The 144179-nt window shown below is 34.5% G+C and overlaps 8 protein-coding genes and 1 long non-coding RNA gene across 11 annotated transcripts; all 9 read left to right on the top strand.

Moving 5' to 3' along the window:
- The first annotated feature begins 4900 nt into the window (after window positions 1-4900).
- On the top strand, window positions 4901-6407 carry LOC149787743 (uncharacterized). Its single transcript, XM_089975656.1, has 2 exons — window positions 4901-4945; window positions 5506-6407. Exons 1-2 carry the CDS (start codon window positions 4924-4926, stop codon window positions 6126-6128), a joined length of 645 nt encoding a protein of 214 aa, XP_089831782.1. The 5' UTR covers window positions 4901-4923; the 3' UTR covers window positions 6129-6407.
- Window positions 6408-13922: 7515 nt separating this feature from the next.
- On the top strand, window positions 13923-15010 carry LOC149787742 (uncharacterized). Its single transcript, XM_089975655.1, has 2 exons — window positions 13923-14034; window positions 14640-15010. The coding sequence occupies exons 1-2, from the start codon at window positions 13983-13985 to the stop codon at window positions 14897-14899; spliced, it is 312 nt and encodes a 103-aa protein (XP_089831781.1). The 5' UTR covers window positions 13923-13982; the 3' UTR covers window positions 14900-15010.
- Window positions 15011-26694: 11684 nt separating this feature from the next.
- On the top strand, window positions 26695-27903 carry LOC149787741 (uncharacterized). The gene is made up of 2 exons (XR_016424095.1): window positions 26695-26802; window positions 27551-27903. It is a non-coding gene; the product is annotated as an uncharacterized LOC149787741 (long non-coding RNA).
- Window positions 27904-47614: 19711 nt separating this feature from the next.
- Window positions 47615-48853, top strand: LOC149787740 (uncharacterized). The gene is made up of 2 exons (XM_089973946.1): window positions 47615-47734; window positions 48492-48853. Exons 1-2 carry the CDS (start codon window positions 47683-47685, stop codon window positions 48740-48742), a joined length of 303 nt encoding a protein of 100 aa, XP_089830072.1. The 5' UTR covers window positions 47615-47682; the 3' UTR covers window positions 48743-48853.
- Window positions 48854-60350: 11497 nt separating this feature from the next.
- On the top strand, window positions 60351-61657 carry LOC149787739 (uncharacterized). The gene is made up of 2 exons (XM_089975653.1): window positions 60351-60497; window positions 61296-61657. Exons 1-2 carry the CDS (start codon window positions 60446-60448, stop codon window positions 61544-61546), a joined length of 303 nt encoding a protein of 100 aa, XP_089831779.1. The 5' UTR covers window positions 60351-60445; the 3' UTR covers window positions 61547-61657.
- Window positions 61658-71234: 9577 nt separating this feature from the next.
- On the top strand, window positions 71235-72682 carry LOC149787738 (uncharacterized). The gene is made up of 2 exons (XM_089973945.1): window positions 71235-71500; window positions 72312-72682. Exons 1-2 carry the CDS (start codon window positions 71449-71451, stop codon window positions 72569-72571), a joined length of 312 nt encoding a protein of 103 aa, XP_089830071.1. The 5' UTR covers window positions 71235-71448; the 3' UTR covers window positions 72572-72682.
- A 22304-nt stretch (window positions 72683-94986) lies between these two features.
- LOC149787737 (uncharacterized) lies at window positions 94987-96077 on the top strand. Its single transcript, XM_089973944.1, has 2 exons — window positions 94987-95104; window positions 95716-96077. Exons 1-2 carry the CDS (start codon window positions 95053-95055, stop codon window positions 95964-95966), a joined length of 303 nt encoding a protein of 100 aa, XP_089830070.1. The 5' UTR covers window positions 94987-95052; the 3' UTR covers window positions 95967-96077.
- A 10403-nt stretch (window positions 96078-106480) lies between these two features.
- On the top strand, window positions 106481-107697 carry LOC149787736 (uncharacterized). The gene is made up of 2 exons (XM_089975652.1): window positions 106481-106637; window positions 107327-107697. Exons 1-2 carry the CDS (start codon window positions 106586-106588, stop codon window positions 107584-107586), a joined length of 312 nt encoding a protein of 103 aa, XP_089831778.1. The 5' UTR covers window positions 106481-106585; the 3' UTR covers window positions 107587-107697.
- Window positions 107698-129527: 21830 nt separating this feature from the next.
- LOC149787735 (uncharacterized) lies at window positions 129528-143197 on the top strand. 3 transcript variants are annotated; one of them, XM_089973940.1, is made up of 2 exons: window positions 129528-129661; window positions 130272-130633. In XM_089973940.1, the coding sequence occupies exons 1-2, from the start codon at window positions 129610-129612 to the stop codon at window positions 130520-130522; spliced, it is 303 nt and encodes a 100-aa protein (XP_089830066.1). In that variant the 5' UTR covers window positions 129528-129609; the 3' UTR covers window positions 130523-130633. The 3 variants fall into 3 exon arrangements, with proteins under 3 accessions (XP_089830066.1, XP_089830065.1, XP_089830064.1); XM_089973939.1 differs by lacking the exon at window positions 130272-130633 and adding an exon at window positions 142827-143197 and having other exon boundaries at window positions 129529-129661; XM_089973938.1 differs by lacking the exons at window positions 129528-129661; window positions 130272-130633 and adding exons at window positions 141898-142122; window positions 142827-143197.
- The last annotated feature ends 982 nt before the right edge of the window (window positions 143198-144179 follow it).

Here is a 144179-nt window from a genome sequence, read left to right as displayed (position 1 = left end):
CATTAGTTCTCTGGTAATGTCACTTGTTTTAAACATTTCTTGGTCTGAGCAATCCAACTACTGATTCACTAGGCAAGTTGATTTTAGATGTGAAATAGTTACATCTTCTAATTCATAAACAGTCCTATTTATATCAGAACAGTCAAAATGAAAACGAGCGATTTCTCACGTATGTTTATTTGCCGTTATCAAGCCAACTTGACATTTATTATTTACCTCAACCTGAACGAGCACCTATTTAATTTCATTGATTTGAAACTCACTTGAAATAAATGACTAACCTTATGAAATCATTGGAATTTATTTCATTCTACACTATTCCAGTGAATATTGTGAATATTTTCAAATCAATTTATTAATATGTACTGTAATATTTAATTATAAATCGACTCACGAATCATGCAGACACTTTTAAAACACGATCTTAGACTCTACAAACAGGTTTATTTTCCTGCAATTTTCCATCCAAATCACACATTTTGAATAGACTAAAAATAAATTATATTTCATTTATTTCTTAAATTATCGCAGACTCCAAAATCAATGTATTTTGTAAGGTAAAAGATTCTCTTTTAATTCAATGTCTTCTGTTGTCGCAGATCTGCTGTTGACAGACAGCTAGTGTAAATATACATGTGACTATACTAAAAACTTATGCGACAACTTACATCTGCCTTGAGTCGAATCAATGTGAAATTGTGCTAGACCATGTACTTGAAAATCTTAAAATGTATTTATTACTGTCTATTAAATATGAGAAAGGAGGGTGACATTTAATTGTGTATTAGCAAACTGGTTTCTAGAACCTGAAGGCACGCCTATCTATTATTGATTTCGATCTATACATCTTTCTCCACGCTTAGCTCGACACACGAATCGTATAGATATATTGAAATATGAAATTAGAAGGAAAATCTCCAAACATGTATATCTTCCTTTGATTTTCTTTCCAAATTTCAAGTTCTCTATAGAATAAAGATATATTCACGTACATTTATAACATAAATGATCTCATACTACAGAAGCAATTACTCTTTAAAAGATCAAAAGTAAAATATGTCTTTTCATATTTCCTCTTATCGGTTATTCGCAAATTCGGTGTTAATAGAGAACTCCTGTGAAGATACACGCGTTGTTACACAAAGAAACTTTCTGTCTAGGATTACATATGCGTTGCGTCAACTCAGAGATTATAAAACCATGCTCACGGAAGTCTTTAAATGGGTGTATTGCTGTCGATGACATTCTTTTTGTTGACGTAGGGCGCTATTTAATCGGAAATTTAGTGGCTTTAAGGTAATTGGGTCTTTATTAAAGGATACGCATTGCAATGAATCAAAGCTAAGTTAAAATAGTATGTACTGGAAAATCTTTAAATTTGTCGATTGTAAATTTCTGCGTCAATAAAGTGCCACTAATTTGTGGCAAGACTGACACAAAAACTCAGCATTTCAAAAGGATTTTAAGGTAGACGGGAGGTTCAAAAAAGGATACATTTGAAACTGTCTATAAATATTGTCATTTAAATGAATAAAAGTAAAAAATGATTGCATTGCAAGAACGAATTTCAAATACATTCTACGTTTCCAGCAAATGCAAAATGATTAAGCTCCCTAAAATTTTAAAATGAGAGAAAAAGACAAAATTTACTACATCTTTCAATTTTTAAACCAATATAAATAAGCAACACAGTTTCACTTTTTCTATGCGTCGATTTATACCAAAGCAAATTTACAATACCGTGTTGACGAAAATATTTAAATGTATTGATTGTTGTGACATTCCAGTGCTAATAACTTGCTGAACCATTTCCTTCTACCGGACCGTGGCAGAAATGAAAAATTCAGACAGATGATGGACACAGATAATTCATGCACAAACTCATCATTTGATAAAAAGGCGTGACGTGCATGCAAGGTTAAAAGAAGGATAAAGGTGAAAGAGACTACATAAATATCATCCGTTAAATGGATCACTGTAACATTAGGTTAACATTACAAAAATGATTTTCAAAGGTATACGAAGTCCAATGCATTATAAGAACTAATCCGTCTCTCGCAAGAAGCGGGTATACTATGGTCACTAGATTGATGCCATAGGCGGAACTCTTTTCGTAGGATTCTAGTCACAGGTAATACAGAATATCTTTTACCTAGATTACGTTACTCATAACACATAGGTACGTATATTATTAGTCTTTGTTCCCGCTTGAGGTAAATCCTATTATTAAGATATCATATACGTCAGCTTCTGTTGATTAATGTCATAGACGTGCTCAAACGATGCAATAACAAAATACGGGTCAGAGAGATAGCGTATAATATACAGTTTTCTCACAATAAAAGCTTATGATTGATTATATTTTTATGACGTTCTCTAACAGGATATTAATCTTGTACAAAAAGGCTCATTTGAGTCCAGAACAGCCATATCTACTTCAACCTGCACAAAATTATACCCAACAGGGAAAATCTCCAGGCATTCCTAAAATATGAAGACTATTACACTGGACAACAAATTTTTACAAAAGTCATGTTACTGAAATAAAATTAGTCAATTCTTATCAATTTTTATGTGCTGAACACGAATATGACAGTCAAATTGCAAAATTGGCTCTAGTTTTTTGTAATCTGCAAGAAATTAATGTTTACATAACGAAATGCATTCCAATAGTAAAAGGTCAACTGTAATAGCCTACCTATAAAAAATCAAGTCATTGACTACATCTTAGATTTCTTCGCCTGTCTCTTGTACAGCTGTTCGGGAGCATCTCTGAGGAGTGTCCAGCAGTAGTCAGCCAGCATTGTAGTGGACCATTTTCCCTGGTATCTTTGTTCCATTGTTGCGATATCTTGATGAAAACGTTCGCCGTGTTCATCACTAACAATACCACAGTTGCTAGGAAAGAAATCCAAATGGGAATGAAGGAAGTGAATCTTTAGAGACATATTGCAGCCAAGTTTCTTATACTTCATCAACATGTCTTCTACTAGTTCCTTATAGTTTTCTGCCCTAACATTTCCGAGGAAGTTTGTAGAAACTAGGCGAAAAGCATTCCATGCTTGTTTCGCGTCACCTTCCAGCAAGTTGTTGAACCGGTCATCTTTGAAAAGCTCTCGAATCTGAGGACCCACAAAAACTCCCTCTTTAATCTTTGCTTCGCTGAGTCGAGGGAATTTTTCATGCAGGTATCGGAATACTGGCAAAGTCCGGTCAATGGCTTTCACGAAGTTCTTCATCAAACCTAGTTTGATGTGAAGGGGTGGTAGCAAGATTTTCTGAGCCTCAACCAGAGCTGGGTGTTGGATATTCTTCTCTCCAATGGCTACATTCTGCCTGTGAGTCCATTCCTTCCTCATGTAGTGCATTTCCCTTGCTCGGCTATCCCACTCGCATAAGAAACACATGTATTTTGTATATCCTTGCTGCAGTCCCATTAAAAGGGCAACTACCTTCAAATCACCACAGAGGTGCCAGCTGTACTTGTTATACTCAATGGAATTCAGTAGCTGCCTTAAGTTATCGTATGTCTCTTTCATGTGGACAGCATACGCTACTGGAATAGATGGAAGAATGTTTCCATTGTGCAAAAGCACAGCCTTGAGACTCAGTTTCGAAGAGTCCACAAATAGTCTCCATTCTTGTGGGTCATGAGTGATTTTTAAAGCATTCATGAGGCCCTCAATATCGGAACAGAATATCAGATTACTTTCCTTTCTGAAGAAAGGCTCCAATTGCTGGTGGCGCTTTCGATATGCAGTAATTGTAACATCTTCTTCTAGAAGATTCCATTGTTGGAGTCTTGATCCTAGCAATTCTGCCTTGTTCTTTGATAAGTCCAAATCACGAATCAGGTCATTTAGTTCTTCCTGTGTTATTCTGTGTGGGGTTGATGATGCACCACAGTGAAAATCTGGATCACTGCATGCTGATGGACCAAGAGAAGAACAGGTCGACTCACCTTTGTCTTCGTCAGATGAATCAAGAGAATATTCTGCTGGAGGTTCTGGAATAGGAAGTCCCTCACCATGTGGAACTGGTCTCAATGCAGACGGAATGTTTGGGTAGACTACTCTCGACTTCTTTCGCTTCGTTATTCCGCCGGAAAGAGGAGGAACCAAGCAGAAGTAACAGTCATTTAGGTGGTTGCTTGGCTCTCTCCACACCATTGGGACTGCAAACGGCATTGATGACCTTTTGCAATTCAACCACTGTGAAAGCTGTGTTGTACATGTAGCACAGCATATATGCGGAGCCCAAGGCTTGTCTTGGTCACCAACCTTGCATCCGAAGTAAAGATGATATGCCTTCTTCACTTGAGAATTGATACTTTTCTTCTGGTTGGCAAATGTCACTTCCCCACAAATATAGCAAAAATTGTCCGCGGTATTAACACACTTTCGAGGCATTACTGTTCTTTATTGTACGTAAATGGATAAAATAATAAGTTTTATGTAACAGTAGCTTGAACTGTCTCGCACAACGTCTAAAATATTTTAAATGCTGAACCTATCTGATTGGGCTTTATATAGTACACTGCTTACGTCAGCTTCAGCAGCCGCCTGGCATTAGTATAATAGGCCTACACATGTATAGTACACTGCTGACGTCAACTTACTTCAGCAGCCGCATGGCATTAGTATTGCATTGCATCAGAAAATGATGCAATCAGCTGTGGATGATGTGAGCATGATGGTATTATGCAATGTTACATCATTATTCCGGATGTTGCTGCAGTCCTACTGGAGAAATTTACACAGTGAAACATAGAAAATGAGGTATATGAATATCTTCAAAACGAGAGCCAATACAAATTTTTCACGGTTATATTCGTGTTCGGCACACCAAAATACTACAGATTAGGGCCTTTTCAAGTCAGTAATGATTTCACTGTTGACCAGTGTTATAGGCTCGACTCTTTGCATGCTGGTTGCTACAGTTGCAGGTAAGATCCGAATATACAATTCTTCATTAGCTGAATAATCGTATACTTTTTTTAAAACACTATGATTCATCTCTCTAAAGGTAAGTATGTATCTCCTTGTTTCTCTACATATGTCATAGTATTTATCTTTATAAGCGCAGCTTTAAGACGCATCGTAGCAAGTATTGTCATCCAAAACTTATTCTTTTAATTTGTTCTTGTATTGTTTTGTAAATATCCACAGCCAGATATGCAGCTTTTGTAAAGTAATAACATTGTCGTATTTTCCCATTATGTATTCATCCTATATAGCTTTGTACCCTTGACAATGGAATCAGTATAATTCCGTTCTGGAATATGATTTTAGGGAGCGTGTAACTGTATGTGAGCATCTAAATGGCTGCATAGAGAGGCCAGTAAGTTATTGCTTTTGGAATGGCTATCCATGCCTAAGACAGTACGATGTATAAATCTGGATTGCTATATAGTTCTTTATTCTGCCAATAGCTTTGTTTATAACTTTCTCAAAAATGCTATTATAAGTAACGTTATTATCTTACAAATATCATATTACATTGCAGCCCAGCTGTATGACAGAGGCATTGGAGGTGTAGGTGGCATCGGAGGCACTGGAGGTGCACATGGTATCGGAGGCATCGGAGGTACCCATGGTATCGGTGGCATCGGAGGCACTGGAGGTATCCATGGTATCGGTGGCATCGGAGGCATTGGAGGTACACATGGTATCGGAGGCACTGGAGGAATCCATAGTATCGGTGGCATCGGAGGTACCCATGGTATCGGTGGCATCGGAGGTACCCATGGTTTTGGTGGCATCGGAGGTACCCACGGTATCGGAGGCATCGGAGGTACCCATGGTATCGGTGGCATCGGAGGTACCCATGGTATTGGTGGCATCGGAGGTACCCACGGTATCGGTGGCATCGGAGGTACCCATGGTATCGGTGGCATCGGAGGTACCCATGGTATTGGTGGTATCGGAGGTACCCATGGAATCGGAGGCACTGGAGGTATACATGGCATCGGAGGTACCCATGGTATCGGTGGGATTGGAGGCACTGGAGGTACCCATGGTATAGGAGGCTTTGGAGGTACCCATGGTATCGGTGGCATCGGAGGCACTGGAGGTATCCATGGTATCGGAGGTGTCGGACACACTGGTGGTACACATGGTACCGGTTGAAGAATTTGAGGCAAATGTAGTATTGGTCGCATCGGCCGTTCTATTATCGATACTGGAATTGGAATTGGAAGTAAATAAGAAGCTATTGCTTTGACGGTTAGTGTAGCGGATTGGTTCGGCACACTTACTATTTAGGTCAACGTTGCGACTGCTCTTGTTGAGGATATTAATTTGTCAAATAGTTTATTGTACATTTCTCATAAAATATTTAATGATTCATTCCATTGAAAACTATTTACGTTTGAATCATATTTTGTATCAATAAATTTTAAAACTTGATGTCTTCGTCAGAAATAATGATTTCTATATGAATTAAGATTACCAAAGTCACAAGAGGAAACCTACTATGAGAAAATAAATACATCCATGACTAACAAAACATTGTATGCATCTTGGAGGACCTAGACGGACACTACCTTTTGTGCTTTTCACTAAGGATAAGAATTGTATTATACTGCTGCCTATTGGATGGAAGGTAGTGCATACATACGCAGCATATCTTTACATAGTAGAACTTTTATAACTATGTCCCTCGGCAACATATATGAAACACACCTTTTAACAATTTATCGAATATAAGAAAGTACAAAAATGAAAAGTATTCAGTTGAATATATTACCATTATGTCTATTTAGTCCAGTTTGAATTTTATCGGTGTCATATTATACAATATATACTTCATATCTAACTAAAAGATCTAGTGAAATTATAAAGACAATCATCATGATAATAGTAATATAAAGATGTGTGCAATAATAATAATAATAATAATAATAATAATAATAATGATAATAATAATAATAATAATCGAGAAGAGGAGGACAATGCTAATGGTGATGATACGTATTATGGTGTTTTGTTTATATTTCCTTTTCAATCATTCGCCGTAAAGAACTAGTGACAAAATGGTTAATATTTAATGATGAAAATGTTTAATAAATTTACTCTGCTGGAAAAGAAACGTGCGTTAATAATAGTTCAAATTTCATTTTCAGGTATTTTTATTTTTAAAACAATGTTCAAACAGCTTAACTTATTTGCGTACTAGATAGAGTCACATGAGATATCTGACAAATCATTCTTGTGTTAAACAAAATAGCCGCAGCATTTTGTATTGTATGTCTTCTGAATAAATGTAACAGTGTGCTCATAAAAATAGATGACGCAAAGGATTAAATATACATAATAACATAAAGGTGACATGATCTGAAATTCGGCTTAATCCTTGCTATATTCATTCAATATATCCATTAATTTATATGGTCTAGCACGTATGTAACTCTAATACAAATTCTCTGTTTTTACGCATTTGAAATGTAGATTGTATTAATGCATGTGACCGTTGTGATTTGAAAATCATGGAAGATCAAGGTGACTAGGTGGCCGTGGTTAATAATGTAACCAGTGAGGCTTGTTTCACACGTGTCTTGGTTAATAATGTAACCAGTGAGGTTTGTTTCGCATGAGTCTTTATTAATAATGTAACCAGTGAGGTTTGTTTCGCATGTGTCTTTGGAAATAAAATTCACACCTGAGACGATTTGTAACCATGAAAATCTAGTACCATAAAGGGTGTTTATTATTTATTTTTGTGTGATTAATACAAGAGACCAATGCATGTTTAACTTTTGCAAAATAGTTATATGGATCAAAATAAGTGTCCTCCATTCATTATTATTACTCGGCTTGTCGAATACTGATTTGACGCATGTTACTGATTTCAAGATGAAAACTGATGACGTGGAAACTAAAGCCAACGAAACGTTTCAGTGTACTCCGCAGATGAAAGCAAAGAGTGAATTAAATGACATTGGAATATTTCACTTAGGGAAATACTTTCTTTTCTTCGCGGAGTACTTGCTAATATTTACAAGAACAATTTAATTTTACGGGAAACGCAGGAAAAGAAAAATTGTATGATATAATACAAGATAATTAAAAGAAGGTTAACACCGTTGTGGCTGATTCAAATTTCAGGTTCGGGTATTTTATCTAACATCTCTCTCTCTCTCTCTCTCTCTCTCTCTCATGGTGTTGTGTATATCTGTATTTATTGGGATATGACCAAACCTAGATTGTGTATAACCTTTGGTGGTCTATTCACACACCCTATATGAAGGTGTATATGAAAAGATAACTGATCAGTCAGATTCATTCATATTTTGGATTTATTTATTTTTATGATTCCTCTTTCATATGTTGAAATCAATCTGCATGTGTGTTGACTGTTCTGTTTAGATACTTTGAGAGAAGAGATGTGTTAATACTATTGATTGGAATTAAAAAGTACTAATTGGACTAGAAAACTATATCTGGAATATTGTTAATCATTCAAAGGCATTTTGGTCCATGCCATTACGGAACGTGCATTCTAGGATCTGAATTTCATTTGGAACATTTAATTCTTCTGTAATTGAATATACCTTTTCAGGATTATTGTGGATTGAAGTCATAAAACTGTAATTTCATTTTATATTTTCATTTTATAACTTTAATAAATTCAAACTTAACTTAAACTAAACTATCTAAAAATATGTAAGGTACATAGGGAATAGTATAGTAAGCCTGCCTTGTGCTTATGTCCGTTATGAGTGATAAAATCCGCAGATCGAATACGTAGTTTTCATAGACCTCACGACTGTGAATGCAAAATACCCACAATGCAACGCGTGCCCATTTTGCCCGCCATTTTGAGTACCTGCCAAGCCGTTGTCATCAACAGTCGTCACGTATATTCAAGATAAAAAATCTGATTTAATCGTCGATAAGGATATTTACTTCACAGAAATGACACATAGATTATACTTGAAAGCAAGAGCCCCCACAGTACGAAAGACAATAAAGCTTGACCGTAATCACTCGTATTATTGCCAAAAAGAAATGCAGTTATTACTGACAGACAATATTGTGGTTTGTTTTGTTTGCTTGTTTGTTTTATTTTTTATTGTCTTATATCGCATCCTCAAGATTGTCATTTTGAACGAGTATTTCCGATCAACTATCAAACAATATCGCTTACAATATCAGTTACGGAATTAAAACTTAACAACATGGGTATTATGCCAGACCTTGTTTGTACAAACACGTTTCACGAAAGCAAATGCTTGAGTCAAAGACAGTTGACAAATCAGTTTTAATTAGTACAATCAAATAGCTTAATGGAGTTGACTGTTCGAGGATGTCTCATCTTCCGTGTATTACAATGAAACATGTGCCTAATGGAACATGACTTTGCGTCGAATGTCAAAATCGAGTAGTATTGAAATGCTTACAGAAATACGAAATTATATATTAACGAGTGACTTTTTAACTTGATCGATAAGCAAATGGTCGATTTCAGCCCATGAAAATTGAAAATCATTACATGTTGTACTTGTTTGTGTATCAATTTTTATGTGTCTGTTTCTTGAAGGGTCTATATTTTATGAAAGAATAACAAAGATAATTGAAATGACGTGTTTAATTGAAGAAATTAGGGGCGAAGTCACGAATTCGGTCTCGTTCGGTTCATGTACACAACAGATTAGTATGACATCTTTACGTGCAAAATGATACGCGCATTCATAATTATGTAGGAACTACAATGCTTTAGGTGTCGGTTTGCGTGGCTAAGGAAGTAATATGGCGGATATGGAAGTAAGCACGTTTTGTTTTGTTACGTCACGTGAAAACAGCGGATAAAACAATTAGTACGGAGTAATTGATGGGTCTCATTTCGAACTGAGATAGTTATTATGTATTACTTGGGAGTAGTGCATGGTGTTATCAGGAGTTTCACCCTTTGTACTGATAGAATCAAATGCCTCTGTACATCAGGGCATGGATGTGGTGGTTCACAACCGAATAAGCAAATGTGTTCATTTGTTAAAGGGAAATAGGGTAAATAAATCGTACCAACTCTAAAGAGGGCTACTAGTTAGACGCACCAGAAATGCTAGATACTGACTAATATGATGATTGAAGTTGTAAAGCAGATAGGATTAAATAGATTTTGCATAAATATAAATTTTAAGCAGTTTCCACATCGATTCAAGGTAATTCAGATAAAAAATAAATACATCCAAAAACGGTAGTGGAAAAGATGAGACTCATTGGGAGTATTGATACCATTAGTCCGAGACGTATTCATGAACACATGAAAGGATTTCATTCCCTCGGCTCAAAACAAAGCACGAAATTACATAACTCATTCATTGCGAATTAGGAACAACTAAAGTTTGGTTCAGACCGTCTATAAATATCTCCAATTAGGTCAAAGAAGAAATCTAGTATTTAAAATATGGATGTGTGTGACACCGAAATAAGGACTGAATAGTTATATCGAACGCCAGATCAAGCGTGCAAGATTAAATGGGTATGCAATAGAATTCAAACCAGTATGAACGCACTTGTAAATCTTTAAAAAGTCTTGAAGAAACAGCAGACGAGTTTAATCAAATAAAAGTTTTATACAAATTGTGAAGGTATATCATATCAATATAAGGTCATTCACCACTGTTTTATGCAAGAAATATTGGGCTTTTGTTGATTCATTATAAACTGTCGGACCCATATGATAAAATCCACGTGCAGGAAACAATTCTAAATGTTTTCACTTTCATTCTAGTTTAAATTTCCATCGTGTCAATGTATCATAGGCTGCAGATAAAGGAACTGTTTTAAAATTGTTTTCGTTTTTATTGTATCCTCCAAGAGAATAATCACTAATTACAGCAAACCACCACTAATACATTTTATAACCGCTACGATGGAGATATGATAACAGTACATTGAAACAACAAACGGAAAGAATAATGTAGGGTCAACAATGTCCGTAAAAGTAATATGGGAATAACAACGAATGAAATATAATCCAAGTATAGAAGTATGCTAATACATTATCGTTCGCATCTAATCTTCACTGCCATCAATAAATCATTTTCACTCGGTCTAAACAATATCACAATAGCTTGTCAAGCAAGCTGGTCTTGGTTATGAACTAGTTACCTAGTGAGTTGTATCTTCTTGCATTGTAAGCGTTTCTGGACATATTAGTACAGTCAAAATGTCACATTGACAGGTGTCACGGATGAGGTATTTCTCCTACCATGCGAACTCGATAAGTCAATGTTCATTCGTTAACACACGCTGAATGAGAGCCTAATTCATTTATATAAAACTCATTTGAATTAAAATAAAATATTTATTCAAGCATTTTAATTTACTTCATGCTGCAGCTGTCCAATTCATGTTACGAATGTAATTTAATATATATCTATGGTAAAGGTAAGAATGAAAACATATATATATATATATATATATATATATATATATATATATATATATATATATATATATATACGCGTGAGTTTGTGTTTGTGTTTGTATTTATAATAAATTAAAATTCACCCAGGACACACACGTTTTAAACACACTAGTACAAGAAAACTCTCCAAACATATTTATTTTTTCTGTTATTTTTCATCAACAATGTACATGTTGTATAGACTAAAAGTATATTCATATTCATTTATATTTTAAATTCTCTAAGAATCCAAAACCAACGTATTCGTGTAATAATATACTACTTTACTAAATATTGCTATTTAGCAGATTCGTTGTCAAAGTGAGATCGTAAGACAAGAAGATGTTCATGAAAATCTCAAAATATATTGATTGCTTTATATGACGTTAGAAGAAGCAAAGCGTTATTTCATTGGATATTGATTACCAGTGCTTGTAGGAGCGCTGATACCATTACGGTTAAGAACGCTACATCTCTCTCTCTCTCTCTCTCTCTCTCTCTCTCTGAATAGCACGATGCATTGCAAATGAATTAATGAATAAAGTTTACTGAACAGCATTCCAATGCATATTACAAAAGAAACAATCCATATGTATAATAAAATGTATATATAAGATCCTAGAAGCAAAACCATCAAACATGGTTATTTTTCTGATGTTTTCTATAAAAATTGCAAATTCTGTCTAGACCTAAAATGAAATAGCGTCCGTGGATGCTTTCATTTATCTCAATTTATAAATACAATTTTTTAATATTTACTGTTACCAATTCATTAGACATTCGTTGTTAGTAGACAAGTCCTGTACACTATGTGCGCCGTTACACAAGAAAACGTCTGTCCCAAGTTACATATAAATTGCGTTAGATCAATTTGAGATTATAAGACCCTGCACACGAAATTCTTTAAAAGTATTTATTGCTGTGATTACTTTTCAGTGGAAGTAAGGTGCTATTTGATTTCAAATTAACTGGCATTCAGATAAATGTGCCGTTACAGCTCACATTAACAATGCGATATATCAAAGCAAAGATACAATATCAGTTTCTGGAAAATCGTTAAATGTGTCGATTATTATGACAATAAAATGGCATATATTGTTATTGTTTTATTGCTCTGTGGCAGAAAAAAAGAATACTGGAAGATGAATGGGTATATCACAACTGGTAAACAAACACAGTATTTGAACAAAGGTTAAACGTACATGTAAAAGATAATGGATTATATAAATATCGCCAGTTAAATGGATCCAAGTAGAATGAAGATAAAATAGCAAGTCAGATATTCAGCTATAACACTGAAATTGTAAAATGTGTGAAAAGGACAATATTATATCATTTTTACTATTTTGAAAACAATATGAATAAGCGAGACAATTTCGTATAAGATCTTTTATGCACTGAGTTATATCGAAGTAAAGTTACAATACGTTGTTCACTAAACTATTTAAATGTATATATTCACGTGACTTTGTAGTGCTAATGATTTGTTGCAAGATCATCTATTACCATTTCGTGGGACAAATGATGATTTCCAGTATCTCTTTACTATAGCAAAATTCAAACACAAAAAAGAACATAACGTGCGTGCAACATTTAAACAAAAATAAAGTGGAAATTGACATCGAAAATGTCGTCAGGTAAACGAATTGACCTCATATTAAGATAACATTTCATGAATTAATTTCAAATTTACATGAAAGTTCGAGGAGACATTCAAATGATCAAGCTTCCTGACATTATCAAATTCAGAAAAAGGTCACAATGAAACTGTTCTCTCAGTATCACTATTGGAAACCAAAATGGATAAGTGAGACAAACAATTTCCTTACACTTCTTCAGGAACCAAAAAAGTGCCTTATGTCTATGTATGTCTCAAAATAGCAACTGAAAACAAAGTGGCATCTGAATGTAAACCAATTAATTACAGTTCAATTCATACTTAGTGGAAATGAAAATAGCACAATAGAAACATGACGAGCTAGTGAACTATGTTTAAATTTGACAATCTTGTCTATTCAAATATATTTTAAAGATCGTTTCAAACAGTTGTACTATGACCTTTGTATTGAATATTTAGATTTTAACTTGTTATTCACTTAATATGTTCACACTGTTACACGAACAAGTCATTTCCTCGCAAGAAGTATTTACATTATGACTAATAGAAAGATATAATACTAGGACATGAGTCTTATTATCTCATTCTAGTAACAAGTAAGCACAATATTTCATTTAACTAGATAAACACGACTATTAACATTTACATCTATGATTAGTCATTGCTCCCGCTTGACGTACATCTGACTGGTGCGACATCAACTACGTTTGCTTCTGTTGAATAATAGCAGTGACGTATACAAACGATTGAACGACAAAACAGTCACAGAATTATGATAGGCTATAATACACGGTCTCCTAAAAGTAAAGTTACGTGATTGATTATTTTTACATTACTTCTTCAGGAAGTGAATCTTGTATAAAAAGTATGATTTCAGTTTAAAAGAACCAGAACTACTTGAACCTGAACAAGAGCGTATCCTACAGGGAAAACATCCAAGCATTCCTCAACTATGAAGACCATTGTGGGTTTGGCTCTTTGCATGCTGGTTGCTACGGTCGCAGGTAAGACACCACTTTACAATTCATCATTAGCTGAAAACTTGTACCGATATATTCTTTTAAAGATTATGATCTATCTATTTGCCTGATCATAGCTATGCATCTGTTTGCGTGTCCACATAACTACGTTTCTCTCAACATCAAACATATTATTTGTTAATCCTGTCTTGTTTATTTGATCATCCAGTATACCTTTGTACCCTTGCGAGAGGAATCCGTAGAATTCCGAAAGGTGCACGGGCTGATTCCACACCATATTTTAACATTACCTAAAAGGGCCTGACATTTGTGTGTATGTGTGTGTATGCAGGTTTTCAATATTCACTATTCCAGTTTGGAACAAATTGCAGGGATTTGTGAATCATTGTCTGTCCTTCTCCATCCCTAATATTGATATAAATATATAAACATCAAAAGGGGATCATAGAGAGGCACTTATGTTGTTCCTTACCTAGTACTTATCCAAGTCTGAAGCAAATTAAAATGTTTATATTGATTCCTATATTGCTCTTTGTTCTGCATATAAAGTCCTTTTTACCTCTCGTCAACAATGTTTATTATTATCTCTGTTATTATCACACAAATATTTTTTTCTTATTACATTACAGCCCAGCTGTATGACAGAGGCATTGGAGGTATCAGTGGCCTCGGAGGCATTGGTGGTATCGGTGGCCTCGGAGGTATTGGTGGTATCGGTGGAATCGGAGGAATTGGAGGAATCGATGGCAGCTGGGGAGTTGGCGGCGGAATAGGAATTGGAAGTACATACTGTCCAAACACTTATTGCTTCAACGGTCAGTGTAGCCGATTCGATCGCTATGCCTACTATTTGGGTCGACGTTGCTACTGCAGTTGCACAGGATATTAACTTGTGAAGTCGGTTATTGTACAGTTCTCTGAAAATATTTAATGACTCATTTCATTGAAAATTATTCACGTTTTTATCACATTTCTTTAGTCAATAAATTTTAAAAATTGATGTCGTCTTCAGATAGCGTTATTTCTATATACATTAGAATTTCCAAAGTTACAACTGAAAAGTTAGTCTTTCTGACGAGAGTTTTACTTGAAACTGATGTGAGTCAAATGCACTTCCCATATTTACTTCGTAGTATATAGAGATGTACAAACCAATGTCAGCTAGTAAAAAGGTTAGGCACCGAAGACACTAAATATCTAAAGATCTGGGTTCGGTGCAAGTAGACTGGCATAAACTGCCTAGATGACAACCATTTCGAATTGCATCAAGCTGTCTAGTACGTAATAATTTTCAGATTTATAATCTATTGCAAGGGCTTGTGTTTAAACTGCGAGAATCACTTGGTATCAAAAATGACCTATGGACTTGAAAAAAACAGTCAGAACATTGACGTTGAGGTGCATAAACAGTCTTTGCTATGAACTACTATTCACGTTTTGTGTCAAGTGAATAGTATTCTTATGCTTTTTTTTTGATCTGACGATCCAACAATAAGAACATTTTGACCATACGTTTTGCTTTTTGTATTAACCAGGTGGAGGTAGCAAAACATTTGTGCATAAAATCTCCTTTTGTATCGTAATCAGAAAATAAATTGGTAATCGTAGTCTTAGTACTCGAACAAACAGTGAAGCAACTCTTCTCAGTAGTATGTAACTAGCAAATTGAATTATCTCCCTTATAGTATAGCAGACTGATCAACCCATGTCAACAGTTTAGTACACAAACGAATCCCACAAAACAAAATACACACGTTAACTCACGTGCTGTGTTAAATCCAAACTTCATTATGCTGCAATCTGTAACTGACAGCAGACCCCGAATATACAAGCGCTTATACCGCTAACTATAAGGAAGTAATAATATAGATGCAAAACTTAGGAAAAACAGGCAACAGTCCAAAATAATGAACAATTTAATATATCGTTTTGGAATGATATATCTTACCCTCCGTCCGATGTTAGCGGAATATTCTGGTCACATTAGTTAGGAAAGGAACGCTGGTAGGCCCGGTTACACTAAATTTAAGGTATGAATCATCCGAGTTCCTTAATCCATAATTGTCATCCAGCATCACCTCAATAAAATGATTGTATATGCATTTTTCTTTCCTCATATGAGTCAGTCTATAACCACTCACCGTCATACTAAAAGGAACGTGGAAAAATTGCACTGGCACCATTCAGAATTGTTTCCAACGCACAAAGAAGAGTATTCAGGTAAATATTATTACCTAAGTCTGACAAATGGGCATCATCATACCGGAAGAGATTAGACTCACTGAATCTTATAGTTTGGTGTCCTGTAACGTAGCCATTTATTGAATGTCTATTGCTCCTTTCGTTCTATTGATACGTTTCCTTACTTTGTCAACCCGTTTTGGGGATCTTGGCTTTATGCCAATATAAACGTGGGTAATGTTAGTCTTGACATTAATAGTTTCATCTCCTCTATGAGGTTGTTTGATGTCCTCATTGTGAAGACATTAGAGCTAAGATTAATCAAAAGTTAGTCATGTGGTGGGCTGAGTAATAACAGTGTCTATATGTCTTTTAACATTGACTCCGACACACACATTCCTCTGTCTCTGCCACAGGACTATTGCTTTCCTTGAGCCTTGTAGAAGATTAACACCAAATATGTATAAGATAAGTAATTGGAATCCGGATAAAAGGATGAGATATGCAATAGACTTCCCTCTATCGCAAGCCCTTTCAGTAGCTGCCAAAATAAGACACAAATCCGTTCAATTTCCCGTCCACATTTCTCCCGCAAACTTAAAGCTCTCTTAAAATTTTCTACCATTTGGTTCGAGGACCAACATCGAAATGAACGAATCACTTTGATTTGTCTGTGTATGTAGATGGGATAGCAAACGTTCATCAATTTCAAGAGTGTTCCATGACTGAGTAAGCTTCGAGGTTAAGATCTCCTAAGCATGGTCTGGGATCTTCTTGGGAGTTTGCTTGAACTTAGCTGAAGCTGATCGAGAAATAGCATCACCAATGAAGTTTTACTAACCAGGATTGTATCTGACCTTGATTGTTATATTATATTTAAGGGTAAGAAAGACTTTATTCGGACAAACGGCATGTTTGCTGGCGACTACGAAGTTTGTATATAGACAGAAAGAAAGAGAAAGAGAGAAATTACTGTCTTTTTGTCAACATGGAAAAGAAACCCTATCTTTTCAAGAAATGTTCAGCAAATCAATACTGATCTTAGTACAGAGAATAAGAAGGTAATATTCCCATAATCCTTTGATCCAGCCAAACACAGGGCCAAACCATATGTTCTTTGGCCCCTGAAATGAATGACAAAGCCTGTAATTATACCCATATCAATGTCGCCAATGAAATCTAGACAATAGTTGGAGACCCTAATAAGATCGAGAGAAATATAATTTATTACAGTCCTGATGAAATGTTTCCCATTTTTTAAGATCATATCTAAAGCCTTTGCTTACTCTCATCTGGTATTTAATTCTATACCATCAGGGAATGATCAGATTTTCAAAAAATAGTATTTGCCATCATTATTGAATCTACGCAACTCACAATCTATATGGGGAAATTGGTAATTAACCAAATGCTGATCTATGCTACATTTTGCAACAAACCAACTGGATCTAACTTTTGAATCATATTTACTGCATCTTCTGGTCTAGTGTTCTTTAAAGAGCACCTGTTTGTGTCTATGTAATCCCTGAGTGATTACATTTTCAGGATAAAAATATTGAAAATCTCTGTTTATTATTGGCACTAAACGCAATGGTAAGTGTCTCAAATTCGTTAAGGTATTACTGGAAAGTGCCCTACACCTCTTCCTGTCTCAGTTTCTCTCCCACCTTTTCCTTTGTAAATCTCAGGTGTTTCTCTGGCACCTCGTACATTTGCAGAATCACGATGTGATCGAGTCCCACTGTAGTGCAGAAAGACACCGGTAATTAATTCTTTTGCAACAGAACATTTGGATATTGGACAAAATATTGGGGACATTTTCTATATTTGCTATATTTGCTTTTACAATGGCATATAAATTTCCATCACTACGATAAAGATTGTTTGCTTTCTTTGCAATTAAATACAGTGTAGTCACTTACATGCATACCAGGGGTGCCCGAATTTGCATTTGGGATAAAATTTCCAAGATACATTGTTGTCATCCCAGTAGTTTCTACGTCGTGTTCTGTGGCCAAAAAATGAGTACCTCTTTAAAGAATTGACGAGAGCAGGGAGACCTAACGATTGGAATTTACAAGAAGTCTTTGTAATTCGTACCAAAAGACTAGACCAATGGTTCCACATCAGTCAACGTTAGAATATCTTACACTACTAAGAGTTCTTTCAACGGTACTGCTCCTCGTGAAAAACCCACCCAGTTGCGATTGTCTTCTTTCATATAATTAAGCAGATCTTTTAACCTGCAGAGCCGCTTGTCCAAAAACAAACTCTTTTTTGCAAAGAATGACAACGTCCATTTATAATTGGAAGTAATAGGCTTAGTGAATGTTTCTACCATCACAGAGACCTCTTTTAAAAACAAGGTTTGATTTTTTCTCGCTTCAAGTAAAGCTAGAGAGCAAGAAACTATATATTGGTGATTGGAACATAATGTGCATATATAAATCTACTAGACTATGAGAGTGGAGATGATCTAGATAGAGGAATGACCTTTCATGTGAAAATGTGAAATTACTGTGCATGTTCGTGCCAGGAAATTGCAAAAAGCTCAACGTATAATTTGACCCCGAGCATCCTAATGGGTTACGGTGGGTCATGCACATCTCTCTCTCTCTCTCTCTCATTTTTGAATCTCAGTGGAAATACTACCGAACTTGGATTACGTCTGCTTGAATCCCCGTGCTGTTCTACAGGGTTTCTCTTCAAACCCTAACCTGAAACGTAACACGTTGGATGTAATTTGGATAACCAGCGTGTAAAATAATGATCAGAAAGGACGATGTCATTGTTTGATTTAACTTGAATAATGTGTTCAAGATAAGAATTTGTACCCGAGCTTTCTAATGGGTTTCGTGGGTCATACTCATTTCTCTCTCTCTCTCTCTCTCTCTCTCTCTCTCTTATTTAAATCTTGTTGAAAGTACTACCGAACTTGGATTACTTCTGCTTGAATGCACTTCACTTCACTACAAACTTTGACCTAGCAGCAACAGTTTCGACATTTGATTGAAACGTAACAAGTTGGCTGTAATTTGGACAGTCGGCGTGTTCAATGATGCTCAGAAAGGACAATATCAAACTTTGATTTCACTTTAATAATTTTTGCAAGATAAGAATTTGGATTTCCAAACACAATTGCTTTAAAACTAGTTTTGAACATTTCTTTCTCAAATGTTAAAATTTATTTTTCAACTCTTTCATCGTTTGGTTAACAATATTTAGCTTCCAATACATTGCAAGATAGATATCCTTTAGCCTGAAATTGTGAGAATTAATGCAAGTCTGTTAGGGAAGAATTTAGTTTTAAATGAATATGGCTTGTAAGAAAGTCCTTAACTATACGAAGCAGAAAAGTTTAATTATTTAATTTTATTTATGTTTTCAAAATATAATTTAAGATGTCCGTTTTGCAAAACTTAAATTCTCGAATAATATGAAGAAAGACTTAATGCCGCTATAAAACGTATATAGCACTAGATCTGCATATTGTTAATATTGTTTATTTTAATTTTCTATTGATAAAAGGAAAGACTTTAAATTATGATAAGGGATAAATTTGATTATGTGAGGTTTCTTTTGTTAACTTTGAGCTTTAATAAGTAAAAGAATTATAAAAAGTGATTTTACATTACCCGTAAATCCACACAAACAATGACATTCAACATTATTTGGTTCGATCTATTTAAAATGTATTTGTTGCCCAAATATGACTGCTCTCCAACAGGGTTCTATTTTTCGTACCAATGATTCAATTTTTTCGTCTTAAAAGTTTATATGTTAAGTTCAGTATGAATTTGTTGCAGCCATATTCCAATTTAAATACTAGATTTGCATAAGTTAATGAATTAGTACAAATTTTGTATGAAGAAGTTAAATTCTTTACATACATCTTTTAACTTGTTATTAACATTGAGAAAAAGAATTTAATAACTAGATGTAAATGCCTCAAGGTGCTGGATGAAAATATGGATCTAGCATGAGGCAGATGCAAATATTACTTTATTTCCTTTCGTCTAGTAGGTCAACATATCTTGAATATATTATAAAATTAAGTAAAATTTTAGCTGAAGGTGATTTTACGAAGTTGTATAATATGCACAATGATTCGTGTGTATCTCAATGTTAAAGGAAACATAACGCAGTAAATAAAATGCTAAAAATACATATGTTGAATAATTTGGATACAAGCAGTGATGCACCTAGGGATGATTATTGTTTCTATTGCATTGATGTTGTTGTTGTTGTTGTGGGGTTTAACGCCATTTTTCAGCACACGATAGGCTATACATGGCGGCCAGTATTAATGGTGGAGGAAGAACCCGGGAAAACCCCGGAAAGAACCACCGACCCTCGAGAAGCTACTGGCAAGCTTTCTCACATACCCACATTGGCTGAATCTTAGACTCGAACCGCCGCAGACAGAGGTGAGATGGCAGTGATCCGTAACGAAGAGCGCTTTAGACCACTCGGCCACTCGGGGCCCCTATTGCATTGATAAAAGGGACTTCATCTGAGTTTCTGTGTGGAGATTTGTTGCAATTTGCTGTTGTCAGAAAATTTTCAGATTCAAATTCTGTATACAGGAAATAAGTTTCGAATAATTTAACATAATATTTTACATTGGAATTAACTGTAATATTTTTAAAATGTTCGAAAATATCTCCAATGACTATTTTGTTATATCTGCGTTCTACGTCTTCTTCAAAACTGGCCCTCATGTGATTATTCCATTTTAATGTTGTATTTAACTGGAAGACTTTCTAATTTAAACTTGACACTTTGTTGGGCATTTTCAAATTGTTTTCATGGGTGAATGTTCATTTCTTAAGATTAGACATTTAACACAATACAATCATTAACGTCCTATTCATTTATATTGAGCCTATTGTGAATACATCTCATTCGTCATCTCTAACTTGCATGTATTTAATTCGAAGTACCCTTAAGAATGACATATGAGATTTGATGACTAAATGATTTGTTTGCATAGTAATTCTTCTGAACACTTCAATGCAAGTTGGACAGATACACCATCAACGTGCGCTTTGTTCTATCCAGCTAATATTGAACTAAAATCACCTGCCACAATAGTGCTATTAATCCTATAATTTATTTGGTATTATTTTACCTGATAAAAATAACTACATGTTTCAAGAACTATATCTGGGGTGTGGATATTTGTCAAATCAATCAACTTTCATCCATGTGACACTATTCACAAAATGTTTGGATACTTGACAGATCTCTCACATGTTGGTGTTTGACAAAACGCAGCTACGTGCACTCGTTCATCGCCCTTGTAGGATTTATTATCCTGGCACTCATTAATCTTATGCTCAGAATATAGGCACACAATACACACATTAACTTCATTAGTATTAAATACTTTCAAATTCAACGGTCCACATAAAGCTTCGAATTAATTTCATTAGGAAATTTACAGTTCATATAACTCGTGCTATCAATAGCGTTTGCACTTTTGAACTTGTGTACATAAACATATCAGACAATACTGATTCCATATTATCCACTCAATTTTATTATATTTTTCGTCCCCAATATCGGCAGGAACGTAAATTATAGACGGAGTCATTGTATCAGAGTAAAGTAAACTAAGTTCCACTTAAAATACTGCCCACAAATAAGGTTAACATTGTCCAGTTTAATGGTGCTATCTTTGAATTAAATCCATAAACATGTGCGCCCTTGTTGACAACTGTATATATTGTCATATCTCCATTCACCGTTTTCACTTGTGACAACAAAATCCAGCCATTTGCTTCACATCGTGTATCTATAGAGACCGTAAAGAGTCCCTCATCCAGGAAAACTGTGTGAAGTGCCTACTACATAGCACGTGCAGGATTCCCCGTTCTGGGACGGATAGTGCCAGTGTAAACGACAGGAATTCAGTCCTCTAGCGGTATCTAATATTATATAACATTTTCTTCATATTTTTCATTCAAGTTACAACAAGTATTTGAAATTTTCTAGGTATTGTTAATGGATTCGTGGATTAGAATATATAGTGTATAAGCGCAAATTCATTCAATCATTGCCATATAAAACATTTCAAATGTTCCTAGTTTGGAATGTTAAAATAGCATGAATTAAACAGGTATGATTTTGAATACAGAAGATGCTTTGGCCTTCCGGATAGGCATACCCAATATATTACGCATCGGACTCAGAATCCAAGGCTGATAAAATATATTTGCAGCTCACCATAATTATTTTATACATACTGCATTGAGAAAACGTTTACATGGCTTAAAATAATTCTTTGTCTGTGTTCTGAAAGAGACAGGGTCCCGTTTTCCATGAAAAACCGGCACCACTGATATCTCTTTGTGATACGAAAAAAATGGCAAAAAAAAAGAGATAATAAACTTATGGCATATTTGTGTTTTAATAAACTTTACACATTTTGTTACCGTTTTCAGTTGGCCAGACGAAAATCTGACACCCTTTTATATGATAGAGTTGGTTGAAATAATTGTTTTGTCCCTGTCGCCGATTGATTTCCATACATGGATGTTGCAACAGCCTCTACGTTCCGACGTTTGCAAGTTCCTTTTAAGAGCGTAAGCTGTCAGTTTTCGGTATAAAGTTTCAAAAGTGTAAATAGCAATTCAGAATATTTCGATTAAATAGCAATTTTATTTATTGTACTTAATCCATTGGAATATTGATCAACGATTTATAAAATATTATGAGAGGAAAAGTCACCGAAAAGCCTACAACGAACAATTGCATCAACCTTCAAATCTTATTTTTGGAAAATTATTACACGCTAAGGGAAAAGTCTGTATCTGACATCTGAGCTCATGATCAAAAAATGTTTTGTTTTGTGACATTGAAGACAGTTAATACATATATTTCAATCATAGAATGTCTTCCATATTATAATTATGTATGCATATCATAAGTCTTGCATTTGCATCTATTTTCAATGCTCTCTACTGTGCGTCTTAGTCTCTACGATTCTAGACTGCATCATTGCATTTCTTGCAGGGAAATACAATGATTTACAATGACTTGATGGTGGTTTTCGCCCAGCTTTGTAATCCATTTACTTTGGTAACATATAATTTGCACCTGTACTATGTGCATTCTGTTCCTATGCAATCATACTGGGTGTAATAAGGAAATTAGGAACGCCAAATCAAAAGAGTACAATTAAAACCAGGATAAAGGCACTTTCAAATCTATTTACTTCATTAAAATATTAAACAGCAGACGATATTGACCAAATGGAACCTTCATGTAAATTGTAAAGGTCTATAATAGCATACGTAAATTCACTACAATTTTGTAAGAAAGACATATTGGAATTTTGATGATATAGTATAACTAATCAGATCGATGTCATTAAATATATATGCAGGAAACAGTTTGGATAATTTTAACTAGTCATTCTAGACAATGTATGAGAGTTTGCAGATAACTGAATAGTTTTACATCTGTCTTAATGTTTCCTTTATCCTCCAAAGAATTATTATTACTTAGAGCAAAACACGCCAAATACACTTTATAACAGCTACGATGGAGATATCATAACAGCATATTGATAAAGCAAATGGAAAGGATAATTTAGGGTCAACAATGTCCGGAAAAAAGAATCATATGAGAATTAGACAGAAGGATATATAATCCAGGTATAGAAGTACGCTAACTCATTATCGTGTTTATAAAACACTTCAGTGCAATCAATAAATCATCTTCACTTTATCTCTTATGATGTCGCTTGTTTTAAATGATTTTCGATCTAAATAATGTCACAGTTGGTTCTCACGGCAAGGTGTTCTTAGTTATCAACTAGTTACGTGGAGGGTTATATTCCTCTTAAATCATAAGCGGTCCTGGTCATTACAGTACAGTCAAAATGAAATATGTAGTTGTCACGGATGTGGTTTTTTCTGCTACCGTGTGAACTCGATAAATCAACCTTCACTTATTGCGACAGTCTGAAGCAGAGCCTGTTTTTTTATTGTATTGATCTAAAACTCATTTGAATCAAAAGATTATTTTTAATAAAACATTTTAAGTTACTTTATGCAGCGACTGTCCAATTCATGTTGCGAATCAAATTATATATACACACCAACACTTGATAAACACAATCTTACAAGGAAACTCTCAAAACATTTACTTTTCTGTTATTTTCTATCAGTATTGTACAGTTTGTATGGACTAAACTATATTCAAGATCATTGATATTTTAAATTCTCTAAGAGTCCAAAATGAATGTATTTTTGTAACGTAAAAATCTACTTTTTATTAAATATTGCTATTATCGCAGGTTCGATGCTAACAAACAACTAGGGTAATCAAATATGCATTTATACTAAATCATTTTTCTGCAAGAAAGAAAACATATGTCTCGAATCAAAATGGGATTGTAAGATGATGTTCATAAAATTCGAAAAATATATTGACTATCTTCCATAACTGTTTGCGGAATTAAGGCGTTATTTCATAATATATTATCAAATTGATTACCAGAGCTTGTAGGGGCGCCTATATCATTATGGTAAAGAACGTTACATTTCTCTCCAAGAATGGGACAATGAAATCAAATGAATTAAAGAATAAAGTTTACAAATACTGTCTAGACCTAAATTCAAAAAACGTTCGTTTATATTTTAATTTATATCAGATTAGAAAAGCAATTTATTATTTATATTATACAAAGAGAATGTCTTAATATTTGTTGTTACCAGTTAATTTCAAATTTGTTGTTAATAGATAAGTCCCGTAAAGACATTCCCATCGTTACACAAGAATAATTTTGTCCCAGGTTACATGTACATTGCGTTTAATCAACTTGAGATTATAAGACACTGCTCTCGAAATTCTTTAAATGTATTTATTGCTGTCGATTGCCTTTTAGTGGAAGCAGGGTGTCATTTGATCGCAAATTAACTGGCATTCAGATGATAGTGTCGTCATTAATATTTCCTTTCCCACATCTCACATAAACATATATCAGTACAAAGATACAATACCAGTTTCTGAAAAATCGTAAAATGTGTTGATTATTATGAAAATATAATGGCATATATTAGTATTGTTCTACTGTTCTGTTACAACAATTAAGACTACTGGCAGATGCCGGATATAATAGAGCAAAATTGGTACATACGCACATCATTTTAAAAAGGGCGAAACGTACTCGCGTGGTTTAAAACAAGGATATATTAGAAGCGGATTATGTAAATATCGTCCGCTAAATGGATAAAAGAAAAATTAAGATAACAGCGCAAGTATGAATTTCGAATATACCATTAAGTTTACTGAAAATGTAAATTTTGTGAAAAGGACAAAATATTCTCTCAGTTTCGCTATTTTGAAAACAGTATGAATCAGCGAAACAACTTCTCATAACTTTCATGCTTCTATTTATGTCAAAGCAAAGGTTCAATACGATGTTCACTAAATTATTTAAATATATGTATTGATGTGACATTGTAGTGCTAATAATGTGTTATAAGTTTGTCTGTTACTGTTTCCTGGAATAAATGGTTCATGTAGATGTCGACAAGAGCAAAATTCAAACACAAAAGGGCATAACGTGTATAAAAGGTTTAAACAAGGATTAGGTGAGAAGGAGGCTTCGTAAATATTGTCAGATACATGGATCAGTTTTACATTATGATAACATTACAAGGATGATTTTCAAATATATACTAAGTTTCGAGCATGATATTAAAAGAGAGAGCTTCCTGACTTTATCAAATTAAGGAAAAAGTCACAATGAAACTCTTGTCTCAGTATCACTATTGGAAACCAAACTGGATAAGCAACGCAAACAATTTCCTTTCACTTCCTTATGAAAAAATAAATGTGCCTTATATCTATGTATGTCTGAAAATAGCAGCGGAAAACAAAGTAGCAACTAAACATAAACTAATTAATTGCAGTTCAATGCATATGAAGGGCATATGAAATTCACACATCAGAAACATGACGAGATAGTGAAATACGTTTCAAATTGACCATTTTGTCCATTCTAAAATATTTTAAAAGATCGTTTCAGAGAGTTTTAATAGGACTCATGTATTGAAGATTTAAATTTTAACTTGTTGTTATCTTCATATATCAGCACCATTACAAGAAACAGTCATTTCCTCAAGAAGTGTCTACTTTATGACTAATAGAATTATATAAAAGTAGGACATGAGCATATTTCATCGGATTATAGTAACAGGTAAACACAATATTTCCTTTAACTAGATTACATGACTGGTAATATTTATATATATTAGTAGTCATTGTTCCCGCTTGAGTTACATCTCATTTGTGCGACATAGCTACGTATGCTTCTGTTGATTAATGTCAGTGACACGATGGAACGACAAAATAGCCACAACATCAGACTAGCATATAATAAACAGTCTCCTCACAATCAATGCTAATGATTGATTATTTTTACATTACTTTATCAGGAAGTGAATCTTGTATAAAAAGCCTGATTTCAGTTTAAAAGAACCAGTTATACTTGAACCTGAACAATAGCGTATCCTACAGGAAACATATCCAAGCATTCCTCAACTATGAAGACCATTGTGGGTTTGGCTCTCTGCATGCTGGTTGCTACAGTCGCAGGTAAGATCGCATTATACAATTCATCATTAGCTGACAACTTGTACCGATATATTGTTTGCCACATTATGCTCTGTCTCTTTGTCTCATGGTAATTATGGATCTGTTTGCGTGTCAACATATATATTGGCACCTATCTCTCTAGATCAATGCACTTTATGGGATATATGTGTGTATATCTGCAAAAATAAACTTAAGACACAACGTCTCATGGTAAAACCTTCAACTTTAATTTGTTCGTGTATTTGTTTTCTAAATATTCATAGCCAGACATTTAACTTCTGTAAAGGAATTGCATTTGTGTGCTTATTCCTCACTAATTTCTGTAATTATCCGATATAGCTTTGTAACCTTGCGAGAAGAATCGGCATAATTTCGAAAGGTGCACGCGCTAATTCTACAGCAGACTTAACATTAACTAGTAGGATCTGACGATTTCCACTTTAATTTGTATGTGTGTTGTGTCTTCATGAATAACAATTCCAGTTTGGAATATAATTTCAGGGAGTTTCGACTCATTATCTGCCCTTCCCGTTTCTTTATACGTACAGAAATATATAAATATCGAAACTGGTTCATAGTGAGGTACATAGTTTGATCCTTACCTAGTACTGTTCCATGTCTAAAACAGATGAAGATGTTCATATTGAACGCTATATTGCTATTTGTTCAGCATGTGAAATTCTTTTTATCTGTAGTTGTTTAATGTATCTGTTATTATCATCCCAATATATTTCTTGTTATATTGCAGCCCAGTTGTACGACAGAGGCCTTGGAGGTATCGGTGGCCTCGGAGGCATTGGTGGTATCAATGGTATCGGTGGCATCGGAGGAATTGGAGGTATCGATGGCAGCTGGGGAGTTGGCGGTGGAATCGGTATTGGAAGTATATACTGCCCAAGCACTTATTGCTTCAGCGGTCAGTGTAGCCAATTCGTTCGCTATGCCTACTATTTGGGTCGACTTTGCTACTGCAGTTGTACAGGATACTAGCTTGTCAAGAACATTATTGTACAGTTTTCAGAAAATATATAATGTCTCATTTCTTTGAGAATTATTCACGTTTTTATCACATTTGTTTAGTCAATAAATATCAAAAGTTGATGTAGTCTTCAGATAGCGTTAGTTCTATGCGCATTAGAATTACCAAATTTAGATCCTGAAATTTAGTCTTTCTGGCGAGTGTTGTGGTTGAAATTGTTGTGAGGCATGTGCACTTCCAATGGTTACTTCGCATTATGTAGAGATGTAAAATCCAATGTCGGCTTGGAAAAAATGTTAGCCACCGATGCCACTAAATATGTGTGTTGAAGGCAAGTAGACTATCGCCTAAACTGCGTGGATGGCAGCGATTTTGAATTGCATCACGATGTTTAGTACACAATGCTTCTAAGAAATATAATCTAGTGCAATGGCTTGTGTTTACACTGAGAATCACTTGGTGAGAAAAATGACCTTCGGTCTTCAAACAAAGTCAAAAATTGTGGGATTGGGGTGCATAAACTTCATTTGCTATGAACTGGAATTCACATTTCAGGTCAAATGAATCGTATATTTATGTTTGCGAGTTCAGTTTCGGCTCGATAATACTAGTACTAGATGTATAGAAAAGTTGAATAACTTAAACTATACTAACTAATCAAATCTGTAAGCTATTTAAATCGTACATACGATAATAGTATCGTATGTCTACCTTACGGTTGTGTCTGTTATGAGTGACTAAATGCATAGATACTATAATACAATCAGCACGTAGTCATTGAATGGACTGGTTTAGAACCTACTGCGTTGGTTATCTTGTTTTAATTGGAGTATAGCAGGGTGTTATCAGGAGTTTCACCCTTTTTACTGTTATAATCAAGTGACTCAGGATATCGGTGCATGGTTGTCGTCGTTTGCAGTCGACAAAGCAAATAGTTCGTTTGTTGCAAGTATATAATGTAAATATCCCCGACAAACTCGAAAGAGGCATGCATGTTAGAGGCACGAGAAATGCTAGGTACCTCCTAATGTGATGATGGAAGTTTTCAAACTTTGATAGAGTTCAAAAAGTTGCCTAATTCGTATTTTTAATAGTTTCCACGTGCATTCAGAGGAATTCAATTAATAAATAAAGCAGCAGAGAGAGTGAACAGACCATTTGCTGGAAAGTAAATTTTTGAAAAATAAAGCTTTCAACGAAAATGAAAATAACAATGTCAATAACGTCAAACCGGAGCCTCTAACTTACCGAGAGTTTCTCTAATTGGTTCAGTTTTTTGTTACTTTATTTTTGTCGACGTCGTTTTTTTAAAAAGGATGCGCGTGTGTTTACCCACCGGACGTTTCACTGAGGTCGCACCCTCTCTGCTGCTATTAACCAAATATTTTATCAAGACTTATACGATATCGTGATCTGGGGACATGTACATTTATTGTTATAAATCCGTGTGGGACTGACTGAGCTCGCGAAAAGAAGTTTTTAAATTTAATTATCTCCATGTCACCGTCACAACAAGTCTGATGAGTATTTCTCAACGTATGCGTATCAACTCCATTAAATACAACTAAAATATTATAGATGTCTCTAATCACTTTAGGTATTTGTGTGTATCGCTGAGTAACATAAATCACATCAGTATTGTTATGTCTATCTCGAGAAAATATTGTAACTGGTTTGGATTGTTTGTCCAGCATCACATCATCGTATGCCACTAAATTATTAATAAATCCATCAAGGTCGTCTACGGATGGTGCTTCATCAATGTCGGTGATAAAATTAATAATATCATCGCCATCGTCGTCCAATAATTTTGAATTTTCATTAAAATCTTTAAGCACTTCGTAGCATCTCTGATCATCAACTGACGGAGCTACTAAATACAACTTATCCCATTTGAGCCATCTCATTATCAAATTAAGTAATAATTGAGTCTTACCATTTCCAGATGGACCTATTATTATCATTCTGATAGAATTTGGTAGCGCTGGATGATGCTTGCCTGGTTCTTGTTTTCGTGTCGCTGAGAAATCAATGACATCCATGTTATATAAATATAATAAATAATATGGATCTATATTGTGTTTGATGTAGAGCACATACTCCTACGAGCATGCAAGCAGCAATAATAACAATAAATAAAAAGCGTGCACTTACAGGAACATGTGTGCGATGTGGTACAAATAAATATAAATTTATTTCCCTTGACAAATAATAATCCAAATATTAGTACCAGAGATAGTTAATCCTTGCGATGAATAAATCGTTATAGCATATCCAAGCGTCCATGATTTTTCCATGGCTAGCGCATCCTCAACAACACTGACGGGAACTAACACAATATCATTTAATACAAGATTTTGTTTTTCTGACGATCCTGTTATATCAACGTCGATATTTCGCCTTCGCGTATCTGCTGGTCGATAACACAATGGTACAGGTATATTTGAAAAAAATTCTTATATATATATATATATATATATATATATATATATATATATATATATATATATATATATATATATATATATATATATATATATATATATATATATATATATGTATATATATATGTGTATATATAAGTGTATCGTGAACTATCTTTCTACTTGGAACTATCAAATCATCTGGTCTCCACATTTGCATAAAATCGTTAATAGGAGTTTGTGAAATTATTTTACGCATTATTTCACATTGAATTTTATTTGGTTGTAGTCTGATTAATCTCTTAAACTCACTTAGTTCTGGATCAAGTGCTCTATGATCATCAGTTATTTCTTCATAATAATCAACAAAACTCCTTAACCATTCACGTGGAGACAATCCAACAAAAGGCGGTGGTTGACCATGATCGCCACACGTTATTACAGCAGCATTTTTCAACAATAGCCAATCAAAAAATATTTTTAGTGTTTCTAGTGACACTGTACATATTTCATCCCAAATGATGATCCTTGGAATATATTTCTCTCCCATTCGATCAGATGTCCATGCGTCTCCTTTCCATCGAAAAAAAGCTGTGATAAGTACAAGATTTTACTCCTCGTTCGTTCATTTTTCTGGCGAGTCTGTGTGTAGGTGTTAAAACAACCATATCAGCTGAAATCTGGCAACGACATAATTCGATCACAGGTGTTGTTTTACCACAACACACTGGTCCATTAAGATAAACTGTTTTATACCTAACTATAGGATGATATGCAGATGGTGATGATGACAATTATCATATTTTATTATATTTGTAATAAATATCCTTAATCGGAACATCTACAGATTGGAATAACTGAGTATCTTCTCATTTGTTATTCTCCATTCACCCCATGATGCATGATTGTATACATTTATCAATTATGTGTCTTTACTAACATAAAATGAATCCCTGGCGAGTCTAACTGCGGACTTAGAAAATCTTCTTATCATCGATAATAGATTTATCGAAACATAAACCAACATCAAAGATCTTAAATGAATAAACTGCGGTGATTCACCAGCAGTATAGATTTAGTTCCGTCCGATAAGTTAACATCACTTCGACTTATAAACGTATTTTACTTCGTTGTATCAGCAATTATAAAATCTAGTTCAGCATCATCTATAATCAATCTTGTGCAATGTCGTTTGTGATCATATAATCCTCTTTCGATAAATTTACCTATTATTTGTCTACCAAGAACTTTTGCAATTTTATTCTCATAATCAGTCGTATCAGGATTTTCATCATCGGAATATTTTTTTTGTTGTGGTAATCAAACTTGTTTCTGCGAACTATATGATACAATTGCTTCGCTTACAACCAACTCAATCAATATTTTTTAATCAAGCATATATCGTAATAATACTATTGGTGCCCACATTTTCTCTGAAAAGTGTCTGCCAAACCAGACATACCAAATCATATGAAGATCTTCGGCAAATTTAAATAACTCGATACAAGCAAATCCAGTCAAGTCAAAATCTGGTAGAGGTCCATTTATCGACACTCTGGTCATTTCGTGTGAGGGATGTCCAAATAGCTCAAAATATTCAGAACATTCCCCCATTCCAAGAAAACTTCCAGAATAACATGCAAGCATAACGAGTGATATCATATTTTTGTAATTGTATTTAGCATTCCATAATCCACCGTGTCCATAATCGACACAACTTGATGCTATATCATCGAGAAAATAAAATCGAGTTGGCTTCCACAAATTATTCTCTCTAGCAAAATGTGCCGCAACAGATGGAACAGTAAAACAATTACACAATAGTTGTTTGACATCGTCAGGGTCAGTGTATTTCAACGCAAGATTTTTCATTTCTTCGTGGAGAGATTATGCACCATAAATTAAGCCATTAGGCCGTTCAAATTGATCATAGTTTCTATCGGAACTTTGAAATAACCATACTGATAGAGGATCGTTCTTACTTATTTCGTTAATATAGTCAAACATATCACCGTTATAAAATTTAACAGTTCGAGCTTGTGGAAATATTGTCACCGCAGAAGTACAGGCAGGCTCATTGTGATCAATGATATTTATCGGAGCTCCTTTCGATTTATATTTCGATTCGTATCATACCTCTCCTGTTATTGTTTTAATTTTTATTGGGAATGTTAGTGTTTTTTCTAACTTAGCAACATCATCTATTGTACCTCCTTTATCCTTGACTGATTCAGCCCATTTGTATATTTTTTCACGTCGTAGATCTGTTAGTTTATTTCCTCGTATCCCGTTTGTGAAGTGTTCTGTAATTCGCTCGGCTGCACAATTTAGCCTTGACAGTTTCATTGGTTTGAGATCATTAACGCTAGGTTTCTCATGCAGCGGATATATTGCATTAATAACTGCGGTCAAAGGACGCGCTCGCTCATAATACGGTTTGTCAATACCAGTCAATATTCCTGGTTTGGAATTTTTATTTAACGTAACAATATTTTCATTATGAAGGACAGGGTCACGTTTGTCACGGATAATCCAAGTATCGTCTACTTCCGCAATAAATTTTACTCTGAAAAAATATCTTTGATTGTCTAGATAATTAATAATCGTCGTCGCTCCTTTGTAGTTCATTATAGCATCGATAACATTTTTATTGTTAATAACTTTAAACGTAGACCACACATGAGATGCACCATCGTCATAAAATTCTTTCTTAGCGTCACGAATACTTTAAATCAGAGATTTCGTCGGATCAACCAGAGCTCGCCTCAGTAAGTCAGGGGTTCTTCTGTCAAGATCGAATCTGGATTTAAGAAACTTCGTTTTCCAAGGCTCGATTTTAGATAATCTCTCAAACTCCTTCATATTATAATTAAGACAAATATATATCTAAATTGAAATATAATTGTATATATAATGATTCAAACAAAACATAAATGCAGTTGGTTAAAGATAGGTTCTGTAACTCCATGTGACAAAACCTGCGTGAATGAAGTATGCGGTCTTTATTTACAAACTGTACGGAGAGGAACTTATGGACCAAAATCGTGTCTACGATGTGGTGTTGGCGTTAGAGTAAAAACAGCTCTGTGTGCAATTTGATGGTAAAAAATACAGAGAGCTGAGGCGATATTATGATGGAAAAAATAAATCATTGACAGCGTCTTTGATTCTCAAGGGGATAAAGTTATAAGAAAGATAAGAGATTATCTCGCTAGATTTTAAAAATAATGTGCTTTATTCTCAAACTCGAGGTCCAAAGTTTGAATCTCGTGACTGACAGCTATCAATGGTTGCGATAATCGTTGATTTTTCTATATAAAGTGCGGTTCCTCCCTGATTCCTCGAAATTCATCTGACAAGCACACCCTCCCACTTGCTACGTGGTGGGTGCCCTTTTGCGCTCTCCCAGCATGATTTTGGGGGGTGCGCATGCGTTGAACGTAGAGAAGGCCCGTATATGTATTGTGCAGTCTATATAATTAAGTTAGTTAAAATTGTATGTTGTGCCGTCCTTAAAATTAAGTTAGTGTCGTGCTCTATAGAATTAAGTTAGTTAAAATTGTATGTTGTGCTGTGATAGAATTAAATCAAACAACTATGTTGTACCGTCCTTAAGATAAATTAATGTTGTGCTGTGTTAGAATTAACTCAAACAAAATTGTATGTGGTGTTTTCCATATAATTAAGTTAATGTTGTGCAGTCTATACAATTCAGTTAATTAAGTTAATGTTGTGCCGTCAGATCTAAGATTGTATATATTTCGTGCCCTCTGAACTTTCTAGAATGTCATATGGCAATCCAGGTGTTCCCATGGGTGTTGTTTCGTCCTTAGACCTAAGGTTTACTGTATATATTTCGTGCCCTCTGAACTTTCTAGAATGTCTTATGCAATCTAGGTGATCATATGTGTATTGTGATGTGTAAATGTTTTTTATTTTAAATTTACAATTTATTATATAATGAACCATGAAAATATCAACGCTACATACAATCCATTCCACGGAACTCCCTTGTATCCCATGACCTTGCATCAGATCACCTCTGTATTATATGCCATCTTGACGTATCAGTCCCTAACCCTCCACCTTTATCTGCTACTAAGAGAAACCTCCGTATGATAAATAGAACCAAACTAATGCACGACATCCAAGCTAACTTAACAACTTGCTTACCTCCTACCGCAGAACAACTCGATAAGTGCCTGCGTTCATTGCTTGACAAACATGCACTAGCTACCAAGTGCAGAGTATCAATTCAAAAGTGTTATCCATGGTATAGCAGTGTTAGGGAGCAGATTCGCACTATTAAATGAGACCGCCGTAAAGCTGAGAGGCTTTCGCTTTCCACTAGACTCACAATTCATAAGCAAATCTATGAAGCCGCTAAGAGGAATGTCACAAATATAGTCATGCAGCTAAATCAGCCCACTACAACACTTCGATCATGGACAGTTTCAGCTGCACAGAGCTCTTCGAGATTACTAACAAGCTAATGTCAAGGAACAAATCTACACCACTTCCAACTACCTTCTCTCCAGTCGACCTTCCGGACATGTTTGCAAATTTCTTCCGTGACAAAGTACAAATCATTAGAGATAAGCTTGACACCACAATTTCAATTGACTCGTCGTCACCATACAGTTGGGATACAGAATTTGAGCGGCAACCATTAGCAGCATTTGAACCTGTCTCTATGGATTTCGTACGTACAATCCAGACGAAGAGTGCACCAAAGTCATGTGAACTTGATCCAATTCCAACATCACTACTGCTTGAGTGCTTAGATCCAGTATTGCCTTCACTAACTGATGTTATTAATACCTCTCTCTCATCCGGGGAATTTCCATCATTTTTAAAACTGCCATTGTAAATCATTTGCTGAAGATACCAACACTAGACCATAACGATTTAAAGAACTACCGCGCAGTTTCTAATCTCCCATTCATATCAAAAATCTTAGAAAAGGTTGTTCTATCCCAGCTTGTATCTCATCTAAATTCAAACAGTCTTTTTAGCAATGTACAATCTGCATATCGCCATTGTCACAGTACTGAAACTACTCTTATAAAAGTAGTTAATGACATTCTCTCTGCGTTGGATAGCGGAAAGATTACAGTCCTCACCCTCCTAGATTTGTCTGCAGAATTTGACACAATAGACCATGATATATTACTTCACCGTCTCCAGCATGTATTTGGCATTCATGATACAACATTACTGTGGTTCAAGTTCTACTTGGTCAACAGGACACATTGTGTACGCAAATGGAATACACTCCAGCCCAGTTAATCTATGTTGTGGTGTTCCACAGGGGTCTGTTCTTGGACCTGTTCTCTTCATTATGTACACTCAGTCGCTCTCAAGTGTCATAGATCATCATCCAGTGTCTCACCAATTGTACGCTGATGACACCCAAATATACAAATCTAGCCACCCAACTGAAGTTGATACTACTATCTAATGTGTAGAGAGGTGCATTTCTGATGTGAAATCATGGATGACATGTAACAACCTGCAGATGAATGGTGATAAAACTGAAGCCATTCTGATCACAATACAAAGACTTTCTCATTCACATCCTTTACCTCAAACAATAAATATCAGCAACACCAACATTAAATTCACACAATCAGTACGAAACGTAGGTGTTACTCTGGACAGTACTCTCACATTGCACCAACATGTCATGAACATATGTAAGGCTGCATATCTTGAGCTGAGACGCATCAGCTCAGTTCGCAAATATCTTTCAGTTGATGCTACTAAAACACTTGTGTGTTCATTAGTACTTTTAAGACTGGACTATTGTAACTCAATTCTGTCTGGTTCAACTCAATATCTACTCCAGAAACTTCAAAAAGTTCAAAATACAGCTGCTCGGATCATGCTTAGATGACCGCGATCAGAGTACACCTCCCCGCTGCTCTGTACCCTACACTGGCTATCCATTCGATCCAGAATCAAACACAAAATTTGTTCTCTGTTCTATGTTTCACTGTCGGACTCTAGTCCAACATACCTATCCGACCTCACCCATGTGTACACAACATCAAGATACTTACGCTCCTCTTCTGACAATCGTATACTCATTATTCCCACTATGAAAACAAAGTCATATGGACAGCGTTCTTTTGCATACCAGGGCCCAGCAGCGTGGGATGAATTGCCCGCTGAACTTAGACACAAAGACACAGTGATCACATTCAAGAGGGCTCACAAAACTCACTTATTTCGACTGCAAGAACAAACTTAAAGACCTAATAATGTTTCCTACCTTGAATATTCTCAGCATGTTTTTAATGTTTTCTAATTTCATGGCGTTTGTTTTTGTAATCATATCATTATATGTTTTTTATCTTATAGGTGTTTTTCTAATGTTGTAAAGCGCTTGGAGCGTCTAAAGATTAGGCGCTGTACAAAGTCTACATTATTATTATTATTTCTGAAATTAAAAAATTAAAGAATTACATCATAAGAATATCTGATGAAATTAACCCTGACAAAATTATTTCTGATTTTGAATCATTACAAGAACGTAAATTTGAAGATAGATATATATTTCCATCAGAAGACACGTTTGTTAAACTCATCCAGCAAGCTATGTTTCAATTGATGACTATAGTTAAAGAGACAGTAGCGGAAAAATTTGTACTTCTGTCAAACGAGATTGAAAAAATTAATTCAGAATTATCCTACGAATACGAAACAAAAAAAATATTGACACTCGTATAAGTCAATTAGGAAAGATTATGTCAGAAAAGAAAAGCACTGTGACACATGACCATATTGATAATGATATTGAAAGTGCCGTTATTAGTGACTTTATTAACAACGTCATTTCTAAAGAAGATTGTGAAAGTGAATAATTATTCAGATTATAATATGGTTCAAGGGATTCAGATTATTTTTATTATGTAATTTTTGTTTTCAGTAACATTTTCATTATTTTAGTATCTATTACCCCATCAAATAATAAAATCGGAATGGTTTTCATTATTTTACTATCTATTACCCAAACAAATTCGATAATTAGTGAAGATTAATATTTTTATTTTTTATTCTGATAGTAATATTTATCCTTGACTATCAGGGGGTTCAGATTATGAAATGTATTCTGATAATAATATTTATTCTGGTAATGGTATTTATCCTTGACTATCAAGATATTATGTAAACTTCTGTTTTTCAGTAGGTCTTTCACAATTACGAGTATCATAATACCCCCAAATTAAAAAATCTGACTACCGTTACAGACAAAGGTTGAGTATCATTTACCTAACATCTGGACGAGAATCAGTAAAAAATAAATTCTGTTATAATATATTTCTTTGTTTCTTGACTTTCAAGAATTATTATTATGTAAAAAAATCTGTTTTCGTAGTTTTATGTACAGTTCTAATTTCATCAGCCAGTAATCTGAAATTTCTTTCATAAACAATTTTAGTGGAAGTTTTACGATCATAATCAATGATAGAAAACATTATTATAAGAAATCTTTTACCATCACTAAGAATATAAATATCCGTGCCAGTCCATGGATACAAATTTCGATATTTAGGAGTTGTTAAAAAAAATTCTCATTTGTTTAAAATCAGCGAGGTTTGGTTCTGGTGGTCCATGATATTCTGGTGCTACTTCAGGCCAGCCTAAAACAGATATTATCGCTGATTCATAAATATCAGCAGCATAATTTTGCGAATATATTTCAATCGTGGATGACAAAGTTGGTTCATGGACAGTGGTAGCTATTTCGATTCTTTTTCTGTTATTTATTTTATTCTGCGTTGAAATTCAACATTGATTTGTTCTATTTGATAAATGCCTGTAGGTACGCCGACAACTTGCCAATCGGGTGTTCCATCTGGTTTATTTTTATTTGCAAATACAAGCGAATTATTAGCCTGTAATCCACCGAATGATTTTGATCTGATGTTTGGCCAACTGTAATATACTCGTAATTGTGCAAAAGCTATATCTTTTACAGGTATCGCAGTTGAAAAGTTGACGTTAAATTCAGGATTAGTCGAACTTGCTGATATCATCGTGGTTTTCAACGGAGCTGTGTTCGTTACAATTTGTTGAAATAGTTCGCCTGACGATGTCATTATTATTCTTAATTAAATTAGACACATTTGTACCTTTCATGGTAGCGCCATCATGGTAAATTTTTATCATTTCTGAAAACTCAAAATCACAAATTATTCCATCATTAAGTCCTGAAGATATAACAAAGATAATTTAGAATATGCCACTGTTGCTGAATGTAGTTTTATTATGTATTCATGTAATTTAATTTTGTATTTGTGCACGTTGATATCTTTTTTTGCAATAATATTGAGAATTCAGCAATTGTTGTTGCTAGCGAAACACAGATTGTTATAATTATCGCCATTGCTAGCAATGGTGTTATTGTTGATATCAATAAGCATGTTCCAGCGATAACAGCAGACGCCGAATAAATAATTATGTCAATAGCAATTATACGCCAATTGTATTTTTGTTTATTTTTATTGTATATTTATCAGTGATATTTTGTAATTTTGTTTGCCATAAACATACCTGATTTTATCTATAATGTTGCGTTGTAACATGTTGAAGGCTCATTATTTAATTAGGTGTGAATTTAGCTACTAATTCAAGACACCAATAATAAATCAAGTCGAGTTTCTTTTTCTTCCGGTTCCACAGTAAATGTTTCCTCGTCGTTTTGATCTAACATTACTAACATAGATGCACCTAACAGAGTCACTGGATGACGCCGTGAAATTGTAGTAGATATTGTAAATGTTGTAACACCAAGTACAGAAAGCCAGTATATACCGGTAACCTCAGCGCGATGTTTAATGGTTTTATTGAGTGGTGATCATAATGCTTGGTCAGAAGCTACTGCATATACCACGTTGATAATCTGCTTGTAATGAATTTTAATCAGATTAATTTATTAACGATATCAGGAATTCCACTTATACCATCTTCTAGTATTTTTATAATATCATCGATATTACTCTGCGCTGTCGTGATTAACTCTGAAACTAATTTAGGATCCCCGATAACCCATACTATTTTATTAATCGTTTCAATATCTGACATAGCTGTTTTAATATCGTTAAGTTTTGTGCTAATATCAACGAGTTTCACGTCAACAGTCAGTGAGTTTCCAAAGAATTGCTCTGCAATTTCAGTAAATTTTCTAAAAATTCTACGAAGATTTGAAAACATATTTACGTGAACGTCATACTCAGATCGTAGTATGGTTAATTTAGTATCTACTTTATTATAGTTATTATCTACATATTTGTTTTGCTGCTGCATCTTCATCAGATGTTGGATCTCTTAAAACAAATATATTATTTCCCATCATGAAGAGCTCACCTGTCATTGTATCACCGGTAGATCGTAAACGATTAGCAACACTTTTAGCAATTTCATTTCTAATAATTGCGATTGATATATTTGAGTCCTTGATTTTACCGCTTTCAGTAAATACTGGAATGTTATCCGTAGTAGCACCGAGAACTCTACGTATTATGTCATTGATTTTGATATTACTCGTCTTCAAAACACCATGTTTATCCTGAAAAATAACAACGTCATCTGGATCAACTCCCGAAAAATTCATAATATCAGCAAGTTCATCTTTAGTCGCATAATTCGACAGATCAGTGGTACCACTAAGAGAAGATATTCCGTAAATATCTACCATTATACTATAAGATTTATTCAAATCGCGCGGCGATGCCGTTAACTTGTATAATCGTGCACGACCTTATGAGGTGGCCTTGCCGATGGTGATACAGCGTCGAGTACAGAAATCATTTCACGACCGCATATTGGCGGATCTGTTATCGTTTGTGTTGGTAATATTTAATACCTGATATGCGTTTTTATTGTGTTTACGTAACTTATAAATTGTTTTGGTGAAGCCAACCCATACGAATAAAAATGAACAGTTCCACGTGATCTATCGCGTATGCAACCCAATGAGTACCGCGGAGAGAACTTTCATCAAGATTAATGACACCGGCTTCAGCATTTTTGGTTGTTTTGGTAATTAATAGCGCATTAAAAAACCTCTGAAATTTTTTTTTTCTTTAATTTCTTCATAGCATCAATTAAATCAAAATTTGAAATCGGTGAAAAACTATCTAACGAAGTGTTCCTGGAAGTCTCTGGCCACGTCCGTATCTTGTTCCTGGTACTCTTATATCTTTACCTCTTTTTTAATCCTTTTCCCGTTGCTTTCTTTAATGACATTCCAGTACCGGTTCCATCAACACCAGGTGCAGCTGCTTTTGCAACAGCTGGACGTGATGCGGCAATTAACGCTGGCATAGCTGCAAGAAGTGGAAATATACCACCTGTTTTAATTGAATCTTTAATCGCACCCGCAGAGAGACTAAGTTTAACGCCTGTTTTTGATTGTTTAGCGTTATTGAAATGTTTAAGTTGACGTTCTGAGAATGATAATTTATTTGGACCAGTTGCGATTTGCTTTGATTTTAGTGATATTTTCATTCCGCAGTTCTTTGTTGAATTTGATTCAAGTTTTTTAATCTGACTAGGAGTCAGACTGACACTAACATGATGATATGACATTATGAATATCGCGAGTGATCTAATTACACATCTTTTTGCAAACGATGTTACACATCATTAAAACGATGTTACATATTTTCAACTGGTGCATCAATAACTCTCATTCGTCCACCAACACCTTCGAATAACATTGATTTGTCGCTGAATATAACATCAATTGCTCTGTAAGCACCATGAACAACTGGTGGACCAACTACAGCAAAAGTAGGTTGTGTTACTTGAACAGGAAAATGAACATCAACAACATATTGTCTAGATCAATCAAGATGTTCCAGGAAAAGCAATACATCGAATATATCGTCGTGAAATTTAGCTGTGATATTTGCAAACCAGTATCTATACTTTTAACACGACCCATAAATGTCATCAAACGATGATATCCACGTGCTACATGGTTATTTTTAAAATTCAGTAATATATCCTCAGTTGGTTCTTGATGCCTATTTATTCTTATAGAAACTTCACTAACTCCAAGTTTGTCTAATATCATATGACTACGTGTTTGTGTATTTGCTCGCGTAAAATCCTGAAAAATAATAACTCTATGTCGTGGTGCTGAAACACCCTGTTGTGATGCTAGGTGCCATGTAAATAAACCATTAACACTAGTTTGAATACTGTCTGTGGTTACTGTTAACCATGATAACAATAATTTACCACCTGAATCCACAAACAAAGTAGTTTTTGTTATGTGGCGATCGTTGGAGTCATTACCGGCATCCACAACGAAATTTCGTTAGCATTACTTTACCAGCATCACCAGCAGGACACCAAATTGCATCATCCTCGGTAGCTTTTCTTACAAATGCAACTGTATGTCTAGTCCCAAAGATAACTTTTCTAGCATTTCTACAAAATCCAAAGATGTGAGATAGTGGAATTGTACCTGAAAATCTTCTATGATCACTTTTCAACAATAATTTACATGTAGAAAATTATAAATTAAATTCTGGATTAGCTCCATGAACCACCGGCCACATATCAGCGTCAGCGTTGTAGGGAAAGTTTCTTGGTCGTCTTATAATATACGGTCTATGTTCAGGATGGTCAGTATCATCTTTGTAAAACATCATTGTCGGTCCGGCTGATCTTGTATAATCATCTGAATATCTTGCTAGACCTATTATCGTCGTGGCAACGTCGATGTCCTTCTGAATTGATTCAATATTTATTCCGTCTTAACTATACGTAGCACTGTCAAAAAATGCCATGATATCGTTGTCGACAAAACCAATTTTGACATCAGCTGCTTATTTACTATCATTTGCTCTTATAATTTCACCTTCTACTTCGATGAATGCTTCAGCGGGTAAAAAATATATGCTTGTATCTTAAACTTGCAATTCAACTCGTCCACGTTGATTTGGTTGTCGTGCGTCATAAGAATAATACTGATAATTACGTATAGATTCATACTTAAAAACTGGCGCATCCATATAAAATGCGGTATAGGAGATCTGCTTGGACATTTTATAATAATAGCCATGATTTAAATCATGGTCGTCTAACACGAAGACCACTTTGGAACATTCAACTTCCTGAAATAAGACTTGAAGTTATATTTTTTCTGCTTCATCAGCCAGCTCTGAAATTTTTTAATTTGCAGCTTGATTTATTATCTTACTGACATTTGCAGGCATAACGTCACTGCGGGCCAGTTTCACTGGTCGTGGTTTTCGACCTAGTCTGTCCTTGAATGCCGAAAACGCTTTACCGGCAATACTACCAATTGCGCCATGAATTTACTCACGAACAAGATCAATAGATTTCATTCCTAGTTGTTTTGCAATCGGTATTACGTATGGGGCTATCCTTGCAAATAAACCTTTAACAACATCGCCGAGTCCATTACCGTCAATTGCTTCGTAAGTTGGTAATCGCGAATTTGCTACCCTGACCATGGTCGGTCCAAGTTGAGCCTTATGTATTATCATTGTATTTGTTATTCATTTATCGAATCATAGCGATCTTAATCATAGCGATCTTAACCGCAATAATAATCATCAGTAATTTCATCGATGAGAGATCGATAAACATTGATGTCTATGAAACTGCCTGTAAATTATCGTCGACAAATATCAGATATTTCATTAATAATCTCTAGAGAATTATTTCCTGCGCGTTTTCCCCCAATCAGAATTTCTAATCGTTCTACGTCAGAAAGTATATTGTTAGGACAAGCAATAAGACCACTTCTACCTGTTGTAATCAGGGAAGAAAGACTACTTCCAGCTGCTTCTTCTTCTTCCTCACTTATTGTTTTAAGAGATCGTGTTGGTTGTGACGGTTCTCGTCCTGTAAGATACTCTTCTATTTTTCTGCGATAATTATCATATCTTTGATCATCAGATAAGACCTTATGTTTATCGTAGTATATACGACATATTCATTTGTACCAGGTTTAACGACTTACATAATAATAATATCCATGTTTCAAAAATTTGTCTTTTTTATCAAAACTTTCAGCGGCAAGTTTTGATAATGTATCAACGTTCTTAATCTCTTTTATGAAATTAATACCCACACTGATAAATTTATCACTCAGTGTAATTGTCAAATAATCATCTTGTTCTGGTGTTTTTTATTCACGACTTTTCATTTCACCTATGTAAGAACGAACTCTGCCAATAATATCAAGTATTTCTTCACCTACAGGAGGAGGCTGAGCGATACTATTTTAGTTTGAAGATCTAGTAAAATTCTTTTTGTTCCTTTACTTTTTTTTCGCTCCCTTTTCTGTTTGTTCAGCAGTTCGTTTTAACGTCGGAAGACCTTCAGTAGCTTCTGCAAATCTTTCAGTAACAGGTTTAAATAACTCTTCTGTACCTTCTGCATATTCAACTTGAGCTTCTTGTCGTTGCTGTAGTTTTCGTCTGACACAACCACGCACAGGAAGACATTTCTTTATTGCTTCTAGTCTCTCTCGAGCTAATCTAGCTGTGTAATATTATTTAGCTGGTGGCATTATCTTATCTTCAATGATTTAATTAGAGCAGCAGAGTTGGTGCGTTCTCAAGTTGTTTCAATTTCTTAATATATCTGCATATTTTATATTTTTAGTTCGGGAGAAAAGCAAAATAATCAAATGAACTAACCCAATTAGAGGAGCCTCCGCGTGGTTATAATATATTGATTTTAACGTTATTTACGTTATTTAATCGTCTTTTCATGAATGCTTATTTCGGCCTTTGGACCCTCCCAAAAATTAGTCTGTTCACCCTCTCTGCTGCTAATAAAAACATTCATAAAACTGCATACATGTTTTATCATGAGTTATCGGAATACACGAGACTGAATTGGCGTATTGATAGGTCAAGGACATCAGGCCGAAACGTATACATAAGCGACATCAAAGGATTTCATTCCCTCGACTCAGACCAAAACACGTAATGTTGTTTTGTATTTAATACATAACCCATACATAACGAAAAAGGAATATATTTACTAGAATTTGATTCAAGACAGTCTAAATATTATCTACAAGGAAGTCAAAGAAGAAGCCGAAGAATTAAGAATTTGGTCTGTGATGCAAAAATAAGGATTGAACGGTTGTATCGAACTCCAGATCAAACGAGTATGATTAAATGGGTATAAAATCAAATTTAAACCTGGGTACGCACTTTGTTTAATTCTTTTAAATATCTAGAAGAAACCCAAGGTGTATCATAATACGTACAATCATTTTTGTTTTGATATCAAGAAATATTGGGATTTGGATTCTTTTAACTAGCAACCTAATTTGTTTTTCGATCCTGCTAATGTATCAGAAGTTGCAGATAAACGAATTGTTTGACATCGGTCTTCAATTTTGTAGTATTTTCCAGGAAAATAATCACTACGTAGTGCAAACCACGATCAATACATTTTATAACAGCTACGATGGAGATAACATAACAGTACATTGATATATATAAAAAATGGAAAGGGCAATATAAGGTCAACAATTCTCGTAAAAATACCCATATAGGAATGAAAGAGAAGGAAATATAATCCAGGTATAGAAGTATGCTAACTCATTATCGAATCGTCTGTGGCATCAATAAATCATTTTTACAACTTCTCTTATGATGTCACTTCCTTTAAATGTTTTTCGGTCTAAACAATGTCACAATAGGTTAGGTTTTCAAAGCAGTTTGCATTTAGTTATGAACTAGTTGCGTGGTGATTTACATATTCGTATTTTGTAAGCTGTCCTAGTCATATCGGTACTGTCAAAATGAAAAATAGTTGTCACTCATGTGGTTGTTCTGCTATCGTGATAACTAGATAACGCGATGTTGGTTCATCACCACAGCGTGAAGGAGCGCCTATTTCATTCATCTGAAACTCATCTGAATTAAATGCTAAAGTCCATTCAATCATTATAATTTATTTCATGCTACACTTTTCCAATCTATTTTACGAAATTATATATATATATATATATATATATATATATATATATATATATATATATATATTAAAATAAATTCAACACGTCACATGCAGAGAACAATCTTAGAAGAAAACTCTACAGACATGTCTATATTTCTGTTATTATCCTTCGAAATTGTAAACTTTGTATACAATAAAAGTATATTCACGTTCATTTATTTTTTATATTATCTAAGAATCCAAAACCACAATATTTTACAACGTAACAATATAATATTTTATTCAGTTTTGCTATCATCGCAGTTTCGTTGTTAACCGACACCTAGTGAAAGGAAAAATCCGTTTATACTCAAGAATTCTTCTCCAACAAGTTAACATCTTCGATGGCGCGAATCAAAGTGCGATTGTACGAAGATGTTCATCAAAATATATTGACTGTCTCCTATGACCGTTAGAGGAAGAAAGGCGTTATTTCATTGGAGATTATTACATTGATTACAAGCGTTTGAAGGAGTGCCGAAATCACTGAGGCTAAGAACGCTACATCTCTCTCATTGCATAGGACGATGAAACACAAAATAATTGATTGATAAGGTTTACTGAACCAATGAAATGTAATTCATGCTTCACGTTCCATATCATATTCCAAATAAAATAATCCGTATATAGAGTTTACTTATAACTCTATTCTAAAATCATATCTACACTTTCAATATATGATCTTAGAGCATAAAAGCATCAAACAGTTTTTTCTGTGAAAACTACAAATTCTGGCAAGATATAATATAACATACTGTTCGTTTATTTTTTAAATTACCTCAGAATTTTTAAGCATTGTATTCTTTATAAGATACAAAAGTAAGGTTTTAATATTTCTTGCTACCAGTTCATTGCAAATTCCCTGTGAATAGATAAATCCTGCAAAGATATGTGCGCCGTTGCACACGAAAATATCTGTCCCAGTTACATATGCATAGATTCAAATCAAATTCAGATTATAAGACCCTACTCACGAAATTCTTTACATGTATTTATTGCTGTCGATAACCTTTCAGTGGAAACAGGGTGCTATTTCATCGCAAATTAACTGACATTCTGATGATTCTGTAATTATGAAAGTTTCCTTTACCACGACTCACATAAACATTGCGATATATCTAAGCAAAGATACAGTACGATGTAATGGAAAATCCTTCAATGTGTCGATTATTATGACAATATAATGACATATAATTATTCTTTTACTGATCCGTGGCAGAAATGAAGACAAATGGCAGATGTCGGGTAAATTACAATTCGCACAAAATCTAAGCGTTTGAAAAAGGGCGAAACGTATACGCGAGGTTTAAACCAAATATATATTAGCAATGGAACATGTAAAACAAGTACGTTAAAAGGATCAAGATAACATAAATAGTACGAATTTCAATGGCATCATTGTTTCTTGAAATTCTAAAATGTGTCAAAAGGACAAAATATTATATCAGTTGTGCTAGTTTGTAAGCAAATCGAAGATGCGAAACGACTTCGTATAGCATCTTCAATGCATTGAGTTATATCAAAGCAAAATTATAATAAGGTGTTAACGAAGATATTTTAATGTATTGATTGATGTGACTACATGTCTCTAATAATTTGTTTCAAGATTATGTGTTGCTGTTTCGTGTCACAAATTAAGAATTCCTGCAGATGTTTAATAGAGTTAAATTCACACACAAACTTCGCATTTGAGAAAAAGACATAACGTACAGCATGCATGGTTTAAATAAGGATAAAGCGGAAATCGACAACGAAAATATCGCCAGTTAAATAGTTCAGCGTAACATTAAGATAATATTACTAGAATAATAATTAAATGATTAAGCTTTCTGACATTTTCAAATTCCGGAAACAGATACAATGAAAATGTTGTCTCATTATCACAATTGGAATAAAAAATGCATAAGCGACGCAAACAATTTCTTTTCACTTCATCATGAACCAAAGAAGTGTGCCTTACCACTACGTATGTCTCAAAATCGTAACAAAACACAAAATAACAACTAAGTATAAACCAATTTAATTTCAGTTCAGTATTTTGCAATTACATTTTAACGTGCTGTAGAATGATAAAATTGTATGACATGAATATTTTTGTCTGATTCTACTAACACGAAAGCACACCATATCCTTTAAACAGATTACATCACTGACAACACTTACATCTATATTTAGTCATTGTTCCCGCTTGACACCTACATCTGATTTGTGCGGCATCAACTACGTATGCTTCTGTTGATTAATGTCAGTGACGTATACACGATGGAACCTCAAAATAGCCACAATACCTAACTAATGAATACCATACGGTTTCCTCACACTAAAGGCTCATGATTGATTATTTTTACATTACTTTAACAGGAAGTGAATCATGTATAAAAAGCCTGATTTCAGTTTAAAAGAACCAGAACTACTAGAACCTGAACAAGAGCATATCCTACAGAGAAAATATCCAAGCATTCCTCAACTATGAAGACCATTGTGGGTTTGGCTCTTTGCATGCTGGTTGCAACAGTCGCAGGTAAGATCCCATAATACAATTCATAATTAGTTGAAAACTTGTACCGATATATTCTTTGTCAGATAAGATCTAATTCCCACAATAGTACTTATAGATCTGATTGCGTGCCTACCTATGTCCATGTACCATTCTCTTTAGATCCGCACATTTTACGGGATATAAGTGTGTATATTTCAAAGCATATACTCATGACACATCCTTCGCGAGCAGAGCTGCCCTAAACGTCTTTTAGTTTGTTCGTGTGTTGTGTTTTCTAAACATCCACTTCCAGACATTTAACTCCTGTAAAGTAATTACATTTTTGTGTTAATCCTGTCTTGCGAGAGGAATCGGTATAATTCCGAACGGTGTACGGTCTGATTCCACACCATTTTCAACATTACCTGCAAGGATCCGACGGATTACACTTTCATGTGTGCGTGTGTGTGTGTGTGTGTGTGTGTCTGTGTGTGTGTGTGTGTGTGTGAATCACAATTCCAGTTTTTGGAACATAATTGCACGGATTTTGTACTCATTGTCTGCTCTTCTCCACTCCTCTATATTTAAAGAAATATATAAACATCAAACTGGATTCATGGAGAGGCACTTTGGTTTTTCCTTACCTAGTACTTATCCATGTCTAAAGCAAATTAAAATATTCATATTGATTTCTATATTGCTCTTTGTTCTGCATATAAAGTCCTTTTTGCCTCTCGTGAACAATGTTTATTATTTTCTCTGTTATTTTCATACAAATATCTTTTTTATTACATTACAGCCCAGCTGTATGACAGAGGCATTGGAGGTATTGGTGGCCTCGGAGGTATCGGTGGTCTCGGAGGTATTGGTGGTATCGTTGGCATCGGAGGAATTGGAGGAATCGATGGCAGCTGGGGAATTGGCGGTGGAATAGGAATTGGAAGTACATACTGTCCAAACACTTATTGCTTCAACGGTCAGTGTAGCCGATTCGATCGCTATGCCTACTATTTGGGTCGACGTTGCTACTGCAGTTGCACAGGATATTAATTTGTGAAGACGGTTATTGTACAGTTCACTAACAATATTTAATGACTCATTTCATTGAAAATTATTCACCTTTTTATCATATTTGTTCAGTAAATAAATTTTAAAATTTGATGTCTACAGAAAGCGTTATTTCTAAATGCATTAGAATTACCAAAGTTACAACTGCAAATTAGTCTTTCTGTCGAGTGTTGTACTTGAAACTGATGTGTGTCATGTGCACTTCCTGTAGTTATTTAGTAGTGTGTAGGGATGGTAAAACCAATGTCGGCTAGTACAAAAGTTAGGTACCGAAGGCACTAAAAATCTGGGTTCAAGGCAAGTAGACTGTCTTATAAACGTCCTGGATGACAATCATTTGGAATTGCATCAAGCTGTTTAGTACATAATACTTCTAGGATTTATAAACTACTGCAGGGGCTTATGTTTACGCTGCGAGAATCACTTGGTGTCAAAATGACCTTTGGACTTGAAAAAAACAGTCGTCATAACTTTGACGCTGGGGTGCATAAACAGTCTTTGCTATAAACTGCCATTCAGGTATCTGGTCAAGTGAATCGTATTCTTATGCTTTGTTTTGATCTGACGATCCAACAATGTGAACATTTTGGCCTCACGTTTGATTTTAAGTTTTAACCAGGTGGAGGTAGCAATAAATTTGTGCATACAATTATCCCTCGCACCGTAATCAAACCATTGGTAATCGAAGTCTTAACACTTGAACATACAGTGAAGCAACTCTTGTGAAGTAGACTGTAGCTAGCAAATTGAATTATCTCCTGCATACTATAGCAGACTGATTAAGCCATTCAACTGTTTAGTACACAAAAGAATCTTACAAAACAAAACAGACACGTTAACTGCAATGCTTTGTTCAATCCAAACTTCATTAAGCTGCAATCTGCAACTGACAGCAGACAGCAAATATACAAGCAATTATATCGCTAACTATACAGATGTAATAACATTGATGCTAAAATTAGGAAAAACCGGCAACAGTCCAAGAAAAGGAAGAATTGCATATATCGTTTGGGAATCCAATATTTTACCCTCCGTCCGATGTTAACGGACCATTCTGGTCATATTAGTTAGTTAAGGAACAGTGGCAAGCCCGTTTACACTAAATTTAAGGTATGAATCAGCCGAGTTCCATTATCCATAGTCGTCATCCAGTATCGCATTAATAAAATGATTGTAAACGCATTTTTCTTTCGGCATATAACCGCTCACCGTCATACTAAAGAGAACGTGGAAAAATTGCACCTGCAACATTCAGAATCGTTTCCAAAGCACAAAGAAGAGTATTCAGGTAGATATTATTACCTAAGTCTGACAAATCATCGTACCGGAAGATATTAGACTTACTGAATCTTATAGTTTGGTGTCCTGTAACGTAACCATCTATTGAATGACTATTGCTCCTTTAATTCTATTTATACGTTTACTTACTTTGCCAACCAGGTTTGGGAATCTTCGCTTTATCCCAATATAAACGTGGAAAAATATAATGCTATACTCCTTTTCTTTTAACGCTGGGTAATGTAAGTGTTGACATTGATAGTTTCATGTTCTCCGTATGGTTTTTGATTTCATTATTGTGGAGACATTAGAGCTACGACGATCCAAAAGGTAGTCATGTGGTGTGCTGACTAACATTGTCTCCAACACACACACATTCCTCTGTCTCTGCCACTAGATTATTGCTTCCCTCGACTCCAGTAGAAGGTTAGCACCAAATATGTATAAGTAACTGGAATACGGATAAAAGGACGAGATAAGCAATTGACTTCCCTCTATCTCAAGCCCCTTCAGTTGCTGCCACAATGAGAAACAAATCAGTTCAATTCTCGGTCCACATTTCTCCTGCAAACTTTAAGCTCTTTTTATTGTTTCTACAATTTGGTGCGAGGACCCACATCGACATGAAATAATCACTATGATTTGTCTGGGTATCTAGGTAGGATAGCAAACGTTCATCAATTCCGAGAATGTGCCATGACCGAGCAAGCTTCGAGGTTAAGATCTGCTAAGCATAGTCTGGGATATTCTTGGGAGTTTGTTTGCGCTTGTCTGAATTCGGTCACAATGTAAACGAGAAATAGCATCACCAATGAATTTTTACTAACCAGAAATATATCTGACCTTGATTGTTATATGATATGTAAGGGTACGAAAGACTTAACTCGGACAAAGGGCATTTCTGCTGGTGACTACGACGTTTTATATAGACAGAAAGAGAGAGAAAGAGACAACGAACTGCTTTTTTGTCAACATGGAAAAGAAACTCTATATTTTCAAGAAATGTTCTTCAAATCAAAACCAATGTTAGTACATATAGTAAATTTATGAAGGTAATATTCCCACAATCCTTTGACTCAGCCAATCACAGGGCCAAACCATATGTCCTTGGGATCCTGAAATGAATTCAAAAGCCTGTAATTATACCCATATCACTGTCGCCAATGAAATCTCAACTATAGTTCTAGACCCTAAGTCGATCGAGAGAAATATAATTCATTACAGTCCTGAAGAAATTGTTCCCATTTTTTAAGATCATATCTTACGCCTTTGTTTACTCTATTTTGGTATTTAATTTTATACCATTAGGTAATGACCAAATGCTGATCTAATACTAGATTTTGCAAGTGAACCCCCTGGATCTAACTTCTGAGGCATATACACCGCATCTACTGGTCTAGAGTTCGTTACAGAGTACCTGTTTGTGTCTATGTAATCACTGAGTGATACATATTTAGGATTCAAGTGGTGAAAATCTCCGTTTGTTATTGGCACTAAGCCCAATGATGAGCGTCTCAAATTCGTTATGGTATTACTGGAAAGTGCCCTACACCCCTTGCTGCCTCAGTTTCTTTCCCACCTTTTCCTATGTAAATTACAGGTACAGAATCACGATGTGATCGAGTCCCACTGTAGTGCAGCAAGACTCAGGTAATTAATTCACTTCCAAGATAAAATTGGGATATTGGACAAAAGATTGGGGACATTTTCTACATTTGCTATATTTGCTTTTACCAGGGGAATTTGCTATTACCAAGGAATATACATTTCCTTCACTACGGAAAAGATTCTTTGCTTTCTTTGCAATTAAATCCAGTGTAGTCACTTACATTGATAGCCGGGGTGCCCGAATTTGCATTTTTGCAAGACGAGGATTTGGAAAACGATAAAACATTTGCTCAAGTCGCAAGTTCTTTGAGGAACAACGACCTCCGTATGGCAGCATTTCCACATAAAACATCGCGCACAAATATGCACCAACGACGGCTTAATAAGTTTACGAATGTCCAATCCACACACAGATTTACAAGAAGGTGTGGAAGTGTTATCATGGGAAAGGTAGTGACTTCAAAGTTGAGTACAGTGCATCCAATACGACAGCGATGCATATTCGTGACAAGACTTGCCCCTGGAACGCCGGAATCCGACATTTCCTCGCATATTGAGTATTACTCTTCAGTTAAGTCCACCCAGGTGGAAAAGATGAAAACGAAATGTAATACCTATGCCAGCTTCAAAATCACATAATACGCTCAAATCCACCCCCTTTGGAGATGAACTTCGTCTATTTTGTGACGAATATGGTTATATCATCTCGGATTTAAAACTAATAGTAGACAACACAACAAATTTTATTTACGTCAGTGATTCACACAATACAGTGTCTTGGTTGGATCATTGTGTCTCTGCACAGTCTGCTCATTCCGCTATAAGTGATATCAGAATACTTCACACCCTAGTTGGGTCCGACCATCGTCCTACTTTAATGACTATTAAGACTGATCTACTTCCCAGAATTGATTCTTGCCCCAGTGAACTCTTAAACTTGAAATACAACATCAATTGGTCAGATCTTACTTCTGATAAAAAACTGATTTATACTCAGACATCTGCATTCTTATTAAGCAAGATTGAGATCCCACATTGTGTTGCGATCTGTAATGACCACGGCTGCACTAACCAGTTGCATACGAAACAGATAAATGGATCATAAACTGATATAGTAAAAGCTTTGTCGAACTCTGGCAATAGCTTGACTAGTAAGTCCAAACGCGGTCACCGGGTTATACCAGGCTGGAGTGACTGTGTCAAAGAACTACATGAATTTGCACGAAATGCTTGCCTTATGTGGCGTGATAACGGTAAACCTCGTCACGGCCATCTCAGTAACCAAATGCGCCAAACAAGAGCACATCTTAAGTATGCTCTTAGATTATGTAAGAAGGAGGTAGTAAAACAGAGCAGACTCGCTAGCACAAAAATTTGAAAATGTCCACCAACGTGAATTTTGGAAGCAAGTTAAACAAAATACTACGACAACTTCATATAAACTACCAATCTGCATTGATGGGAACCATGGTCAGAATAATATATGCAACATGTGGAAAAATCATTTTGAAGACTTACTCAATAGTGTTAAAAATGAATCGAATAAGAAGCATGTGCTTTCAGCATTGAATATCCCTTCTACTCGTATTGAGGTAATCACAGTATTTGAGGTTCAATGTGCAATAACAAAAGGTGGTAATTGTCCAGGATCAGATATTTTATATGTGGAACATTTTAAATTTTCAGATACTAGACTTCATGTGCTATTGATGATTTTATTTAATTGTATGTTTGTGCATCACTTTGTACCAGATGATTTCACAAAAGTTACAATTATACCGCTACTAAAGAGCAAAATTGGTAACCTGGCGGACAAAAATAACTACAGACCTATAGCTCTTACGACTACTATTTCAAAAATATTTGAATGCATCATACTGCAAAGATGTGAAGTCACAATCTCCGATAATCAGTTTGGTTTTAAAAAGAAGTATTCAACATTTTATGCATATACGCCTTTAAGGAAACAGTTAGCTATTATGTGGAATATGGCAGCCCAGTATTTGCAAGCTTTTTAGACGCTAGCAAAGCATTTGATAGGGTCAATCAATGGACACTCTTTATAAAGTTGATTGATATTAAAATGCCTGTCTACATAGTTCATACTTTAGTTAACTGGTAGGGGCAAACAGTTGTATTGTGTACGATGGTGAAGTGTAATATCCAGCGCTTTCCATGTAACTAATGGGGTGAGGCAAGAGGGGTATTTTTTCCTTTCTTATTTAATATATATATATATATATATATATATATATATATATATATATATATATATATATATATATATATATATATATATATATATATAGGCGAGTTAAATCGCAAGCTCGGTCAGTGTTACGTGGGGTTACGTCTGCCACCAAATGCGTTGTTTCTTAACAATTTTAGTTTTCTGCTGATATGTCATTCATAAGTCGTTCTATTACAGGTTTAAGGAAATTATTAAAGATATGTGAACAATACACATTTGAGAATGATATCATCTATAATGCAAAAAATTCAGTATGCATGGTCTTTCGGCCAACTTCTTTCAAATTACCATCTCCTCCCCCTGTAAATCTTAACGGCAATGCTCTTACATATGTCAACAGTTATACCTATTTTGAAATCCAATCGGTCGGATAATTAAGATATGATGATACATTACCGATTTTTGTGTACTCGAACATACATGCTTCTATGTAAATTTCAGAATTGTTCATTGAATATCAAAATTAGATTATTCAAATCGTATTGCTGCACTATGTATTGTGCTCCTCTGTGGACAAACTTTAGCGAATTTATGAAAAGAAAACTAGTTATTGGTTATAATAATATTCTTCGTTATCTTTTAAGTCTTCCTAGGTGGAACAGTGCCTCTAACATGTTTGTAAATCATAATGTATTCAGTTTTGATGAAGTAATGATGAAGTAATGAGAAAGTATGTTTTCTCAATGATGACAAGAATATCTAATAGTAAGAACTGTATTTACAAATCTCTTTGGAACTATGACATTCATTTAAATTCTCATATTATTAGTAGATGGAACAAATTACTCTTTAAATGTGATATTTAATTTCATTCTTAACAATCCATGGCACGATTAATTGTTTTAAATGTATCTGTATACTTGTATGTATCATATATATGTTCTTTTATGTTTACAATGTTTTTACTTTATAATTATATTTTAATTTAGAGGTATGGCCTTTGTAGTCTGAAATAAAGAATTCTTGTTCTTATTCTTAGTCTTATTCTAGCAAGAGGAAGATACAAATATTATCTTCTTTCCGCAGTTCGTAATATCTTATATACATTAAAATGAAGTAAAAGCATTAACTGAAGGCGATTTTATGGAATTGTATAATATGTACAATGATTCATGTGTATATTAATGTTGAAGGAAACATAATGTAGTAAATAAAATGCTAAAAATATATATGTTGAATAATTTGGATACAAGTAGTGATGCACTTAGTGATGATTGTTGCTTCTATGGCATTGATAAAATGAACTTCATCTGATTTTCTATGTGTAGATTTCTTGCACTTTGCTGTTGTCAGGAAATTTTCAGATTTAAGTTATGTCTACAGGAAATATGTTCGAGTAATTTAACGTAATATTTTACATTGGAATTAGCTGTAATATTTTTTTCAAATTTTCCAAAATATCTCCAATGAATATATATTGTTATATCTGCGTTCTACGTCTTCTTCAAAACTGGCCTTCATGTGATTATTCCATTTTAATGTTGTATTTAGCTGTAAGACTTTCTAGTTTATACATAACACTTTTTTGGACATTTTCAAATTGTTTTCACGCGTGAATGTTCATTTCTTAAGATGGGACATTTAACACAATACAATCATTAACGTCCTATTCATTTTTATTGAGTCTATTATTAATACATCTCCACCTTTCATGTATTTACTTGGAATTACCCTAAAGAATGACTTATGATGTATGATCAATATATGATTTGTTTCCATTGTAATTCTTCTGAACACTTAAATGCAAGTTGGATAGATAAACCATCAACATGCGTTTTGTTCTATGCAGCTAATATTGAACTAACATCGTCTGCCACAATAGTGCTATTACACATATAATTCATTTGGTATTATTTTACCTCATAAAAATAACTACACGTTTCAAGAACTATATCTGGGGCGTGGATATTTATCAAATCAATCAACTATCATCCATGTGACACTATTCACAAACAGCTTGGATACTTGTCAGTTCTTTAACACGTTGGTGTTTGACAATATTCATCTATGTTTCCTCGTTCATCGTCCTTGTAGGAATAATATAATCCTGGAATTCATTCATTGTGGCTCAGAATCTAGGCACACAAAACACACATTAACTTCATTATTATTAAATACTTTCAAATACAGCGTTCCACGCATAGTTTGGAATTCATTTCCCTAATAGGAAACTGGCAGCTCATATAAAAAGTACTAACAATAGCATTTGTACCTATGAACATGTGTACATAAACATACTAGACAATACTGATTCCATATTCTTCTCTCAATTTTATTATATTTTAAACCCTCGATGTAGGTAGGAACGTAAATGATAGACGGAGTCATTGTATAAGAGTACAATAAACGAAGTTCCAGTTAAAATACTGTCCGCAAATAAGACTACCATTGTCCAGTTTAATGGTTCCATCTTGAAATGTAATCCATAAACATTTGCGAATTGTTGACAACTGCATACACTGTCTTATCTCTATTCACGGTTTTTACTTGTGAAAAGTAATCCAGCCATCTCTTTCATATCGTTTATATTTATAGAGAATATAAACTCTTTCAAATATGACATTCCCTTAGCCAAGAAAACTGTGTGAAGTGCCTACGCCCATAGCACGTGCAGGATTCTCCGTTCTGGGACGCATGGTGCCAGTGTATACAAACGGAACTCACTTCTCTAGCGGTAACTGGTATTATATAACATGTTCATTATGTTTTTCATTCTATCTACAACACGTATTTCACATTCTCTTAGTATTGTTAATGGAATCGTGGATTAAAATATATGGTGTATACGCGCAAATTCATTCAATCATTACCATATAAAACATTTCAAATAATCCTAGTTTTGGAATGACAAAATAGCATTAATTTAAATCTATTTACTTTCTTAAAACGTCACGATGAAACAGCAGACGAGATTAATCCAATGGAAGCTTCATATATATTGTAAAGGTCTATAATCTCACGTGGATATTCACTGCAATGTGCGTGTGTGTGTGTGTGTGTGTGTGTGTGTGTGTGTGTGTGTGTGTGTGTTTGTGTGTGTGTGTGTGTTCCTCTGCAACCATACTGGGTGTGATAAGGAAAAAAAGAACACAAAAAATGGGTAAAATTAGAACCAGGATAAAAGCACTTTCAAATCAAGTGACTTCCTTAAAATGTATCCAACACATACTGAGATTTTCATCATGTATTATAATTAATCGGATCGAGTTCATAAAGTTTACATGCACGAAACAGTTTGGATTATATTAAAACGTCATTCTATATCATGTATCAGAGGTTGCAGATAATACAGTTGTTTGTCATCTGTCTTAATTTTTCCAATAACCTCCCAGAGAATAATCACAACTTATTGCTAACCACGACCATTACATTTTATAACAGCTACAATGGAGATACAGCAACAGTATATTGATAAAGCAAATGGAAAGGGTAATGTAAGGTCAATGATATCCGTAAAAAGAATCACATGGTAATAGCACAGAATAAAATATCATCCAGGTATAGAAGTACGCTAACTCATTTTCGTGTTTGTACAAACTTCGGTGCCATCAAAAAATCGTTTTCACTTTATATCTTATGTTTTAAATGATTTTCGATCTAAATAATGTCAAAAATGGTTCTCACGGCAAGTTGTTCTTGGCTATAATCTAGTTACGTGGTGAGTTATATCCTCTTAAACCGTAAGCGGTCCTGGTCATGTCAAAATGAAAAACTAAGTTCTCACGGATCTAGTTTTTCTGCTACCGTGCGAACTCGATAACTCAACTTCAATTCGTAACGACGGTCTGAATGACAACCAATTTCATTCATCTAAAACAAATTTGAATTAAAAGATCAAGTTTATTCAAACATTGTAATTTACTTAATGCTGCAGCTTTCCAAATCATGTTACGAAAAAATTTATATATATATATATATATATATATATATATATATATATATATATATATATATATATATATATATATATATATATATATATATATATAGTTAAAGATAGGTAATGTAATGAATAAAAGAATATGTATAGTTATATAGTTATTGTATATTAAAATTCACTTAAGTCACACTCACAAACAGCTTTTAAACACAATCTTACAAGAAAACTCACCAAATATATTTTTTCTGTTATTTTCCATCGACATTGTACATTTTGCACGGACTAAAAATATATTCATGTCCATTTAAATTCTCTAAGAATCCAAAACGAGAGTATTTTTGTAACATAACAATATACTTGTATTCAATATTGCTACTACTGCATGTTAATGTTAACTAAAAACTGCGATTATACTCAAACCTTTTTCTGCAAGAACAAGGCATTTGTCTAGCATCAAAGTGAGATTTTAAAATGATTTTCATACAATTCTCAAAAGATATTGACTACCTTCCATGATCGTTAGAGGAACTAAGGCGTTGTTTCATTGGATATTATCAAATTGATTACCAGAGCTTGTGGGAGCGCCTGAATCTTTGTGGTTAACATCGCTACATTTCTCTCCAAGCATAGGACAATGAAATGCAAATGAATTCAAGGATACAGTTTATTGAACCATCGAAACTGCAAGTTCTGTCTAAACCTAAATTAAATAACGTTCGCTTATATTTTATTTTATATCTGATTAGAAACGCAACTTATTCTTTATAATATAAAAAGAGAATGTCTTAATATGTGCTGTTAAAAGTTCATTTCAAGTTCGTTCTTAATAGATAAGTCCAGTAAAGATATGTTCGCCGTGACACAAGAAAAGTTCTCTCCCAGGTTACATATACACTGAAAGGGAAGAACATGAGATTATAATACACTGCTCACGAAATTCTTTCACTGCAGCTATTGCTGTCGATTATCTTTTAGTGGATTCAGGGTGTCATTTCATAGTAAATTATCTTGCATTCGTACACCTCAAATAAACAATGTGGTATATCAAAGCAAATTTCGTACACAAACCTATCATTTGAAAAACAATGTGATATATCAAAGCAAAGATACAATACCAGTTTCTGGAAAATCGTAAAATGTGTCGATTAGTATGACAATACAATGGCATATATTATTAGTTTTCTACTGCTAAGAGGCAGAAATTAAGACTACTAGTAGATGCGAGCAAATTTGGTACACAAACACATCATTTGAAAAAGGACGAAACGGACAAGGTTTAAGACAAGGATATATTAGCAACGGATTATGTAAATATCGGCAGGTAAATGGATAAAAGTAAAATTAAGATAATGTCGCAAGTATGAATTTCAAATATATCATTATGTTTCCTGAAATATTGAAGTGTGTGAAAACGACAAAATATGCTATCTGTTTCACTTTTTTGAAAACAATATGAATCAGCGAAACAATTTTTTATAACTTCTTGCATGATTTTAGTTATATCAAAGCAAAGTTACAATACCGTGTTCACTAAACTACTTAAATATATGTACTGATTGGACATTGTAGTGCTAACGACATGTTGCAAGATTATATGTTACTGTTTCGTGGAACAAATAATTCATGTAGATGTCGATTAGAACGCAATTCAAACACAAAAGGGCATAACGTGCATGCAAGGTTTAAACAAGTAGTAGGTGAGAAAGAGGCTTCTTAAATATTGTCAGATAAATGGATCAGGGTTACATTACGACAACATTACAAAGATGATTTTCAAATATTTACCAATTTTCGAGCCTGATATTAAATGAGAGAGCTTCCTGACTTTATCAAATTCAAGAAAAAGTCACAATGAAACTCTTGTTTCAGTATCACTATTGGAAAAAAACCAAAACTGATAAGTAACGCTAACAATTTCCTTTCACCTCTCCATGAACCAAATAAGAGTGCCTTATTTCTATGTACGTCGCAATATAGGAACGGAAAACAAAGTGGCATCTAAATTTAAACCAATTAATTACAGTTCAGTTCCTATTTAGTGGAAATAAAAATCACACATCACAACCATGACTAGAACTAGTAAACTACGTTTAAAATTGACAATTTTGTCCATTCTAAAATATTTTAAAGATCGATTTAAACAGTTGTAGTATGACCCATATATTTAATTTGTGAATTTTTCAACGTTTTAACTTAATATGTTCACACCATTGCACGAACTAGTAATTAACTCGCAACAAGTGTCTAATTTATGACTAATAGAATGATATAATACTACGACATGAGTATTTCTAACGGGATTCTAGTACTAGGTCAGTACAATATTTCCTTTAACTAGATAACAGGACTGATGACATTTATATATATTATTAGTCATTGTTCCCGCTTGACGTACACCTGATTAGTGCGACATCAAATACGTTCGCTTCTGTTGATTAATGTCAGTGACGTATACAAATGATGGTACGACAAAACAGCCACAACAGCCAGATAGCGTATAATACATGGTCTCCTAAAAGTAAAGTCGCGTGATTGATTAGTTTTACATTACTTTATCAGGAAATGAATCTTGTATAAAAACGCATGATTTCAGTTTAAAAGAACCAGAACTACTTGAACCTGAACAAGAGCGTATCCTGCATTGAAAATATCCAAGCATTCCACAACTATGAAGACCATTGTGGGTTTGGCTCTTTGCATGCTGATTGCTACAGTCGCAGGTAAGATCGCACTCTACAGTTCATCATTAGCTGAATAGATATTCTTTTACAGATTAGGATATATCTATTTGCCTGATAGTAAGTATGGGTCTGCTTACGTGCTTACATATTTACTGGTACCATTCTCTCTAGATCCACACATGTATGTGTGTATATTGCAAGCATAGACTTATGACACATGGTCCAACAGTAGATCTGCCCTAAACGTCATTTAGTTTGTTCGTATCCCGTTTTATCTAAGCATCCACTGCCAGACATTTAACTTCTGTAAATAAATTACATTTCTGTGTTAATTCTGTCTTGTTGATCTGATCATTCCATATATCTATGTACCCTTGGGAGTAGAATCGTTATAATTCCGAAAAGTGTACGAGCTGATTCCACACCTTTTCAAACATTAACTATAAGGATGTGACGGATTACACTTACATGTGTGTGCATATACGTGTGTGCGTGTGTGTGGGTGGGTGGGTGTGGGTGTGGATGTGGGTGTGGGTGTGTCTGTGTGTGTTTGTGTGACTTCGTGAATCACAATTCCAGCTTAGAACAAAAATGCAGGGATTTTTCTGCTCATTGTCTGCCTTCTCTCTGCATTTATATTTATAAAAAATATATAAACATCAAACTGGATTCATAGAGAGGTATTTAGGTGTTTGCTTACCTAGTATTTATCCATGTCTAAAGCAGATTGTTACATTGCTCTTTGTTCTGCATATAATGTCATTTTTACCTCTCGTGAACAATGTTTAGTATTATCTCTGTCATTGTCATACATATATTTTTCTTATTACATTACAGCCCAGCTGTATGACAGAGGCATTGGAGGTATCGGTGGCCTCGGAGGCATTGGTGGCCTCGGTGGACTCGGAGGCATTGGTGGTATCGGAGGAATTGGAGGAATTGGTGGCAGCTGGGGAGTTGGCGGTGGAATAGGAATTGGAATAACATACTGTCCAAACACTTATTGCTTCAACGGTCAGTGTAGCCGATTCGATCGCTATGCCTACTATTTGGGTCGACGTTGCTACTGCAGTTGCACAGGATATTAACTTGTGAAGACGGTTATTGTACAGTTCTCTGACAATATGTAATGACTCATTTCATTGAAAATTATTTATCTTTTTATCACATTTGTTTAGTCAATAAATTTTAAAACTTGTTGTCGTCCTCAGATACAGTTATTTCTAAATGCATTAGTATTACCAAAGTTACAACGGGAAAGCTAGTCTTTCTGGCGAGTATTGTCCTTGAAACTGATGTAAGGCATGTGCACTTCCTGTAGTTACTTAGTAGTGTGTAGGGATGGTAAAACCAATGTCGGCTAGGAAAAAGTTAGGAACCGAAGGCACTAAATGTCTGGGTTCAAGACAAGTAGACAATGTCATCAACTGCCTGGATGACAACCATTTACAACTGCGTCAAGCTGTTTAGTACACAATACTTCTAAGATTCATAATCTATTGCAAGGGCTTATGTTTACACTGCGAGTATACCTTGGTGTCAAAATGACCTTTGGACTTGAAAAAAGCAATCATGACTTTGACGTTGGGGTACATAAAACAATCTTTGCTATAAACTGCCATTGAGGTCTCTGGTCAAGTGAATCGTATTTGTATGCCTTGTTTTGATCTGACGATACAACAATATCAACATTTTGTGTTTGACTTTCAATATTAACCAGGTGAAGGGAGCAATAAATTTGTGCATACAATTGTCCCTTGCACCGTAATCAAAAATTGGTAATCGAAGTCTTAATACTTGAAGATACAGTGAAACAACTCTTGAAAAGTAGACTGTAACTAGCAAATTAAATTATCTCCCTATATAACAGACTGATTAACCCATTTCAAATGTTTAGTACTCGAAAGAATCTTACAAAACAAAACACACATTAACTGCAATGCTTTGTTAAATCGAAACTTCATTAAGCTGCAATTTGTAACTGACAGCAGACCACGAATATACAAGTACTTATATCGCTAACTATACGGATGTAATAACATAGATGCAACAGTCAAAGAAAATGAACAATTGAATATATCGTTTGGGAATCCTATATTTTACCCTCCGTCCGATGTTAACGGACCATTCTGCTCTCATTCGTTAGGAAAGGATCACTGTCAGACCCATTTACGCTAAATATAAGGTATGAATAAGCCGAGTTCCATAATCCATTGTCGTCAATAAAATGACTGTATACTCATTTTTCTTTTTGTATATGACTGAGTCTATAACCACTCTCCGTAATACTAAATGGAACGTGAAAAGTTGCACCTGCACCATTCAGAATTCATTCCAAAGCATAAGAAATAGTATTCGCGTAAATAGAATCGCCTCAGCATGACAAATGGGTATCATCATACCGGAATATATTGCAATCACTTAATTGTATAGTTTGGTGTCCTCTGACGTAACCAGCTATTGAATGACTAATGCTACTTTCGTTCAATTTATACGTTTCCTTACTTTGTCAACCAGATTTGGTGATCTTCGCTTTATGCCAATATAAAAGTGGAAAAAGTCATGATATAAACCTTTTCTTTTAACGCTGGGTAATGTAAGTCATGACATGTCCTCCATGAGGTTGTTTGATTTCCTCATTGTGAAGACATTAAAGCTAAGATGAATCAAAAGGTTGTCAAGTGGTGAGCTGAGTAATAATAGTATATCTATGTCTCCTAACATCGACTCCGACACACACACATTCCTCTGTCTCTGCCACTAGATTATTGCTTCCCTCGAGTCCAGTAGAAGATTAACACCAAATATGTATAAATAACTGGAATACGGATAAAAAGACGAGATATGCAATTGACTTCCCTCTATCTCAATCCCCTTTAGTTGCTGCCACAATGAGACACAAATCAGTTCAATTCCCCGTCAACATTTCTCCTGCAAACTTAAAGCCCTCTTATCCTTTTCTACAACTCGGTGCGAGGACCCACCTCAACATGAATGAATCACTATGATTTGTCTGAGTATCTAGGTGGGATAGCAAACGTTCATCAATTCCAAGAGTGTGCCATGACCGAGTAAGCTTCTAGGTTAAGACCTGCTAAGCTAGGTCTGGGATCTTCTTGGGAGTTTGCTTGCACTTGGCTGAATTCTGTCACACTGTAAACGAGAAATAGCATCACCATTGAAATTGTACTAACCAGGAATATATCTGACCTTGATTCGTCTAAGATATGTAAGGGTAAGAAAGACAAATCGGACAAAGAGCATTTCTGATTACGACTTAGGAGTTTTTATATAGACAGAATGAGAGAGAAAGAGACAAGGAACTAAGTTTTGGTCAACATGGAAATGAAACCCTATTTTTTCAAGACATGTTCCCCAAATCAAAACCGATGCTAATACAGAGAATAATTTTAAGAAAGTAATATTCCCATAATCCTTTGAATCAGTCAATCACGGAGCCAAACCAAGTGTCCTTTGGCCCATGAAATGAATTCAAAAACCTATAATTGTACCCATATCACTGTCGTCAATGAAATCTAGACTATAGTTGGAGACCCTAAGACGATCGAGAGAAATATAATTCATTACAGTCCTGAAGAAATTGTTCTCATTTTTTAAAATAATATCTTAAACCTTTGTTTACTCTGATCCGGTATTTAATTCTATACCATTAAGGAATGACCAGATTTGGAATCCTTTTCAAAAAAAATATTTGCCATCATTTTTGAATAAACGAAACTCACAATCCACATGGGGAAAGTGGTAAATGACGAAATGCTGATCTAATGCTAGATTTTGCAAGCAAACTCCCTGGATCTAACGTCTAAAGCATTTTTTCAAGGCATCTTCTGGTCTAGAGTTCCCAACAGAACCCATGTTCGTGTATATGTAATCATTGGGTGATTCATTTTTATTGGACACAAATATTGCAAATCTCGGTTTATTATTGGCACTAAGCCCAATGGTGAGCGTCTCAAATTGGTAAGGTGGTTACTGGAAAGTGCCCTACAACCCCTCCTGTCTCAGTTTGTTTCCCCCACCTTTTCCTTTGTAAATCTCTGGTGCTTATCTAAGACCTATTAAATTTGCAGAATCACGATGTAATAAAGTCCAACTACAGTGCAGAAAAAAAAACCGGTAATTACTTCATTTGCATCAGAACCTTGGGGTATTTGACAAAAGACTGGGGACATTTTCTATATCTGCTATATTTGCTTTTACCAAGGAATATAAATTTCCTTCACTACTCAAAATATTGTTTGCTTTCTTTACAATTAAATACAGTGCAGTCACTTATATTCATAGCAGGGTTGCCCGAATCTGCATTTGGAATGCAATTTCCAATATATATTCTTGTCATCCCAATAGATTTTACTTATTGTTCTGTGGCCAAAAAATGAGTACCTCTTTAAAGAATTGACGAGAGCGGGGAGACCTGACGTTTGGATGTTACGAGAGTCCGTGGAATTTCTACCAAAAGGCTAGACCAATGGAACCACATCAGAAAAGGAGGGTATGGTATGCTTTTAAGATTTCTTTCAGCGGTACTGCTCCTGGTGAAAAACCCACCCAGTTGCGATTGTCTTCTTTCATATAATTAAACAGCTCTTTTAACCTGCAGAAGTGCTTCCCCAAATCCAAACTCATTTTCGCAAAGAATGGGGACGTTCATGTATAATTGGAAGTAATAGGCTTAGTTGAGGTTTCCACTATCACAAAGAGTCCTCTTTTAAAATAAGGTTTGATTTCTTTCTCGCTTCAAGTAAAGCTATAGAGCAAGAAACTAGATGGTGGTGATTGGGGCGTTATGTGCATATATAAATCTACTAGGCTAGGAGAGTGGAGATGTTTTGGACAGAGGAATGGCCTTTCATGTGAAAATGAGACATTACTGTGCATGTTCGTGTAATGAAATTCCAAAAACCTCCCCGTATAATGCTCCTCTCTCTCTCTCTCTCTCTCTCTCTCTCTCTCTCTCTCTCTCTCTCTCGGTGAAAGTATTACCGAATTTGGATTACTTCTTCAAAGTTTGACCTCGCAGCCCCAATTGCCAGATGTGATTGAAACGTAACAAGTTGGATGTAATTTGGACAAACAGCGTGTTCAGTGATGCTTAGAAAGGAAAGCATCAAGATTTTAGTTCACTTTAAAAAGAAATTTGCAAGATATGAATTTAGATATCCAAACACAATTGGTTTAAAATTAGTTTTGCACATATCTTTCTCAAATAAAAGTTTCGTTAAAAATGTTTAACTTCCAATACATAGCAAGATAAATATCCTTTAGCCTGAAATTGTGAGAATTAATGCAAGTCTGTTTGGAAAGAATTTACGTTTAAATGATCATGGCTTGCAAGAAAATGAATAACTATATATGCATAAAAGTTTAATTATTTATTTTCATTTGTGTTTTCAAAATATAAATTGAAGATGTCCGATTTGCAAACCTTCAAATCTCGAATGATATGAAGAAAGACTTTATGCCCCATAAAATTTATATAGCACTAGATCGGCATAATGTTAATATTATGTATTTTAATTTTATATTGATATAAGGAAAGACTTTAAATTATGATAAGGGATAAATTTGATTCTGGGAAGTTTCTTTTGTTAACATAGAGCTTTAATAAGTAAAAGAATTATAAAAAGGCGATTTTACAATACCCGTAAATTCACAAAAACAATGACATTCAACATTACTTGGTTCGATCTATTTAAAATATATTTGTTGCAAAAATATGACTGTCTCCAACAGGATTGTATTTTTCGTAAAATTGATTCAATATTTTCGTCTTAAAAGTTTATATGATAAGTTAATTATAAATTTGTTGCAGCCATATTCCAATAAAAATACTAGATTTGCATAAGGGAATGAATTAGTACAAACGTTGTATGAAGAAATTCATTTTTGCACATAAAAATTTTAAATTGTTATTAACATAGACAAAACGAATACTAATAATTAGATGTAAAGGCCTCAAAGTACTGGATGAAAATATGGATCCAGCATGAGGAAGATACAGATATTCCCTTATTTCCATTCGTCTAGTAGGTCATAATATCTTAAATATATTATAAATGAAGAAAAGTAATAGTTGAAAGTGATTGTATGAAATTAAATAATACGTAAAATGATTCACATGTATATTAATGTTGAAGGAAACAAAACGATTATTAATAACTAGATGTAAAGGCCTCAAGCTACTGGATGAAAATATGGATCTTCCATGAGGAATATACAAATATTACCTGATTTCCATTCGTCTAGTAGGTCAACATATCTTGAATATATTATAAAAAGAAGTAAAAACATTAACTGAATGTGATTTTATGAAATTATATAATATGTACAATGATTCGTGTGTATATTAATGTTGAAGGAAACATAATATAGTAAATACAATGCTAAAAATACATATGTTGAATAATTTGGATACAAGTAGTGATGCGCCTAGTGATGATTGTTGCTTCTATTGCATTGATAAAATGGACTTCATCTGATTTTCTATGTCGAGATTTGTTGCAATTTGCTGTTGTCAGGAAATTGTCAGATTTAACTTCTCTCTAACGGAAATATGTTTCGAGTAATTTAGCGTTATATTTACATTGGAATTACTGTTATATTTTTTCAAATCTTCCAGACTATCTCCAATCACTATATTTTGTGATATCTCCGTTCTACGTCTTCTTCAAAACTAAGCTTCATGTGTTTATTCCATTTTAATCTTTTTAATGTCTTTACCTGGAAGACTTTCTAATTTAAACATAACACTTTTTTGGACAATTTAAATTTGTTTCTACGTGTGAATGTTCATTTCTTAAGATTAGACATTTAACACAATACAATCATTAACGTCCTATTTATTTTTTATTCGTCTGTTGTGAAAACATCCCATTCGTCATCTAAACCTTGCATAAATTTAATTAGAAGTAGCCTAAAGAATGATTTATGATGTATGATCATTAAATGATTGGTTTCATAGTAATTCTTCTGAACACTTAAATGCAAGTGAGACAGATACACCATCAACATGCGTTTTGTTCTATTCAGCTAATATTTAAATAAAATCACCTGCCACAGTAGAGCTATTACTCCTAGAATTCATTTGGCATTATTTTACTTCATACAAATAACTACACGTTTCAAGAACTATATATGGGGCGCGGACATTTATCAAATCAATCAACTATCATCCATGTAACACTATTCACAAAATATTTCGATACTTGTCAGATCTGTTACATCTTCTTGTTTGGCAATACTCAGCTACGTGTCTTCGTTCATCGCCTTTGCAGGATTTATAATCCTGGAACTCATTCCTCGTGGCTCAGAATATAGGCACACAAAACACACATTAACTTCATTATTATTAAATACTTTCAAATACTGCTGTCCACGTATAGTTTGGAATTCATTTCCCTAATAGGAAATTTGCAGCTCATATAACAAGTAATATCAATAGCATATATATCTTGTAAAGGTCTATAATCTCATGTGTACATTCACTACAATTTGTGTGTTTCTCTGTGTGTGCGTTTCTTCCACTGCAACCACACTGGGTGTGATAAGGAAATAAGGAACGCCAAATCAAATGGGTAAAATTAAAACCAGGATAAAAGCACTTTCAGCTCAATTTACTTTCTCGATGAAACAGCAGACGAGATTAATTCAATTGAAGCTTCATATAAATTGTATAGGTCTATAAACTGATGGGTACCTTCACTACAATTTTGTAAGCAACAAATATTGAAATTTTCATGATGTATAATAACTAATCGGATCGATTTCATAAAATCTATATGCATGAAGCAGTCTGAATTATTTTAACACGTCATTCTAGCCAATGTATCAGAGGTTGCAGATAATATAATTGTTTTACATATGTCTTAATTTTTCCTATATTATCCAAGAGAATAATCACAACTTATAGCAAACCACGACCAATACATTTTATAACAGCTACAATGGAGATAAAATAACAGCAGCTTGATAAAGAAAATGGAAAGGGTAATATAGGTTGAATGATGTCCTTAAAAAGAATCATATGGTAATAGGACAGAATAAAATATAATCCAGGTATAGAAGTACGCTAACTCATTATCGTGTTTATACAAACTTCAGTGCAATCAATAAATCATGTTCACTTTATCTCTTATGATGTCGCTTGTTTTAAACAATTTTCGATCTAAATAATGTCACAATTGGTTCTCACGGCAAGGTGTTCTTAGCTATCATGTAGTTACTTGGTGAGTTATATCCTCTTAAATCGTAAGCGGCCCTGGTCATATCAAAATCAAAAACTGAGTTGTCACGGATGTGGTTTTTCTGCTAACGCGCGAATTCGATAACTCAATGTTCATTCGGAACCACAGATTGAATGACAGCCTATTTCATTCATCTAAAACTAATTTTAATTTTACTTCATGCTGCAGCTTTCCAAATCATGATACGAATGAAATTATATATATATAACTCTATATATATATATATATATATATATATATATATATATATATATATATATATATATATATATATATATATATATATATATATATATATATATATATATATAGAGTTATATATATAGTTATAGAAAGGTTGCAAATCAAAGCATTTCTATATCTATATAGTTACATTTTATTAAAAGACATTCATAACGCACACAAACACTTTATAAACACAATCTAACAAGAAAAGTCACCAAACATATTTTTTCTGTTTTTTTTTCCATCGACATTGTACATTTTATAAAAAATATATTCATGTTCAGTGATTTTTTAAATTCTCTAAGAATGCAAAACGAAAGTATTTTTGTAACGTAAAAAATTATACCATTATTCAATATTACTACTCTAGCACGTTCCATGTGAACAAACAACCAGAGTAATGAAACATGCGTTTATACTCAAACTTCCTTCTGCAAAAAGTAAGCATTTGTCTCGAATCAAAGTGAGATTGTAAGACGATGTTCACGAAAATTTAAAAATATACTGACTGTCTTTCATGACCTTTAGTGTAACTAAGTCGTTATTTCATTGAATATTATCGAATTGAATACCAGAGCTTGTAGGAGCGTCTATATCTTTGTGGTGAAGAACGCTACATTTCTCCCACCGCATAGGACAATGAAATGCAAATGAATTAAAGGATAAAGTTTATTCAGCCATCGAAACTGTAAGTTTTGTCTAGACGTAAATTACAATAACGTTCGTTTATATTTTATTTTATATTAGAAACGCAACTTATTCTTTATAATATAAAAAATGTTTTGTCCCAGGTTACATATACACTGAATAGAATCAACTTGAGATTATAATACTCTGCTCACGAAATTTTTTTAATGTAGTTATTGCTGACGGTTACCTTTTCGTGGACTCGGGGTGACATTTCATTGCAAATTAAGGTGCATTAATACACCTCAGATAAACAATGTGATATATCAAAGCAAAGATACAATACCAGTTTCTGGAAAATCGTAAAATATGTCGATTATGATGACAATATAATAGTATATTTTATTATTGTTCTACTGCTCTGAGGCAGAAATTAAGACTACTGGCAGATGATAGAGCAAATTCGGTACACAAACACATCATTTGAAAAAGGACGAAACGGACACGCGAGATTTAAGACAAGGATATATTAGCAACGGATTATCTAAATATCGGCAGTTAAATGGATAAAAGTAAAATTAAGATAACATCGAAAGTATGAATTTTAATTATATTATTAAGTTTACATAAATTTTAAAGTGTGTGAAAAGGACAAAATATCCTATCAGTATCACTATTTTGAAAACAATATGAATAAGCAAAACAATTTTTCATACCTTCTTCCATGATTTTCGTTATATCAAAGCAAAGTTACAATACGGTGTTCACTAAACTATTGAAATATATGTATTGATGTGACTTGTAGTGCTAATAACTTGTTGCAAGGTTATCTGTCACGGTTTCGTCGAACACATGATTCCTGTAGATGTCGATTACACAAAAGGGCGTAACGTGCATGCAAGATTTAAACAAGGTTCAGGTGAGAAAGAGGCTTCGTAAATATTGTCAGATAAATGGATCAGCGTTACATTATGATAACATTACAAGGATGATTTTCAAATATATACCGAATTTCGAGCATGATATTGAATGAGAAAGCCTCCTGACTTTATCAAATTCAGGAAAAGGTCACAATAAAACACTTGTCAGAGTATCACTATTGAAAACCAAAACGGATAAGTAACGCAAACAATTTCTTTTCACTTCGCGAACTAAATAAGTGTGCCTGATTCCTATGTATATCTCAATATAGGAACGGAAAACAAAGTGGCATCTAAATTTAAACCAATTAATTACAGTTCAATTCCTGTTTAGTGGAAATGAAAATCACACATCAGAACCATGACTTGAACTAGTAAACTACGTTTAAAATTGACAATTTTGTCTGTTCTAAAATATTTTAAAGATCGTTTCAAACAGTTTTAGTATGACCCTTGTATTGAAGATGTGAATTTTAACTTGTTCACTTAATATGCTCACATCATTACCCAAACTAGTAATTTACTCGCAACAAGTGTCTACTGTATGACTAAATGAATAATATAATAATACGACATGAGTATTTCTATCGGATTCACGTAATAGATAAGCACACTATTTCCTTTAACTAGATAACAGGACTGATGACATTTACATATATATATCATTAGTCATTGTTCCCGCTTAACTTACATCTGATTAGTGCGACATCAACTAGGTTTGCTTCTGTTGATTAATGTCACTGACGCATACAAACGGTGGAACGACACAACATACAGAGAGCCTGTAGTACACGGTCTCCTCAAAGTAAAGGAACGTGATTGGTTATTTTTACATTACTTTATCAGGCAATGAGTCTTGTATAAAAAGCCTGATTTCAGGTTAAAAGAACCAGAACTACTTGAACCTGAACAAGAGCGTATCCTACAGGGAAAATATCCAAGCATTCCTCAACTATGAAGACCATTGTGGGTTTGGCTCTTTGCATGCTGGTTGCTACAGTCGCAGGTAAGACCGCACTATACAAATCATCATTAGCTGAATAGATATTCTTTCACAGATTAGGATCTATCTATTTGCCTGATGGTAAGTATAGGTCTGCTTGCGTGCCTTCATATTTCCTAGTACTATTCTCTCTATATACACACATTTTACGGGATGTATGTGTGTATATTTGCAAGCATAGGCTTATGACAAATGGTCCAGCAGTAAAGCTGCCCTAAGCATCATTTGGTTTGTTCGTGTGTAGTTTTTTCTAAATATCCACTGCCAGACATTTAACTTCTGTAAATAAATTATAGTTCTGTGTTAATCCTGTCTTGTTTATATGATCATCCGATATAGCTACGTACCCTTGCGAGAGGAATCGATATAATTCCGATAGGTGTACAAGCTGATTCCACACCTTTTTTAACATTACCTACAACAATGTAACACATTACACGTCCTTGTGTTTGTGTGTGTGTGTGTGTGTGTGTGTGTGTGTGTGCGTGTGCGTGCGTGCTTGTGTGTGTTAGTGTGTATTCGTGAATCGCAATTCCAGTTTGGAATAAAATTGCAGGGATTGTTTTACTCAATCTCTGCCCTTCTCCTCGCCTTTATATTTATAGAAATATGTAAACATCAAACTGGATTCATAGAGAGGCACTTAGGTTGCTGCTTACCTAGTACGTATCCATGTCTAAAGCAAATTAAACTATTCATATTGATTGCTATATTGCTCTTTGTTCTGTATATAATGTTCGTTTCACATCTCGTGAACAATGTTTATTAATATCTCTGTTATTATCATGCAAATATTTTTCTTATTACATTACAGCCCAGCTGTATGACAGAGGCATTGGAGGTATCGGTGGCCTCGGAGGCATTGGTGGTATTGGTGGCCTCGGAGGCATTGGTGGTATCGGTGGCATCGGAGGAATTGGAGGAATTGATGGCAGCTGGGGAGTTGGCGGTGGAATAGGAATTGGAAATACATACTGTCCAAGCACTTATTGCTTCAACGGTCAGTGTAGCCGATTCGATCGCTATGCCTACTATTTGGGTCGACGTTGCTACTGCAGTTGCACAGGATATTAACTTGTGAAGACGGTTATTGTACAGTTCTCTGAAGATATTTAATGACTCACTTCATTCAAAATTATTCACGTTTTAACCACATTTGTTTGGTCAATAAATTTTAAAAGTTGATGTCGTCTTCAGAGAGCGTTCTTTCTAAGTGCATTAGAATTGCCAAAGTTACAACGGGAAAGTTAGTCTTTCTGGCGAGTGCTGTACTTGAAACTGATGTGAGGCATGTGTACTTCCTATAGTTACTTAGTAATGTGTAGAGATGGAAAAACCAATGTCGGCTAGTAAAAACATTAGGCACCGAAGGCACTAGATATCTGGAAAAATGCAAGTAGACTATGTCATAAACTGCCTCGATGACAACCATTTTGAATGGCAACAAGCTGTTTTGTACACAATACTTCTACGATTTATAATCTATTGTAACGGGTTATGTTTACTCTGCGAGAATCACTTGGTGTTAAAAATGATCTTTGGACTTGAAAAAAGCAGTCATAACTTTGACGCTGGGGTGCATAAACAATCTTTGCTATGAACTGCCATTGAGGTCTCTGGTCAAGTGAATCGTATTTGTATGCCTTGTTTTCATCTGACGATCCAACAATACGAACATTTTGACCTCACGTTTGACTTTAGGTATTAACCAGGTGGAGGTAGAAATAAATATGTGCAGAAAATTATCCCTTGCACCGTAATCAAAAGATTGGTAATCGTAGTCTTAATACTTGAACATACAGTGAAGCAACTCTTGTGAAGTAGACTGTAACTAGCACATTGAATGATCTACCTTACACTATAGCAGACTGATCAACCTTTTCAACTGTTTAGTACACAAACGAATCTTACGAAACGAAACACACACGTTAACTGCTACGCTGTGTTAAATCCAAACTTCATTAAGCTGCAATCTGTAACTTACAGCAGACGGAAGTAAATGAACAGTTGTTTGGGAATCATATATTTCACCCTCCGTCCGATGTTAGCGGAATATTATGGACACGTTAGTTAGAAAAGGAACACTAGGAGCCCCGGTTACACTAAATTTAAGGTATGAATCAGCCGAGTTCAATAATCCATAGTTGTCATCCAGTATCACATCAATAAAATGATTGTATACGCATTTTTCTTTCGGCATATCAGTGAGTCAATAACCACTCGCCGTCATATTAAAGCACAAACAAGAGTATTCAGGTAAATATTATTGCCTAAGTCTGACAAATGGGTATCATCATACCGGAAGAGATTAGACTCACTGAATCTTATAGTTTGATGTTCTGTTACGTAACCAAATATTTAATGACTAATGCCCCTTTCGTTCTATTTATACGTTTCCTTACTTTGTCAACCAGATTTTGGGACCTTGGCTTTATGCCAACATAAACGTGGAAGAATATCATGCAATACTCCTTTTCTTTTAACTCTGGGTAATCTTAGTCTTGACATTGATTTTTTCATGTCCTCCATGAGGTTGTTTTATTTCCTCATTCTGAAGACATTAGAGCTAAGATGATTCAAAAGGTAGTCATGTGGGGGGGCTGAGCATTAACACTGTCTCTATGTCTTCTAGCATTGACACCGGCACACGTATTCCTCTGTTTCTGCCACGAGATTATTGCTTTCCTCGAGTCCAGTAGAAGATTAACACCAATTATGTATAAGTAACTGGAATACGGATAAAAGGAAGAGATATGCAATTGACTTCCCTCTATCTCAAGCCCCTTCAGTTGCTGCCACAATGAGACAAAAATCAGTTCAATTCCCCGTCAACATTTCGCCTGCAAACTTAAAGCTCTCTTAAAGTACGATTTTGGTGCGAGGACCCACATCCAAATGAACGAATCACTATGATTTGTCTGGGTATCTAGGTGGGATAGCAAACGTTCATTAATTCCAAGAGTGTGCCATGACCGATTAAGCTTCGATGTTAAAATCTTCTAAGCATGGTCTGGGATCGTCTTGTGAGTTTGCTTACACTTGGTTGAAGCTGCTCGATTATGTCACACTGAAAACCAGAAATAACTTCACCAATGAAGTTTTACTAACCAGGAATATATCTGACCTTTATTGTTATATTATATGTTAGGGTAAGAAATACTTATTCGGACCAAGGACATTTCTGCTGGCGAAAACGAATTTTTTGTATAGACAGAAAGAGAGAGAAAGAGAGAGAACTGCTTTTTATCAACATGGAAAAGAAACCCTATCTTTTCAAGAAATGTTCCCCAAATCAAAACTGATGTTGGTACAGAGAATAACTTTAAGAAGGTAATATTCCTATAATCCATTCACTTAGCCAATCACGGGGCCAAACCATGTGTCCACTGGTCCCTGAAATGAATTCAAAAGCCTGTAATTATTCAAATATCACTGTCGAAAATGAAATCACGACTATAGTCAGCACAGTCCTGAATAAATTGTTCCCATTTTTTAAGATCATATCTAAAGTCTTTGTTTACTCTGATCTGGTATTTAATTCTATACCATTAGGGAATGAACAGATTTAGAATCATTTTCAAAAAATATTATTTAATCTACGGATGGGGAAGCTGGTAAATGACGAAATGCTGATCTATTGCTAGATTTTGCAAGCAGACTCCCTTCATCTAACTTCTGAAGCATATTCACCACATCTTCCGGTCTAGAGTTTATTTACAGAGCACCTGTTTCTGTCTATGTAACTAATGAGTGATTCATTTTCAGGATACAAATGGTGAAAATCTCCGTTTATTATTGGCACTAAGTCCAATGTTGAGGGTCTCAAAATCGGCAAGGGGGTTACTGGAAAAAGCCCTATACCCCTTCCTGTCTCAGTTTCTGTCCCACCTTTTCCTTTGTAAATCTCCGGTGGACCTATTAAATTGGCAAAATCACTATGTCATCGAGTCCCAATGTAGTGCAGCAAGAAACTGGTAATTAATTCTTTTGCAACAGAACCTTGGGATATTGGACAAAAGATTGGGGACATTTTCTATATTTTATATATTTGCTTTTACCAAGGAATATAAATTTCCTTCACTACTGAAAAGATTGTTTGCTTTCTTTGCAATTAAATACAGTGTAGTCACTTATATTCATAGCAGGGGTGCCCGAATTTGCATTTGGAATACAATTTCCAAGATATATTCTTTTCATCCCAATAGATTTTACTTCTTGTTCTCTCTCTCTCTCTCTCTCTCTCTCTCTCTCTCTCTCTCTCTCAACTTGGATTTCTCCTGCTTGAATGCACTCGCTGTTCTCGAAGGATTCTTTTTATACTTTGACCTGTTAACCACAATTACGAAACTCGATTCCAAATTAAGAAGTTGTGTGTAACCTGGAAAATAAACGTGTTCAATGCCGATGCTGAGAAAATTTCTTTATTTCTATTTATTTATATAAATTGCAGAAATTTAGTTCTTTAATAATATGCAGAAAGACTTTATTTTCCTATAGAACTAATATAGCACTAGATCTGCATAATGTTATTATTTATTTTAATTTTATATTGATATAAAGAAATAGTTTAAATTATAACAACGGAGTTGAGTTCTCGAGGGGAAATTATTATTATAAAACATTTTTATTATTGTGTTCATTCGAGCTAGAATATTTATTTCCAATTTTGTAAGCATTTTGCGTGGACTCGTGGATTAGAATATATGTTGTATGTACGCAAATTCTTTCGATCATTATCATATAAAACATTTAAACATTTTCATAATTTTGGAATGCTAACGAAGCATGAATAAGTTATAATTTTGCATACGGAAGATGATTAGGCTTTCCGGATAGGCGTACTTTATATATTACTCATCGTACGCAGAACACAAAGGAGACATAATAAATACATAGGCTTCAGATAAAGCCGTAGCACTTGCGATGAAGTCCTTGCTCTGACTACGTTTGTTGAAAATGGGTTTCAGTGGAACCTTAAAACTGGAGTTGTTTTCCTTGATACAACAGCGGCATATGATACTATGGAACTGTTCCGTCGTGACAGGCGCTTCAGAGTGCGCATCAGAGAGAGAGCTACAGCTCGTGGTAGCGTTAGTCGAACGGACGCAAAAAAGCGTCTGTTCTTACTCCAAGTTTGTTCAATATCTATATCAATGATTTGCCTGTAATACGGTCGCGCAAGTTAATGTATACAGATGACAATGCACTCGAGTCCCAAAGTCTCCCATTTACTGAAATTGATGAGGTACTGAAAAAGGACCTGGAGGATATGACGAACTTTTTCAAGAAATGGCGTCTACAGCCATGAGCAACAAAGACAGTCTCCAATGCAAATGCGAACAGTGGGCAGCACATAAAGCACGACCCGACACCAACATAACTTGCTTGATTCTCGACAGATCACTCACATTCTACAACCACCTGAAGAATATTGTAGCAAAACTTAGCAGTCGAAACAACCTACTCTCAAACTAACTAGCTCAACCTGGGGCGCTAGTGCTTAGACATTCAAGACATCAGGGCTGGCACTCTGTTATTCGACAGCTAAGTATTGCGCTCCTATCTGGGCTCGATCATCCCACACCAACTTAACTGATGTCCAGCTCAACACAACAATGTTCATAATCTCTGGAACACAACGTCCTACTCCTTTACCATGGCTGCCGGTACTCAGCAACATTCATCCCCCACATCTGTGTCGTCAGGAAGCAACCACAAAAGAGTTGGCTAAGCTCTATGTCATTGAGAAACGTCCACTGTATTCGTACATAACCTCATATCCGCCACTCTGCTTGACTTCGAGACTTCCAATCTACCTAGGTTCGTTGCCATAGGATATGACAGTTATTTCGGCACGGAGTGTCGAGTGGTCTTAACAGTTGTTGTATACTACTCCTTCGTAGCTGAGCCATCTGTCTGTCTTCCTGGCTTCAACCTTACGCGTCATATGTGGACCATGCTCAACCTCTTTTGGTCAGGACAGGGTCGTTGTGCAGTCAACCTTTTCCGAAGAGCCATGCCACTGGCTTTTCCTGTTGCTATGGAGCTCTACAGACTATGACACACATTGTGAATAACTGTCCACTGACAACGTTCCCCTGTGGACGTCAGACTCTGTACGATGCTGAACGACGTTGTTAAATGGCTGATCAAGCACTGCACACGATAACGAAATAAATAATTTGACTTGAAAAATATATGGTTGTCTCTGTAACCGCACATCCCACGTAACCGCTTATGTCTCTCATCTTTATGTTTGGGAGTTCAGTTTCGGCTCGATAATACTAGTACTAGATGTATAGAAAAGTTGAATAACTTAAACTATACTAACTAATCAAATATGTAAGCTATTTAAATCGTACATACGATAATGGTATCGTATGTCTACCTTACGGTTGTGTCTGTTATGAGAGACGAAATGCGCAGATAGTATAATACTATCAGCACGTAGTCATTGAGTGGTCTGGTTTAGAACCTAGTGCGTTAGTTATCTTGTTTTAATTGGAGTATAGCAGGGTGTTATCAGGAGTTTCACCCTTTTTACTGATATAATCAAATGGCTCAGGATATCGGTGCATGGTTGTCGTCGTTTGCAGTCGACAAAGCAAATAGTTCGTTTTTTGCAAGGATATAATGTACAATGTAAATATCCCGTACAAACTCGAAAGAGGCATGCATGGTATAGGCATGAGAAATGCTATGTACCAACTAATGTGATGATGGGAGTTTTCAAACTTTGATAGGGTTCAACAAAATTGCCTAATTGATATTTTAAGTAGTTTCCTCTTGCATTCAGAGGAATTTAATTAATAATTAAAGCAGCAGAGAGAGTGAACAGACCATTTGCTGGAAAGTAAATTCTTGAAAAATAAAGCTTTCAACGAAAATGAAAAGAACAATGTCAATAACGTCAAACCAGAGCCTCTAACATACCGAGAGTTTCTCTAAATGGGTTAGTATTTTATTACTTTATTTTTGTCGTCGTCGTTTTCTAAAAAGTATGCGCGTGTGCTTACCCACCGTATGTTTCATTGAGGTCGCACCCTCTCTGCTGCTACTAACCAAATATTTTATCAAGACTTATACGATATCGTGATCTGGGGTCATGTACATTTATTGTTAGCAATCCGTGTGGGGCTGACTGAGCTCGCGAAAAGGAGTTTTTAAATTTGATTATATCCATGTCACCGCTACACCAAGTCTGATGAATATTTCGCAACGTATGCGTATCAACTCCATTAAATACAACTAAAATATTATAGTTGTCTCTAATCACTTTCGGTATTTGTGTGTATCGCTGAGTAACATAAATCACATCAGTATTGCTATGTCTACCTCGAGAAAATATTTTTGCTGGTTTAGATTGTTTGTCCAGCATCACATCATCGTATACAACTAAATTATTAATAAATCCATCAAGGTCGTCTACGGATGGTGCTTCATCAATGTCGGTGATAAAATTAATAATATCATAGCCATCATCGTCCAATAATTTTGCATTTTCATTAAAATCTTTAAGCACTTCGTAGCATCTTTGTTCATCAACTGACGGAGCTACTAAATACAACTTATCACATTTGAGCCATCTCAGTATCAAATTAAGTAATAATTGCGTCTTACCATTTCCAGATGGACCTATTAATATCATTTTGATAGAATTTAGTAGCGCTGGATCATGTTTGCCTGACTCTTGTTTTCGTATTGCTGAGAAATCAATGACATCCATGTTATATAAATATAATAAATAATATGGATCTATATTGTGTTCGATGTAGAGCACATACTCCTACAGGAACACGTGTGCGATGTGGTACAAATAAATATCAATTTATTTCCCTTGACAAATAATAATCGAAATATTAGTACCAGAGATAGCTAATCCTTGCGATGAATAAATCGTTATAGCATATCCAAGCGTCCATGATTTGTCCATGGCTAACGCATCCTCAACAACACTGACAGGAACTAAAACAATATCATTTAATACAAGATTTTGTTTTTCTGACGATCCTGTTATATCAACGTCGATATTTTGCCTTCGCGTATCTGCTGGTCGATAACACAAAGGTAAATGTATCTTTAAAAAATTTTCTTTATGTACCAAAAATAATTGTTTTTGAAGTGTATCGCGAACTATTTTTCTACTTGCAATTATCAAATCATCTGGTCTCCACATTTGCATAAAATCGTTAATAGGAGTTTCTGAAATTATTTTACGCATTATTTCACATTGAATTTTATTTGGTTGTAGTCTGATTAATCTCTTAAACTCACTTAATTCTGGATCAAGTACTCTATGATCATCAGTTATTTCTTCGTAATAATCAACAAAACTCCTTAACAATTCGTGTGGAGACAATCAAACAAAAGGCGGTGGTTGATCATGATCGCCACATGTTATTACAGCAGTATTCTTCAACAATAGCCAGTCAAAAATATTTTTAGTGTTTCTAGTGACACTGTACATATTTCATCCCAAATGATGATCCTTGGAATATATTTTTCGCCCATTCGATCAGGAGTCCATGCGTCTCCTTTCCATCGAATAAAGCTGTGATAAGTACAAGATTTTACTTCTCGTTCGTTCATTTCTCTGGCGAGTTTGTGTGTAGGTGTTAAAACAACCATATCAGCTGAATTCTGGCGACGACATAATTCGATCACACGTGTTGTTTTACCAGAACATCCAGGTCCATCAAGATAAACTGTTTTATGCCTAACAATAGGATCATACACAGATGGTGCTGATGACAATTTTGATATTTTATTGTATTTGTAATAAATATCCTTAATCAGAAGATCTGCAGATTACAATAACTGAATATCTTCTCGTTTGTTATTATCCATTCACCCCATGATGCATGACTATATACATTTATCAATTCTGTGTCTTTACTGACATAAAATGAATCCGTGGCGGACTTAGAAAATCTTCTTATCATCGATAATAGATTTATCGAAACATAAGCCAACATCGAAGATCTTAAATGAGTAAACTGCGGTGACTCACCATCAAAATAACGAACAATTGTACCTGATTTAGTTCCGTCCGTTAAGTTAACATCACCTCCACTTATAAACGTATTTTACTTCGTTGTATCAGCAATTATAAAATCTAGTTCAGCATCATCCATAATCAATCTTGTGCAATGTCGTTTATGATCATATGATCCTCCTTCGGTGAATTTACCTATTATTTTTCTGCCAAGATCTTTGGCAATTTTATTCTCATAATCAGTCGTATCAGGATTTTCATCATCAGAATATTTCTTTTGTTGTGTTAACCAAACTTGTTTCTGCGAACTATATGATATAATTGCTTCACTTACAACCAACTCAATCAATTTTTTTGAATCAAGCATATATCGTAATAATACTATTGGTGCCCACATTTTCTCTGAAAAGTGTTTGCCAAACCAGACATAACAAATCATATGGAGATCGTCGGCAAATTTAAATGACGCGATACAAGAAAATCCAGTCAAGTCAAAATCTGGTAGTGGTCCATCTATCGACATTCTGGTCATTTCGTGTGTGGGATGTCCAAATCGCTCAAAATATTCAGAATATTCCCCATTCCAAGAAAACTTCCAAGATAAAATGCAAAAATATCGAGTCATATTTTTGTAATTGTATGTAGTATTCCATAAACCACCTTGTCCATATTCGACACAACTTGATGTTATATCATCGAGAAAAATCAAATCGAATTAGCTTCCACGAATTATTCTCTCTAGCAAAATGTGACGCAACAAATGGAACAGTAAAAAATTACACAATAGTTGTTTGACATCGTCAGGGTCAGTGTATTTTAGCGCAAGATTTTTCTTTTCTTCGTGGAGAGATTTTGTGCGATAAATTAAGCCATTAGGCCGTTCAAATTGATCATAGTTTCCATCGGAACTTTGAAGTAACCGTACTGTTACAGGATCGTTCTTACTTATTTTGTTAATAAAATCAAACATATCACCGAAATAAATTTAACAGTTCGAGCTTGTGGAAATATCGTCACCGCAGAGGTACATGCATGCTCATTGTGATCAACGATATTTATCGGAACTCCTTTCGGTTTATATTTCGATTAGCAGAATACTTCTCCTGTTGTTCTTTCAACTATTATTGGGAATTTTAGCGTTTATTTTCTTCTAACTTAGCAACATCATTTATTGTAGATTGCTTTATCCTTGACTGATTCAGCCCATTTCTATATTTTTTCACGTCGTAGATCTGTTAGTTTATTTCCACGTCTTTCCGTTTGTGAAGTGTTCCGTAATTCATTCGGCTACACAATTTAGCCTTGACATTTTCATTGTTTTGAGATCATTAACGCTAGGTTTCTCATGCAGCGGATATATTGCATTAATAACTGTGGTCACAGGATACGCTCGCTGATAATACGGCTTGTCAATACCAGTCAATATTCCAGGTTAAGAATTTTTATTTAACGTAACAATTTTTTCATTATGAAGGACAGAGTCACGTTTGTCACGGATACTTCCGCAATAACTTTTAGTCTGAAAAAATATCTTTGATTGTCTAGATAATTAGTAATCGTCGCCGCACCTTTGACCTTCATTGTAGCATCGATACCATTTTTATTGTTAATAGATTTAAACGTTGAGCACACATGAGATGCACCATCGTCATGAAATTCTTTCTTAGCGTCACAAATACTTTTAATCAGAGATTTCGTCGGATCAACCAGAGCTCGCCTCGGTAAATCAGGGGTTTTTCCGTCAAGATCGAATCTGGATTTAGGAAACTTCGCTTTCCAAGGCTCGATTTTAGATAACCTCTCAAACTCCTCCATATTATAAGTAAGACAAATATGTATTTAAATTGAAATAAAATTATATATATAATGATTCAAACAAAACATAAATGCAGCTGGTTAAAGATAGGTTCTGTAACTCCATGTGACAAACCGTGCCTGAATGAAGTATGCGGTCTTCATTTACAAACTGTACGGAGAGAAAGTTATGGACCAAAACCGTGTTTACCATGTGGTGTTGGGGAAAGAAGAGAAACAGGTATGTGTGCAATGTGGTTGTAAAAAAATACAGAGAGCTGAAGCGATATTATGATAAAAAAATAACAACCTTGACAATGTCCTTGATTCTCAAGGGGATAAATTTATAAGAAAGATAAGAGATTATCTCGCTAGATTTTACAAATAATGATTCAGACAAATTATTATTTAGACAAATAGTATTATTAAATAAAATGGAGCCAAATGAGTTTTTGAGATATCCTATCATAACGAATTACGAAGCATCCCGTGATGGTGTAGTTACAAATTGTCGACCAAAAAAATCCAGTTGGTAATATCACTAATATTGGTTATCTCATAATTAAAACAGAGAAATAAACATTATTCCAGTCACAGGTTCGTGTCCAACTTCAAAGTATAGGTATATTGTTAGACAGAGAAATTCAACGTTAATTACGGTCATTGGATGAATGCAATCCTTGATTTTCAAGGGAAATAAAACTTTGATAGCATGTAATCAACCAAATAATTTTTATTTACTGTTGAACAATGTATTTTCGGTTAGCAATATCCTGATTTTGCTGAATCTGTGACATTCCTTGCTTAATCTATATTTTTTCACCAATTTAATTAATAAAAAGAAACAGCGAATAAATACATCATTATTTTAATTATATTTTAAGTTATTTTGTTATACAGAAAATAAGTATTTCAACTTTGACTTTGTCAAGGCAGAAATACGTTTGTAATTTTTTGTACAGTTTGTGTAAACACAGAAACATTTCCACCCTGAATTGTATTCATTATTATGGTTATTTCTTGCAATCCAGCAATAGGTAACTTTATAATAATTTGGTGCCCCCTGAACTTTCTAGAATGTCATATGGTTACCTAGGTGGTCATATGGGTATTGTGTTGTGTAAATATTTTTTTATTTTAAATTTACAATTTATTATATAATGAACCATGAAAATATCAACGATATTATTTCGGAAATTAAAAAGTTAAAGCATGACGTCATAAAAAAATCTGATGAACTTAATTCTGACAAAATTATTTCTGATTTTGAATCATTACAAGAACGTACGTTTGAAGAGAGATATATATTACCATCAGAATACAAGTTTATTAAACTCATCCAGCAAGCTATGTTTCAACCGCTGACTATGGGCAAAGAAATAGAAGTGGAAAAATTTGTATTTCTCTCAAGCACGATTGATAAATTAGATCAGAATTATCCCACGAATACGAGAAGAAAAAAATATTAACACTCGCATAAGACAATTAAGAAAGATTATGTCAGAAAACAAAAACACTATCACAAATGACCATAATGATAATGCTATTGAAAGTGCCGTTAGTAACTCAGTTAATAGTGATTTTATTAACAACGCCATTTCTAAAGAAGATTGTGAAAGTGAATAATTATTCAGATTATAATATTATCCTCTTGACTTTCAAGCTTCAGTGGGGTCAGATTATCTTTATTATGTAATTTTTCTGTTTTCAGTAACATTTTCATTACATTAGTATCTATTACCCCATCGAATAATAAAATCGGAACGGTTTTCATTATTTTACTCTCTATTACCCAAACAAATTTAATAATTATTATTTTTGGTGCTATATACCCCATCAAATTCGATAATTAGTGAAGATTACTATTTAGGTCTTTCACTATTGCGAGTATCATAATACCCCCAAATTATAAAATCTGACTAACGTGACAGTCAAAGGTTGAGTACCATTTACCTAAAATCTGGACGAGAATCAGCAAAAAATAAATTCTGTTATAATATATTTCTTTGTTCCTGACTTTCAAGGATTATCATTATGTATTTAAAAAATCCGTTTTCAGTAGGATTTTCGTTATTTTAGTATTATATTCCCCATCAAATTATAAAATTTAACTGACTTTCATTATACTAGTACTATTATACCCCCATCAAATTATGAAATCTGAATGCCTTGACAGTCAAAAGTTCATTATTTATCTGAAATCTGAACTTGAATCAGTATTTTAAAAAATTATGTTATATCTTATTTCCCCTGATTATGAATTAATCAACAACGTGAAGGTCTATGATCTTAAAATCGTTTAGATTTTACAAATTTATATTAAGAAAATCTCCACGCAGGTCAATTAAGTGTCCGCATTGGTCAATAAGTATGAAATGCATTCGCGATAATAGATTATTATGACACCGCAGATGAACAAGATTGTTCGGTTCTTGTACAGTCAAATATCCAGGAGGTACTTGCGGTGTAAATGTATATAAAATATATTCTTGTTGAGCCGGATTTGATTTTTCAAGATCTATTTGATAGCTACCATCAATTCCATCACAAACAAGATTTACCGCGATCGTTGATGTAATATTACCAATTCCTTATGCCGGCACTGTATGGATCATTGTCATGTTTGAGAATACCTGGAGGTTGAGCTATTTTTACCCATGACTCAACGATTTTAGAAACGTTTCCATAAATAAGATCATTGAGTGATTTCTTTAGTCCGTCGGCTTCAAATCTCGGCAGTATAAATTTTAATAAATCTGCTTCAGCTATTTTATAATGATTGCTATATACCTGTCTAATGCTTATGTATTCTCTTATATCTATAAAAGTACTAACATTTATTACCTCAACAATAACTTGATTAGCAACCTCAAAAGTCTGATACAACTTGATTTAAATGTTGTATTCTTTCAATGATTTTCTTATTTAGATCGTTATTAAGATACTCCAGGATATAATTTTTAAATAGTTGCACTAATATCGTGAATATAGTTATATGTTCAGTTTTAATTTCAGCCAGTAATCTGAATTGTTTTTCATAAACAATTTTAGTGGAAGTTTTACAATCATAATCAATGATATAAAACGGTGTTATACGAAATATTTTACCTTCACGAAAAATATAAATATCCGTGCCAGTCCATGGATACAAATTTCGATATTTAGAAGTTGTTATAATTTTTTCTCATTTGTTTAAAATTAAAGAGTTTTGGTTCTGGTGGTCCATGACATTCTGGTCCTACTTCAGGCCAGACTTAAACAGATCTTATCGATGATTGATAAATATCAACGGCATAATCTTGCGAATATATTTCAATCGTGGATGATAAAGTTGGTTCATGGACAGTGATAGCTATTTTCGGTTCTTTTTAGGTTATTTCTTTTATTCTGCGTTGAAATTCAACATTGATTTGTTCGATTTGATAAATGCCTGTAGGTAAGCCGACAACTTGCCAATCGGGTGTTCCATCTGGTTTTTTTATATTTTTATTTGCAAATACAAGCGAATTATTAGCCTGTAATCCACCGAATGATTTTAATGTGATGTTTGGCCAACTGTAATAAACTCGTAATTGTGCAAGAGCTATATCTTTTACTGGTATCGCAGTCGGAATATTGACGTTAAATTCAGGATTAGTCGAACTTGCTGATATCATCGTGTTCGTTACAATATGTTGAAATAGTTCGCCTGACGATGTCATTATTATTATTATTTAAATTAGACACATTTGTACCTTTAATGGCAGCGCCATCATGGTAAATTTTTATCATTTCTGAAAACTCAAAATCAGACATTATTATATCATTCAGACCTGAACATATTAACAAAGATGATTTAGAATATGCCACTGTTGCTGAATGTAGTTTTATTATATATTCATGTAATTTAATTTTGTATTTGTGACGTGGATATCTTTTCTTGCAATAATATTGAGAATTCAGAAATTCTTGTTGCTAACGAAACAAAAACTGTTATAATTATCGCCATTGCTAGCAATGGTGATATTGTTGATAGCTATACGCCGGTTAAAGCGATAATTATACGCCGATTGTATTTTTGTTTACTTTTATTGTATATTTATCAATGCTATTTTTTTATTGTGTTTGCCATAAACATACCTGATTTTATCTATAATGTTGTGCTGTAACATGTTGAAGGCTCATTGTTTAAATTAGGTGTAAATTTAGCTACTAATTCAAGACACCAATAATAAATCAAGTCGAGTTTTTTTTTCTTCCGGTTCCACAGTCAATGTTTCCTCGTCGTTTTGATCTAACATCACTAACATAGATTCACCTAACGGAGTCACTGGATAACGCCGTGAAATTGTAGTAGATATTGTAAATGTTGTAACACCAAGTACCGGGAGCCGGTATATACCGCTAACCTCAGCGCGAAGTTTAGTGGTTTTATTGAGTGGTGACCATACTGCTTGGTCAGACGCTACTGTACATACCACTTCGATAATCTGCATGTGATGTACTTTAATCAGATTAATTTTTAAACGATATCAGGAATTCCATTTATACCATCTTCTAGTATTTTTATAATATCATCGATATTACTCTGCGCTGTTGTGATTAACTCTGAAACGAATTTAGGATCTCCGATAACACCTAATATTGTATTAATCGTTTCAATATCTGACATAGCTGTTTTAATATCGTCAAGTTTTGTGCTAATATCAACGAGTTTCACGTCAACAGTCAACGGGTTCCCAAAGAATTCCTCTGCAATTTCATTAATTTTTCTAAAATTTCTAAGAAGATTTGAAAACATATATACGTGAATGTTGTACTGAGATCGTAGTGTGGTTAATTTAGTTTCTACGTTATTATAGTTATTGTCTACAAATTTGTTTTGCTGCTGCATCTTCGTCAGATGTTGGATCTCTTAAAACAAATATCTTATTTCCGTTCATGCAGAGTTCACCTGTCCTTGTATTAACGGTAGATCATAAACGATTAGCAACACCTTTTACAATTTCATTTCTAATAATTACGATTGATTTATTTGAGTCCTTGATTTCACGGCTTTCAGTAAATACTGGAAGTTTATCCGTAGTAGCACTGAGAACTCTACGAATTATGTCATTCCTTTTGATATTACTCGTCTTCAAAACACCATGTTTATCCTGAAAAATAATAACGTCATCTGGATCAACTCCCGAAAAATTCATAATATCAGCAAGTTAATCTTTAGTCGCGTAATTCGACAGATCAGTGGTACCACTAAGAGAAGATCTTCCGTAAATATCTACCATTATACTATATGATTTATTTAAATCACGCGGCGATGCTGTTAACTTGTATAATCGTCCACGACCTTATGAGGTGGCCTTGCTGATGATGATACAGCGTCGAGTACAGAAATTACTTCATGGCCGTATATTGGCGGATCTGCTATCGTTTGCGTTGGTAATGTTGAATACCTGATAGGCGCTTTTATTGTGTTTACTTAACTTGTAAATTCCTTTGGTAAAGCCAACCTATACGAATAAAAATGAACAGTTTCACGTGGATCTATCGCGTATGCAGCCCAATGAGTACCGCGGAGAGAACTTTCATCAAGATTAATGACACCGGTTTCAGCATTGTTTGCTTGTTTTGGTAATTGATAGCGCATTAGAAAACCTCTGAATTTTTTATGTTTAATTTTTTAATAGCATCAATTAAATCAAAATTTGACATCGGTGAAAAACTATCTAACGAAGTGTTCCTGGAAGTCTCAGGCCACGTCCGCATCTTGTTCCAGGTAATCTTAGACCTTTCCCTCTTTTTTTAATCCTTTTCCTGTTGCTTTCTTTAATGCCATTCCAACAGCAGTTCCAACAGTACCAAGTGCAGCTGCTTTTGCAACAGCTGGAGGTGATGCGGTAATTAACGCTGAAGAGCTGCACGAAGTGGAAATATATTACCTGTTTTAATTGAATCTTTCATGGCACCCGCAGACAGACTAAGTTTAACGCCTGTTTTTGACCGTTCAGCACAATTGAAATGTTTAAGTTGACGTTCTGATAATGAAAAAATGGACCAGTTGCGCTTTCTTTTGATTTTAGTGATATTTCCATTCCGCAGTTCTTTGCTGAATTTGACTGAAATGTTTTAATCTGACTAGGAGTCAGACAGACACTAACATGATGATATAATATTATGACTATCGTGAGTGATCTAATTACACATCATTTTGCAAACGATGTTATACATCATTAAAACGATGTTACATATTTTCAACTGGAGCATCAATAACTCACCTTCGAGTAACATTGATATGTCGCTGAATATAACAGCAATTGCACTGTAAGCACCATGAACAACTGGTGGACCAACTACGGCAACAGGAGGTAGTGTTACTTGAGCTCGAAAATGAACATCAACAACAAATTGTCTATATAAAGCAATATGTTCCAGCGAAAAGTAATACATCGGATACAGCGTCGTGCAATTTAGCTGTGATATTTGCAAACCAATATCTATATTTTGATCACGACCCATAAATGTCATCAAACGATGATAAGCACGTGTTACATGATTACTTTCAAAATTCAGTCATATATCCTCAGTTGGTTTTTGATGCCCATTTATTCTTAAAGAAACTTCACTAACTCCAAGTTTGTCTTATATCATATGAATACGTATTTGTGTATTTGTTCGGGTAAAATCTTGAAAAGCAATAACTATATGCCGTGATGCAGAAACACCATGTTGTGATGCGATATGCCATGTAAATAAACCATGAACACTAGCTTGAATACTGTCTGTGGTTACTGTTAACCATGATAACAATAATTTACCACCTGAATCCATAACAGAAATTAGTTTTTGTTCTTCGGCGATCGTAGGAGTCATCACCAGCATCCACAACCAACTTTTGTTAGTATTACTTTACCAGCATCACCAGCAGGACGCCAAATTGCATCATCGTCGGTAGCTTTTCTTACAAATGCGATTGTATGTCTAGTCCCAAAGATAACTTTTCTGACATTTCTACAAAATCCAAAGATGTAAGATAGTGGAATTGTACCTGAAAATCTTCTACGATCACCTTTCAACATTAATTTACGTGTACAAAATAATAAATTAAATTCTGGATTAGCTCCATGAACCACCGGCCATATATCAGCGTCAGCGTTGTCGAGAAAGTTTCTTGGTCGTCTTATAATATACTGTCTATGTTTAGGGTGGTCAGTATCATCTTTGTAAAACATCATTGTCGGGCCGGCTGATCTTGTATAATCATATGAATATCTTGCTAGACGTATTATCGTCGTGGTAATACTACTTCGATGAATTCTTCAACGGGTAAACAATATCTGCTTGTATCTTGAACTTGCAATTCAACTCGTCCACGTTGATTTGGTTGTCGTGCGTCATAAGAATAATACTGACAATCACGTATAGATTCATCCTTTAAAACTCAAATGCGGTATCGGAGATACGCTTTAACATTTTATTATAATAGACATGATTTAAATCATGGTCGTCTAATACGAAGGCCATTTCGGGAAATTCCACTTCCTGAAATAACACTTGAAGTTATATTTTCCTGCTTCATCAGCCAGCTCTGATAGTTTTTATTTGCAACTTGATTTATTATCTTACTGACATTTGCAGGCATAACTGCAGTGCTGGCCAGTTTCACTGGTTGTGGTTTTCGTCCTATTAATCGTGCTAGTCTGTCCTTAATGCCGAAAACGCTTTACCGGCAATATTACCAATTGCGCCATGAACTTTCTCAAGAACAAGATCAATAGATTTCATTCCTAGTTGTTTTGCAATCGGTATTACGTTTGGGACTATCCTTGCAAATAAACCTTTAACAACATCGCCGAGTCCATCACCGTCAATTGCTTCGTAAGTTGGTAATCGCGAATTTACTACCCTGACCATGATCGGTCCACCTTCAACATTATGTATGATCATTGTATTTGTTATTCATTTATTTAATCATAGCGATCTTAATCGTAGCGATCTTAACGGCTATAATAAGCATCAGTAATTTCATCGATGAGAGATGGAGAAACATTGATGTCCATACTACTGCCTGTAAATAATCGTCGACAAATATCAGATATTTCATTAATAATTACTGGGGAATTATTTCCTGCGCGTTTTCCTCCAATCAGAATTTCTAATCGTTCTACGTCAGACAGGATATTGTTAGAACAAGCAATATAACCACTTTTACCTGATATAATCAGGGAAGAAAGACAATTTCCAGTTGCTTCTTCTTCTTCCTCACTTATTGTTTTAAGAGATCGTGTTGGTCGTGACGGTTCTCGTCCTCTAAGATACTCTTCTATTTTTCTGCGATAATTATCGTATCTTTGATCATCAGATAAAACCTTATGTTTATCGTAGTATATACGAGATATCCATTTGTACCAGGTTTCACGACTTTCATAATAAGGATTGTATCCAAATTTTAAAAATTTGTCTTTTTTATCAACACTTTCCGAGGCAAGTTTTGATAATGAATCAACGTTCTTAACTTCTTTTATGAAATTAATACCCACACTGATAAATTTATCACTCAGTGTAATTGTCACATAATCATCTTGTTCTGGTGCTTTTGATTCACGACTTTTCATTTCACCTATATCAGCACGAACTCTGCCAATACTATCAAGTATTTCTTCACCTACAGGAGCAGGCTGAGAGGTAGCTATTTTACTTTGAAGATCTAGTAAAGTTCTTTTTCTTCCTTTAGCTTTTTTCGCTACCATTTCGGTTTGTTTAGCAGTTCTTTTTAACGACGGAAGACCGTTAGTAGCTTTTGCAACTCTTTCAGTAACTTTTGTAACAGGTTGAAATAACCCTTCCTTACCTTCTGCATATTCAACTTGAGCTTCTTGTCGTTGCTGTAGTTTTCGTCTGTCAGAACCCTGCACAGGAAGACATTTCTTTATTGCTTCTAGTCTCTCTCGAGCTAGTCTAGCTGTGTAAGATTCCTTAGCTGGTGGCATTATCTTATCATCAATGATTTAATTATAGCAGCAGAGGGGGTGCGACCTCAAGTTTGTTCAATTTCGTCATATATCTGCGTATTTTATATTTTTAGATCGGGGAAAAAGCAAAATAATCAAACGAACTAACCCAATTAGAGGAGCCTCCGCGTGGTTAGAATATTTTGATTTTGACGTTATTTACGTTATTTAATCGTCTTTTTACGAATTCTTATTTCGGCCTTAGGACCCTCCCAAAAAGTGGTATGCTGCTAATAAGTACATTCATAAAACTGCATACATGTTTTATCTTGAGTCAGCGGAATGCACGAGACTGATGTGGCGTATTGATAGGTCAAGGACATCAGGCTGAAACGTATACATAAGCGACATCAAATGATTTCATCCCTCGACTCAGACCAAAACACGTAATCTTGTTTGGCATTTAATACAAAACTTATACATAACGAAAAACGAGTGGATTTACTAAAATTTGATTCAAAACAGTCTAAATATTATCTACAAAGAAGTCAAAGAAGAAACCGAAGAATTAAGAATTTGGTATGTGATACGAAAATAAGGATTGAACGGTTGTATCGCACTCCAGATCAAACGAGCATGATTAAAATGGGTATACAATCAAATTTAAACCGGGGTACGCACTTTGTTTCTTTCTTTAAAATATCTTGAAGAAACAGAAGGCATATCATAATACGTACATTCACTTTTGTTTTCATATCAAGAAATATTGGGATTTTGTTGAGCGAAACAATATATATTCTTTTAACTAGTAAACTAATTTGTTTTTCGATCGTGTTAATGTATCAGAAGTTGCAGATAAATGAATTGTTTGACATCTGTCTTCATTTTCGTAGCATCTTCCAGGAAAATAATCACTACGTACTGCAAACCACGCTCAATACATTTTATAACAGTTACGATGGAGATAACATAACAGTACATTGATAAATAAAAAAACTGGAAAGGGCAATATAAGGTCATCAATTCTCGTAAAAATACTCATATAGGAATGAAAGAGAAGGAAATATAATCCAGGTATAGAAGTATGCTAACTCATCATTGAATCATATGTGGCATCAATAAATCATTTTTACAACTTTTCTTATGATGTCACTTGCTTTCAATGTTTTTCGGTGTAAACAATGTCACAATATGTTGTCAAAGCAATTTGCTTTCAGATATGAACTAGCTGTGTGGTTACACATTCGTATTTTGTAAGCGGTCCTAGTCATGTCACTACTATCAAAATGAAAAATAGTTGTCACTCATGTGGGTTTTCTGCTATCGTGCGAACTAGATAACGCGATGTTGATTCATCGCCACAGCGTGAATGAGCGCCTATTTCATTCATCTGAAACTCATCTGAATTGAAAGCTAAGGTCTATTCAATCATTTTAATTTACTTCATGCTACACTTTTCCAATCCATATTACGAAATAGAAGAAAACTCTACAGACATGTCTATATTTCTGTTATTTTCCTTCGAAAGTGTAAACTTTGTATACACTAAAAGTATATTCACGTTCATTTATTTTTTATATTATCTAAGAATCCAAAACCACAATATTTTACAACGTAACAATATAATATTTTTTCAGTTTTGCTATTATCGCATTTTCGTCGTTAACCGACAACTAGTGAAAGGAAAAATCCGTTTATATTCAAGAATTCTTCTCCAACAAGTTAACATCCTCGATGGCGCGAATCAAAGTGCGATTGTAAGAAGATTTTCATTAAAATATATTGATTGCCTTCTATGACCGTTAGAGGAAGAATGGCATTATTTCATTGGAGATTATTTAATTGATTACAAGCGTTTGAAGGAGTGCCTATATCATTGTGGTTAAGAACGTTACATCTCTCTCATTGCATAGGACGATGACATGCAAATGAATTAATTGATAAGGTTTGCTGAACCAATGAAATGTATTTCATGCTTCACGTTCCACAGCATATTCCAAATTAAATAATCCGTATATAGAGTTTACTTATAAATCTATTCTAAAATCATATCTACACTTTCAATATATGATCTTAGAGTATAAAAACATCAAACATGTTTTTTTTTCTGTGAAAACTACAAATTCTGGCAAGACATAATATAACATACTGTTCGTTTATTTTTTAAATTACCTCAGAATTTTTAAGCATTGTATTCTTTATAAGATATAAAAGTAATGTTATAGTATTTATTACTACCAGTTCATTGCAAATTCGCTGTGAATAGATAAATCCTGCAACGATATGTGCGCCGTTGCACAAGAAAATATCTGTCCCAGGTTAGATATGCATAGATTCAAATCAAAATCAGATTATAAGACCCTACTCACGAAATTCTTTACATGTATTTATTGCTGTCGATAACCTTTCAGTGGAAGCAGGGTGCTATTTCATCGCAAATTAACTGACATTCTGATGATTCTGTAATTATGAAAGTTTCCTTTACCACGACTCACATAAACATTGCGATATATCAAAGCAAAGATACAGTACGATTTTATGGAAAATCCTTCTATGTGTCGATTATTATGACAATATAATGACATATAATAATTCTTTTACTGCTCCGTGGCAGAAATAAAGACAAATGGCAGATGTCGGGTAAATTACAATTCGCACAAAATCTAAGCGTTTGGAAAAGGGCGAAACCTACACGCGAGGTTTAAACCAAAGATATATTAGCAACGGAAGGATCAAGATAACATAAATAGTACGAATTTCAATGGCATCATTGTTTCTTGAAATTCTAAAATGTGTCAAAAGGACAAAATATTATATCAGTTGTGCTAGTTTGTAAACAAATCGAAGATGCGAAACGACTTCGTATAGCATCTTCAATGCATTGAGTTATATCAAAGCAAAATTATAATAAGGTGTTAACGAAAATATTTTAATGTATTGATTGATGTGACTACATGTCTCTAATAATTTATTTCAAGATTATGTGTTGCTGTTTTGTGGCACAAAATAAGAATTCCTGTAGATGTTTAATAGAGTTAAATTCACACACAAACTTCGCATTTGAGAAAAAGACATAACGTGCAGCATGCATGGTTTAAACAAGGATAAAGCAGAACTCGACAACGAAAATATCACCAGTTAAATGGTTCAGCGTAACTTTAAGATAATATTACTATAATAATTACTAAATGATTAAGCTTTCTGACATTTGCAAATTCCGGAAACAGTCACAATCAAAATGTTGTCTCACTATCACAATTGGAAACAAAAATGCATAAGCAACGCAAACAGTTTTTTTCACTTCTTCATGAACCAAAGAAGTGTGCCTTACCACTATGTATGTCTCAAAATAGCAACAAAACACAAAATAACAACTAAATATAAACCAATTTAATTTCAGTTCAGTATTTTGCAATTACATTTTAACGTGCTGTAGAATGATATAATTGTATGACATGAATATTCTCGTCTGATTCTACTAACACGAAAGAACACCATATCCTAACAGATTGCAGCACTGATAACACTTACATCTATATTTAGTCATTGTTCCCGCTTAACATTTATATCTGATTTGTGCGGCATCAACTACGTATCCTTTTGTTGATTAATGTCAGTGACGTATACAAACGATGAAACCTCAAAATAGCCACAATACCTAACCAGCAAATACTATCCGGTTCCCTCACACTAACGGCTCATGATTGATTATTTTTACATTGCTTTACCAGGAAGTGAATCTTGAATAAAAAGCATGATTTCTGTTTAAAAGAACCAGAACTACTAGAACCTGAACAAGAGCATATCCTACAGAGAAAATATTCAAGCATTCCTTAACTATGAAGACCATTGTTGGTTTGGCTCTTTGCATGCTGGTTGCAACAGTCGCAGGTAAGATCACATAATAAATTCATAATTAGTTCAAAACTTGTACCGATATATTCTTTGTCGGATAAAGATCTAATTACCACAATAGTACTTATATATTTCATTGCGTGCGAGTAGACATACCCTAAACGTCTTTTAGTTAGTTCGTGTGTTGTGTTTTCTAAACATCCACTTCCAAAAATTTAACTCCTGTAAAGAAATTACATTTTTGTGTCATGCGAGAGGAATGGCTATAATTCCGAAAGGTGTACGGTCTGTTTCCACACCATTTTCAACATTACCTGCAAGGATCGGACGGATTACACTTTCGTGTGTGTGTGTGTGTGTGTGTGTGTGTGTGTGTGTGTGTGTGTGAATCACAAATCCAGTTTGGAACATAACTGACGGATTTTGTACTCATTATCTGCCCTTCTCCAACATCAAACTGGATTCACGGAGAGGCACTTTGGTTTTCCTTACCTAGTACTTATCGATGTCTAAAGCAAATTGAAATATTCACATTGACTGCTATATTGCTCTTTGTTCTGCATATAATGTCCTTTTTCCCTCTCGTGAATAATGTTTATTATTTTCTCTGTTATTTTCATACAAATATCTTTTTTATTACATTACAGCCCAGCTGTATGGCAGAGGCATTGGAGGTATTGGTGGCCTCGGAGGTATCGGTGGACTCGGAGGCATTGGTGGTATCGGTGGCCTCGGAGGAATTGGAGGAATCGATGGCAGCTGGGGAGTTGGCGGTGGAATAGGAATTGGAAGTACATACTGTCCAAACACTTATTGCTTCAACGGTCAGTGTAGCCGATTTGATCGCTATGCCTACTATTTGGGTCGACGTTGCTACTGCAGTTGCACAGGATATTAACTTGTGAAGACGGTTACTGTACAGTTCTCTGACAATATTTAATGACTCATTTCATTGAAAATTATTTATCTTTTTATCACATTTGTTTAGTAAATAAATTTTAAAACTTGTCGTCCACAGATACAGTTATTTCTAAATGCATTAGTATTACCAAAGTTACAACGGGAAAGTTAGTCTTTCTGGCGAGTGTTGTACTTGAAACTGATGTAAGTCATGTGCACTTCCTGTAGTTACTTAGTAGTGTGTAGGGATGGAAAAACTATTGTCGGCTAGTAAATAAGTTAGCACCGAAGGCACTAAATATCTGGGTTCAAGGCAAGTAGACAATGTCATCAACTGCCTGGATGACAACCATTTGGAACTGCATCAAGCTGTTTAGTACACAATACTTCTAAGATTTATAATCTATTGCAAGGGCTTATGTTTACACTGCTAGTATCCCTTGGTGTCAAAATTACCTTTGGACTTGAAAAAAGCAGTCATAACTTTGACGCTGGGGTACATAAACAATCTTTGCTATAAACTGCCATTCAGGTCTCTGGTCAAGTGAATCGTATTTTTATGCCTTGTTTTGATCTGACGATACAACAATATCAACATTTTGTGTTTGACTTTCAATACTAACCAGGTGAAGGTAGCAATAAATTTGTGCATACAATTGTCCCTTGCACTGTAATCAAAAAATTGGTAATCGTACTCTTAATGCTTGAAGATACAGTGAAGCAACTCTTGTGAAGTAGACTGTAACTAGCAAATTAAATTATCTCCCTTATATAGCAGACTGATTAACCCATTTCGACTGTTTAGTACACGAAAGAATCTTACAAAACAAAACACACACGTTAACTGCAATGCTTTGTTAAATCGAAACTTCATTAAGCTGCAATTTGTAACTGACAGCAGACCACGAATATACAAATACTTATATCGCTAACTATACGGATGTAATAACATAGATGCAAAAATTAGGGAAAACTGTCAACAGTCAAAGAAAATTAACAATTGAATATATCGTTTGGGAATCCTATATTTTACCCTCCGTCCGATGTTAACGGACCATTCTGCTCTCATTCGTTAGGAAAGGATCACTTTCAGGCCCGTTTACGCTAAATTTAAGGTATGAGTAAGCCGAGTTCCATAATCCATTGTCGTCAATAAAATGATTGTATACGCATTTTTCTTTTTGTACATAACTGAGTCTATAACTACTCTCCGTAATACTAAATGGAACGTGAAAAGTTGCACCTGCACCATTCAGAATTCATTCCAAAGCATAAGAAATAGTATTCAGGTAAATCGGATTGCCTAAGTATGACAAATGGGTATCATCATACCGGAATATATTGCAATCACTTAATCTTATTGTTTGGTGTCCTGTGACGTAACCAACTATTGAATTACTAATGCTCCTTTCGTTCAATTTATACGTTTCCTTACTTTGTCAACCAGATTTGGTGATCTTCGCTTTATGCCAATATAAACGTGGAAAAACCATGATATAAGCCTTTTCTTTTAACGCTCGGTAATATAAGTCAAGACATGTCCTCCTTGAGCTTGTTTGATTTCCTCATTGTGAAGACATTAAAGCTAAGATGAATCAAAAGGTAGTCAAGTGGTGAGCTGAGTAATAACAGTATATCTATGTCTCCTAACATCGGCTCCGACACACACACATTCCTCTGTCTCTGCCACTAGATTATTGCTTCCCTCAAGTCCAGTAGAAGATTAACACCAAATATGTATAAGTAACTGGAATACGGATAAGAAGACAAGATATGCAATTGACCTCCCTCTATCTCAATCCCCTTTAGTTGTTGCCAAAATGAGACAAATATCAGTTCAATTTCCAGTCCACATTTCTCCTGCAAACTTAAAGCCCTCTTATCCTTTTCTACAACTTGGTGCGAGGACCCACCTCAACATGAATGAATCACTATGATTTGTCTGAGTATCTAGGTGGGATAGCAAACGTTCATCAATTCCAAGAGTGTGCCATGACCGAGTAAGCTTCTAGGTTAAGACCTGCTAAGCTAGGTCTGGGATCTTCTTGGGAGTTTGCTTGCACTTGGCTGAATTCTGTCACACTGTAAACGAGAAATAGCATCACCAATGAAATTGTACTAACCAGGAATATATCTGACCTTGATTCTTCTAAGATATGTAAGGGTAAGAAAGGCTTAAATCGGACAAAGAGCATTTCTGATCTCGACTACGGAGTTTTATATAGACAGAACGAGAGAGAAAGAGACAACGAACTACATTTTGGTCAACATGGAAATGAAACCCTATCTTTTCAAGACATGCTCCCCAAATCAAAACCGATGCTAATACAGAGAATAATTTTAAGAAAGTAATATTCCCATAATCCTTTGAGTCAGTCAATCACGGAGCCAACCCAAGTGTCCTATGGCTCCTGAAATGAATTCAAAAACCTGTAATTGTACCCATATCACTGTCGTCAATGAAATCTAGACTATAGTTGGAGACCCTAAGACGATCGAGAGAAATATAATTCATTACAGTCCTGAAGAAATTGTTCCCATTTTTTAAGATCATATCTTACACCTTTCTTTACTCTGATCCGGTATTTAATTCTATACCATTAAGGAATGACCAGATTTGGAATCCTTTTCAAAAAAAATATTTGCCATTATTTTTGAATAAACGAAACTCACAATCCACATGGGGAAAGTGGTAAATGACGAAATGCTGATCTAATGCTAGATTTTGCAAGCAAACTCCCTGCATCTAACGTCTGAAGCATTTTCACGGCATCTTCTGGTGTAGAGTTCCCAACAGAGCCCATGTTCTTGTATATGTAATCACTGGGTGATTCATTTTTATTGGACAAAAATATTGCAAATCTCGGTTTATTATTGGCACTAAGCCCAATGGTGTGCGTCTCAAATTGGTAAGGTGGTTACTGGAAAGTACCCAACAACCCTTCCTGTCTCAGTTTGTTTTCCCCACCTTTTCCTTTGTAAATCTCTGGTGCTTATTTAGGACCTATTAAATTTGCAGAATCACGATGTGATAAAAACCGGTAATTACTTCATTTGCATCAGAACCTTGGGGTATTTGACAAAAGACTGGGGACATTTTCTATATCTGCTATATTTGCTTTTACCAAGGAATATAAATTTCCTTCACTACTCAAAATATTGTTTGCTTTCCTTAAAATTAAATACAGTGTAGTCACTTATATTCATAGCAGGGTTGCCCGAATTTGCATTTGCAATGCAATTTCCAAGATATATTCTTCTCATCCCAATAGATTTGACTTATTGTTATGTGGCCAAAAAATGAGTACCTCTTTAAAGAATTGACGACAGCAGGGAGACCTGACGTTTGGATGTTACGAGAGTCCGTGCAATTTCTACCAAAAGGCTAGACCAATGGATCCACATCAGTCAAGAGGAGGGTATCGTATGCTTCTAAGATTTCTTTCAGCGGTACTGCTCCTCGTGAAAAACCCACCCAGCTGCGATTGTCTTCTTTCATATAATTAAACAGCTCTTTTAACCTGCAGAAGTGATTCTCCAAATCCAAACTCATTTTCGCAAAGAATGGGGACTTTCATGTATAATTGGAAGTAATAGGCTTAGTTGAGGTCTGCACCATCACAAAGAGTCCTCTTTTAAAAATAAGGTTTTATTTCTTTCCCGCTTCAAGTAAAGCTATAGAGCAAGAAACTAGATGGTGGTGATTGGGGCGTTATGTGCATATATAAATCTACTAGGCTAGGAGAGTGGAGATGTTTTGGACAGAGGAATGGATTTTCATGTGAAAACGAGACATTACTGTGCATTTTCGTGCAAGGAAATTCCAAAAAGCTCCCCGTATAATTTGGCCCCGAGCTTTCTAATGGGTTACGGTAGGTCATGCTCATCTCTCTCTCTCTCTCTCTCTCTCTCTCTCTCTCGGTGAAAGTATTACCGAACTCGGATTACTTCTGCTTGAATGCACTTCACTTCACTTCAAAAGTTTGACCTCGCAGCCCCAATTGCCAGATGTGATTGAAACGTAACAAGTTGGATGTAATCTGGACAAACAGCGTGTTCAGTGATGCTTAGAAAGGAAAACATCAAGATTTTAGTTCAGTTTTAAAAAGAAATTTGCAAGATATGAATTTAGATTTCCAAACACAATAGGTTCAAAACGAGTTTTGTACATTTCTTTCTCAAATGAACGTTTCGTTAAAAATGTTTAACTTCCAATATATTGCAAGATAAATATCCTTTAGCCTGAAATTGTGAGAATTAATGCAAGTCTGTTTGGGAAGAATGTAGGTTTAAATGATCATGGCTTGTAAGAAAATGAATAACTATATATGGATAAAAGTTTAATTATTTATTTTCATTTGTGTTTTCAAAATATAAATTGAAGATGTCCGATTTGCAAACCGTCAATTCTCCAATGATATGAAGAAAGACTTTATGCCCCATAAAAGTTATATAGCTCTAGATCGGCATAATGTTAATATTATTTATTTTAATTTTATATTGATATAAGGAAAGACTTTAAATTATGATAAGGGATAAATTTGATTCTGGGAAGTTTCTTTTGTTAACATAGAGCTTTAATAAGTAAATAATTATAAAAAGGTGATTTTACATTACCCGTAAATTCACAAAAACATTGACATTCAACATTACTTGGTTCGATTTATTTAAGATATATTTGTTGCAGAAATATGACTGTCTCCAACAGGGTTGTATTTTTCGTAAAATTGATTCAATATTTTCGTCTTAAAAGTTTATATGATAATTTAATTATAAATTTGTTGCAGCATATTCCAATAAAAATACTAGATTTGCATAAGGGAATGAATTAGTACAAACGTGGTATGAAGAAGTTAATTTTTGCACATAAAAAATTTAAATTGTTATTAACATAGTCAAAACGAATACTAATAACTAGATGTAAAGGCCTCAAAGTACTGGATGAAAATATGAATCCAACATGAGAAAGATACAGATATTCCTTTATTTCCATTCGTCTAGTAGGTCATAATATCTCAAATATATTATAAGTGAAGTAAAAGTAATAGCTGAAGGTGATTGTATGAAATTAAATAATACGTAAAATGATTCACATGTATATTAATGTTGAAGGAAACAACGTAGTAAATAAAATGCTAACAATATATATATTGAATAATTTGGATACAAGTAGTGATGCACTTAGTAATGATTGTTGTTTCTATTGCATTGATAAAATGGACTTCATCTGATTTTCTATGCGTAGATTTCGTGCAATTTGCTGTTGTCAGAAAATTGCCAGATTTAAGTTCTCTCTAAACGAAATATGTTTCGAGTAATTTAACGTAATATTTACATTGGAATTAACTGTTATATTTTTTCAAATCTTCCAGACTATCTCCAATCACTATATTTTGTGATATCTCCGGTCTACATCTTCTTCAAAACTAAGCTTCATGTGTTTTATTCCATTTTAATCTTTTTAATATGTATTTAACTGGAAGACTTTATAATTTAAACGTAACACTTTGTTGGACAATTTCAATTTGTTTCTACGTGTGAATGTTCATTTCTTAAGATGAGACATTTAACACAATACAATAATTAACGTCCTATTCATTTTTTATTGCGTCTATTGTGAAAACATCCCATTCGTCATCTAAACCTTGCATAAATTTAATTAGAAGTAGCCTAAAGAATGATTTATGATGTATGAGCCTTAAATGATTTGTTTGCATAGTAATTCTTCTGAACACTTAAATGCAAGTTGGTCAGATACACCATCAACATGCGTTTTGTTCTATTCAGCTAATATTTAAATAAAATCACCTGCCACAGTAGGGATATTACTCCTATAATTCATTTGGCATTATTTTACTTCATACAAATAACTACACGTTTCAAGAACTATATATGGGGCGCGGACATTTATCAAATCAATCAACTATCATCCATGTGACACTATTCACAAAATATTTGGATACTTGTCAGATCTGTTACATCTTCTTGTTTGGCAATACTCAGCTATGTGTCCTCGTTCATCGCCCTTGTAGGATTTATAATCCTGGAACTCATTCATCGTGGCTCAGAATATACGCACACAAAACACACATTAACTTCATTATTATTAAATACTTACAAATAATGCTGTCCACATATAGTTTTTAATTCATTTCCTTAATAGGAAATTTGCAGCTCATATAACAAGTAATATCAATAACATTTGTACCTATGAACATATTTACATAAACATACTGAACAATACTGATTCCATATTCTCCTGACGGAGTCATTGTATCAGAGTAAAGACAGCTAAGTTCCACTTAAAATACTGTCCACAAATAAGACTACCATTGTCCAGTTTAATGGTGCTATCTTGAAATGTAATCCATAAACATTTGCGCCCTTGTTGACAACTGCTTATATTGTCTTATGTCCATTCACCGTTTCCACTTGTGAAAAGAAATTCAGCCATCTTTTTCACATCGTGTATATCTATAGAGACTGTAAACTCTTCCAAGTACAACATTCCCTGATCCAGGAAAACTGTGTGAAGTGCCTACGCCCATAGCACGTGCATGATTCCCCTTCCTGGACGCATAGTGAAAGTATATACAATCGGAATTCAGTCCTCTAGCGGTAACTAGTATTATATAATATTTTCATTATTTTTTCTATCAAGCTACAAGACGTATTTAAAATTTTCTAAGTATTGTTCATGGATTCGTGGATTAGAATATATGGTGTATACGCGCAAAGTCTTTCAATCATTACCATATAAAACATCTCAAATGTTCCTATTTTTGGAATTCTAAAATAGCATGAATTAAACAGGTATGATTTTGCATACAGCAGATTATTTTGCTTTCGGGATAGTATATTACGCATCGGACTCAGAATACAAGGCTGATATAATACATTTGCAGTTCACCATAATAATTTTCTACATACTGGATTGAGAAAAGTTTCCTCTGCTTAAAATAATTCTTTGTCTGTGGTTTGAAGGAGGCAGTGTCCCGTTTTTCATGATAAACTGGGATCACTGATACGTGTTTGTGATACGAAATAATGGGCACAAGAAAGAGATATTAAACTGTTGTCACATTTGTATTTTAATAAACATTACATATTTTGTTACCGTTATATGCTGGCCAGACGAAAAAATGACACTCTGTTATATGATAGAGTTGGTTGAAATACATGTTTTGTCTCTGTCGCTGATTGATTTCGATGCATGGATTTTGCAACAGCCATTACGTTCTGACCTTTGCAAGTTCCTTTCAAGTAAATAATCTTTCACTTTTCGGTATAAAGTTTCAAAAGTGTAAATAGCAATTCAGAATATTTCGATTAAATGGCAACTTTATTTATTGTACTTAAACCATTAGAATATTGATCAACGATTTATACAATATTATGAGATGGAAAGACGCCGAAGAGCCCACAATGAATAATTAAATCAACCTTCAAGTCTTTTTTTTTTTGGAATATTATTACACGCTATGGGAAAGTCTGTATTTGAAAGCTGGGCTCAAACTCAAACTGTGTTTTTTTCCGACATTGAAGACACTTAATATATATATATTGCATAAGTCTTGCATTTATACATATGTTCTATAAACTCTACTATGAGTTTTAGTCTATACGATTGTGGACTGCACCATTGCCTTTCGTGCAGGGAAATACAATGATTTGCAATGAGTTGATGGTGGTTTTCGCGCAGCTTTGTAATCCATTTACTTTGGTAACAGAGACTTTGCACCTGCACTGTGTGCATTATATTCCTCTGCAACCATACGGGGTGTGATAAGGAAGTAAGAAACGCCAAATGAAATGGGCAAAACTAATACCAGGATAAACGCATTATCAAATCTATCTACATTCTTAAAATGTCTCGATGAAACAGCAGAATAGGTTACTCAAATGGAACCTTCATATATATATATATATATATATATATATATATATATATATATATATATATATATATATATATATATATATATATATATGTTCTAAAGATCTATAATCTCATGTGTACATTCACTACAATTTGTGTGTTTCTCTCTGTGTGCGTTTCTTCCTCTGCAACCACACTGGGTGTGATAAGGAAATAAGGAACGCCAGATCAAATGGGTAAAATTAAAACCAGGAATAAAGCACTTTCAACTCAATTTACTTTCCTTAAATGTCTCGATGAAACAGCAGACGAGATTAATTCAATGGAAGCTTCATATAAATTGTATACGTCTATAAACTCATGCGTACCTTCACTACAGTTTTGTAAGCAACAAATATTGAGATTTTGATGATGTATAATAACTAACCGGATCGATTTTATAAAATCTATATACATGAAACAGTCTGAATTATTTTAACACGTCATTCTAGCCAATGTATCAGAGGTTGCAGATAATACAATTATTTTACATATGTCTTAATTTTTCCTATATTATCCAAGAGAATAATCACAACTTACAGCAAACCACGACCAATACATTTTATAACAGCTACAATGGAGATAAAATAAAAGCATATTGATAAAGAAAATGGAAAGGGTAATATAAGGTCAATGATGTCCTTAAAAAGAATCATATGGTAATAGGACAGAATAAAATATAATCCGGGTATAGAAGTACACTAACTCATTATCGTGTTTTTACAAACTTCAGTGCAATCAATAAATCATTTTCACTTTATCTCTTATGATGTCGCTTGTTTTAAATGATTTTCGATCTAAATAATGTCACAATTGGTTCTCACGGCAAGTTGTTCTTAGCTATCATGTAGTTACGTGGTGAGTTATATCATCTTAAATCGTAAGCGGCCCTGGTCATATCAAAATCAAAAACTGAGTTGTCACGGATGTGGTTGTTCTGCTAACGCGCGAATTCGATAACTCAATGTTCATTCGGAACCACAGATTGAATGACAGCCTATTTCATTCATCTAAAACTAATTTTAATTTTACTTCATGCTGCAGCTTTCCAAATCATGATACGAATGAAATTATATATATATATAGTTATACAAAACTTGCGAATCAAAGCATTTCTATAGTTATATAGTTACATTCTATTAAAACACACTAATGACGCACACAAACACTTTATAAACACAATCTAACAAGAAAATTCTCCAAACAGATTTTTTTCTGTTTTTTTTTCATTGACATTGTACATTTTATACGGACTAAAAATATATTCATGTTCAGTGTTTGTTTAAATTCTCTAAGAATCCAAAACGAAAGTATTTTTTTCACGTAAAAAATTATATTTAAGACAAGGATATATTAGCAACGGATTATGTAAATATCGGCAGTTAAATGGATACAAGTAAAATTAAGATAACATCGAAAGTATGAATTTTAATTATATTATTAAGTTTACATAAATTTTAAAGTGTGTGAAAAGGACAAATTATCCTATCAGTATCATTATTTTCAAAACAATATGAATAAGCAAAACAACTTTCATAACTTCCTCCATGATTTTCGTTATATCAAAGCAAAGTTACAATACGGTGTTCACTAAACTATTGAAATATATGTATTGACGTGACATTGTAGTGCTAATAACTTGTTGCAAGGTTATCTGTTACTGCTTCGTGGAACACGTGATTCCTGTAGATATCGACTACACAAAAGGGCGTAACGTGGATGCAAGATTTAAACAAGGTTCAGGTGAGAAAGAGGCTTCGTAAATATTGTCAGATAAATGGATCAGCGTTACATTATGATAACATTACAAGGATGATTTTCAAATATATACCAAATTTCGAGCCTGATATTAAATGAGAAAGCCTTCTGACATTATCAAATTCAGGAAAAGGTCACAATAAAACACTTGTCAGAGTATCACTATTGGAACCCAAAACGGATAAGTAACGCAAACAATTTCATTTCACTTCGCGAACCAAATAAGTGTGCCTGATTCCTATGTATGTCTCAGTATAGGAACGGAAAACAAAGTGGCATCTAAATTTAAACCAATTAATTACAGTTTAATTCCTGTTGAGTGGAAATGAAAATCACACATCAGATCCATGACTTGAACCAGTAAACTACGTTTAAAATTGACAAATTTGTCTGTTCTAAAATACTTTAAAGATCATTTCAAACAGTCTTAGTATGATCCTTGTATTGACGATGTGAATTTTAACTTGTTCACTTAATATGTTCACATCATTACACGAACTAGTAATTTACTCGCAACAAGTGTCTACTGAATGACAAATTTAATAATATAATAATACGACATGAGTATTTCTATCGGATTCATGTAATAGATAAGCACAATATTTCCTTTACCTACATAACAGGACTGATGACATTTACAGATATATATCATTAGTCATTGTTCCCGCTTAACTTACATCTGATTAGTGCGACATCAACTAGGTTTGCTTCTATTGATTAATGTCACTGACGTATACAAACGGTGGAACGACACAACAGACATAGAGCCTGTAGTACACGCTCTCCTCAAAGTAAAGGAGCGTGATTGGTTATTTTTACATTACTTTATCAGGCAATGAGTCTTGTATAAAAAGCCTGATTTCAGGTTAAAAGAACCAGAACTACTAGAACCTGAACAAGACCATATCCTACAAGAGAAAATATCCAAGCATTCCTCCACTATGAAGACCATTGTGGGTTTAGCTCTTTGCATGCTGGTTGCAACAGTCGCAGGTAAGATCGCACTATACAAATCATCATTAGCTTAATAGATATTCTTTCACAGATTAGGATCTATCTATTTGCCTGATGATAAGTATAGGTCTGCTTGCGTGCCTTCATATTTTCTAGTACTATTCTCTCTATATACACGCATTTTACTGAATGTATGTGTGTATATTTGCAAGGATAGGATTATGACAAATGGTCCAACAGTAAAGCTGCCCTAAGCATCATTTTGTTTGTTCGTGTGTTGTTTTTTCTAAATATCCACTGCCAGACATTTAACTTCTGTAAATAAATTACAGTTCTGTGTTAATCTTGTCTTGTTTATATGATCATCCGATATAGCTATGTACCCTTGCGAGAGGAATTGATATAATTCCGATAGGTGTACAAGCTGATTCCACACCTTTTTTAACATTACCTACAAGAATGTGACACATCACACTTCCTTGTGTGTGTGTATGTGTGTGTGTGTGTGTGTCTTCGTGAATGGCATTTCCAGTTTGGAACAAAATTTCAGGGATTGTTTTACTTAGGTTGTTGCTTACCTAGTATTTATCCATGTCTAAAGCAAATTAAACTATTCATATTGATTGCTATATTGCTCTTTGCATATAATGTTCGTTTCACATCTCGTGAACAACGTTTATTAATATCTCTGTTATTATCATGCAAATATTTTTCTTATTACATTACAGCCCAGCTGTATGACAGACGCATTGGAGGTATCGGTGGCCTCGGTGGCATTGGTGGTATTGGTGGCCTCGGAGGCATTGGTGGTATCGGTGGCATCGGAGGAATTGGAGGAATTGATGGCAGCTGGGGAGTTGGCGGTGGAATAGGAATTGGAAATACATACTGTCCAAGCACTTATTGCTTCAACGGTCAGTGTAGCCGATTCGATCGCTATGCCTACTATTTGGGTCGACGTTGCTACTGCAGTTGCACAGGATATTAACTTGTGACGACGGTTATTGTACAGTTCTCTGAAAATATTTAATGACTCACTTCATTCAAAATTATTCACGTTTTAATCACATTTGTTTGCTCAATAAATTTTAAAAGTTGATGTCTTCAGAGAGCGTTCTTTCTAAGCGCATTATAATTACCAAAGTTACAACGGGAAAGTTAGTCTTTCTGGCGAGTGCTGTACTTGAAACTATTGTGAGGCATGTGCACTTCCTATAGTTATTTAGTAATATGCAGAGATGGAAAAACCAATGTCGGCTAGTAAGAACGTTAGGTACCGAAGGCACTAAATATCTGAGTATATGCAAGTAGACTATGTCATAAACTGCCTCGATGACAACCATTTTGAATGGCAACAAGCTGTTTTGTACACAATCCTTCTACGATTTATAATCTATTATAACGGGTTATGTTACACTGCGAGAATCACTTGGTGTCAAAAATGATCTTTGGACTTGAAAAAAGCAGTCATAACTTTGACGCTGGGGTGCATGCGCAATCTTTGCTATGAACTGCCATTCAGGTCTCTGATCAAGTGAATCGTATTATTATGCCTTGTTTTCATCTGACGATCCAACAATATGAACATTTTGACCTCACGTTTGACTTTAGGTATCAACCAGGTGGAGGTAGAAATAAATATGTGCAGAAAATTATCCCTTGCACCGTAATCAAAAGATTGGTAATCGTAGTCTTAATACTTAATACAGTGAAGCAACTCTTGTGAAGTAGACTGTAACTAGCACATTGAATGATCTACCTAACACTATAGCAGACTGATCAACCATTTCAAACGTTTAGTACACAAACGAATCTTACGAAACGAAACACACACGTTAACCGCTACGCTGTGTTAAATCCAAACTTCATTAAGCTGCAATCTGTAACTTACAGCAGACGGAAGTAAAGGAACAATTGTTTGGGAATCATATATTTCACCCTCCGTCCGATGTTAGCGGAATATCCTGGACACGTTAGTTAGAAAAGGAACACTAGCAGCCCCGGTTACACTAAATTTAAGGTATGAATCAGCCGAGTTCAGTAATCCATAGTCGTCATCCAGTATCACATCAATAAAATGATTGTAATCGCATTTTTCTTTCGGCATATCAGTGAGTCAATAACCACTCACCGTCATCCTAAACGGAACGTGGAAAAATTGCTCCTGCAAGATTCAGAATTGCTTCCAAAGCACAAAGAAGAGTATTCAGGCAAATATTATTGCCTAAGTCTGACAAATGGGTATCATCATACCGGACGAGATTAGACTCACTGAATCTTATAGTCTGATGTTCTGTTACGTAACCATCTATTGAATGACTAAAGCCCCTTTCGTTCTATGTATACGTTTCCTTACTTTGTCAACCAGTTTTTGGGGATCTTGTCTTTATGCCAATATATACATGGAAGAATATCATGCAATACTCCTTTTCTTTTAACTCTGGGTAATCTTAGTCTTGACATTGATTTTTTCATGTCGTCTATGAGGTTGTTTCATTTACTCACTCTGAAGACATTAGAGCTAAGATTAATCAAAAGTTAGTCATGTGGTGGGGTGAGTAATAACACTGACTATTTGTTTTTAAACATTGACTCCGTCACACATATTCCTCTATTTCTGCCACTAGATTATTGCTTTCCTCGAGTCCAGTAGAAGATTAACACCAATTATGTATAAGTAACTGGAATACGAATAAAAGGAAGAGATATGCAATTGACTTCCCTCTATCTCAAGCCCCTTCAGTTACTACCACATTAAGACAAAAATCAGTTCAATTCCCCGTCCACATTTCGCCTCCAAACTTAAAGCTCTCTTAAAGTACGATTTTGGTGCGAGGACCCACATCCAAATGAACGAATCACTATGATTTGTCTGGGTATCTAGGTGGGATAGCAAACGTTCATCAATTCCAAGAGTGTGCCATGACCGAGTAAGCTTCGATGTTAAGATCTTCTAAGCATGGTCTGGGATCGTCTTGTGAGTTTGCTTACACTTGGTTGAAGCTGCTCGATTATGTCACACTGAAAACGAGAAATAACTTCACCAATGAAGTTTTACTAACCATGAATATATCTGACCTTGATTGTTATATTATATGTTAGGGTAAGAAATACTTATTCGGACAAAGGGCATTTCTGCTGGCGACAACGAATTTTTTGTATAGAAAGAAAGAGAGAGAAAGAGAGAGAGAGAGAGAGAGAGAGAACTGCTTTTTAGTCAACATGGAAAAGAAATCCTATCTTTTCAAGAAATGTTCCCCAAATCAAAACTGATGCTGGTACAGAGAATAACTTTAAGAAGGTAATATTCCTATAATCAATTCACTTAGCCAATCACGGGGCCAAACTACGTGTCCACTGGTCCCTGAAATGAATTCAAAAGCCTGTAATTATTCAAATATCACTGTCGCAAATGAAATCACAACTATAGTCAGTACAGTCCTGAATAAATTGTTCCCATTTTTTAAGATCATATCTAAAGTCTTTGTTTACTCTGATCTGGTATTTAATTCTATACCATTAGGGCATGAACAGATTTAGAATCATTTTCAAAAAATATTATTCAATCTACGGATGGGGAAGCTGGTAAATGACGAAATGCTGATCTATTGCTAGATTTTGCAAGCAGACCCCCTTCATCTAACTTCTGAAGCATATTCACCACATCTTCCGGTCTAGAGTTTATTTACAGAGCACCTGTTTCTGTCTATGTAATCAATGAGTGATTCATTTTCAGGATACAAATGGTGAAAATCTCCGTTTATTATTGGCACTAAGTCCAATGTTGAGGGTCTCAAAATCGGTAAGGGGGTTACTGTGAAAAGTTCTATACCCCTTCCTGTCTCAGTTTCTGTCCCACCTTTTCCTTTGTAAATCTCCGGTGCACCTATTAAATTGGCAAAATCACTATGTCATCGAGTCCTAATGTAGTGCAGCAAGAAACTGGTAATTAATTCATTTGCAACAGAACCTTGGGATATTGGACAAAAGATTGGGGACATTTTCTATATTTTATATATTTGCTTTTACCAAGGAATATAAATTTCCTTCACTGCTGAAAAGATTGTTTGATTTCTTTGCAATTAAATACAGTGTAGTCACTTATATTCATAACCGGGGTGCCCGAATTTGCATTTGGAATACAATTTCTAAGATATATTCTTTTCCTCCCAATAGATTTTACTTATTGTTCTCTCTCTCTCTCTCTCTCTCTCTCTCAACTTGGATTTCTCCTGCTTGAATGCCCTCGCTGTTCTCGAAGGATTCTTTTTATACTTTGACCTGTTAACCACAATTAGGAAACTCGATTCCAAATTAAGAAGTTGTGTGTAACTTGGAAAAAAAAACGTGTTCAATGCCGATGCTGAGAAAATTTCTTTATTTCTATTTATTTATATAAATTGACGACTGCCGATTTGCAGAAATTTAGTTCTTAATTGATATGCAGAAAGACTTTATTTGGCTATAGAACTAATATAGCACTAGATCTGCATAATGTTATTATTTATTTTAATTTTATATTGATATAAACAAATAGTTCTCTAGGGGAAATTATTATTATAAAACATTTTCATTATTGTGTTCATTCGAGCTAGAATATTTATTTCCAATTTTGCGTGGACTCGTGGATTAGAATATATGTTGTATATACGCAAATTCTTTCGATCATTATCATATAAAACATTTAAACATTTTCATAATTTTGGAATGCTAACGAAGCATGAAAAAGTTATAATCTTGCATACGGAAGATGATTAGGCTTTCCGGATAGGCATACTTTATATATTGCTCATCGTACGCAGAACACAAAGGAGACATAATAAATATGTAGGCTTCAGATAAAGCCGTGGCACTTGCGATGAAGTCCTTGCTCTGACTACGTTTGTTGAAAATGAGTTTCAGAGGAACCTTAAAACTGGAGTTGTTTTCCTTGATACAACAGCGGCATATGATACTATGGAACTGTTCCGTCGTGACAGGCGCTTCAGAGTGCGCATCAGAGAGAGAGCTACAGCTCGTGGTAGCGTTAGTCGAACGGACGCAAAAAAGCGTCTGTTCTTACTCCAAGTTTGTTCAATATCTATATCAATGATTTGCCTGTAATACAGTCGCGCAAGTTAATGTATATAGATGACATTGAATTCGAGTCCCAAAGTCTCCCATTCACTAAGATTGATGAGGTACTGAAAAAGGACCTGGAGGATATGACGAACTTCTTCAAGAAATGGCGTCTACAGCCAAGCGCAACAAACACAGTCTCCAACGTCTTCCAGCTTAACAATGCAAATGCGAACAGTGGGCAGCACATAAAGCACGACCCGACACAAACATAACTTGGTTTGACTCTCGACAGATCACTCACATTCTACAACCACCTGAAAAATATTGCAGCAAAACTTATCAGTCGAAACAACCTACTCTCAAACTAACTAGCTCAACCTGGCGCGCTAGTGCTTAGACATTCAAGACATCAGGCCTAGCACTCTGTTATTCGACAGCCGAGTATTGCGCTCCTGTCTGGGCTTGATCATCCCACACCAACTTAACTCATGTCCAGCTCAACACAACAATGTTCATAATCTCTGGAACACAACGTCCTACTCCTTTACCATGGCTGCCGGTATTCAGCAACATTCGTCCCCACACATCTGTGTCGTCAGGAAGCAACCACAAAAGAGTTGGCTAAGCTCTATGTCATTGAGAAACGTCTACTGTACACGTACATTACCTCATATCCGACACTCTGCTTGCCTTCGAGTCTTACAATCTAGCTAGGTTCGTTGCCATAGGATATGACAGCTATTTTGGCATGGAGTGTCGAGTGGTCTTAACAGTTGTTGTATACTACTCATTCGTAGCTGAGCCATCTGTCTGTCTTCCTGGCTTCAACCTTACGCGTCATATGGGGACCATGCTCAACCGCTTTTGGTCAGGACAGGGTCGTTGTGCAATCAACCTTTTCCGAAGAGCCATGCCACTGGCTTTTCCTGTTGCTATGGAGCTCTACAGACTATGACACACATTGTGAATAACTGTCCACTGACAACGTTCCCCTGTGGACGTCAGACTCTGTACGATGCTGAACGACGTTGTTAAACGTCAGACTCTGTACGATGCTGAACGACGTTGTTAAATGGCTAATCAAGCACTGCACACGATAACGAAATAAATAATTTGACTTGAAAAATATATGGTTGTCTCTGCAACCGCACATCCCACGTAACCGCTTATGTCTCTCATCTTTATGTTTGGGAGTTCACTTTCGGCTCGATAATACTAGTACTAGTTGTATAGAAAAGTTGAATAACTTAAACTATACTAACTAATCAAATCTGTAAGCTATTTAAATCGTACATACGAATAATAGTATCGTATGTCTACCTTACGGTTGTGTCTGTTATGAGTGACTAAATCCATAGATATTATAATACAATCAGCACGTAGTCATTGAGTGGTCTGGTTTAGAACCTAGTGCGTTAGTTATCTTGTTTTAATTGGAGTATACCAGGGTGTTATCAGGAGATTCACCCTTTTTACTGATATAATCAAATGGCTCAGGATATCGGTGCATGGTTGTCGTCGTTTGCAGTCGACAAAGCAAATAGTTCGTTTTTTGCAAGGATATAATGCATAATGTAAATATCCCGTACAAACTCGAAAGAGGCATGCATGGTATAGGCATGAGAAATGCTATGTACCGCCTAATGTGATGATTGGAGTATTCAAACTTTGATAGGGTTCAAAAAAATTGCCTAATTGATATTTTAAGTAGTTTCCTCTTGCATTCAGAGGAATTTAATTAATAATTAAAGCAGCAGAGAGAGTGAACAGACCATTTGCTGGAAAGTAAATTCTTGAAAAATAAAGCTTTCAACGAAAATGAAAATAACAATGTCAATAACGTCAAACCAGAGCCTCTAACTTACCGAGAGTTTCTCTAAATGGGTTAGTATTTTGTTACTTTATTTTTGTCGTCGTCGTTTTTTAAAAAGTATGCGCGTGTGTTTACCCACCGTACGTTTCATTGAGGTCGCACCCTCTCTGCTGCTATTAACCAAATATTTTATCAAGACTTATACGATATCGTGATCTGGGGTCATGTACATTTATTGTTATAAATCTGTGTGGGGCTGACTGAGCTCGCGAAAAGGAGTTTTTAAATTTGATTATATCCATGTCACCTCTACACCAAGTCTGATGAATATTTCGCAACGTATGCGTATCAACTCCATTAAATACAACTAAAATATTATAGTTGTCTCTAATCACTTTCGGTATTTGTGTGTATCGCTGAGTAACAGAAATCACATCAGTATTGTTATGTCTACCTCGAGAAAATATTGTAGCTGGTTTAGATTGTTTGTCCAGCATCACATCATCATATACAACTAAATTATTAATAAATCAGTCAAGGTCGTCTACGGATGGTGCTTCATCAATGTCGGTGATAAAATTAATAATATCATCGCCATCTTCGTCCAATAATTTTGCATTTTCATTAAAATCTTCAAACACTTCGTAGCATCTCTGATCATCAACTGACGGAGCTACTAAATACAACTTATCCCATTTGAGCCATCTCAGTATCAAATTAAGTAATAATTGCGTCTTACCATTTCCAGATGGACCTATTAGTATCATTCTCATAGAATTTGGTAGCGCTGGATGATGTTTGCCTGACTCTTGTTTTCGTGTTGCTGAGAAATCAATGACATTAATATTATATAAATATAATAAATAATATGGATCTATATTGTGTTCGATGTAGAGTACATACTCCTACGAGTATGCTAGCAACAATAATAACAAAAAATAAAAAGCGTGCACTTACAGGAACATGTGTGCGATGTGGTACAAATAAATATAACTTTATTTCCCTTGACAAATAATAATCGAAATCTTTGTACCAGAGATAGTTAATCCTTGCGATGGATAAATCGTCATAGCATATCCAAGCGTCCATGATTTGTCCATGGCTAACGCATCCTCAACAACACTGACAGGAACTAAAACAATATCATTTAATACAAGATTTTGTTTTTTTGACGATCCTGTTATATCAACGTCGATATTTTGCCTTCGCGTATCTGCTGGTCGATAACACAAAGGTAAATGTATATTTGAAAAATTTTCTTTATGTACCAAAAATAATTGTTTTTGAAGTGTATCGCGAACTACCTTTCTACCTACAACTGTCAAATCATCTGGTCTCCTCATTTGCATAAAATCGTTAATAGGAGTTTCTGAAATTATTTTACGCATTATTTCACATTGAATTTTATTTGGTTGTAGTCTGATTAATCTCTTCAACTCACTTACTTCTGGATCAAGTGCTCTATGATCATCAGTTATTTCTTCATAATAATCAACAAAACTCCTTAACAATTCGTGTGGAGACAATCAAACAAAAGGCGGTGGTTGATCATGATCGCCACATGTTATTACAGCAGTATTCTTCAACAATAGCCAATCAAAAAATATGTTTAGTGTTTCTAGTGACACTGTACATATTTCATCCCAAATGATGATCCTTGGAATATATTTCTCGCCCATTCGACCAGGAGTCCATGCGCCCTCGTTCCATCGAATAAAGCTGTGATAAGTACACGATTTTACTCCTAGTTCGTTCATTTCTCTGGCGAGTTTGTGTGTAGGTGTAAAAACAACCATATCAGCTGAATTCTGGCAACGACATAATTCGATCACACGTGTTGTTTCACCAGAACATCCTGGTCCATCAAGATAAACTGTTTTATGCTTAACAATAGGATCATACACAGATGGTGCTGATGACAATTTTGATATTTTATTGTATTTGTAATAAATATCCTTAATCAGAAGATCTGCAGATTAGAATAACTGAGTATCTTCTCGTTTGTTATTATCCATTCACCCCATGATGCATGACTATATACATTTATCAATTCTGTGTCTTTACTGACATAAAATGAATCCGTGGCGGACTTAGAAAATCTTCTTATCATCGATAATAGATTTATCGAAACATAAGCCAACATCGAAGATCTTAAATGAGTAAACTGCGGTGACTCACCATCAAAATAACGAACAATTGTACCTGATTTAGTTCCGTCCGATAAGTTAATATCACATCCACTTATAAACGTATTTTACTTCGTTATATCAGCAATTATAAAATCTAGTTCAGCATGATCTATAATCAATCTTGTGCAATGTCGTTTATGATCATATGATCCTCCTCCGGTGAATTTACCTATTATTTTTCTGCCAAGATCTTTTGCAATTTTATTCTCATAATCAGTCGTATCAGGATTTTCATCATCAGAATATTTCTTTTGTTGTGTTAACCAAACTTGTTTCTGCGAACTATATGATATAATTGCTTCACTTACAACCAACTCAATCAATTCTTTTTAATCAAGCATATATCGCAATAATACTATTGGTGCCCACAATTTCTCTGAAAAGTGTTTGCCAAACCAGACATAACAAATCATATGGAGATCTTCGGCAAATTTAAATGACTCGATACAAGAAAATCCAGTCAAGTCAAAATCTGGTAGAGGTCCATTTATCGACACTCTGGTCATTTCGTGTGCGGGATGTCCAAATCGCTCAAAATATTCAGAACATTCCCCATTCCAAGAAAACTTCCAAGATAAAATGCAACCATATCGAGTCATATTTTTGTAATTGTATGTAGTATTCCATAAACCACTTTGTCATATTCGACACAACTTGATGTTATATCATCGAGAAAAATCAAATTGAATTGGCTTCCACGAATTATTCTCTCTAGCAAAATGTGACGCAACAAATGGAACAGTAAAAAATTACACAATATTTGTTTGACATCGTCAGGGTCAGTGTATTTTAGCGCAAGATTTTTCTTTTCTTCGTGGAGAGATTATGTGCGATAAATTAAGCCATTAGGCCGTTCAAAATGAGCATAGTATCCATCGGAACTTTGAAGTAACCGTACTGTTACAGGATCGTTCTTATTTATTTTGTTAATAAAATCAAACATATCACCGAAATAAATTTAACAGTTCGAGCTTGTGGAAATATCGTCACCGCAGAGGTACATGCATGCTCATTGTGATCAACGATATTTAGACAAATTCAAATTATTATTTAGACAAATAGTATTATTAAATAAAATGGAGCAAAATGAGTTTTTGAGATATCCTATCATAACTAATTACGAAGCATCCCTTGATGGTGTAGTTACAAATTGTCGACCAAAAAAAATCCAGTAGCTAATATCACTAATACTGGTTATCTCATAATTAAAACCAAGAGAAATAAACACTATTCCAGTCACAGGTTCGTGTCTTACTTCAAAGTATAGTTATATTGTTAGACAGAGAAATTCAACGTTAATTACGGTCATTGGATGAATGCAATCCTTGATTTTCAAGGGAAATAACTTTGATAGCATGTAATCAAGGAAATAATTTTTGTTTATTGTTGAACAATGTATTTTTGGTCAGCAATATCCTGATTTTACTGAATCTGTGACATTCCTTGCTTAATCTATATTTTTTCACCAATTTAATTAATAAAAACAAACAGCGAATAAATACATCATTATTTTAATTATTTTTTAAGTTATTTTGTTATACAGAAAATAAGTATTTCAACTTTGACTTTGCCAAGGCAGAAATACGTTTGTAATTTTTTGTACAGTTTGTGTAAAAACAGAAACATATCCACCCTGAATTTTATTCATTATTATGGTTATTTCCTGCAATCCAGCAATAGGTAACTTTATAATAATTTCTAAGTCGTATTATTATAACATTGGAACGTACCATATTGCTAACGTGCTTTATTCTCAAACTCGAGGTCCGCAGTTCGAATCTCGTGACTGACAACTGTCGATGGTGGCGATAATCGCGGGTTTGTCTACATAAGGTGCGGTTCCTCCCTGATTGCTCGAAATTCATTGGACAAGCACACCCTCCCACTCACCACGTGGTGGGTGCCCTTTCGCACTCTCCCGGCATGTCTTTTGGGGGTGCGCATGCGTTGAACGCAGAGAAGGCCCGTATATGTATTGTGCATTCTATATAATTAAGTAAGTTAAAATGGTATGTTGTGCCGTCCTTAAATTAAATTAGTTTTGTGCTCTATGGAATTAAGTTAGTTAAAATTGTATGTTGTGCTGTGATAGATTTAAATCAAACAAAATTGTATGTGGTGCAGTACATATAATTAAGTTAATGTTGTGCAGTCTATAGAATTCAGTTAATTAAGTTAATGTTGTGCCGTCAGATCTAAGATTGTATATATTTCATGCCCTATGAACCTTCTAGAATGACATATGGCAATCTAGGAGTTCACATGGATATGTTTTCGTAATTAGACCTAAGGTATACTGTATATGTTTGGTGCCCCCTGAACTTTCTAGAATGTAATATGGTAATCTAGGTAGTCATATGGGTATTGTGTTGTGTAAATATTTTTTATTTTAAATTTATAATTTATTATATAATGAACCATGAAAATATCAACGCTATTGTTTCGGAAATTAAAAAATTACATGAATCATTACAAGAACGTACGTTTGAAGAGAGATATATATTACCATCAGAATACAAGTTTATTAAACTCATCCAGCAGTCTCTGTTTCAATCGCTGACTATGGGCAAAGAAACAGAAGTGAAAAAATTTGTATTTCTCTCAAGCACGATTGAAAAAATTAGATCAGAATTATCCCACGAATACGAGAAGAAAAAAATATTAACACTTGCATAAGACAATTAAGAAAGATTCTGTCAGAAAACAAAAACACTATCACAAATGACCATAATGATAATGATATTGAAAGTGCTGTTAGTAACTCAGTTAATAGTGATTTTATTAAGAACGCCATTTCTAAAGAAGATTGTGAAAGTGAATAATTATTCAGATTATAATATTTATCCTCTTGACTTTCAAGCTTCAAGGGAGTCAGATTATCTTTATTATGTAATTTTTCTGTTTTCAGTAACATTTTCATTATATCAGTATCTATTACCAATCGAATAATAAAATCGGAACGGTTTTCATTATTTTACTCTCTATTACCCAAACAAATTCGATAATTATTATTTTTGGTGCTATATACCCCATCAAATTCGATGATTAATGAAAATTACTATTTAGGTCTTTCACTATTGCGAGTATCATAATACCCCCAAATTATAAAATCTGACTAACGTGACAGTCAAAGGTTGAGTACCATTTACCTAAAATCTGGACGAGAATCAGTAAAAAAATAAATTCTGTTATAATATATTTCTTTGTTCCTTGACTTTCAAGGATTATCATTATGTATTTAAAAAATCCATTTTCAGTAGGATTTTCATTATTTTAGTATTATATTCCCCACCAAATTATAAAATATAACTGATTTTCATTATACTAGTACTATTATACCCCATCAAATTATGAAATCTGAATGCCTTGACAGTCAAAAGTTCATTATTTATCTGAAATCTGAACGAGAATCAGTATTTAAAAATATTATGAATTAATCAACAACGTGAAGGTCTATGATCTTAAAATCGTTTAGATTTTACAAATTTATATTAAGAAAATCTCCATGCAGGTCAATCAAGGGTCCGCATTGCTCAATAAGTTTGAAATGCATTCGCGATAATAGATTATTATGACATCGTAGATAAACAAGATTGATCGGTTCTTGTACAATCAAATATCCAGGAGGTACTTGCGGTGTAAATGTATATAAAATATATTCTTCTTGAGCCGGATTTGATTTTTCAAGATCTATTTGATAGCTACCATCAATTCCATCACAAACAAGATTTACCGCGATCGTTGATGTAATATTAACAATTCCTTATGCCGGCACTGTATGGATCATTGTCATGTTTGAGAATACCTGGAGGTTGAGTTATTTTTCTCCATGACTCAACGATTTTAGAAATGTTTTCATTAATAAGATCATTGAGTGATTTCTTTAGTCCGTCGGCTTCAAATCTCGGCAGTATAAATTTTAATAAATCTGCTTCAGCTATTTTATAATGATTGCTATATACCGGTCTAATGCTTATATATTCTCTTATATCTATAAAAGTACTAACATTTATTACCTCAACAATAACTTGATTAGCAACCTCAAAAGTCTGATACAACTTGATTTAAATGTTGTATTATTTCAAAGATTTTCTTATTTAGATCGTTAGTAAGATACTCCAGAATATAATTTTTAAATAGTTGCACTAATATCGTGAATATAATTATATGTTCAGTTTTAATTTCAGCGAGTAATCTGAAATTTTTTTCATAAAGAATTTTAGTGGAAGTTTTACAATCATAATCAATGATATAAAACGGTGTTATAAGAAATATTTTACCATCACGAAAAATATAAATATCCATGCCAGTCCATGGATACAAATTTCGATATTTAGAATTTGCTATAAATTTTTCTCATTTGTTTAAAATTAGAGAGTTTTGGTTCTGGTGGTCCATGACATTCTGGTCCTACTTCAGGCCAGACTTAAATAGATCTTATTGATGATTGATAAATACCAACGGCATAATCTTGCGAATATATTTCAATCGTGGATGATAAAGTTGGTTCATAGACAGTGATAGCTATTTTCGGTTCTTTTTAGGTTATTTCTTTTATTCTGCTTTGAAATTCAACATTGATTTGTTCGATTTGATAAATGCCAGTAGGTAAGCCGACAACCTGCCAATCGGGTGTTCCATCTGATTTTTTTATTTTTATTTGCAAATACAAGCGAATTATTAGCCTGTAATCCACCGAATGATTTTGATCTGATGTTTGGCCAACTGTAATAAACTCGTAATTGTGCAAGAGATATATCTTCTACTGGTATCGCAGTCGGAATATTGCCGTTAAATTCAGGATTAGTCGAACTTGCTGATATCATCGTGGTTTTCAAAGGAGCTGTGTTTGTTACAATATGTTGAAATAGTTCGCCTAACGATGTCATTATTATTATTATTTAAATTAGACACATTTGTACCTTTAATGGCAGCGCCATCATGGTAAATTTTAATCATTTCTGAAAACTCAAAATCAGACATTATTATATCATTCAGACCTGAACATATTAACAAAGATGATTTAGAATATGCCACTGTTGCTGAATGTAGTTTTATTATGTATTCATGTAATTTAATTTTGTATTTGTGACGTGGATATCTTTTTTGCAATAATATTGAGAATTCAGAAATTCTTGTTGCTAACGAAAAAAAACTGTTATAATTATCGCCATTGCTAGCAATGGTGATATTGTTGATAGCTATACGCCGGTTCCAGCGATAATTATACGCCGATGGTATTTTTGTTTACTTTTATTGTATATTTCTCAATGCAATTTTTTATTGTGTTTGCCATAAACATACCTGATTTTATCTATAATGTTGTGTTGTAACATGTTGAAGGCTCATTATTTAATTAGGTGGGAATTTAGCTACTAATTGAAGACACCAATAATAAATCAAGTCGAGTTTCTTTTTTTCTTCCGGTTCCACAGTAAATGTTTCCTCGTCGTTTTTGATCTAACATCACTAACATAGATCCACCTAACGGAGTCACTGGATGACGCCGTGAAATTGTAGTAGATATTGTAAACGTTGTAACACCAAGTACAGGGAGCCGGTATATACCGGTAACCTCAGCGCGATGTTTACTGGTTTTATTGAATGGTGACCATACTGCTTGGCAGGACGCTACTGTATATACCACTTTGATAATCTGCATGTGATGTACTTTAATCAGATTAATTTTTAAACGATATCAGGAATTCCACTTATACCATCTTCTAGTATTTTTATAATATCATCGATATTACTCTGCGCTGTCGTGATTAACTCTGAAACGAATTTAGGATCTCCGATGACACCTAATATTGTATTAATCGTTTCAATATCTGACATAGTTGTTTTAATATCGTCAAGTTTTGTGCTAATATCAACGAGTTTCACGTCAACAGTCAACGGATTTCCAAAGAATTCCTCTGCAATTTCATTAATTGTTCTAAAATTTAAACGAAGATTTGAAAACATATTTACGTGAACGTCATACTCATATCCTAGTGTGGTTAATTTAGTATCTACGTTATTATAGTTATTGTCTACACATTTCTTTTTTTGCTGCTGCATCTTCATCAGATGTTGGATCTCTTAAAACAAATATCTTATTTCCGTTCATGCAGAGTTCACCTGTCCTTGTATTAACGGTAGATCGTAAACGATTAGCAACACCTTTTACAATTTCATTTCTAATAATTGCGATTGATCTATTTGAGTCCTTGATTTCACGGCTTTCAGTAAATACTGGAAGTTTATCTGTAGTAGCACTGAGAACTCTACGAATTATGTCATTCCTTTTGATATTACTCGTCTTCAAAACACCATGTTTATCCTGAAAAATAACAACGTCATCTGGATCAACTCCCTAAAAATTCATAATATCAGCAAGTTAATATTTAGTCGCGTAATTCGACAGATCAGTGGTACCACTAAGAGAAGATCTTCCGTAAATATCTACCATTATACTATAAGATTTATTTAAATCACGCGGCGATGCTGTTAACTTGTATAATCGTGCACGACCTGATGAGGTGGCCTTGCCGATGATGATACAGCGTCGAGTACAGAAATTACTTCATGGCCGTATATTGGCGGATTTGCTATCGTTTGCGTTGGTAATGTTGAATACCTGATAGGCGCTTTTATTGTGTTTACGTAACTTATAAATTCTTTTGGTAAATCCAACCTATACGAATAAAAATGAACAGTTCCACGTGGATCTATCGCGTATGCAACCCAATGAGTACCGCGGAGAGAACTTTCATCAAGATTAATGACACCGGTTTCAGCATTGTTTGCTTGTTTTGGTAATTAATAGCGCATTAAAAAACCTCTGAATTTTTTATGTTTAATTTTTTAATAGCATCAATTAAATCAAAATTTGACATCGGTGAAAAACTATCTAACGAAGTGTTCCTGGAAGTCTCAGGCCACGTCCGCATCTTGTTCCAGGTAATCTTAGACCTTTCCCTCTTTTTTTAATCCTTTTCCTGTTGCTTTATTTAATGCCATTCCAACAGCAGTTCCAACAGTACCAAGTGCAGCTGCTTTTGCAACAGCTGGAGGTGATGCGGTAATTAACGCTGATAGAGCTGCACGAAGTGAAAATATACTACCTGTTTTAATTGAATCTTTAATCGCACCCGCAGACAGACTAAGTTTAACGCCTGTTTTTCACCGTTCAGCGCTATTGAAATGTTTAAGTTGACGTTCTGATAATGAAAAAATGGACCAGTTGCGCTTTCTTTTGACTTTAGTGATATTTTCATTCCGCAGTTCTTTGCTGAATTTGATTGAGATGTTTTAATCTGACTAGGAGTCAGACAGACACTAACATGATGATATAACATTATGACTATCGTGAGTGATCTAATTATACATCATTTTGCAAACGATGTTACACATCATTAAAACGACGTTACATATTTTCAACTGGGGCATCAATAACTCACCTTCCAGTAACATTGATATGTCGCTGAATATAACATCAATTGCTCTGTAAGCACCATGAACAACTGGTGGACCAACCACGGCAACAGGAGGTTGTGTTAATTTTGAGCTCGAAAATGAACATCAACAACAAATTGTCTATATAAATCAATAAGTTCCAACGAAAAGTAATACATCGTATACAGCGTCGTGCAATTTAGCTGTGATATTTGCAAACCAGTATCTATATTTTGATCACGACCCATAAATGTCATCAAACGATGATCAGCACGTGCTACATGATTACTTTCATATATCCTCAGTTGGTTTTTGATGCCCATTTATTCTTAAAGAAACTTCACTAACTCCAAGTTTGTCTTATATCATATGAATACGTGTTTGTGTATTTGTTCGGGTAAAATCTTGAAAAGCAATAACTATATGTCGTGGTGCAGAAACACCATGTTGTGATGGGATATGCCATGTAAATAAACCATTAACACTAGTTTGAATACTGTCTGTGGTTACTGTTAACCATGATAACAATAATTTACCACCTGAATCCATAACAGAAATTAGTTTTTGTTCTTCGGCGATCGTAGGAGTCATCACCGGCATCCACAACGAACTTTTGTTAGTATTACTTTACCAGCATCACCAGCAGGACACCAAATTGCATCATCGTCGGTAGCTTTTCTTACAAATGCGATTGTATTTCTAGTCCCAAAGATAACTTTTCTGACATTTCTACAAAATCCAAAGATGTAAGATAGTGGAATTGTACCTGAAAATCTTCTACGATCACCTTTCAACATTAATTTACGTGTACAAAATCATAAATTAAATTCTAGATTAGCTCCGTGAACCACCGGCCATATATCAGCGTCAGCGTTGTCGAGAAAGTTTCTTGGTCGTCTTATAATATACGGTCTATGTTCAGGGTGGTCAGTATCATCTTTGTAAAACATCATTGTCGGGGCGGTGGATCTTGTATAATCATATGAATATCTTGCTAGACGTATTATCGTCGTGGTAATACTACTTCGATGAATTCTTCAGCGGGTAAACAATATCTGCTTGTATCTTGAACTTGCAATTCAACTCGTCCACGTTGATTTGGTTGTCGTGCGTCATAAGAATAATACTGATAATCACGTATAGATTCATCCTTGAAAACTCAAATGTGGTATCGGAGACACGCTTTAACATTTTATTATAATAGCCATGATTTAAATCATGGTCGTCTAATACGAAGGCCACTTCGGGAAATTCCACTTCCTGAAATAAGACTTGAAATTATATTTTTCTGCTTCATCAGCCAGCTCTGATAGTTTTTATTTGCAGCTTGATTTATTATCTTACTGACATTTGCAGGCATAACTGCAGTGCTGGCCAGTTTCACTGGTTGTGGTTTTCGTCCTATTAATCGTGCTAGTCTGTCCTTAATGCCGAAAACGCTTTACCGGCAATATTACCAATTGCGCCATGAATATTCTCACGAACAAGATCAATAGATTTCATTCCTAGTTGTTTTGCAATCGGTATTACTTTTGGGGCTATCCTTGCAAATAAACCTTTAACAACATCGCCGAGTCCATCACCGTCAATTGCTTCGTAAGCTGGTAATCGTGAATTTACTACCCTGACCATGATCGGTCCACCTTTAACATTATGTATGATCATTGTATTGGTTATATTCATTTATCTAATCATAGCGATCTTAATCGTAGCGATCTTAACGGCTATAATAAGCATCAGTAATTTCATCGATGAGAGATCGAGAAACATTGATGTCCATGATACTGCCTGTAAATAATCGTCGACAAATATCAGATATTTCATTAATAATTACTGGGGAATTATTTCCTGCGCGTTTTCCTCCAATCAGAATTTCTAATCGTTCTACGTCAGAAAGGATATTGTTAGGACAAGCAATATAACCACTTCTACCTGATATAATCAGAGAAGAAAGACCACTTCCAGTTGCTTCTTCTTCTTCCTCACTTATTGTTTTAAGAGATCGTGTTGGTCGTGAAAGATCTCGTCCTCTAAGATACTCTTCTATTTTTCTGCGATAATTATCGTGTCTTTGATCATCAGATAAAACCTTATGTTTATCGTAGTACATACGAGATATTCATTTGTACCAGGTTTCACGACTTTCATAATAAGGATTGTATCCAAGTTTTAAAAATTTGTCCTTTTTATCAACACTTTCCGCGGCAAGGTTTGATAATGAATCAACGTTCTTAATTTCTTTTATGAAATTAATACCCACACTGATAAATTTATCACTCAGTGTAATTGTCACATAATCATGTTGTTCTGGTGCTTTTGATTCACGACTTTTCATTTCACCTATATCAGCACGAACTCTGCCAATACTATCAATTATTTCTTCACCTACAGGAGCAGTCTGAGCGGTACTATTTTAGTTTGAAGATCTAGTAAAGTTCTTTTTGTTCCTTTAGTTTTTTTCGCTACCTTTTCGGTTTGTTTAGCAGTTCATTTTAACGTCGGAAGACCGTCAGTAGCTTTTGTTACTCTTTCAGTAACTTTTGTAACAGGTTTAAATAACCCTTCTGTACCTTCTGCATATTCAACTTGAGCTTCTTGTCGTTGCTGTAGTTTTCGTCTGTCAGAACCCTGCACAGGAAGACATTTCTTTATTGCTTCTAGTCTCTCTCGAGCTAATCTAGCTGTGTAATATTCCTTAGCTGGTGGCGTTATCTTATCATCAATGATTTAATTATAGCAGCAGAGGGGGTGCGACCTCAAGTTTGTTCAATTTCGTTATATATCTGCGTATTTTATATTTTTAGATCGGGGAAAAAGTAAAATAATCAAATGAACTAACCCAATTAGATGAGCCTCCGCGTGGTTAGAATATTTTGATTTTGACGTCATTTACGTTATTTAATCGTCTTTTTACGAATTCTTATTTCGGCCTTTGGACCCTCCCAAAAAGTGGTATGCTGCTAATAAGTACATTCATAAAACTGCATACATGTTTCATCTTCAGTCAGCGGAATGCACGAGACTGATGTGGCGTATTGATAGGTCAAGGACATCAGGCTGAAACGTATACATAAGCGACATCAAGGATTTCATCCCTCGACTCAGACCAAAACACGTAATGGTGTTTTGTATTTAATACAAAACTCATACGTAACGAAAAACGAGTGGATTTACTCAAATTTGATTCAAAACAGTCTAAATATTATCTACAAAGAAGTCAATGAAGAAACCGAAGAATTAAGAATTTGGTCTGTGATACGAAAATAAGGATTGAACGGTTGTATCGCACTCCAGATCAAACGAGCATGATTAAATGGGAATACAATCAAATTTAAACCAGGGTACGCACTTTGTTTCTTTCTTTAAAATATCTTGAAGAAACAGAAGGCATATCATAATACGTACATTCACTTTTGTTTTGATATCAATAAATATTGGGATTTTGTTGAGCGAAACAATATATATTCTTTTAACTAGTAACTTAATTTGTTTTTCGATCGTGTTAATGTATCAGAAGTTACAGATAAAGGAATTGTTTGACATCTGTCTTCATTTTTATGGTATCTTCCAGGAAAATAATCAGTACGTACTGCAAACCACGATCAATACATTTTATAACAACTACGATGGAGATAACATAACAGTACATTGACAAATAAAAAAAAACGGGAAAGGGCAATATAAGGTCATCAATTCTCGTTAAAATACTCATATAGGAATGAAAGAGAAGGAAATATAATCCAGGTATAGAAGTATGCTAACTCATCATTGAATCATATGTGGCATTAATAAATCATTTTTACAACTTCTCTTATGATGTCACTTGCTTTAAATGTTTTTCGGTGTAAACAATGTCACAATATGTTGTCAAAGCAATTTGCTTTAAGTTATGAACTAGTTGTGTGGTTACATATTCGTATTTTGTAAGCGGTCCTAGCCTTATCATTACTGTCAAAATGAAAAATAGTTGTCGCTCATGTGGGTTTTCTGCTATCGTGCGAACTAGATAACGCGATGTTGATTCATTGCCACAGCGTGAATGAGCGCCTATTTCATTCATCTGAAACTCATCTGAACTGAAGGCTAGGGTCCATTCAATCATTTTAATTTACTTCATGCTACACTTTTCCAATCCATATTACGAAATAGAAGAAAACTCTACAGACATGTCTATATTTCTGTTATTTTCCTTCGAAAGTGTAAACTTTGTATACACTAAAAGTATATTCACGTTCATTTATTTTTTATATTATCTAAGAATCCAAAACCACAATATTTTACAACGTAACAATATAATATTTTTTCAGTTTTGCTATTATCGCATTTTCGTCGTTAACCGACAACTAGTGAAAGGAAAAATCCGTTTATATTCAAGAATTCTTCTCCAACAAGTTAACATCCTCGATGGCGCGAATCAAAGTGCGATTGTAAGAAGATTTTCATTAAAATATATTGATTGCCTTCTATGACCGTTAGAGGAAGAATGGCATTATTTCATTGGAGATTATTTAATTGATTACAAGCGTTTGAAGGAGTGCCTATATCATTGTGGTTAAGAACGTTACATCCCTCTCATTGCATAGGACGATGACATGCAAATGAATTAATTGATAAGGTTTGCTGAACCAATGAAATGTATTTCATGTTTCACGTTCCACAGCATATTCCAAATTAAATAATCCGTATATAGAGTTTACTTATAAATCTATTCTAAAATCATATCTACACTTTCAATGTATGATCTTAGAGTATAAAAACATCAAACATTTTTTTTTTCTGTGAAAACTACAAATTCTGGCAAGACATAATATAACATACTGTTCGTTTATTTTTTAAATTACCTCAGAATTTTTAAGCATTGTATTCTTTATAAGATATAAAAGCAATGTTATAGCATTTATTACTACCAGTTCATTGCAAATTCGCTGTGAATAGATAAATCCTGCAACGATATGTGCGCCGTTGCACAAGAAAATATCTGTCCCAGGTTAGATATGCATAGATTCAAATCAAAATCAGATTATAAGACCCTACTCACGAAATTCTTTACATGTATTTATTGCTGTCGATAACCTTTCAGTGGAAGCAGGGTGCTATTTCATCGCAAATTAACTGACATTCTGATGATTCTGTAATTACGAAAGTTTCCTTTACCACGACTCACATAAACATTGCGATATATCAAAGCAAAGATACAGTACGATTTTATGGAAAATCCTTCTATGTGTCGATTATTATGATAATATCATGACATATAATAATTCTTTTACTGCTCCGTGGCAGAAATAAAGACAAATGGCAGATGTCGGGTAAATTACAATTCGCACAAAATCTAAGCGTTTGGAAAAGGGCGAAACCTATACGCGAGGTTTAAACCAAAGATATATTAGCAACGGAAGGATCAAGATAACATAAATAGTACGAATTTTAATGGCATCATTGTTTCTTGAAATTCTAAAATGTGTCAAAAGGACAAAATATTATATCAGTTGTGCTAGTTTGTAAACAAATCGAAGATGCGAAACGACTTCGTATAGCATCTTCAATGCATTGAGTTATATCAAAGCAAAATTATAATAAGGTGTTAACGAAAATATTTTAATGTATTGATTGATGTGACTACATATCTCTAATAATTTATTTCAAGATTATGTGTTGCTGTTTTGTGGCACAAATTAAGAATTCCTGTAGATGTTTAATAGAGTTAAATTCACACACAAACTTCGCATTTGAGAAAAAGACATAACGTGCAGCATGCATGGTTTAAACAAGGATAAAGCAGAACTCGACAACAAAAATATCGTCAGTTAAATGGTTCAGCGTAACTTTAAGATAATATTACTATAATAATTACTAAATGATTAAGCTTTCTGACATTTGCAAATTCCGGAAACAGTCACAATCAAAATGTTGTCTCACTATCACAATTGGAAACAAAAATGCATAAGCAACGCAAACAGTTTTTTTCACTTCTTCATGAACCAAAGAAGTGTGCCTTACCACTATGTATGTCTCAAAATAGCAACAAAACACAAAATGACAACTAAATATAAACCAATTTAATTTCAGTTCAGTATTTTGCAATTACATTTTAACGTGCTGTAGAATGATATAATTGTATGACATGAATATTCTCGTCTGATTCTACTAACACGAAAGCACACCATATCCTAACAGATTGCAGCACTGATAACACTTACATCTATATTTAGTCATTGTTCCCGCTTAACATTTATATCTGATTTGTGCGGCATCAACTACGTATCCTTTTGTTGATTAATGTCAGTGACGTATACAAACGATGAAACCTCAAAATAGCCACAATACCTAACTAACAAATACCATACGGTTCCCTCACACTAACGGCTCATGATTGATTATTTTTACATTGCTTTACCAGGATGTGAATCTTGTATAAAAAGCATGATTTCCGTTTAAAAGAACCAGAACTACTAGAACCTGAACAAGAGCATATCCTACAGAGAAAATATCCAAGCATTCCTTAACTATGAAGACCATTGTTGGTTTGGCTCTTTGCATGCTGGTTGCAACAGTCGCAGGTAAGATCACATAATAAATTCATAATTAGTTCAAAACTTGTACCGATATATTCTTTGTCAGATAAAGATCTAATTGCCACAATAATACTTATATATTTCATTGCGTGCGAATAGAGATGCCCTAAACGTCTTTTAGTTAGTTCGTGTGTTGTGTTTTCTAAACATCCACTTCCAAAAATTTAACTCCTGTAAAGAAATTACATTTTTGTGTCATGCGAGAGGAATCGGTATAATTCCGAAAGGTGTACGGTCTGTTTCCACACCATTTTCAACATTACCTGCAAGGATCGGACGGATTGCACTTTCGTGTGTGTGTGTGTGTGTGTGTGTGTGTGTGTGTGTGTGTGTGTGAATCACAAATCCAGTTTGGAACATAACTGACGGATTTGTACTCATTATCTGCCCTTCTCCAACATCAAACTGGATTCACGGAGAGGCACTTTGGTTTTCCTTACCTAGTACTTATCCATGTCTAAAGCAAATTGAAATATTCACATTGACTGCTATATTGCTCTTTGTTCTGCATATAATGTCCTTTTTCCCTCTTGGGAATAATGTTTATTATTTTCTCTGTTATTTTCATACAAATATCTTTTTTATTACATTACAGCCCAGTTGTATGACAGAGGCATTGGAGGTATTGGTGGCCTCGGAGGTATCGGTGGACTCGGAGGCATTGGTGGTATCGGTGGCCTCGGAGGAATTGGAGGAATCGATGGCAGCTGGGGAGTTGGCGGTGGAATAGGAATTGGAAGTACATACTGTCCAAACACTTATTGCTTCAACGGTCAGTGTAGCCGATTTGATCGCTATGCCTACTATTTGGGTCGACGTTGCTACTGCAGTTGCACAGGATATTAACTTGTGAAGACGGTTACTGTACAGTTCTCTGACAATATTTAATGACTCATTTCATTGAAAATTATTTATCTTTTTATCACATTTGTTTAGTAAATAAATTTTAAAACTTGTCGTCCACAGATACAGTTATTTCTAAATGCATTAGTATTACCAAAGTTACAACGGGAAAGTTAGTCTTTCTGGCGAGTGTTGTACTTGAAACTGATGTAAGTCATGTGCACTTCCTGTAGTTACTTAGTAGTGTGTAGGGATGGAAAAACTATTGTCGGCTAGTAAATAAGTTAGCACCGAAGGCACTAAATATCTGGGTTCAAGGCAAGTAGACAATGTCATCAACTGCCTGGATGACAACCATTTGGAACTGCATCAAGCTGTTTAGTACAAAATTCTTCTAAGATTTATAATCTATTGCAAGGGCTTATGTTTACACTGCGAGTATCCCTTGGTGTCAAAATGACCTTTGGACTTGAAAAAAGCAGTCATAACTTTGACGCTGGGGTACATAAACAATCTTTGCTATAAACTGCCATTCAGGTCTCTGGTGAAGAGAATCGTATTTTTATGCCTTGTTTTGATCTGACGATACAACAATATCAACATTTTGTGTTTGACTTTCAATACTAACCAGGTGAAGGTAGCAATAAATTTGTGCATACAATTGTCCCTTGCACTGTAATCAAAAAATTGGTAATCGTAGTCTTAATGCTTGAAGATACAGTGAAGCAACTCTTGTGAAGTAGACTGTAACTAGCAAATTAAATTATCTCCCTTATATAGCAGACTGATTAACCCATTTCGACTGTTTAGTACACGAAAGAATCTTACAAAACAAAACACACACGTTAACTGCAATGCTTTGTTAAATCGAAACTTCATTAAGCTGCAATTTGTAACTGACAGCAGACCACGAATATACAAGTACTTATATCGCTAACTATACGGATGTAATAACATAGATGCAAAAATTAGGGAAAACTGTCAACAGTCAAAGAAAATGAACAATTGAATACATCGTTTGGGAATCCTATATTTTACCCTCCGTCCAATGTTAACGGACCATTCTGCTCTCATTCGTTAGGAAAGGATCACTGTCAGGCCCGTTTACGCTAAATTTAAGGTATGAGTAAGCCGAGTTCCATAATCCATTGTCGTCAATAAAATGACTGTATACGCATTTTTCTTTTTGTACATGACTGAGTCTATAACCACTCTCCGTAATACTAAATGGAACGTGAAAAGTTGCACCTGCACCATTCAGAATTCATTCCAAAGCATAAGAAATAGTATTCAGGTAAATAGAATTGCCTAAGTATGACAAATGGGTATCATCATACCGGAATATATTGCAATCACTTAATCTTATTCTTTGGTGTCCTGTGACGTAACCAACTATTGAATTACTAATGATGCTTTCGTTCAATTTATACCTTTCCTTACTTTGTCAACCAGATTTGGTGATCTTCGCTTTATGCCAATATAAACGTGGAAAAACCATGATATATGCCTTTTCTTTTAACGCTGGGTAATATAAGTCATGACATGTCGTCCTTGAGCTTGTTTGATTTCCTCATTGTGAAGACATTAAAGCTAAGATGAATCAAAAGGTAGTCAAGTGGTGAGCTGAGTAATAACAGTATGTCTATGTCTCCTAACATCGGCTCTGACACACATACATTCCTCTGTCTCTGCCACTAGATTATTGCTTCCCTCAAGTCCAGTAGAAGATTAACACCAAATATGTATAAGTAACTGGAATACGGATAAGAAGACAAGATATGCAATTGATCATTTGTCTGAGTATCTAGGTGGGATAGCAAACGTTCATCAATTCCAAGAGTGTGCCATGACCGAGTAAGCTTCTAGGTTAAGACCTGCTAAGCTAGGTCTGGGATCTTCTTGGGAGTTTGCTTGCACTTGGCTGAATTCTGTCACACTGTAAACGAGCAATAGCATCACCAATGAAATTGTACTAACCAGGAATATATCTGACCTTGATTCTTCTAAGATATGTAAGGGTAAGAAAGACTTAAATCGGACAAAGAGCATTTCTGATCTCGACTACGGAGTTTTATATAGACAGAACGAGAGAGAAAGAGACAACGAACTACATTTTGGTCAACATGGAAATGAAACCCTATCTTTTCAAGACATGCTCCCCAAATCAAAACCGATGCTAATACAGAGAATAATTTTAAGAAAGTAATATTCCCATAATCCTTTGAGTCAGTCAATCACGGAGCCAACCCAAGTGTCCTATGGCTCCTGAAATGAATTCAAAAACCTGTAATTGTACCCATATCACTGTCGTCAATGAAATCTAGACTATAGTTGGAGACCCTAAGACGATCGAGAGAAATATAATTCATTACAGTCCTGAAGAAATTGTTCCCATTTTTTAAGATCATATCTTACACCTTTCTTTACTCTGATCCGGTATTTAATCCTATACCATTAAGGAATGACCAGATTTGGAATCCTTTTCAAAAAAAATATTTGCCATTATTTTTGAATAAACGAAACTCACAATCCACATGGGGAAAGTGGTAAATGACGAAATGCTGATCTAATGCTAGATTTTGCAAGCAAACTCCCTGCATCTAACGTCTGAAGCATTTTCACGGCATCTTCTGGTGTAGAGTTCCCAACAGAGCCCATGTTCTTGTATATGTAATCACTGGGTGATTCATTTTTATTGGACAAAAATATTGCAAATCTCGGTTTATTATTGGCACTAAGCCCAATGGTGTGCGTCTCAAATTGGTAAGGTGGTTACTGGAAAGTACCCAACAACCCTTCCTGTCTCAGTTTGTTTTCCCCACCTTTTCCTTTGTAAATCTCTGGTGCTTATTTAGGACCTATTAAATTTGCAGAATCACGATGTGATAAAAACCGGTAATTACTTCATTTGCATCAGAACCTTGGGGTATTTGACAAAAGACTGGGGACATTTTCTATATCTGCTATATTTGCTTTTACCAAGGAATATAAATTTCCTTCACTACTCAAAATATTGTTTGCTTTCCTTAAAATTAAATACAGTGTAGTCACTTATATTCATAGCAGGGTTGCCCGAATTTGCATTTGCAATGCAATTTCCAAGATATATTCTTCTCATCCCAATAGATTTGACTTATTGTTATGTGGCCAAAAAATGAGTACCTCTTTAAAGAATTGACGACAGCAGGGAGACCTGACGTTTGGATGTTACGAGAGTCCGTGCAATTTCTACCAAAAGGCTAGACCAATGGATCCACATCAGTCAAGAGGAGGGTATCGTATGCTTCTAAGATTTCTTTCAGCGGTACTGCTCCTCGTGAAAAACCCACCCAGCTGCGATTGTCTTCTTTCATATAATTAAACAGCTCTTTTAACCTGCAGAAGTGATTCTCCAAATCCAAACTCATTTTCGCAAAGAATGGGGACTTTCATGTATAATTGGAAGTAATAGGCTTAGTTGAGGTCTGCACCATCACAAAGAGTCCTCTTTTAAAAATAAGGTTTTATTTCTTTCCCGCTTCAAGTAAAGCTATAGAGCAAGAAACTAGATGGTGGTGATTGGGGCGTTATGTGCATATATAAATCTACTAGGCTAGGAGAGTGGAGATGTTTTGGACAGAGGAATGGATTTTCATGTGAAAACGAGACATTACTGTGCATTTTCGTGCAAGGAAATTCCAAAAAGCTCCCCGTATAATTTGGCCCCGAGCTTTCTAATGGGTTACGGTAGGTCATGCTCATCTCTCTCTCTCTCTCTCTCTCTCTCTCTCGGTGAAAGTATTACCGAACTCGGATTACTTCTGCTTGAATGCACTTCACTTCACTTCAAAGTTTGACCTCGCAGCCCCAATTGCCAGATGTGATTGAAACGTAACAAGTTGGATGTAATCTGGACAAACAGCGTGTTCAGTGATGCTTAGAAAGGAAAACATCAAGATTTTAGTTCAGTTTTAAAAAGAAATTTGCAAGATATGAATTTAGATTTCCAAACACAATAGGTTCAAAACGAGTTTTGTACATTTCTTTCTCAAATGAACGTTTCGTTAAAAATGTTTAACTTCCAATATATTGCAAGATAAATATCCTTTAGCCTGAAATTGTGAGAATTAATGCAAGTCTGTTTGGGAAGAATGTAGGTTTAAATGATCATGGCTTGTAAGAAAATGAATAACTATATATGGATAAAAGTTTAATTATTTATTTTCATTTGTGTTTTCAAAATATAAATTGAAGATGTCCGATTTGCAAACCGTCAATTCTCCAATGATATGAAGAAAAACTTTATGCCCCATAAAAGTTATATAGCTCTAGATCGGCATAATGTTAATATTATTTATTTTAATTTTATATTGATATAAGGAAAGACTTTAAATTATGATAAGGGATAAATTTGATTCTGGGAAGTTTCTTTTGTTAACATAGAGCTTTAATAAGTAAAATAATTATAAAAAGGTGATTTTACATTACCCGTAAATTCACAAAAACATTGACATTCAACATTACTTGGTTCGATTTATTTAAGATATATTTGTTGCAGAAATATGACTGTCTCCAACAGGGTTGTATTTTTCGTAAAATTGATTCAATATTTTCGTCTTAAAAGTTTATATGATAATTTAATTATAAATTTGTTGCAGCATATTCCAATAAAAATACTAGATTTGCATAAGGGAATGAATTAGTACAAACGTGGTATGAAGAAGTTAATTTTTGCACATAAAAAATTTAAATTGTTATTAACATAGTCAAAACGAATACTAATAACTAGATGTAAAGGCCTCAAAGTACTGGATGAAAATATGAATCCAACATGAGAAAGATACAGATATTCCTTTATTTCCATTCGTCTAGTAGGTCATAATATCTCAAATATATTATAAGTGAAGTAAAAGTAATAGCTGAAGGTGATTGTATGAAATTAAATAATACGTAAAATGATTCACATGTGTATTAATGTTGAAGGAAACATAACGTAGTAAATAAAATGCTAACAATATATATATTGAATAATTTGGATACAAGTAGTGATGCACTTAGTAATGATTGTTGTTTCTATTGCATTGATAAAATGGACTTCATCTGATTTTCTATGCGTAGATTTCGTGCAATTTGCTGTTGTCAAAAAATTGCCAGATTTAAGTTCTCTCTAAACGAAATATGTTTCGAGTAATTTAACGTAATATTTACATTGGAATTAACTGTTATATTTTTTCAAATCTTCCAGACTATCTCCAATCACTATATTTTATGATATCTCCGGTCTACATCTTCTTCAAAACTAAGCTTCATGTGTTTTATTCCATTTTAATCTTTTTAATATGTATTTAACTGGAAGACTTTATAATTTAAACGTAACACTTTGTTGGACAATTTCAATTTGTTTCTACGTGTGAATGTTCATTTCTTAAGATGAGACATTTAACACAATACAATAATTAACGTCCTATTCATTTTTTATTGCGTCTATTGTGAAAACATCCCATTCGTCATCTAAACCTTGCATAAATTTAATTAGAAGTAGCCTAAAGAATGATTTATGATGTATGAGCCTTAAATGATTTGTTTGCATAGTAATTCTTCTGAACACTTAAATGCAAGTTGGTCAGATACACCATCAACATGCGTTTTGTTCTATTCAGCTAATATTTAAATAAAATCACCTGCCACAGTAGGGATATTACTCCTATAATTCATTTGGCATTATTTTACTTCATACAAATAACTACACGTTTCAAGAACTATATATGGGGCGCGGACATTTATCAAATCAATCAACTATCATCCATGTGACACTATTCACAAAATAGTTGGATACTTGTCAGATCTGTTACATCTTCTTGTTTGGCAATACTCAGCTATGTGTCCTCGTTCATCGCCCTTGTAGGATTTATAATCCTGGAACTCATTCATCGTGGCTCAGAATATAGGCGCACAAAACACACATTAACTTCATTATTATTAAATACTTACAAATAATGCTGTCCACATATAGTTTTTAATTCATTTCCTTAATAGGAAATTTGCAGCTCATATAACAAGTACTATCAATAGCATTTGTACCTATGAACATATTTACATAAACATACTAGACAATACTGATTCCATATTCTCCCGACGGAGTCATTGTATCAGAGTAAAGACAACTAAGTTCCACTTAAAATACTGTCCACAAATAAGACTACCATTGTCCAGTTTAATGGTGCTATCTTGAAATGTAATCCATAAACATGTGCGCCCTTGTTGACAACTGCTTATATTGTCTTATGTCCATTCACCGTTTCCACTTGTGAAAAGAAATTCAGCCATCTTTTTCACATCGTGTATATCTATAGAGACTGTAAACTCTTCCAAGTACAACTGTCCCTGATCCAGGAAAACTGTGTGAAGTGCCTACGCCCATAGCACGTGCACGATTCCCCTTCCTGGACGCATAGTGCCAGTATATACAATCGGAATTCAGTCCTCTAGCGGTAACTAGTATTATATAATATTTTCATTATGTTTTTCTATCAAGCTACAAGACGTATTTAAAATTTTCTAAGTATTGTTCATGGATTCGTGGATTAGAATATATGGTGTATACGCGCAAAGTCTTTCAATCATTACCATATAAAACATCTCAAATGTTCCTAATTTTGGAATTCTAAAATAGCATGAATTAAACAGATATGATTTTGCATACAGCAGATTATTTTGCTTTCGGGATATCATATTACGCATCGGACTCAGAATACAAGGTTGATATAATACATTTGCAGTTCACCATAATAATTTTCTACATACTGGATTAAGAAAAGTTTCCTCTGCTTAAAATAATTCTTTGTCTGTGGTTTGAAGGAGGCAGTGTCCCGTTTTTCATGATAAACTGGGATCACTGATACGTGTTTGTGATACGAAATAATGGGCACAAGAAAGAGATGTTAAACTTTTGTCACATTTGTATTTTAATAAACATTACATATTTTGTTACCGTTATATGCTGGCCAGACGAAAAAATGACACTCTGTTATATGATAGAGTTGGTTGAAATACATGTTTTGTCTCTGTCGCTGATTGATTTCGATACACGAACTTTGCAACAGCCATTACGTTCTGACCTTTGCAAGTTCCTTTCAAGTAAATAATCTTTCACTTTTCGGTATAAAGTTTCAAAAGTGTAAATAGCAATTCAGAATATTTCGATTAAATGGCAACTTTATTTATTGTACTTAAACCATTAGAATATTGATCAACGATTTTACAATATTATGAGATGGAAAGACGCCCAAGAGCCTGCAATGAATAATTACATCAACCTTCAAATCTTTTTATTTTTTTTGGAATATTATTACACGCTATGGGAAAGTCTGTATTTGAAAGCTGGGCTCAAACTCAAACTGTGTTTTTTCCGACATTGAAGACACTTAATATATATATTGCATAAGTCTTGCATTTATACATATGTTCTATAAACTCTACTATGAGTTTTAGTCTATACGATTGTGCACTGCACCATTGCCTTTCGTGCAGGAAAATACAATGATTTGCAATGAGTTGATGGTGGTTTTCGCGCAGCTTTGTAATCCATTTACTTTGGTAACAGAGACTTTGTACCTGCACTGTGTGCATTATGTTCCTCTGCAACCATACCGAGTGTGATAAGGAAATAAGAAATGCCAAATGAAATGGGCAAAACTAATACCAGGATAAACGCATTATCAAATCTATCTACTTTCTTAAAATGTCTCGATGAAACAGCAGAATAGATTACTCAATATGGAAGCTTCATATATATATATATATATATATATATATATATATATATATATATATATATATATATATATATATATATATATGTGTATATATATGTGTATATGTATGTTGTAAAGGTCTATAATCTCATGTGCACATTCACTACAATTTGTCCGTTTCTCTGTTTTTGTTCGTTTATATATATATATATATATATATATATATATATATATATATATATATATATATATATATATATATATATATATATATATATATATATATATATATATATATATATATATATATATATATATATGTATGTTGTAAAGGTCTATAATCTCATGTGTACATTCACTACAATTTGTGTGTTTCTCTGTGTGTGCGTTTCTTCCTCTACAACCACACTGGGTGTGATAAGGAAATAAGGAACGCCAGATCAAATGGGTAAAATTAAAACCAGGATAAAAGCACTTTCAATTCAACTTACTTTCCTTAAATGTCTCGATGAAACAGCAGACGAGATTAATTCAATGGAAGCTTCATATAAATTGTATAGGTCTATAAACTCATGCGTACCTTCACTACAATTTTGTAAGCAACAAATATTGAGATTTTGATGATGTATAATAACTAACCGGATCGATTTTATAAAATCTATATACATGAAACAGTCTGAATTATTGTAACACGTCATTCTAGCCAATGTTTCAGAGGTTGCAGATAATACAATTGTTTTACATATGTCTTAATTTTTCCTATATTACCCAAGAGAATAGTCACAACTTACAGTAAACCACGACCAATACATTTTATAACAGCTACAATGGAGATAAAATAAAAGCATATTGATAAAGAAAATGGAAAGGGTAATATAAGGTCAATGATGTCCTTAAAAAGAATCATATGGTAATAGGACAGAATAAAATATAATCCAGGTATAGAAGTACACTAACTCATTATCGTGTTTTTACAAACTTCAGTGCAATCAATAAATCATTTTCACTTTATCTCTTATGATGTCGCTTGTTTTAAATGATTTTCGATCTAAATAATGTCACAATTGGTTCTCACGGCAAGTTGTTCTTAGCTATCATGTAGTTACGTGGTGAGTTATATCCTCTTAAATCGTAAGCGGCCCTGGTCATATCAAAATCAAAAACTGAGTTGTCACGGATGTGGTTGTTCTGCTAACGCGCGAATTCGATAACTCAATGTTCATTCGGAACCACAGATTGAATGACAGCCTATTTCATTTATCTAAAACTAATTTTCATTTTACTTCATGCTGCAGCTTTCCAAATCATGATACGAATGAAATTATATATATATATATAGTTATACAAAACTTGCGAATCAAAGCATTTCTATAGTTATATAGTTACATTCTATTAAAAGACACTCATAACGCACACAAACACTTTATAAACACAATCTAACAAGAAAATTCTCCTAACAGATTTTTTCTGTTTTTTTTCCATCGACATTGTACATTTTATACGGACTAAAATATATTCATGTTCAGTGATTGTTTAAATTCTCTAAGAATCCAAAACGAAAGTATTTTTTAACGTAAAAAATTATACTATCATTCAATATTACTACTGTAGCAGGTTCCATGTGAACAAACAACCAGAGTAATGAAACATGCGTTTATACTCAAACTTCTTTCTGCAAAAAGTAAGCATTTGTCTCGAATCAAAGTGAGATTGGAAGACGATGTTCACGAAAATTTAAAAATATACTGACTGTCTTTCATGACCGTTAGTGTAACTAAGGTGTTGTTTCATTGGATATTATCAAATTGAATACCAAAGCTTGTAGGAGCGTCTATATCTTTGTGGTGAAGAACGCTACATTTCTCTCACCGCATAGGACAATGAAATGCAAATGAATCAAAGGATAAAGTTTATTCAACCATCGAAACTGCAAGTTTTGTCTAGACCTAAATTACAATAACGTTCGTTTATGCTTTGTATTATATCAGATTAGAAACGGAACTTATTCTTTATAATATAAAAAAGAACGTCTTAGTATGTGCTCTTACCAGTTCATTTCAAGTCCTGTAAAGATATGTTCACCGTTAAACAAGAAAATTTTTGTCCCAGGTTACATATACACTGAATAGAATCAACTTGAGATTATAAAACTCTGCTCACGAAATTTGTTTAATGTAGTTATTGCTGTCGGTTACCTTTTAGTGGACTCAGGGTGACATTTCATTGCAAATTAACTTACATTCCTACACCTCAAATAAACAATGTGATATATCAAAGCAAAGATAAAATACCAGTTTCGGGAAAATCGTAAAATGTGTCGATTATGATGACAATATAATGGCATATATTATTATTGTTCTACTACTCTGAGGCAGAAATTAAGACTACTGACACATGATACAGCAAGTTCGGTACACAAACACAGCAATGGAAAAAGGACCAAACGGACACGCGAGGTTTAAGACAAGGATATATTAGCAACGGATTATGTAAATATCGGCAGTTAAATGGATAAAAGTAAAATTAAGATAACATCGAAAGTATGAATTTTAATTATATTATTAAGTTTACATAATTTTAAAGTGTGTGAAAAGGACAAATTATCCTATCAGTATCATTATTTTGAAAACAATATGAATAAGCAAAACAATTTTCATAACTTCTTCCATGATTTTCGTTATATCAAAGCAAAGTTACAATACGGTGTTCACTAAACTATTGAAGTATATGTATTGACGTGACATTGTAGTGCTAATAACTTGTTGCAAGGTTATCTGTTACTGCTTCGTGGTACACGTGATTCCTCTAGATGTCGACTACACAAAAGGGCGTAACGTGGATGCAAGATTTAAACAAGGTTTAGGTGAGAAAGAGGCTTCGTAAATATTGTCAGATAAATGGATCAGCGTTACATTATCATAACATTACAAGGATGATTTTCAAATATATACCAAATTTCGAGCCTGATATTAAATGAGAAAGCCTCCTGACATTATCAAATTCAGGAAAAGTTCACAATAAAACACTTGTCAGAGTATCACTATTGGAAACCAAAACGGATAAGTAACGCAAACAATTTCTTTTCACTTCGCGAACCAAATAAGTGTGCCTGATTCCTATGTATATCTCAATATAGGAACGGAAAACAAAGTGGCATCTAAATTTAAACCAATTAATTACAGTTTAATTCCTGTTTAGTGGAAATGAAAATCACACATCAGATCCATGACTTGAACCAGTAAACTACGTTTAAAATTTACAAATTTGTCTGTTCTAAAATACTTTAAAGATCATTTCAAACAGTTTTAGTATGACCCTTGTATTGACGATGTGAATTTTAACTTGTTCACTTAATGTGTTCACATCATTACACGAACTAGTAATTTACTCGCAACAAGTGTCTACTGAATGACAAATTTAATAATATAATATTACGACATGAGTATTTCTATCGGATTCATGTAATAGATAAGCACAATATTTCCTTTACCTAGATAACAGGACGGATGACATTTACAGATATATATCATTAGTCATTGTTCCCGCCTAACTTACATCTGATTAGTGCGACATCAACTAGGTTTGCTTCTATTGATTAATGTCACTGACGTATACAAGCGATGGAACGACACAACAAACAGAGAGCCTGTAGTACACGGTCTCCTCAAAGTAAAGGAGCGTGATTGGTTATTTTTACATTACTTTATCAGGCAATGAGTCTTGTATAAAAAGCCTGATTTCAGGTTAAAAGAACCAGAACTACTTGAACCTGAACAAGAGCGTATCCTACAGGGAAAATATCCAAGCATTCCTCAACTATGAAGACCATTGTGGGTTTGGCTCTTTGCATACTGGTTGCAACAGTCGCAGGTAAGATTTCACTATACAAATCATCATTAGCTGAATAGATATTCTTTCACAGATTAGGATCTATCTATTTGCCTGATGGTAAGTATAGGTCTGCTTGCGTGCCTTCATATTTCCTAGTACTATTCTCTCTATATACACACATTTTACGGGATGTATGTGTGTATATTTGCAAGCATAGACTTATGACAAATGGTCCAACAGTAAAGCTGCCCTAAGCATCATTTGGTTTGTTCGTGTGTTGTTTTTTCTAAATATCCACTGCCAGACATTTAACTTCTGTAAATAAATTACAGTTCTGTGTTAGTCCTGTCTTGTTTATATGATCATCCGATATAGCTATGTACCCTTGCGAGAGGAATTGATATAATTCCTATAGCTGTACGGGCTGATTCCACACCTTTTTTAACATTACCTACAAGAATGTGACACATTACACTTCCTTGTGTTTGTGTGTGTGTGTGTGTGTGTGTGTGTGTGTGTGTCTTCGTGAATGGCATTTCCAGTTTGGAACAAAATTTCAGGGATTTTTTTACTTAGGTTGTTGCTTACCTAGTATTTATCCATGTCTAAAGCAAATTAAACTATTCATATTGATTGCTATATTGCTCTTTGTTCTGCATATAATGTTCGTTTCACATCTCGTGAACAATGTTTATTAATATCTCTGTTATTATCATGCAAATATTTTTCTTATTACATTACAGCCCAGCTGTATGACAGAGGCATTGGAGGTATCGGTGGCATCGGAGGCATTGGTGGTATTGGTGGCCTCGGTGGCATTGGTGGTATCGGTGGCATCGGAGGAATTGGAGGAATTGATGGCAGCTGGGGAGTTGGCGGTGGAATAGGAATTGGAAATACATTCTGTCCAAGCACTTATTGCTTCAACGGTCAGTGTAGCCGATTCGATCGCTATGCCTACTATTTGGGTCGACGTTGCTACTGCAGTTGCACAGGATATTAACTTGTGAAGACGGTTATTGTACAGTTCTCTGAAGATATTTAATGACTCACTTCATTCAAAATTATTCACGTTTTAATCACATTTGTTTGCTCAATAAATTTTAAAAGTTGATGTCTTCAGAGAGCGTTCTTTCTAAGTGCATTAGAATTACCAAAGTTACAACGGGAAAGTTAGTCTTTCTGGCGAGTGCTGTACTTGAAACTGATGTGAGGCATTTGCACTTCCTATAGTTATTTAGTAATATGCAAAGATGGAAAAACCAATGTCGGCTAGTAAAAACGTTAGGTACCGAAGGCACTAAATATCTGGGTATATGCAAGTAGACTATGTCATAAACTGCCTCGATGACAACCATTTTGAATGGCAACAAGCTGTTTTGTACACAATACTTCTACGATTTATAATCTATTGTAACGGGTTATCTTTACACTGCAAGAATCACTTGGTGTCAAAAATGATCTTTGGACTTGAAAAAAGCAGTCATAGCTTTGACACTGGGGTGCTTACGCAATCTTTGCTATCAACTGCCATTCAGGTCTCTGGTCAAGTGAATCGTATTATTATGCCTTGTTTTCATCTGACGATCCAACAGTATGAACATTTTGACCTCACGTTTGACTTTAGGTATTAACCAGGTGGAGGTAGAAATAAATATGTGCAGAAAATTATCCCTTCCACCGTAATCAAAAGATTGGTAATCGTAGTCTTAATACTTGAACATACAGTGAAGCAACTCTTGGAAGTAGACTGTAACTAGCACATTGAATGATCTACCTAACACTATAGCAGACTGATCAACCATTTCAACTGTTTAGTACACAAACGAATCTTACGAAACGAAACACACACGTTAACTGCTACGCTGTGTTAAATCCAAACTTCATTAAGCTGCAATCTGTAACTTACAGCAGACGGAAGTAAATGAACAATTGTTTGGGAATCATATATTTCACCCTCCGTCCGATGTTAGCGGAATATTCTGGACACGTTAGTTAGAAAAGGAACACTAGGAGCCCCGGTTACACTAAATTTAAGGTATGAATCAGCCGAGTTCAATAATCCATAGTCGTCATCCAGTATCACATCAATAAAA

This window comes from Sinohyriopsis cumingii, chromosome 11, assembly GCF_028554795.1.
Source record: "Sinohyriopsis cumingii isolate HCF-2022 chromosome 11, ASM2855479v2, whole genome shotgun sequence".
NCBI classification, from domain to species: domain Eukaryota; kingdom Metazoa; phylum Mollusca; class Bivalvia; order Unionida; family Unionidae; genus Sinohyriopsis; species Sinohyriopsis cumingii.
Note: the sequence above shows the minus strand (reverse complement) of the source record. Positions and strands in the feature narration are given on the sequence as shown.

What these genes read in the sequence shown, in the direction of transcription:
- LOC149787743 (XM_089975656.1), top strand. Translation starts at nt 4,924, where the DNA reads ATGCTGGTTGCTACAGTTGCAG. An exon ending in GCTGGTTGCTACAGTTGCAG is followed by an intron (nt 4,946 to 5,505) that starts GTAAGATCCGAA and finishes ATTACATTGCAG; the next exon opens with CCCAGCTGTATGACAGAGGC.
- LOC149787742 (XM_089975655.1), top strand. Translation starts at nt 13,983, where the DNA reads ATGAAGACCATTGTGGGTTTGGCTCTTTGCATGCTGGTTGCTACGGTC. An exon ending in GCTGGTTGCTACGGTCGCAG is followed by an intron (nt 14,035 to 14,639) that starts GTAAGACACCAC and finishes ATTACATTACAG; the next exon opens with CCCAGCTGTATGACAGAGGC.
- LOC149787740 (XM_089973946.1), top strand. Translation starts at nt 47,683, where the DNA reads ATGAAGACCATTGTGGGTTTGGCTCTTTGCATGCTGGTTGCAACAGTC. An exon ending in GCTGGTTGCAACAGTCGCAG is followed by an intron (nt 47,735 to 48,491) that starts GTAAGATCCCAT and finishes ATTACATTACAG; the next exon opens with CCCAGCTGTATGACAGAGGC.
- LOC149787739 (XM_089975653.1), top strand. Translation starts at nt 60,446, where the DNA reads ATGAAGACCATTGTGGGTTTGGCTCTTTGCATGCTGATTGCTACAGTC. An exon ending in GCTGATTGCTACAGTCGCAG is followed by an intron (nt 60,498 to 61,295) that starts GTAAGATCGCAC and finishes ATTACATTACAG; the next exon opens with CCCAGCTGTATGACAGAGGC.
- LOC149787738 (XM_089973945.1), top strand. Translation starts at nt 71,449, where the DNA reads ATGAAGACCATTGTGGGTTTGGCTCTTTGCATGCTGGTTGCTACAGTC. An exon ending in GCTGGTTGCTACAGTCGCAG is followed by an intron (nt 71,501 to 72,311) that starts GTAAGACCGCAC and finishes ATTACATTACAG; the next exon opens with CCCAGCTGTATGACAGAGGC.
- LOC149787737 (XM_089973944.1), top strand. Translation starts at nt 95,053, where the DNA reads ATGAAGACCATTGTTGGTTTGGCTCTTTGCATGCTGGTTGCAACAGTC. An exon ending in GCTGGTTGCAACAGTCGCAG is followed by an intron (nt 95,105 to 95,715) that starts GTAAGATCACAT and finishes ATTACATTACAG; the next exon opens with CCCAGCTGTATGGCAGAGGC.
- LOC149787736 (XM_089975652.1), top strand. Translation starts at nt 106,586, where the DNA reads ATGAAGACCATTGTGGGTTTAGCTCTTTGCATGCTGGTTGCAACAGTC. An exon ending in GCTGGTTGCAACAGTCGCAG is followed by an intron (nt 106,638 to 107,326) that starts GTAAGATCGCAC and finishes ATTACATTACAG; the next exon opens with CCCAGCTGTATGACAGACGC.
- LOC149787735 (XM_089973939.1), top strand. Translation starts at nt 129,610, where the DNA reads ATGAAGACCATTGTTGGTTTGGCTCTTTGCATGCTGGTTGCAACAGTC. An exon ending in GCTGGTTGCAACAGTCGCAG is followed by an intron (nt 129,662 to 142,826) that starts GTAAGATCACAT and finishes ATTACATTACAG; the next exon opens with CCCAGCTGTATGACAGAGGC.